At 43.0% G+C, this 144,179-nt stretch overlaps 1 protein-coding gene across 3 annotated transcripts; it reads right to left on the reverse strand.

Moving 5' to 3' along the window:
• Window positions 1–474: 474 nt before the first annotated feature.
• Window positions 475–58,816, reverse strand: TP53INP2 (tumor protein p53 inducible nuclear protein 2). Of its 3 annotated transcripts, none has more exons than XM_060230980.1 (4): window positions 58,374–58,816; window positions 23,343–23,700; window positions 6,387–6,522; window positions 475–2,894 (listed from the first exon to the last, which is right to left on the reverse strand). In XM_060230980.1, the coding sequence occupies exons 2-4, from the start codon at window positions 23,464–23,466 to the stop codon at window positions 2,645–2,647; spliced, it is 510 nt and encodes a 169-aa protein (XP_060086963.1). In that variant the 5' UTR covers window positions 23,467–23,700; window positions 58,374–58,816; the 3' UTR covers window positions 475–2,644. The 3 variants fall into 3 exon arrangements, with proteins under 3 accessions (XP_060086963.1, XP_060086962.1, XP_060086964.1); XM_060230979.1 differs by having other exon boundaries at window positions 6,387–6,732; window positions 58,374–58,775; XM_060230981.1 differs by having other exon boundaries at window positions 6,387–6,519; window positions 58,374–58,768.
• Window positions 58,817–144,179: the final 85,363 nt, after the last annotated feature.

Raw genomic sequence — 144,179 nt, forward strand, 5'->3', positions numbered from 1 at the left:
CCTATAATTTTGAGAGCCACTATTCCACTTCTATAGTAGCAGGCATTTAAAAAAAATATGCCAACTTGCCTTTCCAGGCTTGGTAAATAAATATTGTCAAACCAAAGGTATTTCCCTTACATTAAAAAAGAGCTTTTCCTTTTTACCACTCCCAAACTGAGCTTCATGAAGGAATTTACAGGCTTAGTCCAAAAATAAATTTAAACATTATAATTTAATACATTACAATCCCCAGTAAAAATCAAATTGTGATGAGGTTTCCTAGCAAAGGTCAGCAAGAGGGGAATTAAGTACTATAGAAAATAGTGGAAACCCAGGTCTCATCCATATTGGGCAGAATCAATAGTTATCAAATGTGAACATTCTGGTTACCTTGCCTGGAGAAGGTAAGCACAATGAACAATTAAAGACCTTAGGAGAAAAACAATTTGTTCTACCCTTCTCATTTCCCTACAGGTGTTGCCCATTAAATTGTTTTTATTTGAGTAATAACTTTGCCCAGCAGAATTGCTATGAAACCAGGTGACTCCTGAAATTATCTTACCTGGGGAAACACCTTCTAGATTCTTTCCAAAATGCAGGTACACATTCTGCTCCCCCATCCTCTAACATCTAGACCTCCACATCATTGGCTTACACCTTTGCAACAGCTTCAACTCCCTCTTTCCTTCCTTCAGTTCTACCACCTGCCTTCTACCTTTTTCTTAAGCACTTCAACCTCCCTCATTGTCTTTCAGTTTCACATCCATCACTACAATCCCCAACATACTTCATCGCCTTCATAAATATGTGTATACCTTTTCTCTGCTGAGGTCTTTGACATTAGCACCAATGCCAAACAGCATGAAGAATTCCATTGATGGTGCGATGCAAACAGTTATGTTTTACTACTGAATTCAGTGTTAGGGCATGAACCAGCCAAAATTAAAATCCCACTGAAACCAATGGGAGAAAGTTATTGACATGTTTAATAGTTTCCTAGTGAAAGCTATTGCAGCTGGCTTGGCAGGATCATGCCTTTAGTGATCTGAGAGATGACCCTCTCCCACAAGCACCCTGTCCTCAAAACAAGCAACTCTGTTTTTTTTAACTTCTATTCTGAAATTTCTTTTCACTTCACTTGTAGCCCTTTCCCTCTTTCAGTGTGAGAAAACCTTTTCATTAGAGGGAATTTCCCTAAGCAGCCTCATGGCAAATATATGAAAAAAAGAGTGTGTCAGGTTTAATTTCATTTTTATCTTTTCCCCCCCTTTCTTTTCTTGTTTTACTTTTCTGTTTACAAATGTCTGTGATAATTTCACTAGGATTTCCCCCACATTCTTTTGAAAAGTATTAGATAGTTCAATTGTATTTGTTCTGTCAACATGGGATAACCCACTTGACCGTTATGGTTTCTGCAAGGGGGTGGATCCAATGAATGATATTGCAAGGAAGTCTATGATGACGCTGCAGTTAATCAAACTGAAGAGCTCATTGCATTAATTTTGGAAAGGTCATGCGTGATTAAGGACTGCACTAAAACAAACATAACCTTCCCATAACTGTGAACCCACAAGGTACCCATTAAACCACTGCTGATAATTGCAGCTGCTCAAAATGGAGTTTCAAAGGTTCTCTCGTACATCACATGACACTTTGGAACAGAAAACCATGTCAAATCTCACTTTCATTGAAGTCTGTGGCAAAACTCCCACGATTTTCCATGGAGCTGTCTTGCACCCCTGTAAAATTAAGGATGTGCCAAAATGCATCATGCCTAGCAACCACACCAACTTAGTGAGAGGAAAAACATTCATACTGTACAATTCATATTTTAAGGGGTGAAAGACAGTCACAAGATACACTTTTGTTACTTATTCAATTGGGACCTCTTGGTCTAAGTTATAGTTTTGTGTTCCAGTTTGCACAAGAACCTGGTCTCTCCATTTGTGACATCACAGTCTGTTTTCACTGTGAAGAGTGTGATGTCATAAAGAAAGGCACTGATGTCACAGGCTCCCTGGTGCAACAACAAGGGACAAAAGAGAATGACAGGGCACACTGGCCCTCCTATGAATCATTGTTTCTTTGTTCAGTTACAAAATGAAATGTGATATATTCACTGGAAGCACCAAATTAGTCTAACATTGGTAACCACTATAAGAGCCAGTGTATGAATTCATGCTACCTAGGAACCAGGAAAATACCCACCCAAAGAGAATTTTTGCCTTTTGGTAATCAACATACACATACATTTCTTCAGCACTTTAAAACAAAAAACAAAGCTCGGGGTTTCAAAACAGAACTGAAGCCTTGTTACTTAGTGGGTCATACGGGATTTCTTGCACTTTCAGATCCAAATCCACATTCATGGAAGTATGGAGGAGAATGAGGGAGAATAAAACTGCAAAAGGGAAGGAAATCATAGATCAGAAAATGTATTTTCATTAAAAATGGGAATAAAGCCCAAGAAAAGCCCAGGAAAGAACTATCAGTGAATGGTGCCAGTTCAGGACAATGTAGGAGGTTCTCTCGCAGGGGGGACGGGTTTATTTCAGAAAATGGATGAAGACGACCCTCTCGGCTGAAGAAAGCATTGTGAAAAAACTGGCAAAGCTGAGAGTTAAAAGGATAATGCCCCATGGTGTAGACTTCCTGAAGTAGCTTAGTAGTTGTACTGGCGCTGGCATGGTTGGTAGACAAAGCTGCCTTGGTGTTTGGCCCAACGTGGGCGGCACTCTCTGGTGCGGTTCTGCCGCTGCATGACTTTCTTACTGAGCTTGTGCTTCTCTGCCAGCTGCTTTGCCCGCTGAATCCGGCGCACTTGGTTGACTTTCTCCAAGATGGCAGCCTTGGTGGCAAGAGAGCTGGAGTGGTGAGGAGCATGGCGTTGTAAATGGCATTCAGGCACCTCACTGCACAAAGAGAGCCACATGACATTGGGGGTCATTTAAGGACAAGACACAAGGAGCGGACAAAAAATTATTTGTGTTCTCTGATTAACAAAGGCCTACTTCACAGAAACCTTTTCTATCTTATTTATCATTACATACTGGAAGTATAGAATATAAAATACAGAACCAAGTTGATACAACAGATATGCAAACCGACTGGGCAATTCCCATAAATACTAATATCTAAATTTTCAATACACTCAATCACAGCTGGGGAGAGTTCAAAGAGCTCCATCACCCTGGAAAGCATGACGCTCACATTCTTGTGACTGATGAAAAATAGTTGACAGGCTGCACCTATCTATAGATGCAGTGGGAAAGTACAAATCATTGTACATTCCAATACACCTTTAATATAATGAATGATATGGTTGCACGCACAGACAATTTGCGCGATTTCTTTTTTTACAATTGCCAATGTGCATTTCTTTAATTTCTTTACAATGTTTATACCCTGCATACCCCTATAACAAGTACATCACAATTACAGCAACAAAAGTTGCATAAATACTCAATGCATTGTTACTTCCTGTGAAAGGGAAATCTATAGCCCTTTGTATACCTTCAGCAAAAAGCCCTCTGAGATAGGGTTACCAACTCTGAGTAGGGAAAGTTCTGGATAGTTGGGGGTGAAGCCTGGGGATGACAGGGTTTGGGGAGGAGAGAAACTTCAGTGGGATACAATTTCATAAAGTCCACCCTCAAAAGCAGCCATCTTCTCCAGGGGAACTGATCTCTGTGGTCTGCAGATCAGTTATTCCAGGAGAGCTCCTGGCGGACATGGAAACTGGAACCCCTGGATAGGTTTGCCTTACAACACTTTCTGCTTCTTAAAGTAGGGTTGCCATTCCCCAGATCTGGGCAGGGAATCCCCTGGTTTGGGGGGCTTCTGCCCACTCCCAAACAGCAATGTTGCTGCATGACATCCCCAACACAATGGCATCATGTGGAAGTGACATCATCATATTAGGGACATCATGCAGTGATGCTCTGGTTTTAGGGCAAAACTTTATGGTTTGATGCCAGTTTTACCATAGAGTTTCACCCAAAAACCAGAGCCTCACCCCCAATGTCACCGACATGATGACATCACTTCCATGTGGAATCAGCGCATTGCATGATGCCCCACCCACTTCCAGAATATCCCCCAAAACCCTCCACCAGTGCGATGAGGGGCCTGGCAACCTCATCTGAAAGCCAACGGTGAAAGCACCCTCCTCACCTCTTCTGGACAACCATTCCAGAGGGTTAAGGCTATGAATGAGCAGGCCTGAGATCAGGACAACAATGCCTTTATGTATGGCTATGCCATTGCAGGCATGGTGGGAACACAGAAGTGTTCATGCTTCCCTGTCTTTCTTTCAGAGGATGAGTATATGAACTGAGGCATGGAATATCACAAAGGCTTCTGTTTGTACCTAATATCCCAAAGAAGAATATCTTCAGCCATTTTCTGGCTGCTTCTGTACATATATTTTAAAAAGAAAAAATGTAACATTCAAGGTATAGTCACGAGACTCACAACATTGCCTTTCTGAGAGCCATGACATATGTTAAGCCCTGTGTAGGCCCTTCTGAATAGGAATGAACATGCAAACAGCATATGGGCCACCACGCTTGATTATTATATGTAAAGAAGCACTTAGCAACTGCAGTTTCCCAATGCATGTAAATACAGCAGTTACACAATTTTGTTGTTGTTGAAAACATCAGATCCTTCCCCTACCCCCCAGCAAATATATACATTGTAATTGTGAGTTCTGTATGACTTGTAACAGTACAAGTGTTAATGGGTGTCTAGTGTATACAGGACTCACTGTGATATGCAGGGGCGGCCTGATGCCCCATGGCACCCTAAGCAGACTCGCTGCCTGGCGCCCCCCCCCCAAGCACCCCTGCACCTCCCCTCCATGGCTCCGCGCCCCCCTCCCCAGTGTGCCTCCTTCTTCTCCCTCCCTTCGGACCCTTCCCCACCCTGGCATGTCAATTTCAATGCCAGAACCAGCTCTAGCGCCGCGTTCTGGCTCTCTAAAGACACCTCCCCGGCCAAACACTTGGCCGGGGCGTGCTCACTGTCTCTCAGGAACAGCGTCCTGAAAGGGTGACCCCCGCTGCCACTGACTCCTCTCCTCCCCATTTCCTGGATGAGAGACGGTGAGTGTGCCCCAGCTTCGCGGCACGGTTTTACCAGTGATTCGAGTGTTCGGCCAGGGAGGGGGGGCTTTAGAGAGCCGGAACGCAGTGCTAGAGCCGGTTCTGGCGTTGAAATTGACAAGCCAGTGTGGGGAAGGGTCCGAAGGGAGGGAGGAGGAGGCATGTGGGGGAGGGAAGGCGCCGTGGGGGCGCGGAGCCATGGGGGGGGAGGCAAAGGGAAGGGAATGAAGGGGCGAGCAGTGGTAGTGGGCAGCGGCGGGTGGGAGAGGCAGGCAAACTAGGTGCTTGCCTGGGGCACCGGGAGAGGGGTGGGGAGCCCAATTTGGTGCCCCCACCCTCCCAGCACCCTACGCGATTGCCTAGTTTGCCTAGTGGGAGAGCCAGCCGTGGTGATATGAGTGCCCACTGTCACAACTGTCCCTATCACAACTGTCTAGTTCTGGCTGAACTGGGTGGTCCAAGATAGCCAGATTGCATCTGATCTCCAAGCTAAGCAGAATCAGTGCTGGACAATACTTGGACAGGAGACTACCAAGGAAGCTCACAGTTGCTACACAGAGGAAGGTAACGGCAAACTATCTCTGATGTTCTCTTGCTTTGAAAACCCTACAGGGTCACCATATATCTTTTGTGATTTGACAGCACTTTCTACCACTAATGTTCTACTCCTACGTGTATTTTCTCTTCAAAAATGTACTGCCTGTGACAAGAATACTTTGGGAGGAAAAGAGGGACCAATTTCTCACTTGCCTTGTTCCAGTCTCAGAGTCCTTCCCCCCGCCCCCCCCCCCCCGGTGCTTCTGTCCAATTTTGCACAAGCTACCACAAGGCTGCAACTTGCCCCGCCTCTTTCCCTTGGCAAACAAGATCCTCTGGAAACCAGTTTCTGCTTGCTGTGGGAAAGAGGTGGGGCAAGTTACAGCCCCGTGCGAAATCGAACAGAAGCACCGGGAGAAGGGCATCAAGATCAGAACAAGCCAAGTGAGAAATCGGTCTGGGTCTTCTAATGCCCATAGAGTTAAATCTTGCCTTCCTCAGCTATTTTCTCCTTCCAGTTCCCTACTGGCAATCCTCACCTTTGTCCTTATTGGCACCTTATGCAAATACAGTGAAAAGTGCAGCCAGGTAGGTGTTTTAAAAATATTTGTGAATGCAGGGTATGTGTACAAACTCTTGTGAGAACAAATATGATTATCAAAATATATTCAGTCTGGCCTGGGTATGAGATTGAAGGAGAGATAATTCTTGGCAAATTATTTGGATGGTTATGCTGAACCCTCTGCAAAGTTTTCCACTTACCTTTCATGGACAGGCTCTTCAGGACTCTCAGTCTCCACAACAATGCTGCTGCTGGTGACATACACAGACATACTGGGATGTTCGATCAGGAGGTCCTCCATCGGGTTGCTCTCCACATTGACAGGATCAGGACCTTCTGCAGTAAAACAGGGGGGAGGGGTAACAAACCAACTCTCGTCCATCAAGCAGGGGTCAGGCTGAGAGGGCATGGACCTGCTGACACAGTCACTAAGAGAGTGGGGCGAGGACGTGGTAGGTGGAGGGGACCCACGGTGGCAATGAGAAGTGCAAACAGAGTCCTTCTCACCTACCCACCGCTCTTTGCTAGAAGCTGAAGCATAACTATCTAATGAGAGACGACAAGAGTCCCCACCCACACAGAATGGGAGCAGCCAGAACAAAACAAAAAAACAAAAACAAAAAACAAAAGGAAACGCCACAGTTCAGAGCCATGCAAAGGGTGTGCAAGGCAATGCGGGGTGCAGGAAAGATTAAAGAAAAGTGGCACACACATTCAGTATACAGTGGATGGGTAGGAAGGGGTGAGGGAGGGAGAAGAGAAAGGGGGCATTATTAGTATTAACAACACCCCAAAAGGCAGTATTAAACCTCATCCCAAAACCTTCCCTGAAGAGGCAGGGATGGCCTAAGATGGTTTGCACCCAAAGCAGCTACATCTTGCAATAGCCAAGGGGTGAGCCTCAGGATCGTGTGCAAGTGTCACTGCTCAAAACATGAGCTTTGCTCCACAGTACCCTTTGCAACTCTGCTGTCACTCTGAGACTGCATGCTGCTTTATTGGTGCACCTAAAAAGTCACTGCCCTAAGTGACTGCTTAGGTTGTTTCCACACATAGCCCAGCTGTGTGAAGCGTAAACTACTGTGCCAAAAAGGGGGGGGGGGAAACCCAACCCAGATGCAAAGCAAGGTAGCTCTCCCAAGTGGGTAATCCAAGCACCAAAGGACCATGGAGTCACAAGAACATCTGTGGGTAACAGCAAGGCCAACTCTCCCAGAAGGTGGAAGGAAGGAGAAACCGACCATTTTACATTGGTGTGTGCGATAAGATTTGAATGTAGGCAAATCTAACATAGCACTGATTAAAACAGAACTTCCAAGAGAAGGAAAATAAAAACTAGCGGAAGAAAAATGGGTGGAGAAGAAGAAAATGAGCAAAATATCCCATCTGCTTGGTTCCAAATGCTCATCAGTGAGACACTCCTTTGACCTTTTAAGAACAACAAACTGACCTAAACTTCCAATACTGGACATAGCAGAACAGAAATGCTACACTTAACCATTTCAGGCTGCAAGCCTACATGCCCACAAGTCTCTCTGAAATGAATGCATATGATTATGAAATAGTAATATTCATACTGGCCACATGAATAAGCAGAATTATTCTTAAAGTCAGGGTTTTTCTAAAACTGAACTGGTATAAAAAACCTTAAAAGTTCTTCAGTCATGTAGGTTTTTAAAATATATATAATTATTAGCCACATAAGACATAAAATATTTTCCCTACTGATCCAATTAACAAAAGGTCAGCCTAATAGTTTATCAAACTATAATGAGAATCAGCAGGAACAGTAATGTATCTCTCAACATAGATGATTCTGAGATCATTCATCCCATATGGCTTTAATGTCCAATGGTTCATTATAGAAAATAACTAAGAGTTGGACTTCTAGAAAAAAGGGGACAGCAGTGATGGGGGCAGATTGTGTTCCAGCTGGGTGAAATCCGGATCAATTCAGTTTACTAAGATGGTGCATCTTAATCTTTCTCTCTCTAACCCCCTTCACCACCACCCTGGTCCTAGAAAGGACTAGGTAATAATGGCTGACCTCTGGAAGGAGAAATGTAACATAAAAGTGGTAATTGCAACTGCTGGTATGAATACACTCCTATCTGCTGAAATGGAGCAGGTTCCTCTGATATGAGATCCTCTGGGGAAGCAGAAGAGGGTGATCTCCCAAACACCATTTCCTTATCCATATCCATAGTGGTATTATGTTGTACATGTTTAATATAAATCCAGATGTACATACTTAGCAGCGCCTGGATGAACTGCTAACTTCTAGTTTAGGGATATCAAAGTCTTTATTCCAGTTTTTCTCAATCAGGGACTCCAGGAGGTCTTGGAGGGAGGTCTCATGCCCATCCAACAAATGTCAAAACAAATCCCATTCAGTTTTCTAGGAATGGGGGCAGGAATTCTCTGCTTCAGGAGGAAGGGGATGGAATGGGTTTCCCTTTATTTTGGAGGGTGGGAGCTTGTACAGCCATCACTGTCCACAGACACCTAGCTTCCTGATCACACCAGAGCAACAGCCAGGAAATGAGCTGATTGGCTACTGGGATCCAGTAGTTCATCCCTAAGAAGTCTACTCAGGTGAATCGCATTGAAGAGGTACAGTCCTAATACAGTCATTGCTATTTTTCAGGTGTAAAACTGGTTTTCTTTCTTTTTTTTCCAGTACAAAAGATTTCCCCATAGAGATAAGAGTCCACTCTGTATCCATAGACAACAATAGCCAATTGCAGTTTTCAGTTGAATAACAGCAGTTCAGAATTTTGTGTGATGCTGCTCATTTTCTGTTTCTCCAAGCAACTCTGAAACTTTTTAATGCCCCTTCCCACCCCTGTTCAGTTAGCCTTTGCTCTGAAATTATTAACCAGCAAGGAAATTTCTATCTTCAGCAAAAAAATCCCTTCCAATCAAAGTATGATATTCATTATAACTTAGGTCCTTTGGGGCTGTGGCGCTATAGACCTTACTGCCTCTGAGATCTGACCATGTATGCCTTGTACAAATAATACAATCAGGGGTGGAATTCTAGCAGGAGTTCCTTTGTATATTAAGGCCATACACCCTTGATGTAGCCAATCTTCCAAGAGCTTACAATGCCCTTTTTTGTAAGCTCTTGGAGGATTGGCTACTTCAGGGGTGTGTGGCCTAATATGCAAATGAGCTCCTACTATAATTCCACCCCTGAATACAATCATTTCCCCTAAACTTGCTTATAGAGAGTAACTAATGTGGCTCATACTGAGAGGATGAAGCCTTCCATGGCTTGCCATGTATTTTGAAAGTGGGCTGTCCAGCACATGGTTGATGACAAGGAGGGATTCAAGGAGGGCTTTGTGGTCTGCAAAAAAATCAAAATGGGAGGTTCCCTAGGTTGCTAAAGTTTGAGAACTGGTGGTTAGAACACACTATGATTGATGACCCCCTTGAACAGAGCTGATGTTGCTTCATGAGGGATATAAATGTTGTGACTTCCCCTATTCATCATGAATCACCTGTTTTCCTCAGTCCATAGAGGAGGAGAAGAGGAGGGACCTTGGCTCTCACCCCCCACCTTCACTGCCTGCTGCTGTCCACTGCAGCAGCAGGATAAATCGTCTAGGGAAAAATGACATTGTGGGCCATGTCTGGTCACATAACTGTAAATGATGTCACATGTTGCAGCTAGAGTCACAGTGATGCATGACATTGAGAGGAAGTGACATTGCCGTTTTGGATGGCATTGCACAATGCCATATGCCACCTAGCTCCACCCCCCCCCCTAAGTTCCCAGGGGTTGCCAGCTGAAGACAATGTCACTTCCTCTCAATGTCGTGCATCACTGTGACTGCCAATGTCATGGCATCACAATCCTAGTAGTAGAGTGTCCTTGCTTTAGTAGGTGATGTGAAAGACTTCTTCCTGAGACCCTGAAAAGTTGCTGTCAGTCTGAACAGACAATACTGACTGTGATGGACCAAGGATGCTGATTTAGTGCAGGGCTTTTTTTTTTAAATAGGAACACAGTTCCTGCTGGCTTGGCATCAGGGGGTGTGGCCTAATATGCAAATGAGTTCCTGCTGTGCTTTTTCTACCCCAAAAGCCCCAATTTAATGTAAAGCAGCTTCATGGATTCGTGTCATAAGTCTGGCATATTTAGAAAACTTGGCAGATGCTGTTTTTTCAGCTGTCCTCTAGGGACAGTATTGTCATGCAGCAGCTTGGCAAAGTAAAATGGCCACACTAGATGCTATAAATGAGACTTTGTAAGCCGCACTGAGTCTGCTTCAATGAGGAGGACAGGATATAAACCTAATAAAATAATAAATAAACTTACTTTAGAACTAGTCTTTAGGGGTTCAAAGAATATGCTCTGCAGCCTTGCATTATTTTCTACTAGTTTACAAGAACAAATCCACCACTGAGCAATTAAATGTCATAAAGTCCATAAAGTTCCTGGACATACTTTTATATTCCTGGGCATACATGTAACTTGTAAGGTAGATAAGCTCCAGTCAGGTGCATGTAGGTTATGAAGAAGGGCCCACATCTGTGACAGAGCATTTACCTGATACAGGGCTAGCCTGAGGGTTTTTGGCATCCTTCGCCCTCTGTGCCACAGGGAAACTGGCCCCTTTCAAGCCACCCTTGAACGGCTGAGGTTTGCCATAGGACCCCTGCCACTGATTAGAGCTGCCACCTCTGGGTTGGGAAATACCTGGAGATTGGGGGGTGGAACCTGAGAAGGGTAGAATTTGGGGAGGGGAGGAATTTCAATAAGGTATAATGCCATAGAGTCCACCTTCCAAAGCAGCCATTTTCTCCAGGTGATCAGACTTCTCTTGCCTGGAGATGTTGCAATCCCAGGAGATCTCCAGCCACCACCTGGAGGCTGGCAAACCTACCACTGATCCTGGACTCAGTGACAGGGAAGAGCCTTGCAAACTGCCTGGGTGCATAAGTGCAGTCTGCCAAAGCCTGGGGGCTGCATTCCCCCGCTCAGACCAGGTGATGGGGAAGACCCTGCCTGCCACTTAGGTGTCTCACTGTAATGTCACCTGCTGTGGCCAGTTTTACGATGCTCTGGAAGGGCAGGCTCAGTGCCCCTCCAGCTCCAAGACAGACTGATGCCCCAGTCGATTGTCTAGGTACATCTGCTAGATAGGCTGGCTCACATAAGTGCAAAAGATCTTTGTTTTCACTCCCTGGCATCTCTTAGTAAAACCATCTCAGATAACAGTATGAGGAAAGACATGCTGCCATTTGGAGGAATATCAGACCAATATTCTAACTCAGTACAGTCACTATCAGTTTCGGATCCAAGCTGATGGAGAAAAAGAAAATATTAATGGTTTCCCTAGTCCTTTCCAGACTAAGATTTCCATGGGTGCAGGGGTTTCCACCCACAGAGTGTGATTTCCCCTACCTTCCTCTTCCTATGACAGCCTGAAATAGCCCAATGAAATCCTGTTCCCACGTGAGTGTGTTGCTACCTAATTTTGCCCAAAAGCTTGAATGCTGCTGCCAATTGAAGTACCCTGAGCTAGAAGGATCAACAGTTGGACGTGGAATAAGGTGGTTTCATATGTCTCTGTTCTCCAATAGTAACCACCTTCCTTTCTCATACACATATAACTGTTTCCGGAGTGTGTCATCTAAATATATCTCTTAGGCCATGTATGTCCTTCTGGTGTTGTCACAGGAGTGGCAGAACATAATGTTCTAATTCAAACAGGAACAGTGGATGATTTCACATGAACACTGATCCCAAATGCTCTCAGTGTAATTACGCTATGCTCAGACTGGCTTAAAATGCAGAGGGATGGACAGAGCACAGCACACCCGTTAAATGATGTGCATCAAATCTTCACAAGACCTTTGAAATGGTGCAGGCAAGGATCTAGAATATCTGATCTATACATTTTGCTATAATGCCCAAGTTTTGAAACTCTGTATCAAGTTTTTAGTGGTGGTGGTTCAACCACAAGATCCCATAATAGTAGAATCAGGGTGGGGGTTTTTAGCAGGAACACACAGGAATGCAGTTCTGGCTGGCTTGGCATCAGGGGATGTGGCCCAATATGCAAATGAGTTCCTGCTGGGCTTTTTCTACAAAAATGCCCTGTGTGAAATAATGGTGATGTTAGGAGGTGTGGCTTAATATATAAATAGGTTCCTGCTGGGCTTTTTCTACAAAAAAAAGCCCTGAATTGATCATAAACTGCACTTTCTGAACTGGGAAAGTTGGGCATTTTCCTTAGGATAACATCACCATTAATCTCTCATGCCCAGCAGTGTTCCCTCTAAGCTGCACATTTGAGTGGCCACTCATTAACACAGGAAGCCCTGCTCAGCAACATTCTGGAGCTATGCAGTCTTGCACTGCCCATTGCCTGTTTGAAGATTACAGCAGTTATATTCTGCTCAGGAGGTGAACTGCTCCGATCACTAGGGAAATAAATTAGAGGGAACATTGACATATCTTACCAAAAACTACATTTTGAATCCATCAATTAATGATTGATTAAATACTTAATGCTTAGAACCTTAATAATCCTTGAAACAAGAAAAATTAAACAGAGCCTACATGAACCTCATGAAAAGAAATGGGAGAAAAGCAAGAGTTTATATGTTCCAAATCATATTTGCACTTGTTCATCTTGCTGTTCTTGCCTCTTCTTTTTCTCTCCTCTTTCTGTGTTGTTTTCCCTGGTCAAAACTTTGACTGTATGTTCTTCAGAGCAGAGACCTGTCCTTAAAGGATGCAAAGGTGTACGTTGGTGCTGCTAAATCAAGCAATCAAGAAATCTGCTATGGTGCAGATAGTATTAATCTTAATGGAGTCCAGACAAGAAAGTTCTTGGGTGCAGCATACCAAATTTTCCCCACTGTTTTGATTTGTGGGTTTGAAAGTCCACAAGAGGAGGTTAAAAGGTCATGCTGGCTGGCCTAGCCCATCTTTAAAAACACCAGCATATTTTCAAAGATTTATGTCAGACTCAAATTAGACCCTCCACAGTAGGTATCAGTCTCCTAGTCACTAGATATGGTGCTATAAATAGTTGTGCAGAAATGCTGTCCAAGTTAGTGAGACACTGAATAACACTGAATTCTCATCCGCTTGCATACAGAAGTGAACAGTGCCCTACCCATCATACAGAGCCCCAGTTAGAGATGCCATCTTCTGAGTGGAACCTGGAAATCTCCTGGAATGTTCATCACTGACTACAGAGCTCAGTTCCTCTGGAGAAAATGGATGCTCAGGAGGGGGGACTCTGTGGCATTGTACCCCACTGAGATGGCATCTCTAACTGGGGCTCTCCATTATACTGTATGGTAATTGGTCTCCACAGAGTATAATGGAGTGCCCAGCAGACGTTTCCCTTCTCAACCCCCACTTTCTGATGACCCTGAAGTGGGGGGAGGGCCCCCAAACCCTGTCCCCTTTAAATGTGATAGCCAGAACTTTCTTTGGCGTTCAATCATGGTTGTCACAACTTTGCCATGACTCCACCCCCAAAGTCCCCTGGCTCCACCCCCAAAGTCCCCAGATATTTCCTGAGTCAGACCTGGCAACCCTATAACAAACCAACTAAAAACCCTACTTTGAAATCCTGGTTTAACTTATATGTTCAAATGTCACAACTTACTTGGGTTTGTTCAAGCCACAGTATATGAACCAGGGTCTATCATGATTTCTGAATGCTGGCACAGAGTGGTCTGCTGAACCGATGATATAATGGAGAATTGATCCGTAGGTATCTGGGGCTCGGGGGGGGGCACTGTTTTTTGAGGTAGAGACTCAAAATTTTCAGCATTGCATCTGGTGCCTCTCTTCAAAATACTCCCAAGTTTCAAAAAGATTGGACCCAGGGGGTCCAATGATATGAGCCCCAAAAGAAGGTACCCCTATCCATTATTTCCAAATGAAGGGAAGGCATTTAAAAGGCATGTGGTCCCTTTAAACGTGATGGTCAGAACTCCCTTTGGAGTTCAGTCATGCTTGTCACACCCTTGCTCCTGGCTCCACCTCCAAAGTCCCCAGATAGTTCCTGAATTGGACCTGCGACCCTAGGATTGACAACCTTTATTTGTTAACCACAGTTTGCAGGGCTTTTTTTGTACAGAAAGCCCAGCAGTAACTCATTTACATATTAGACCACACCCCCTGAAATCACCATTGTTTCACACAGGGATTTTTGAAGAAAAAGCCCAGCAGGAACTCATTTGCATATTAGGCCACACATCAAGCCAGCCGGAACTGTGTTCCTGTACTGTGATTTACTGCACTGCTGCATTCACAAACCACAGTTTGTTGAGTAATACCTCTCTTTGTAGCCGTCTGTCCACAAAATATGGCCATGCAGGGAAGATGTTCTTCCTACTGGGAGGTGGGGGAGGGGGAGTCCAGAAGCATGCAAGCTGGGATTTACACATAAAGCAGAATTTCTTAATTTGCAGGCCTAACTCCATGCTACAAAGTCCTTGAGCCTGCCACAAGGATTCTCAATCGGGCATGTGTTGTGAGCTTTTGCTAGGAATTTAATGCTAGGCATGCAGGACCCCATTTGGATCAGGACCATGATGGATGAGGAGAAGGTGCTTATGTCTTCCTCACACACCATTTTCCCAACCTGGGGGGAAAAAACCTATGGCATCCTATTTGCCCCACCAGGGGCTCCATGTGTCTTGGTGGGGTATTCATATGCTTCCCCAGTGGGGCAAACAGCATGGCCCAGGACAGTTTTGAGTCAGGAAAATGGCATGAGAGTAGGGCTTAAGTGCCCTCTCCCTACATGCTGTGGCCTCAGTCCAAACCAGACCACTGAGTACCTGTGAACTAAGCATGGAATCTGCAATGCATGTCTAATGGATAGTCCTCATATGGGACCTTAACACTACCTGAGAGTTTTGTAATGTATCATGTAGTTAGGCCATCATTCATTAATCAGAGTTTGTTGCACAAACCCTGATTAAACAAAACACAATTTATGGTGATATTTGAATGTAGACATTAATGTCTCATAGGAAGTCACCCAATCCGATCATCACCTTGGATGTAATGCTGAAGATTTGAGCTCACAGGAGCCTTTTGACAGGTTTGTGCAATTCCAGTACCAGGAAAAGAGCAGCAACAATTAGCTCTCTGAGTGACAGGAGGAATGCAGAATGCTGTTGTTGTTGTTTTAAGCAAATACAATTGCTGCTTGCAAACTCTTAGCAGAATGCAGAGTAGGAAAGATACAGAAAAGCCTGGAGCTGCTGGCTGGCATACAGGTTTAGAAAGGAGAGGAAAAGTGGATTTCTGGTGGCCACAGTTGAACAGGTGTCCTGGACCCACAGGCATGACTTTCCTGACATGTCCCGCCTTACACCTGCTGGCCACCCTCCATGCCTTCTTGTGTTTCAAAACACTGTAAACAACATGACAGTCTGAAATAGTGTTGCGTAGTAGTTAATAAGATGAAAGCAATGGTATCACATTAGTGAAGTGCCTAACAGATCAGGTGTTAAAAGGCTGGCTTTTACCTGGTCTCTGAAGCTTGGCCTATCTCTTTTTTCAGTTATAAGGGTGAAAGCAAGAAGATACTTGCTGTCCACTGGAAACTGTTCCCCATCTTTGAGGCTCAACTCCAGCCAAGCCTTGATGTGCATGCACTGGGTGCAATGATTGATCTGAATATTTATGTTTACCCCAGTGGGGTAAAGAGAAGCTCTCTGTGACTATTTCAGGTCAGGAAAATAGTAAAAGGAAGAAGGCTTAAAGCCCTGACCTGGAGAGCTGAGGCTAGCCCAATTTTGTCAGATCTTGGAAGCTAATGAGAATCAGTCCTGGTTACAATTTGGATGGGAGACCATAGTCACTATGCAGAGGAAGGCAATGGCAAACCACCACTGAATGGCTCTTGCCTGCAACTTGACAGCACCTTACACACAAAGAGGGTTTAAATTTCTTTCACAAAACTTCATCATCTCCTTAGTACTGAGAGAAAAGCAACTCACTACATGCCCAAGGGTGCTCTGCTATTACTTCCCATGGTTAATTATCCTCACCCTGGGAGAAAAAAAGATTCCTGGCAAAGTCCTAGGGAACTCTGACAAACTGGATGAGACACTGAAGGAGACCAGGCACCTCCAGTGGCTTTTAAAATTGGCAGCCATGGAGAGGTCCAATTCAAACTGTGGCCCTGACCTGAGGGAGGGGGAAATAAGGGGTTTAACTTTTTCATCCACATAACATTTTTCTGCACTCAGGTGGTCCCTGGAGTTGATATCTTTGCTCCCTTTAGGAGAAATATACAGGTTGTCTGAAAATGGCTACAAGTAAATAAAATCTCTGATCCATGTCACATGGCCGCTACTGTGGACAGTAGTCTGTAGAGTACTGACGTCTGACTGCTTTATAGTTATTATAGTTTATTATTTTAACGATGTTTTATTGCATTTTTATATTGTAATTTTGGTGATATTTTAACACAATTATATAATGTAATGTTATTATTGTTGGAAGCCACCCCAAGCGGTTCATGGAAGGGAGGGGTATAAATTAACAGAAATAAATAAATTGGGGAACATTTGAGTTCAAGGAACAAATGTAGGTAAAAAAAGTTGAAAGTCCCCTCCCTTCATGCTGTGGTCCTCAATCCACATTAGTCTTCCAGCTGCTGTTTAGCAATTAAAAACATGTTGGAAGTCCAGGTATGAATTGTCCCCTCAGATGAAGCCTTGTTCTCAATCAATCTTTGCCTATTTGTACCATTGGACAAATGGAGTGAAAGCCTTCCCCATATCTTCTCATGGGCACTATCTCACTTTTCTGGCTAAAGCTTCTCTTCCCGTAGTGGCCAATCCTGTGCTTTACATCAGATAAGAAGCAGAGAGATTCCTCGTATCTGGCCAGCCTACTGTTTTCTCTGTGCAACAAGTTTTACTGCTTCATCAAGGTGAGGACTGGGAGCCAGGCTGAAATTACTGCTGTGGCATTTGTCACCAAGCAACATTGCTACCTGAGGTTTCGAAGTTATTATTATTTTTTGTTTCCTTGATGTTCAAGCAAATGTCTTGGGACAGCCTTGTTTTGAAATTGGTTTGGATTATGTAAACTGAGCAGTACTGTGCAAGGGCTTTGCCAAGGTTTCTGATCACAGCAAAGCTCTAAGGAAGAACTGGACACCAGCCATTCCCCCATACTGTCTGGGGAAGGAAGTAGGATTGGTCAGAGATCCACAGATACTCTCAGCTGTTGACATCAAATCAATTCATATTTTTATTTATTTATTTGGTTAATTTATATTCCACCCTTTCCCAGGTGGGCTCACTTTCTCTGATGACTACCACTTTCTCTGTGAATCCCTGCTTTTCAGGAAAGAGTACAACTGTACTCATGTACACCTGTATACACAGAGACTGGATCCACAAAGGGTTGGATCAAGAACAAAACTATTCTGCCTTCTCCCTCCCACTGCAGCTTACTGAGCTCTAAAAAAAAAAGCTGCTCCTGGAGAACAGGGGTTTTTAAGGAATGACATGAGGGTGGTCTGCAGTGGGAAGTCAGCTTACCAATTCTGGGCTGGGAAATTCCTGGAGATTTGGGGGTGGAGCTTGGAGAGGGCAGGATCTGGGGAGGGAAAGGACCTCTGTACGGTATAACACCATAGACTTCACCCTCCAAAGCAGCCATTTTCTCAAGGGAATAAATGTCTATAACCTGGAAACCAGCTGTAATTCAGGAAGATCTCCAGGGCAACCCTGGTGGAAAGGGTAAATTCATGGAAATTGCCTCCTGCCTTCTATTAGTGGAACAGTATCGATACAACCCACAGACTTGATGCAGATGTCTGAGTGATCACCTGGAAGTTAGGAATGAGAGTAGTTTTCCCCCCAACCTACCCAGGCCCATCCATATCCAATATATTGATAGTGTGCTGTTTCTGCTCATCTTTATTTTAAGGCAAAAGTTTTATTTATTTATTTGATTAGATTTTTAAACTGTCCTCTGCCTCTATAGGGCTTTTACATAAACAACACGTAGGACAGTGTTCTCAAGTACAGTCTATCTAGATCAGGGGTGTCAAACATACAGCCCAGGGGCTGAATCAGGCCCCCAGAGCAACTGGCTGTCACCAGCTTCCTTTTCCCTCTCTCTTTCTTCCTTCTGCATAATAGCCTCCTTTGCAAAGCTTGCTCAGGAACTCAGGAGCTACAGAGCAAAACCTCTATTTTCTCCATTGGACGAGACTCTCCCTTGGGGTGGAAGGGGGGGAGGCAGAGCTTGCTTTGCCAGGCTGTCTCAGAGCTTGCTTTGCCAGCAGATCTACTGAGCCAACCTTCTCTTTCTTCTACTGGCTGAGGCTCCTCCACCTCCTGGTCCCCTGGGGAGGGATGGAAAGAGCCAGAGTTTCCTTTGCCCAGTTCCCTGAGTCCCATGGGAGAAATACAAAGAAAGCACCTTTAAGACTGAGTGCTAATGTTTTAAGCATGTTTTAAGATTTTTTTTTAAAAAAAACCTTTGTATTTGCCTGTGTCCTTTATAAAGTTTATGTCTGCTACCTAATTTTAAATAAGTACACACATGGCCTAGCCACGGGATGACTGGGAAATTAAAAGGGTCCCTGCACAAGCCAAGCTAAGTGGCGCTTGTTGCACAACAAGCAAACGTTGCAAAGACCATTGGGCTCAGCAGTGCCAATAAAGATTCCTGAGCCAGAGCTTCCTGTCACAAACTACCCATAATGTGGGAGGAGCCAGCAGGTGAGCTGACAGCAATTACCATGGCTACTGAAGGGCTTGAGCCCAGTAGCTTCCTGTGGCATTTGCAGAGCTATTCGGTCTTGGTTCTACTTGCTCCTCACTACAACTGGGAAATTTCCCTTTAAATAAAATAGCAAGTCTGCACCAGCCAGCACATGACACTGGGTGTTCAAGACTCCAGCTTATTATTGTTTAAATACAGGCAGATTCAGTGGGAGCTCACAGGAGAACAGCTCCTGAACCTTTCTGAGAGTTCCACCTCCACCTTCTGAGAGTTCCACCTTCTTATCCATTGAATAGTAAGTGCAGCTGCATAACAATCCCTGGGTGAGCTCCACCACCTATTTTTCTACAAAACAACCCCTGTTTAAATATATAGGTAGATGAAGCAGCACACTCTCTGTTTCATAACCTATCACCTCAGAACCCTTATCTGCTACGTATGCAAGCAGTTTCTGGACACTAGCAGTGCTGTGGTCCTGGGACTTGATGTTCTCTTCCCCCTCAAACTTTATTCACTAGATCATTGGCAACCAGCCTTTCTTTCTTGTCTTCTTTTTTCTCTCTTTTTTTTTTTTTGCACAAAAGTTATGCCCAAAATAACGTATTAATGTAGCATGTGGTACTGAACAGTAGAATTCACAGTGCACATATTACTTTGCTTGATTCTTAAGATCTTTGGTGGAAGCCCCTTCTTGACTCCCCATCTTTAACAGTAAGCTGAGTGCCCCCCACCCCCGTTTCATACTAAGGTGAGTGGTTACCAAAAAAACAGTGGTCCAATTTATGGGCCTCCCTACTGATATGGTTTTACTTCTGATTTTTATTTTTCAGTAAAAAGAAGCTGGACAGCTATGCGCAGCCATTCTTTGAGAAATGAGTTTGGGGCGCAGTGATCCATGCTTTGATCCCATCCAGACTGGATTAAATCCATTCTGCCATGAGACTGGCTGGGTGCCATAGGGTTGCCAGCCTCCAGGTGGGACCTGGAGCTCTCCTGGGATTACATCTGGTCTCCAGATGGCCAAGATCAGTTCGCCTGGAGAAAACGGCATCTTTGGGTGGTGGACTGTATGGCACAATATCCAGCTGAGGCCTCTTCCCTCCCCAAACCCTACTTTCCCTAGCCTCCACCCCAAATCTCCAGGAATTTCCCAGCCTGTAGATGGCAACCCTAGCTTGGAACAGTCTCTTTGCCTACTCCACCCCACAGTTTTGTTGTGAAGATAAAATGGAGGAGGAAAGAATTATTTCTGTTGCCTTTAATTCCTTTGTTTCTGATCCATAGAAACTGGGAGCAAGCGGAAGAGTTGATTGAAGTCCATAGCTTTGTCCACCAGCTCTTTCCTAGGAGTGCTACACTTCAGGAACCCATGTTTTCAATTTACCCTTGTTTGATGAAGTAGGAACAATGTCTTCACTCTGAAATATGCTGCAAGATTTGAGAGAGTCTGGAACAACCTCAGAACATGAGTTGAAGGGCATAAGGGAGCATGAAAAACAGGCCTTGCTTCTGCACTGGGAAGTAGCTTTAATCTTAGTTTCATGCCAGGATATCTAAAAATATCTATAATACAAACATGACCCTGGGTTTTGTTGTTGTTGCTGCTTCTTAAAAGGAGCCTGCAATGGCAAGAGATTGGCAGGAGGAAGAGAAAGGGAGGATCTGAACTACACAGAGGCTTGTTTACTTCTCCACCTAATTTGCAAGCAAAAGGGTCATAGATTGTTATTGCAAGTGACTGAATCATCTGACTACCATCCTACAGAAAGGCACAGCAGTTAATAAGATGGAGAAGCTCTGACAGACACAGAACTTCCGGCCAATGTTGCAGTCATAAGCACGGATGCAACAAACAAAGCTCCAGCAGATAAAAGACTTTTCATAATACAGACATGGACAAAGGTTCCCAAGCCAGATTTCTGGAGCTCAAGCAACTATTTAAGTGGACAAGAGCCTCACAAAAACAAAAAATTGGCAACCCCAACAGTAGAGGCTACCATGTCTAAATAAAATACATTCACTGGACATCAGATAAGGCTGCCAACTCACCAAATTCCTGGAGACTTGGGGGTGGTGTCTGGGGAAGGATGAGGAACCACAGAGCCCACCCCTAGAGCTGCCATTTTCTCCAAGGGAACTGATCTCTGTAGTCTGGAGATCAACTGTCATTCCAGAAGAATGCTAGGCCCCACCTGGAGGTTGGCAACCCTATCATCAGAGTATGAGTTAAAGCTCAGTCGTTGGTCAGGGCTTAGGCTGTGTGGGAGAGGCAGGATCCCTTCATTCCATGCCTGCTGCAAAACTTCTCTGTTAGAGGTAACTAATTTGCTAACTAGGATTACTCAAAGGGTGTGCCAGGATCTGACTGGAGAGGCACAGCCAATCTGCCGGCTGCACTTGGCAGCCAGTCCCTAACTCTCTACTTCCATTTTAGGCATTGAGAAAGGACTGAACTGTTCTGAAGCAGAAAGATGTTTTAAGCTGAGAATAGAGAAGTCAGGAACAGCAAACTCAGAGGAAGTTTATGTTTGTTTCATAAGATGAGCCCAAGGGAAAAAACAATGGCCCGGATGCCTGCTTCCTTTCATGACCTACTGTATCATTTGGTCAAGTCCAAGATACGCAGGCAAGAAGCAGCTGAAGGGACCCACCACTGGAGGATGGAAAGTGAAATCTGTCCGGTGACTCTCAGCAAGAGATGCTAAGAAATCCAGGAATTCCGGAATGCTGGCACAGCGGCATGTTTCCTATCACTCTGCTCAACAAAGTGTTTCCTAGCACTTTAAAATCGTCTTCATAATAATAACAAATGGAGGAAGGCATCATCTCTCCATCCCCCCACACAATCAGTGCTTACTGAGACCATTGCACCGCATGTGCCCCCTATTTTATTTTATTTTATTTTATTTATTTTATTCGATTTATATCCCGCCCTACCCCACCGAGGCGTCTTTATCGTCTTATTTTACTTTTTATCTTTATCCTTATTGTTGCTGGTCTTGTATTGAAATAAATTTTGAATGGAATTGAACTGAAATTAAGAGTGGTAAGTCTAAATTCCATCACATTCTTTAGATTTGTAAAATGGGACTAGCGGCCTCAGTCTTTTGTTTGTTTCAATATTTATATCTCAATAGAGTCCAAAAGAGGCTCACATCTTTCTCTCCCTCCCCTCCGTTATATCCTTGAAACAACAATCCTGTAATGTAGGTTAGGCTGAGGGAGAGTGACTGGCCAAGATCACACAGCAAGCTTCTATGGCATAGTGCAGATTCAAGCCTGGGTCTCCCAGATCCTAGTTCAACACTATAATCGAGTGATACCAGCCTTCAGATGGGACTGGGAATCTCCCAGAATCACAGCTCATCTCCAGCCTAAAGAGCTCTGTTCTTCAGGAGAAAATGAGTGCTTTGGAGGGTGGACTCTGTGGCACTGAATCCACTGAAGTCCCTCTCCTCCCCAGACTCCATCCCCAAATCTCCAGGAGTTTCCCAACCTGGGTCAGCAACCCTACCTCATCATCCCCCACTCTGTGGTCAGGGAAGCCCTGGCAACCCTACTAAAATCACTATATCACATTGGCTCTTGTATCACTTGTTAAAGAGATTTTTCCACTCTCTGTAGGCTTCTAAGCAGGCAGGGGTCAGAAGATGGCATGCCACTTTGATAATACTACTTGTCATTCCAGCTAAAAATACATGGTAGATGAGAAAGTACAGTATGGAAGAGAAAAGGAAGAGGTTGTTTTATACCATGCTCTTCACTACCTGAAGGAGTCTCAAAGCAGCTTCCCTTCCTCTTCCCACAACAGACATGCTGTGAGGCAGGTGGGGCTGAGAGAGCTCTGAAAGAACTGTGACAGACCCAGGGTCACCCAGCTGACCTCACATGGAGGACAGGGAATCAAACCTGGGTCTCCAGATTAGAGTCTTCCACTCTTAACCACTACAGCATACTAGCTCTCAGACTTAACGCTGATGCTGAGAAACAGTCTAAAACATAGAAGGAATCACAGCTGTCAATCTGCAAAGAGCTGGCCCCAGCTGCCCTGCTGCCTACATGGCCACTTCACATCTCTTGTCAGTGAGTTCCTGACTGGGCTCCTCACAATCAGTAGTGATAGCAGCTTCCTATGGTTTTGTACCCACTGCCTTACCTCACAGATGACCACTGTTGTATAGCCAGTGGTATGCAAGTTCCACTCCAGAGAAGTCTGCAGTCATCAAATGGAAGGGAAGCACACTGAAACTTCCCATCCTCCAGAAACAATGACTTCTCCTCCCTTCTTTCAGAAACAATCATTTATCATGGTAGAAGCCTGAGTTACTAGGCCTCAGGTTGCCATTAGCTCACAGTGTTGAGAACTGTGGCTCTGAGTACAATGTAATACGTTTTCTCTCACACATCTCACCTGGTAGGTCAATAATGAGCCACCCGTCATCTTCTTCCTCTTCAGAGACAAAGGGCTTAGGTTCTTCAAGGCCCACAGGTGTGCTGGTGTCACTGAAGAAGAGGCTGGTGAAGCGCTGGAACATGGCTGGAAGGCGATTTCCAAGATGGGCTTTATGAGGAAGAAGGATGGAGATGAATTTCTAGGTATTTGCTTCAGTGTATGGAGCTGGGAGTTGATAACAGAAACCAGAGACTTGGACGACTTTATGGATGAATCCTGAAAGGCAGGAACTGCTTGTTTCCTAGCGAAGTCTTATCTGAGTTGAGTTACATATAGTGCAATCATAAGGTTCTTCACTTGGCTTCAGTGCAAAGGCCTGCAATGAAAGGAGAAATTCATTGAAACCTTCTGAAAAAACAAGAGCTGTTTGAATAACAAGGAACTCGTGGCCTGGAGAAGAGAGGGGAAGGAAACTTTTGCATGGATCATCAGGTTAATTAGCCATGGTTATTTCTTTACTGTCCCTGTCCCCACAGGGCTGTCTGCTGAGTTTTCCTGGTTCTCATACTGGCTGCAACACTTAAATGAACAAGCACTTTTTCAAGGACTAAGTGAAGTTCTCTGCCTCTCAACTGTGCTCTGAGCAGTAAGCTTTCCTACAGCCTTCTTTGCTGTTACTAATGTTAACCCAGCTTCCCACACACAAACATGCAAATAAACCCAACATGACCCTTCCTATGGCTTGCACTGGATTTGTTAAGCACACGTTCAGGGTACATTTATGGAAATAACTGAAGAAACAATAGATGACTAGACTGTGAGTGAATTCATATTATGTCTCTGCCACGTAGGAATGCCAGCCTCCAGGTGGGACCTGGGGATCCCCTGGAATAACAGCTCATCTCCATACTACAGAGATTAGTTTCCCTGGAGAAAATGGGTGCTTTGGAAGATATGGCATTGTAGCCCACTGAGGTCCCTGTCTTCCTCAAGCTCCATCCCCAAATTTCCAGGAGCTTTCCAACCTGGAACTGCAACCTTACCCACCCCCCATCCCCTGCCAGTGGCCAAGGGTGACCTGGCAACCCTACTCAGGGCTCAGGCCCTCTGTGTTCCCTGTGTCACACTTCTCAAATCATAGGGGTAGAAGACCATTTATCTCAGCTTCTTATCTTAAGGCAATATATCAAAACAAGACTACTGAGAGAACAGCCTACAAAAAGAGATGATTCCACACCTCTCCGAGCAACTAGCTCCACCAGTGGATTGCTCACTTAGGGAAGGACCCACAGCTCAGGACAGGAACATCTGCTTTGCATTCAGAAGGCCTCAGCCAGCTTAAATCACAAGCAAAGGAACTCAGGTAGAAGATCTGAGAAAAATCTTTCTCTGTGTGAGAGCTGTTACCTGTTGTATACAAGGTGACTTCCTATATGTACACACACAAGGTGGCTTCATATATATGAAGAAACCAGTGAGTTGAATTGCTGAGTGTTAGACTGGGACTGGAAAGGCCTGAGTTCCAATCACCACTCTTCTATGAAGCTCACTGCATGATCGGGGGCCAGTCATGGTCTCTCTTTCTACCCGGTAGAGTTGTTATGAGGATAAAATGAATGATGGGAGAATAATGTACGCTGTCCTGAGCTCCTTGGAAAATGGTTGGCATAAAAATGTACTAAATGTATAAATAATATTAATAATTAACTAGAACTCCATATAAGCGGTATATCCTCACCTCAGTGGACAGACATGACAGTTGCTTCTGTAGATCTTTGTAGATATTTGAAGCAACTGCCTTGGATGAGAGGCAGATGGGCAAGGTATGCTGTGACAGTTACGGAGATGGAAGGCTGAGCTGGCATCCTATGTGTGATTGCTGAAAATTCTGAGTTTGTGGTTGCTGGGGAACTGCTGTTTGTTTGGTTTGAGTGGGCTGAAAGTGATTGTTGCTGATTGATTAGGAGTGGCTGTGTTCCTGCGGCAGACTGAGGCCCCACCCTCTTTGCGTTATTAAGCTGCACCTTCTGCCAGAGGTGCAAGACACTGGTGCGAGCCAAAGGGCTCTTGGTCTATGGCTCTTAGCCTGGGGTCTGTGAAAGGACCAGGAACCCAGATCCCTATTTTCCTTGTGTTCCCAATAAGGTAAGTAGACCCTTCAGAAGGAGAGCCACATAAACACAACAGGATTTAAAGGGGGACTGTATATTTTAAAAAGCTATCATGAAGGTAGAATGCCAGCAGTGGGGTGGGGGCTTTCCAGTGTTTTGCACTGTGTCACATGTATGACTATCTGCTCACAGGACAGAAGTCTTGGGTGCGTGCTCGATGCAAGGAGCTCCTGGTCCTCAAGGAACCAGTTTGTGCCCTTGAGGCCAAGGTGACTGACCTGGAGAAGCAGAGACAGTCAGTTAGGCACTCGAAAACTCTCAGGGACGTATTAGATGAGCCCCACTCTGAATGTGGCAGCCCCGTTGCTGTCAGGGAGCATGAGGGTCGAGAGGGAACAGGGCACCATGCTGAGGATAAGGGGAATGCATCCTCAGTAGGGACCTCTTCTTCAGTTGGCGAGTGGATGTCCTTTCGTGCCAAGGAACCATCCCTGGGCAGGGAAACTCGATCCTTAGGCAAGTAGACAACTGGGTGGCAAAACCACGTACCAACCGTATGGTGACTTGCCTGCCTGGTGCAAAGGTAGCAGACATTACGCATGTTGTAGATAGGCTGACAGACAGTGCTGGGGAGCAGCCAGTGGTCGTGCTGCATGTTGGCATCAACAATGTGGGGAAATGCAGTCGTGAGGTCCTGGAGAAAAAATCTAGGCTGCTAGGCAGGAGACTTAAGGCCAGGACCTCCAAGATAGCCTTCTCGGAAGTGCTACCTGTTCTGCGTGCAGGGCTGGAGAGACAGGCACAAATTAGAAGTCTCAATGTGTGGATGAGACGATGGTGTAGGGAGGAAGGGTTTAAGTTTGTTAGGCACTGGGATGCTTTCTGGAACAAGTCGGAGCTGTACAAAAGAGACAGTCTCCACTTGTCCCCAGATGACACCAGGCTGCTGGCGCTTAAAATCAAAAAGGTGGCAGCGCAGTTTTTAAACTAAATCTTGGGGGAAAGCCAACAGGAGATGAAATGTCTCTGGTTCAGGAGGACTCATCTTAAAAAGATGAAGGGTTAGCTGTTACTTTTCTACAGCGTAATGGATCAGAGTTGTCCACTGAGATGGTGATAAACAGTATGACCTGTCTGAAAAAGTCTCGAGGCAGCAGGAGGAAGTTTGCGGGCCTAACTTGCCTGGGAAATTATAGATGTACAATTATACAAATGCTAGAAATGTTTGAAGTAAAATTGGTGAGTTGGAATTTTTAGTGTTGGGAAAAAACATAGACATTGGAGGAATTTCAGAAACTTGGTGGAATGAGGAGAATCAGTGGGACACGATGATTCCTGGATATAAGTTGTATCAGAAGGATAGGGAGGGAAGGATTGGAGGTGGAGTGGCTCTGTACGTCAGAGAGAGTATATAGTCCAGTGAGACTGATGTCAGAGAATTAGATTCCCTTCTAGAAATGCTTTGGGTCGAAATAGAGGGCCCAAAAGGAAATTTAACTATGGGAGTTTGTTATCGCCCACCAAATCAAAAGATAGAGGATGATTATAATATGATGGAAGGATTAAAGATAGTGGCTAAATGTAAAAACTGTGTCATAATAGGTGATTTTAACTACCCGCAGATTAATTGGGTCAATATGTGTTCTGGTCGAGAGAAAGAGATTGAGTTTCTAGACACTCTCAATGACTGTGCTATGGAGCAGATGGTCACAGAACCTACCAGGGATGGGGCGATCCTGGATTTGGTCCTACGTAATGTCCAAGACTTGGTGAGAAATGTAAAAGTGATTGCACTGCTTGGGAGCAGTGATCATAACGTTATTGATTTCACCATTTGTTTAAATAGGGAGTTGCCCCAAAAGACCAGCACAACCACATTTAACTTTAAAAGGGGTAAATTCTCTGAGATGAGGAGGCATGTGAAGAGAAAACTAAAAGGAAAGGTAAATACATTCAAAATCCTTGGGGAAGCTTGGAGACTATTTAAAACTACAATCCTAGAAGCTCAGATAAAATATATACCACAAGTTAGGAAGGGCACAAACAGGTATGAGAAAAGGCCTGCATGGTTAACAAACAAAGTAATGGAAGCTGTAAAAGGTAAGGAGGATTCCTTTAAGCAGTGGAAAGCTAGTCCAAGTGAGACTAATAAAAGGGAACACAGGCTGTGCCAAATCAAATACAAGACTGTGATCAGATAGGCAAAAAGGGACTATGAGGAGCATATTGCAAAAAACATAAAGACCAACAATAAAAATTTCTTCAAATTGTGGCTTGTAGTAATAAAGTTGTTTACCTAAACAGCCTGCACTCTTCCTTCCTTACTCACTGCCTTGCTAGTTGGTTCCCCTTTGGTGTTGATTCTCAGGTGACATTAAGTGAGAGGGGCAGATTTATGGAACCCAAGGTCATAGCAGGGGCTGCATTATGACTTTCATGGGCCCTAGGTACTTTTGCCTTCTTGGGCCCCACCCACTAGTGTTGGCAGGTTCCCCCTGGCCACTGGCAAAGGATGGGGAGGTAGGGTTTTCAGATCTAGGTTGAGAAACTCCTGGAGATTTGAAGTGGAGCCTAGGGGGGACAGGGATGTCAGTGAGTTACAATGCCATGGAGTCCACCTTCCAAAGCCTCCTTTTTCTCCAAGGAGTGAGAACTAATCTCTGTGGTCTGGAGATGAGCTATAATTCCGGGGGATCCCCAGGTACCACCTGGAGGCTGGCATCCCTACCTCCCACTGTAACTATAGCAATATTAAAATTATTTTTAAATTATTTTAAATACTTCAACATTTTATTTTTTTCTCATTTTAGGAGGAAATTAATAGATTTTCATGGGCCATAAAATTTCATTTTTTTCTGATGGAAGAAAAAAAATTAAAACATTTTCCTTGACCCTAAGCATTCATTTGTCCCCTTCAGATTTTAAAAGACATTAAAACATTTTTGTGGGCCCCTAAAAGTATCATGGGCCCTAGGCACTGTGCCTAATGAATAAGTCGGCCCTGGCCATTGCGTGCTACCAGCAGCAAGAGAACGGGGCAAGAAGCTGCTCATTGCCCCTTGTTAGGGGTCCCAACCCTCCCGCCCTAGCGGGGGACCCCCGGGTTTGCACCCTCCTCCCCCGCTGTCCCCAAAAATGGAAGCGGGGGGGAGGGAATAGGGGAACGGCGCAAAGGCCGGGAGCTCTTTCGCGGTCCTCGAGTCGCATATAGGGCGGAGCGCCGGCAGGCTCGGATTCGGGCCCCAGGATGGTCTCGGTCCCAGGACTACGCCCCAGCGCGCTCGAGCCGGCCCGGGCTTCCCCTCTCAGCCCCCCAAAGCCGCAGCCTCCAACTGCCCCGCCGCGCCGACTTGCGCACTCCCGCCTTGTCCCCGCCCCCTCTAGCGACTCACCGAAGTACGTGGCGCCCCCGTCACAGGGGAAGTAGGTGGGGGAGGAGGGATTGGGCCGGGCAAGAGCCGCGCGTCGCCCCCACGTCAGCGGTGATGCCGCTGCGCTGTCACCGCGGGAGGTGCCGAGGAAATGGCGCCCGGCGCCGCAGCCGCACCTTCCGGGCTCACCTAGCTCCCTCGGGACCTGCCCAGCTAGGCCCAACGGCAGGAGCTTGCGCCAACCGCCGCGCCACCCTGATTGGTCAGGCCGGGAGGGGGCGGGGACTGTGCGTGTGGGTTCTGTTTACTTTGCGGACTCGCTGGGCGAAGCGAGGATGAGCCGGTTTCGAGCCTTGTAACGTCGGGGTCCTACACCCGAGTAGGAAAGAGAGTGGAAATCAGCGGGCCTCAAATGAATTCTCACTAGAGCGGCCGGGTTTTTTTTTCCCCCTAATGAGACGTTCTTCCACTAGGCTTCCCAATCCCCAGGTCCCTTGCTCTCGGCTCCGCCCCAAGTGTCTCCTGGCTCCACCCCCAAAGACTCCTGGCTCCACCCCCAAAGTCCCCAGATATTTCTTAAATTGGACTTGGCAACCCTACCCCTTGTCAATGCTAGGCTTCCCAATCCCCAGGTCCCAGCGGGGGATCTCCTGGTTTTACAGGTTTCCCCCTGCCCCCAGCCAGCTGGCCGGAGGGGAAAGCCCCGCCCCCACAGCTCTAGATCTCCAGCAGTTTTTGGGAATAATGGGGAATTGATCTGTGGATATCAGAGGCTCTGGAGCGGCTGTTTTTTGAGGTAGAGGCCTCTCCCCAAAATACCCCCCCAAGTTTCAAAATGATTAGACCAGGGGGTCCAATTCTATGAGCCCCAAAAGAAGGTGCCCCTATCCTTCATTATTTCCTATGGAAGGAAGGCATTTAAAAAGGTGTGCTGCCCCTTTAAATGTGTTGACTCGAACTCCCTTGGAGTTCAATTATGCTTGTCACACCCTTGCTCCTGGCTCTGCCCCCAATGTCTCCTGGCTCCACCCCCAAAGTCCCCAGATATTTCTTGAATTGGACTTGGCAACCCTAGTCAAGGCTGCAAGCCAGCTGGGGAAGTATGGGGAGAACATATTCTCTCATTTATGAGATGATAAAGCCATGCTGCTACAGCAACATAAAATGGAAATAAATCAAGAATCATATTCTAACATCTCTTGAAAGATTGATCAGATCCCAGATATCATTGTAGCCTAGAAGCTAGAACATTTGTGTTTCCTAGTTACAAAAGATAATACAGACATTTTCTTTTCACTTGGACTCAAAGCAAGGGACTTAGTATAGCCCCTGTTTAATCACTGGAGCACATCTCTAGTAATTGGGCCCACTCACTAGAAAATGCTGGATTATAGTGCTCAGAGCAACTTTGTGGCAAATCAGGTGGTACATAAGAATCTTGTGACAGGAGCTTTAGGGAAGAGCAGATTCATACCAAAGCTATCTGATTTTATTCACACAAATTTTGTAGTGAGCATATGAGGCTGAAATAAGTGTCTTGGCTAGGACTACATAGTCAGCTTCATGATAAAGCTGGGATCTGAACTCAGGACTTCCCAATCCAAGTTCAATCCACTTTCCACAATGCCATATTGTCTCCTCAGCCTCCCACTGCCTTTCTTATTCCTTACATTCTGCAAGTCCTTCTTTCTGCAGTCTTCTAAATTACGCATCCTATCACAAGTTATTTACATACCAGGCTGATTAGCCACACAGCTGTCCAGTACACTGCGACTTTCAGCAGTTTGTAAGGCATGGTCATAGTCATTAGCTATACTCTGGGTTGATATGGCAGCAAGCCCAAAGTCAACGGCCCTTATGAAGCAGAGCAGCTGTTCTAGAAGTACAGAAGACCAGCCCTGCTACTGTCCCTTACCATCAAAGGCTAGAGAGCTAACCGATCTGCCAAGAAACAAAATGAGTAATAGCTGAAATTCTGTGACTGGGAGGAAGCATGTACCATTCCAGCAAGTGCTGTGTCTGTTGCTTGAGGATACAGGCAAGTTGAACTCGCATGGTTTTCTGACTGCCTCCATATATCACCCGATCTTGTGCTATAGTTGCACTTTAGCAGTATCCACAAATGGATGCGGCTGGTTCACACAAGAAAATCCAGTACCAAATGAGTGCCCTAACACAACAATAGCACACTGCCCACTGATGTGTGGAAACAGTTTATGTCTTCCAGATACAAAAGGAAGAAATGAGAAGCTATGCAACAGCTAGAGTGACTAATCAAAACCCTGTCAGAGACCAATCATAATGAATAATATGTCAGATTTAAATAGCACATTTCCAGTGTTCAAAATGAGGCACATTCATGGCTGTTCATATTTATAGTGATTTAAAACATTTACCGTATTTACCTGCTTTCCCACCTTACAGGAACTCAAGGTGGTATACAAGGTAAATAATAATAAAATACATGAAAACACTAATTAAAATCAATATTTTAAAACTGTCAATAAGCAGGAGAACTAGTCAAATGCTAAAGTCATATAAGGACGATAATGTTTTTCTGTTACTTTCATGGGACCTATGCATGCCAATTACTTCTGGGAGGCATTTGAGTAATTGCTGGCTTTTATTTTCTCAAAAGGGAATTGCTCATTGTATTTCATTTTGCTTCTCTGCTTTGGAACATCCTGAAACATGTTTTGCACCCATCCCAATTAAGGCTGTCCCATAAACCAGATTACACTGCTTGCTCCCCTCCTAGTTTTGGCTTTTTTTTGGGGGGGGGGAGGGGGTGTTACTGAACAACCAACCTGAATCCTTGAAGAGCTTGCTCAATATTTCATTATTATGCTGCTTTTGCTTAAAACAATCCTGTATTGTGGGTCAGTATTATTATTCCTCTGTTACAGGGCAGCCTAGATAAAAACCCTGCCTGTCCTGCTTCTGTAACTTTTACAATCACTTGATCTGCCAAAACCAGCAAATGAACACAGAAAGCTGCCTCCTAATGAGTCAGATCCTTGGTCTGTCAAAGTCTACATTGCCTACAATGCCTGACAGTGGTTCCCCAAGGTCTCAGGTAGAGGTCTTTTGCAGCACTTGCTGAGCCTTTTAGACACTGGATCACATCTGGGCTCTTCTGGATATAAAGCTGATTCTCCACCACTGAGCCCATAGCATGGGCATAAAGATTCCCTGCTAATCAGGATGCCCATAAAAAGGTGGCAATTATGTCACAGAGAGCTAAGAATAGTGACTTAGCCCCTGGCTAAGGACAAATCTTAACCAGAAATTTCAATTTGTACACATTGCTCCAATCAGACAAGTCATACATATACTTAGGCCATTCCTCACAATGCATAATCACCTGATTTAACACCAATCAGGTATCATGTGCAGAGCAGTGCCCATCAGTTGCTCATCAGAGTGTGGGGAAGGTGGAACCTCAGTGGGGTATAATGAGATACAGTCCACCCTCCATTTTTTTCAGTGGAGCTGATCTCTGTAGCCCAAAGATCAGTTTTTATTCTGAGAGAATTCCAGGCCCCATCTGGAGGCTGGCAACCCTAAGGCCTAAACTCTGCAAGCAACAACTCAACCACAATTTTGTTTTGGCTGCAGCACTTATGCTCCTTTGCAGCCCCCCCCCCCCCCATTATTAATGGTTTTGACAATAGGACAAAGGTTTATTTCTCAGCTGGAAGGACAATATGTCCCAGAGAGGGATCTTAGATTTCAGAGTCCAAAAATTATAGTATTGGGTTCCAAGTTAGCAGGATGTGATTTCCCAAGCAGAACTGTTAATACTTTCATACATTTCTATATTCATACTTGCCCCAGGTCTTATTAAAACATTGCCTTTTTCCCTGAGTTCCCTCCATCACCTCTGATGATTATAAAAAGACTAATCTTCATATCCCACTGACTCGGTCTGATTGGATTTGCACAGGACTATTGCAAAATCTGGCTCTCAGAGGTGGATAGTTGCTCTTTCATACTGACGCTTGTCCTGCCAAAAGACTTTAGTTCAATGTCTTTTGGGACCTACATGCAGCAGTGCTGGGTTGCAGCAATTACCTTGGTAGGGAGCTGCAATGGAAGCCATTGTGATGCCAGCAAACACTGGCACCAGTGGATGAATCCTGCCAGGGGAGGAGGCAGTGCAGGAGAAGCCTGGTAAGGTGGTCTGTCCCACAAGCCTCTGCAGCTCATAAGCTGACACTGACTCATCATACAGCCCTGGGCACACCCACCCCAGTGCTAAATTTGTTTACTCAGAAGAGAGTCCCAGTGAGCCCAAAGAGACTTACTTCTAAGGAAAGTATGCTGAGGACAGCTGAATTTAGTAGGACTTGCTTTCAGGCAGACAGGCAGATTTTGCTGCCAGTTTGCAAAAACTATTTCCAGTGTAGTCAACAGAGTGACTATGTTCCAGAGTGTACCAGCATTTATCCTGGGCATCTCAGGTATTCCCAGTTCAAGACGGAATAGTTGGTAGGGATAAGATGGCCACATACAACACAGGCTTTAAATAGTCAACTAGAAAGTTCCACTTCCTCCCACCAAAAGTGCTGCAGTGATGAAATTGCCAACATTATCTGGTCTACTCTGTGGAGCTCCTGAGCTCTTAACAGTACAAATGGAAGAGATGAAGTAATAGTGACGGAAATTTCAGCATTCAAAGTTCTTAATATTATCTTGTCATCCTTACAATATTCTTTCAAAGTTCTTAATATTATCTTGTCATCCTTACAATATTCTTACAGTAGGACTACCAGGTCCTCCTTGGCCAAAGGCAGGGGGGTGGGTGGCATTGGGCTGCCAACTCCAGGTTGAGAAACTCCTGGAGATTTGGGGGTGGGGCCTGGGGGAGACAGGGACCTCAGTGTGGTACATTGCCATGGAGTCAAAGCATCCATTTTCTCCAGGGGAACTGATCTCTAGAGATGAGCTTTAATTCTGGAGGATCCTCAGGTCTCACCTGGAGGCTGGCATCCCTACAATTATCTTCACAATACAGAAGGTGACTAAAGCTGGGGCAAGGTGAGAGGTTTGCATGAGGTCTCACAGTGAATTTACGACAGACACCGGATTTAAACCAGGAATTTCTTGGATTACTGCTCATTTTCTGAGCCACTACAAATCAACCGGTTCATGAGTAATGGCAAAAGCTTCACCTGGTAAATGTCTGCCTGACAAATGCTTGATAAAAATGCAGAAGTGCTTCTAGAAAAAAATTGGCAGTCCCAGACAGGATTAGACATTGAAAACTCTCTGCCCAGAACAGATTTTACTTTCCCTCTTGCCTGCAATAAGGTGCATAAAGAGCTGGATGTTTTCAGATCCAGTATGCGGAGGAGCGATACCAAGGTGCAATAAGCAGGAACAGCAAGGGAGAGAGAAATGTTTGGCTGCCATATGAGCCCTCTGTTGAGTAACTAAATGTGCCAGGGTCCCTTTATTTTTTGATTATTTTATTTGATTTTTAGCCTGCCCTTCCCATAGAACAGGCAGATTTTGCTGCCAGTCTGCAAAACTAGGCCCACTCAAGTCAACCTTAGAAGAGGCCTTCATAGGCAAGCTCAGTTGTGTCCTTAGTATGGACAAATAATGGATTTTCAGTCTCTAAACCAATCAGCATCACCCTTCTGAAATTCAGTTACATCAGTGACATTGAAAAGAGGACTGTGCGGAGAGGTGGGAGTGCACATTCATGTCACACAGCATTGAGACAGCTGGGAATAGGAAACGTGGAAACCACAGATGGTATATGTACATGAGGGGGAAAATAGCTCATTCAGACAGAAGAGGGAGAGTTGGGGGTGGGGGCTTGACAGCGTACTTGCCTGTGACAAAGAATCCACAATATTTCACCCTCCTAACAGTAATGAGAGAAAATACAATGATTTTTAAAAGGCATGCCGCTATGTAAGTTGTGCTCTTCAAAACATGATGAGGGGAAACTGCCACATCATGAGAGATACAAATACATGAGGATCACAGAAACAAGATCAAAAGCAAAAAACAAAAAACAACCCCCCCATAATATTACTAAATGAAATATACATGTGTGTTTGTGTGTGTGTGTGTGTGTAGAGATAGACAGATAGGGCTTTTTTGAGCAGGAATACACAAGAACGCAGTTCCAGCTGCCTTTGTGTCGGGGGTGTGGCCTAATATGCAAATGAGTTCCTGCTGGGCTTTTTTGCGGGAAAATGTGAAATAATGGTGATGTCAGGAGGTATGCCCTAATATGCAAATGAGTTCTTGCTGGGCTTTTTCTACACACATGCACATTCACACACATATACATATATATGTTGAAGTATGATTATCGATACAAAATGAGAGATGGCAGAACCAGCACTGTGTCTGAAAGCCACCTGCCACCAGATTATACCTCTGCTTGTCTGGGATAGACCTCATTTGAACCAAGAACAAATCCAGTCAAAGTTTAATGCTTTTAAGTCTAATTGATTTCACTGGGGGGATACAAGCACATGCTTCATTCTAGACATACTGACATGGGAGTAAGTCCTACTGAATTTAATGGAATGCACTTAAACATGCATAGGATCAGGTTACACCCCTGAAATTAATGAGACGGTGCAAACCTATGCATGGTTACAAGAAAGCAAATCCTATTTAGTTTAATGGGACTCATTCCCAATTAAATATGCATACAATGGTAAGCCCTGACCTGGATAGCCCAGGCTTGCCTGATCTTGACAAATTTCAGAAGCTAAGTAGAATCAGCCCTACTTACTATTCAGATGGGAGACCACCAAGGAAATCTAGTGTCAGTATGCACAGGCAGGCAATGACAAACCACTTATGTTTGTCTCTTGCCTTGAAAACCCTGCTGGGTCACCATCAGTTGACAGCAACTTGATGGCAAATTAGATAGATTTGTCTTTTGATCCTTTATGCAAAGATATTCCTACTCTGCATTCACCTACAATTGTGTATGTCAATTCAGATGAGTACACTGCTCATGATCACATTTCCTCCCCCTTTCCTGGCATGTGTTAGCAGCAAATATCTGCATCACAAAGCTAGGGCAGCCCATGTTGCAGTTTATGCTTATGGCACATTTATTCTGACTCAAGTCACCAGGAGTAAAGTACAACCAGAACAGAATAAAAGAAGCTGGCTACAGCAGCCACGTCAATTGCACTTAACAGCTGCTTTTAAAAAGAAGTGTGACAGTTCACAGTTTGGCAGTGGATTAATAGAGGAGCTGTTTTTGCATTCTAACTCTGCAGGTGTCCGGTTTCTATAAACTCTGTGTGTGTAAAATGTAGGGAAAAGAGCCTACCATTTGTGAAGTGTTATTTGGAATGTTGATGCAGATCTACTTTCATACCATATCTCAAATTCAGTTTGTCCCTGAGTTCCAAACTAGAAGATGCATTTTGCCACAAACTGGGTAAGGCCAACCCAACTCAGTTCCTTTCATGCACAGATGGCAGCTGTTGGGAACTAAGCTCCCAAGTGTGCTTGATGGGGTCCAACGTGCAGCTTAGGAGGAGAGGCTTTGGCTCCCCCTGTGCCATTTTCTCAACTCAAAATGGCCCTGGGGGACATTATCTGCCCCTCTGGGTACCATATGTGAACTGATGGGCTACCCTGCCTTGTTTAAACTCACTGCTTTGTGAGTTTTTGGAAGCATCTCTGACACTCATAGCTCAATGAGTGAAGTTTCACCCATAACAGCCCCTGAGGACCAATCACCAGACAGAACTACTTGATGTTGCCTCAAACACTACTTCTCAGTGGAGACATTTCATACATTTTTGGGTTACCAACTCTGGGTTGGGAAATATGTGGTAATTCTGAAGGGAGGGGTTTGGGTAGGGGCAGGACCTCTGTGGTGTATAATGCCCTAGAGTCCACTCCCCAAAGCAGCCATTTTATCCAGGGGAATTTCTATAGTGCTGAGATCAGTTGTAATTCTGGGAGTTCTCCAGGCCCCACCTGGAAGCTGGCAACCCAATACATTTTGCTGTCAATGATGATATACTGACTGATCTACATGCATGTGAACATCTGCCTTTCAGAGTCTAAGGGCTGCCTCTTAAAAGATATATAATATTTCAGTACAGATATCTCAGTACATAATACATGAATACTGTGCCAACTGTAACACATTTCAATTTTAATTTTTACCAAAAAAATAGACCCTATGTAAGTGGCATGGGGGAAATTATCAACCTTCTTTTCCAGGGATTCTGAAGGGGAAAGTTACACTGAAAACATACCTGCACTCTTTGTAATTGATGATTTTTGTACTCTTCAATCTGTATCCTAAAACGTATCTTGAGAGAAGTTGCCTTAATGAGAAAGGCACATTTATTCAGCTGTAGACAACAATGAATGATGAGGATATGGAATTCAAGCATCTCCTCTATAGAATCCAAGGGTTTGAAAAATGCTGTTCAGGGCAAAAATGATCACTCCAGGTATCTACCCCCATCCTATTAATAAAGTCAGCATGATTAATATCTCAGCTCTACTGTCGTCATTTACCAACCCAGAATCCATTCAGGCCCCTAAAAAGTGTGTGAAGTCACACAGACCTAAGCACAATCTTTTGTGCTAGTGGCGAACGGGGTCCTCAGTATTGACATTTCATAACCTTTATCATCCATATTCATTACAAAGTCTTTCATAGGTACAGAATTTGAACAACCGAAGGGGTTAATTAAAGTGGTTCCAACCCTGAGCATTAAAATTGTCTGCCATTTTTGTCACTAAAGAACGTTTCTTAGAGAAAAGGCAGGAGGCAAACAGTTGGTAGCGGAAAGTGCTGCCAAGGTAACCCCATAGGATTTTCAAGGCAAGAGATGTTCAGGGGTGGTTTGCCATTGCCTGCCTCTGCTTCACGGCCCTGAACTTCCTTGGTGATCTCCCATCCAAATATTAACCAAAGCTGACCCTGCTAAGCCGTCAAGATCTGATGGAATCAGGCCAGCCTGGGCTATCCAGGTCAGAGCAAACAGATAGATAGAAGATCCAAGCGGGCAGCCGTGTTGATCTGGAGCAGTTGAACAAAGCAGGAGTCAAGTTGCACCTTTAAGACCAACCAATTTTTATTATTATTATTATTTTATTATTAAATAAAAATTGGTAGGTCTTAAAGGTGCAACTTGACTTCTGCTTTGTTCAGATAGATAGAAGAAATTTGGATCTATTCCTGACTACCCAGTGAGTGATTTTATGTAGACTAGGTTTAGATCATGAACCTCTTGGTGTTCACGGGAATGGTGAATGTGTGTTATTTAATGAAGTCATCTAAAGAACAGTTTTGTACCACGGACAGCAGCCTCATGTGAACCAAACAATGTGGAAGAGAGGACACAGATGAGCCAGGAAATTAGCTGTACTGTTCTATATGCTGATAAACTGAGGACAGGCTATTTCGCTGGCTCAGAATTACAGCAGATAGCTTGGGTTAAAGTAGGGCAGAAAAGAACCCATTGGCAGTGGAGCTCGTGATTTTGGGGAGAAGCTAGCAATCACCGGAGTAGGACACCAGGACCAGCACTACGCACTGGCATAGTTGGGCACCTGCCAAAGTCCACAGTCTAGCAAAGCCCACCCCTTCCAAATGACCCAGAGGTCCCATTACACTGCAGCAATTCTTTCTTGCTCCTTTTAGATATGCTGACATGGATGGCACTGCGTGTGAGAAAATCTTGTTCCATTCCCTCTAGCATATATCCAAAGGGAGAGCAGAAGAACAAAACTGAGATTGGGAAAAGAGCTACAGTGTGCAGGGAGAGGTTGGGCAGGTTCAAGAATCATAATGTTTTGAGCCATCCGTGCTATACTGGTTTTTTATTTAACCACTGTTACTATTAATATTTCTTAATGTCTTATATACTATCTGGTAGGATTTTGTATTTGATTTTAGAATTGTTGATTTCATAGTATACTAAAAAATACAGATTGTGTTCCAGTGTGTTTATCACAAAATAAAAGACCATCTGAATACTGCCATGACAATTAGCAGTTTTCTAACCTGGAATTGTCAGACCAAATTGAACCAGGTTGGTTTCCAGCTTACTACACTGGAGCAAAAACCGTTCCCTATTCCTAGCAGCACAGGACTCTATTTCCCCTTTAGAGTCAAGTACAGATTACCTGTGAGGTTACATGCAGTAACAGTGTCTTGTGAAAGAAGACATTTGAATATGTATTACTTTGTGAAGGATTTGCGTTTTTGTGCACTCCTCTGTCAAAGTCAACCTAAGCTATTGAAATGTGTGCTGCCAGCTCTAAAATGTCTCTTATAACCCGGGACATCTGGGTTTTTTTGTTGTTGTTTAAACAATTTTATTGATAACATATGGTAACAATTTCCGTTAATAACTTCTTTTCATCTATCCCATATGCTTCTTTCTAATCACCCCTCCCCCCCTTACTTGACCCCCACCAGTGTTATTTACTCAAAATACTAACATTAAAAGGTACCCTTAATTACTAAGAACTAAAATTAATATTCTTCTTTCTTCTAAAGTTTAATCATTATCAAAAATTGTCCAAAGTCCTTTTACTTTCCACTCGTCTTCTACATAACTTCTAAATTTTTTCCACTCCCTTTTAAAATCTTCTCAATCATAGTTTCTTAAAATTCTTGTTAATTTGTCCATCTCACTCCATGTCATAACTTTTACAATCCAATCCCATTTTTCTGGGGTTTTTTCTTGCTTCCATAACTGCGCATGTAGTGTCCAAGCAGCTGAAAGCAAGTACCAAATTATAGTTCTATCTTCTTTTGGAAATTTTCCCATTTGTAATCCCAACAGAAAAGTCTCTGCAGTTTTCTTGAATTCATATCCCAAGATCCTAGAAATTTCTTGTTGGATCATCTGCCAATACTTTTTCGTTCTTTCACAAGTCCACCACATATGGTAGAAATATTGTAAACCAATTGTATTTGTACCATATTTCATGTTTTTTGCATTTCCAACATCTGTCTGGCATCTTGTTATTCATCTTTGCCAATTTTTTAGGAGTCATATACCATCTATACATAATTTTAAAACAGTTCTTTTTAATACTCTGACATGTTGAAAGTTTCATAGAGTTCTTCCATAAATATTCCCATGTATCCATCTGTATTTCTTTATTTACATTTATTGCCCATTTAATCATTTGAGATTTCACTACTTCATCTTCTGTAGACCATTTTAAAAGTAACTTATAAGTTTTTGAAATTAATTTTTCATTATCTCCAAGCAGAACTTTTTCCATTTCTGTTTGCTCTCGTCTTATTCCTTCAGTTTTAATATCATTTTCCACCAAACTCTTTATTTGTTGCATTTGAAACCAATTGTATTTGTTATTCAACTCCACAGCAGTTTTCAATTCTATTTTGCCACTTTGTATTTTTAATAGTTGATTGTATGACAGCCATTTTCCCTCACCTGTCACAGCTATTATTTTTATCACTTCTGCTGGCACTATCCATAATGGTTTTCTTTCATCACCATATTTCTTATATTTCATCCAGGTATTCAACAAATTATTTCTTATATAATGGTGAGAGAAAAAAACTATCCATCTTTTTCTTCCCATAATACATATAAGCGTGCCAGCCGAATTTATTTCCATGACCTTCCAACACTAAAAGTTTTTTATTCAACAGCATCACCCAGTCTTTTATCCACACTAAACAAACTGCTTCATGATATAATCTTAAATCTGGTAATTTGAATCCTCCTCTTTCCTTAGCATCTATTAAAACTTTCACTTTAATCCTTGGTTTCTTCCCAGCCCATACAAATTCCGAGATCTTCCTTTGCCATTTGTTAAACTGTTTACTGTCTTTCACAATCGGAATAGTTTGAAACAAATACATTATTCTCGGCAAAATATTAATCTTAATTGCAGCTATTCTTCCAAGCAATGACAAGTTAAGCTTATTCCATTTTATCATATCTTCATCCATTTTACGCCATAGCTTTTCATAGTTATTTTTGAACAGGTCAATATTCTTCATTGTTATTTCCACACCCAAATATTTTACTTTAGAGGTAACTTCACATCCTGTTAGTCTCTGCAACTCCTTTTGTTTATTTACTTGCATATTTTTACATAAAAAATTAGATTTTTCTTTATTAACATAAAATCCCGCCAGCTCTCCATATTCTTGTATTTTAGCCAACAACAAAGGTGTTACTTGTGTAGGATTTTCATTTATAAATGTTATATCATCTGCAAATGCTATATATTTGTAAATAAATCCTTTAACTCTCAACGCTTCTATTTGATTATCATCTTGTATTTGCATCAATAAAATTTCAAGAGTCATTATAAACAACAAGGGTGAAAGCGGACAACCTTGTCTTGTACCTTTGCTGATTATCATTTCATCTCTAAGATCTGCATTTATACATAACCTTGCATGTTGTTCAGTATATATTGCCTTTATCATTCTTATAAAGTTTTCCCCCAACTCTATTTTCTCCATTACTGCAAACATAAAGTCCCAGTTCAAATTGTCAAAAGCTTTCTCTACATCCGCAAAGAATAATGCAACTTCCTTCTCTGGATGTCTTTCATAATATTCTACAATATTTACAGTAGTTATAATATTGTCTCTTATTTGCCTTTTAGGGAGAAATCCCGCTTGGTCTTCCTTTATGAAATTTATCAAATATTGTTTAAGTCGTTCTGCCAAAAATCTTGTATATATCTTATAGTCATTATTTAGTAATGAAATTGGTCTATAGTTCTTTACATTCATGACATCACTATCTTCCTTAGGAATCAAAGAAATTACAGCTTCCTTCCATGTATTTGGTATTTTCCCTTTTATTCTTATCATATTCATCAATTTTTGAAGTTTCAGTATTAATTCTTCTTTAAAAATTTTAAAAATTTTTGCCGTATATCCATCTGGCGCAGGTGCTTTTCCAATTTTCATTGCATTAATCGCTGCTTCAATTTCTATTTTTTCAATTGGATCATTCAAAAAAATTTTCATATATTCAGTTAAGGGTGCTATTTTAATCTTTTGCAAATACGCTTCCATCCTTTCCTTCTTTACTTCAACACCTTTAAATAATTTAGCATAGCACTTGAAAAAAATCTCTCTTTATTCCTTCTTGATCTACCATCTCTCTTCCATCAACCACAATTTTATTAATAATTTTACTTCCTCTCTTTTTCTTCAGTTGCCAGGCCAAATACTTTCCAAGTTCATTCGCTCCCTCAAAGGACTTCTGTTGTAATTTTTTCAAATTCGATTCTATTCCTTATTTAACAAATGTCTCATTTGTGCTTGTAGTATTGTAATCTCCCTTATAATTTTCTTTTTCCCTGGCCTTTTCCTCAGTTCCCCTTCTTTTTTCTTTATTTCATTTTGAGTGTCCACCATCTGTTTTTCTTTTGCCCTTTTGTCCTTATTGTTTAGTGTAATCAATATTCCTCTCATTACGGCTTTATAAGCATCCCAAACCATCTGAATTTAGTCCATTTACATTCCAAGATAATAATTTATAATCCATCATGGTGCAAATTCTTTATTCTCTTCATAAAATTTACGGAGCTCCTGTGTATTTGTAATTATAATCCTTCTTCCTTGTAGCTCAAAGCTCCAGGTATTATCCATCTATACCTCATTCCATTCCATTATCCATCTATACCTCATTCCATTGTCACGTAGTTTTTCTGTTTTCTGTTATGTTCTCCTGTCATTTATCACTTGTCTTGGCAATTCTTTCATTATTCTTACTCTGCTTCCTCCCACTATCAATGTCTTTTCAAAATTTTTATTCAAAATTTTCCCCACCATTTCTTTTGTCATATATCTTATAACCACATCTCTTGGTAAGTTATTTTTCTTGGCATATGATGAATTCACTCTATACGTATAATCATACATATTTCTAGTCCCTTCAGGATCTTCCTCCAAGAAATCAGCAATTATTTTTATTTCATGTTCTTTTAAGTCTGTCCCTTCTTCTTCAGGTACTCCTCTCAGACGTATTTGTGTCTCCATCAATTTATGGATTGTTATTTTTTCTTGCATTTTTAATAAGGTGGAATCCTGAAGTTTAACTTTCCCTTCTACCTCCTGCATTTTTGACACCACCACTGTTTCATTTCTAAGCTCTTCCATTTCTTTTTTAAAGTCCTCAATATCTTTTTAAAGTTCTTTTTTGCAAGCATTTATCATCTTTTCCACCCCTTTCATCATCCTAGCTTTCATTGCTTCCAACTGATCTTGCATCTTCTCCAATGAGGCAGCCCTTCACGGGTTACCTTTGACTCTGACATTAAAAACAGCGAAAAATTTGATATCACCAAATTAAATTTTAACTATCAGGTTTGATAGATTAGAACTTGCCCTTTCAAATGAGCCTAATTTCGCCGTCCTCCGGCCTTCCCAGACTCAGATATTAATTTTTTTTTTAATTTAGCCTCCCAGTAATGGCCGCCGATGTTTTTCTATGGTAATACAATCCTAGAGTAGGTCCAGTTCTTCAATAATTACTTCCTGCTATGCTTGCCCCAAGTCACGTTCTCACTGGTAACAAAGTCTCACGATACTTTACGTATTTCCTGTGTTGACTGTAGAAACTGCAGATCTCTGACGATGATGCTTTCACTCCACGACCGCAGGTAGACAAAACAATAAATTCCTTTCCAATTTTTAATACTGTCCTTAATTTAACAAAGTCCAAAATTTACCCCTTCTCCTCTTCTGCTTCCAAGCTTTCAAACTTTCTCTTTCCCACCTTCTAATATTATTTTGTTTGCTTTAAAATAGTCCCAGAATGGTAGATAACAATCAGTACCTTTTCTAAGGTTATCCAGATCAACACTGGTCTCGTACAGCATCAGATGTTTAGCAGTCTCAAAGAAGATTAGGATCTTGTCAAGCTTATGTCAAATAAATGACTCTGTAAGCTTCTGCAGATGATGAATATGCAACTCTTCTCCAGGGATCCCTCAAAGGAGCCCCCCCCCCCCCGGCGTCTCCCTTTTAGCCAAGGTAAATCACCTCAAAATTTCCTGTGCATATCTTGGACTAATTTCTCACTGAGAAAAGTAGGCAGAAGGCAAAAATTTGCCCTTTACTACCCCGAACAGAAGCTCCAGTCTGCCCCCCTTAGAGAGACAGGTCAGCTCAGCATTCTTCAAATCCTGGAAGTTCATCTCTGGTTTTTTTTTTTTTTTTAAAGCTGACAGCATTAATTTTGCTTTTCTTATGTTGTTCTGTCTTCTTGTTCTAAATCTGCCAGCAACTATGTTTAAAGGTCTAGTAGCTAAAGATCACTATGGTTGCCTAATAAATGAGATAGTCTGCTGCCTTCAGATTATTTGGTAAATGTGTTTCACAAGATCTGTTTTACAAAACACTGATTCTTATCTCCCTGAAGCTTCATAAAATACTCTTGTGCTTTATGATTTTTTTCCTGTTCTTCTAGAGACTGAGATTCCACAGTTCTTCCAGAATTATACATAGTGACTCAAACCTTGACAAAGCTTTATTTTTAATAGAAAGATTGATGTCCACTTCGTGTTTTACCACTGAGGTCCTTATTTTGAGAACTATTTAAAACTGGGCCTTTTCTGTGGTAGTACTTTGACTGTGGAATTCCCTCCACAGCAGCTCTGATAGGGGTTGGATCTTGCAAGCATTTCGGTGCTAGTCCAAGATTTAAAAAAAAAAACAAAACCCCAGACTTCTGGTTAAAGAGGGTTTTTTTTCTTTACCTGATGTTGTCAGTGTAGTATGCCATTTATTGGCTATGGTTGTTTATGAGTTCCTATTCTTTTTCCTTTTGGTGTCTTAATGTAAACTGTAATGTTTTAACTAGATCCTGCTTGGAAACTGCCCCAGGAGTCTTTGGCAGAGAGGTAGTTTAGATATTTTTTTAAAAAAAAAATCCCATTTCAATTCAGGAAAAACGTCCCTGCTGACTTGCAGTTGCGTCATCCTGTCCTGAGTTGGTCACATGGATATGTATCACACACTGGTTTTTCCTGGTGTCTTTGTTAAATCTGGGAAAGTGGTAGGGTGCCAAAATCTGAATTCAGGACTTGATGGCACATCCACATGACCAGCTCAGCATAGCCTGGAACATCTGCAAGTCAGCACAGAAAACCAAAAGCCTCTGGAAGCCTTTCCTGAGGCTGGCAATCTCTAATGTGATTAGATAATCCTTGATTATCCCTATAAAGCCAGAGTTTGCAAGGAATGCTGCTAATAGCAAGGATATTCTCAAATCACCCAAGTGCTACTCACTCCTCAAAGCAAAGGTTCTGAATTATTCTCCCATCCTTATTTTTTTGTAAATTTCCATTTTAGACTTGTAACCCCTCAGTAATCCAAGCTGCCCTTCAGAGTGTCATATATACTGCAGGATGCCAATAGCAGAAGTTTGCACGATTTCATCATGTAATGCCCAGCAACACTGCACTGAAATTTCACCAGGTCTCTTTTCACAATATCCTCCAGAATGACTGAGCCCTGTCAAAAAGCTTGAACTCGTACAATTGGACTGGTGGTCTCAGTACTACAAAAGAGAGAATGGATAATAATTAACAAAACTAAATTTCTGCACTGAGTGCAGATCTTTAAAGCTGCAGTGGTTTTGTTCTTGTGAGACAAAAGAGTTATTTTAAGGTGCTAATGTCTCAACCTGGTTCCTTCAAAATCTTGGGTCATTCACACCTCAGACGATGTGTATGAAGTAAAGAGCTGACCTTAGATATTGTACAAGTCGGACCCAAGCTGTGACAATCTCACTAAAAATGAGTTGCACAACAGCACAGAAGTACACTTGTGTAACTCCCATTTCTTTCAGTCAGAACTGTGCAAGAAAAGGTTGTGCCCATAGTCCAAGATGAAAGTTGTATCCTTTGAGTTTTGTCTTTTATCTGCTCACAATGTGGGGTAATCTTTAACTAATAGAACACAAGGCCTTAATTTAGATGAGTTTAACAGATTTAAATTGGTGTCTCTGTACTGATTTCTGAGTTTAGGTTTGGAGGTTAATACCCAAGCATGTCCCAACAAGGCCAATAAGGACAGATGGGGGAGGGCTGTGGCTCAGTGGTACAGCATCTGCTTTGTGTGCAGAATGTCGCAGGTTCACTCCCTGGCAACTCCTGTTAAAAAAGATCAGGTAGCAAGTTTTGTGAAAGACGATGGAGCCAATATCAGTCAGAGTAGTTTATAGTGATCTTGACAGACTAGCAATCTTTAAGGCAGCTTTGTGTATTTATGTATGTCTTCATGTTTATCAGTTTACACCACACAAAGGACCAGCTGTGGATTAAAGTTATAAAAGGTTTACAAATTTTGATTGGCGTTTGTAGCCAGGCATCTCCTGAAAGGAGAGGAAGAGTCCTCTTGCTGGCATTATGATGAAATCCAGAGGCACTCCACAGCAAAGAGATTTCTCTCTGCCCACAACAGATTTTGAAATGTGGGCAAACTCACAAATGCCCCCTCCTGTCTGTGGGCTGGGGCTACTGCTCACCAGATTAAAAGATATGATGACCAGTCAAATGTATTCATGGACCCCTGGTATGGTTGCTAATTTCCAGACTGAGTCTGGAGTTGTCTCAGAATTACAACTGATCTCCAGACTACAAAAATCAGTTCCCTGGGAGAAAAATGACAACTTTGGAGGGAGACCCTATGACCTCATATCCCAGTTGAGTTCCTTCCCTTCTCCAAATTCTAACATCCCTGGGCTTCAACACCAAATTTGCAGAAATTAATCCAACACAGAATTGGTAATCCTTTCCTGGACATGGGTGTAGACTGAGAACTAAAAACAAAAGATTTTGCTAATCCAGAACAAGATGACATCTAGCCCCACATCCTGTTTCCCACAATGGCCAACCAGATGTCCAAGAAAACCTACAGCAGGGGGCACAAAGGGTAAAGCTCCCACTATGTTGCTTCCTTATCAACTTGTATTCAGTTAGAGGCATGCTGGAGGTTCCATTTTGTCATCATGGTGAACAGTCATTGAATGCCACCTCCCAAGTGGCGCCTGGAGATCTCCCACTCTTATGATTGTTTTCCAGACAATCAAGAACAGTTCCCCTAAATAAGATGGCTGCTTTGGAGGATAGACTCTATGGCATTGTATTCTGCTGAAGTCCTGTCTCTTTCCAAATCCCTTCAATGTCCAAGTATTTCCCAACTCATACCTGGCAACCATAGCCATTGTTGGACTTCTATGATTTTATCTTATACCATAAAATTTGACTTGATATGGCGGTTCTCCCATAATAAATTCTCAGTTACAAAGGCTTTAGAAAATAAACAATACAGGTAAAACTCTGTGTTATCACTTATTGTAACAAACGGTAGTAATTTAAATATACTGAACACAGAAGTAGTTAGAAGTTCCAGGTAGCCACATTGGTCCAAAGAAAAATTCAAAAGCAAAATCTATATTCTGGCATTTATTAAGACCAAACAAAATGACTCAAAAAGTATGCAAGCTTTTGAGTACTCCAGAACTCTTTATCCAAGTGGGGGATTAAAAAGGGAGAACATCTGAAATATCATTTCCCTGCCACCTCACTTAAAAAAAAAATACCTAACCTAATGAAGAATCCTGGAGAATTCCAAAGTTTTCATACTTTTGTGCCATTTTGGTTAGTAGAGTATGAATTTTTACATAAACAGAGGATTATGGATTTTGGATAGGAATACTGATGGCTGTTACTTAAGATGGTTAAGAGACAATTGCCTACATTCAGAAGGGGCTTTCTAGATGAAGTTTAAGCATCCCTTGCTTGTGTTCAAAAAAGTCAGGGGCAGAGACAATTTGTTTGCTCCCCGACCTGGGCTCAGCTAACAATATCATCCCCTTGTTAACAACAACAAAAAGCAATTTGAGATCTATATAATTTTTACAAGCTTGGCAAATGCCAAACCACAACTCAGGCAATCTCTCTGGTGTAAGCTTTTAGCTACAATTCTTGATAGTTAGCAGAGCAATGCAGAGTTGCTATACAAAGCATTGCATTATATCAGGCATCCCTGCTGGATAACAAGGACTTTCAGGTGATGGATGTGTGGAAAATTAAGGTTTACAATGTAATCATCTTAAAGTAGGAGAAAATAAGGCATGGAGGTTAATGGGATTAAATGGCTTGTTCAAAGATACACAGTTAGTGGCAGGGACAGGAATTGAACTTTAACTCTTAAAGCTCTGAACCAAACAGGCAGGACCACACCATTGACAAATGACCAATCAACAGCCATAAAAGGAGACTAAAAAATCCTTTCACCCTGCATCTTAAAACCCTTTGGCATGTGTTTTTCAGTAGCTAACTTGTCTAACCACACAGAGATGTGATGTGCACACATTCACACATGATTAATATAAATATGAATAATCAAGGTCAGATTCAGGACCCCGAGGCATGCACTCTGCTTCAGGCTTTCACTGCAGCCTGCTCAAGGTTCACGTGGACCCGTGCAATCCATAAATAAACTGCCAGAAATGTCATGCAGGTTCCAGCGCATTGTTTTCTGCTTCCAACAAGCTCACAGTCCATGCCTACCCAGCAACTGCCACAGGTCTGATTCATCAGTTGCCAAATGCTGAGCATTACAGAAAGGAGAAAATTCTGGCTGGAGTTAAATCACAGAAATGTTAATAAAGATATTAAGAAAGGAAGTGTGCTTCTTTTCCCATCTGACTTGCATCTGCATGGAATGCCAGATATACACACTAGAAAGTTAGTCATGCCTCATTGGAAAAGTGAGGACTTTTCCAAGTTGCAAGTAGCTTAAATCCCATTGATGTAAATAGGACAAGAAGCGCAGGCAATTTTCTCTGTGTTGGGAAACAAAGCCTGGTCGAACACTCTAAAGGGTCCCCCCACACACAAATTCCTATCCTTAATTTGAGGGGTGAGAGGTCTGGGGCAGAAACAAGCTTGACTACATGACCCCTAAGAGAACATATAACATAGATGTTTTTTCTTTATAATTCCAAATCATACTGAGATGAGGATCTGCACAGATATTAAGTTCACCCAATTCAAAACTTGGGTTTTGGTGGTGCACTCACCCACTTTTACCTTTTAAGAAGCAGATATAAACCTATTATTCCACCAGCTCAATGAATCAGAGCTTTCATAATTAAAAAGTACTGCTCAAAATGTAACTAGCAGTTTCCCATAAGTTTCCCCCCTAAGATTTCACATTATGTTACTTCTATCAAGGGTTGCCAGCTGTGGGTTGGAAAATACCTGGAGATTTAGAAGTGGAACTTGGGGCCAGCAGGGTTTGGGGAGGGAAGGGATCTCAGCAGAGTACAAACCCATAGAGTCCACCTTCCAAAGCAGTTGTTTTCTGCTGGGCACACTACCGGGCTAGCTCCCAGCCACATGATGTGGTAGATGTCAGATGCCACCACAGATGCTTGGCTTGGACTTGGCCGATGGTAACACAAAGACTATCCACATGGACATCCTTTCCTTGGGGTAATAAAATGCTTTGTGCCAGCCCTGCTCAGACTCTTAACTGGTCAGCTTGGCAACCATTATTTGTGAAAATTCACACATGCTTTGGGAACCGTTTCAGGATGCAAACAGAGAATCTGGCCAAAAAGCTGAGTCCTGCCCATTAGGATTATAGAGGGAGGTACTGATGGCTGAGAAGAGGAATTGGAACCTGACAATGGGAAATAACTGGTATGCACTCCCCGCCCCCCAATCCTTTCTGTGCATATGGGAAAGTGGACACAGCTCAGACTGTATGTTGATAGGCCTAGCAGGGACCATCTGCTCACAGCAAGAGGGGATTACACTGCAGAGGGACAAAGACTTTCTTCCCCCTTTTTTGCTTTCCCTCCCCCACAAAGAGGTTGCTAGTATACATGTTCCTGTACATAAAATCTCCTGTAGGGGCAATCTGAAATTCAACTATTTATTTATTTATTTAATTCCACTTTTATCCCGCCCTCCCCGCCGAGGTGGACTTGGGGTGGCTCACACAGACATGCTTGTGCATGATTCAATGTAATAGTACAACATTAAAACCATAAAACATAAAGTAAAATAGACATAAAATACATTTAAAAAAATGTTTCAATGCCATGATCTTACATTTTCCAATTTTATAATTCTCTGTACAGCAGATTTTAAGTTCTCCTCTCTGCAACTACTATACAGCAGATTGTTAGTGGTGGTTCACATGTTGCTATAAACTGTAGTGGCCAACAGTCTAGTTCACAAATGCCTGGTGGAAGAGTGCCGTCTTACAGGCCCTGTGGAACTGTATGAGCTCTCGCAGGGCCCTTACCTCTTTCGGCAACTCATTCCACCAGCTTGGGGCCACTATAGAGAAGGCTCTGGCTCTAGCTGACATGAGCCTGGCTTCCTTAGGGCCGGGGATTGTAAACAGATTTTGTGATCCAGACCGAAGTGCTCTCCGGGTAACATGTGGGAAATGCCGGTCCCTCAGGTATGCAGGCCCCTGGCCATATAGGGCCTTAAAGGTAAGAACCAACACCTTGAAACGAACCCGGTATGCGATAGGCAATAATGAAAGATTTCTACAATCCCTAAGTACTGATGTACCTGCTGCATCTCTGTGTGATTCCCTTGTCCTTTCCTTCTTTCAGATAGCTTCTGCTGGAGGCAGGTAATTCAGCCATATCCCTTTACTGGATGAGACTGAATCTACTGCTGATACAGAGACTCAATATTATCTACGGTGGAGATTGCCTGTTATATCTCTGTATGAGTTACTGGTCTCAAGAGATATGCTCAGATCAGTGACACATGCAGATGTACAGCGGATTAGCAATTCTTGATCCCTCTGGAAGCAAACCTTGTTTGAGCATAGTTGTGAAACATGCCTCTGATTATATGACCCTCCTAAAAAATTTATACACAAAAAAAATGCTGGACATAACTGTAATTTCTATGCAAATGTAAAACAACCCCTGTTTTTCATGGCATAAATGGAAAAGACTGTCTTGCATTTGGGTAACTATTATAACAGAAAAAGAAGTGTGCCTAAATTGCCAGCAACCTGGGAAATGCTGCTATGTGCTACAAACACCAGCCCTGTTCAGACTGCGTGAAATGCCTGGGCAACGTGTTGCTTCTTAGTTAAATGTATTTATATGCTGCCTTCCAAAACATTCACAATTTGAAATATGAAAAGACAATGCAATAAACAGCAAAGTGAAACAGAAGTCCTTTGGGACCTTAGACTAACAAAACCTATTCCAGCATAAACTTCCATGAGTCAGAGATCAAACATGTTCTGACTCAGAAAAGGCTTGGTTGGAATTAGGATTGCCAAATTCAAGTGTGGCCTGGGCATCTCCGAGAATTGCAATTGATCTTCAGACCCCTGGACAGAATGGCTGCTTTGGAGGGTGGACAGCAATGGCATTATAGCCTGCTGAGGTCCTTCCCTTCCCTACCCCCATGCCCCAGATCTCCAGTGATTACCCAACCCAGAGTTGGCAACCCTCATTGGAATAAATGTTGTTAGCCTTTAAGGTGCCACTGAGCTGGAAGAATAACAGTAGAACTGTCCCATGCTTTTGGCTGTCTTGTCAGTCCCTGACAGTATGAACTTCCTGCCTTCGATATCTCTCTTGTCTTCCCCTCAAATCACACTGGTCTTTCATTAACCCCTGGGAAGATGAGGGATGGGCTGCTCAGGTGGTTTACGCAGTGCACCCACTGGATGGTCCTGACCCGACCAGGTACAGCATGCACAGGTTCTGTACAGAACTCTCAATCAACCTATGGAAATTAGGAGTAAGACCAGTGGGTACAATTCCCCCTCTTCTCTCCACATATTATCTGCACATTTTCAGGTCAATACACACGTAGACTTGTCAACCCACCCAAATGCTGTTGACCCGTCACAACCTCCCGCACAAAAGCTTTCAGTGCACTTTTGCAATTGTTTGCAACTGAATTTTCCTGTCACAAACAGAAAAATCAAGTTGCAAATGGTTACCAAAGTGCATTGAAAGTGCGCTATCTAATGTGTGTGAAAGTAGCCAAAGATTTCCTCTAGATTTTATTTCACGCACAGCTCTGTGGACTCTCAGGATGACCCCCTTCCCTGGGCAGCTGTTAGGGTTGCCAACCTCCAGGTGATAGCTGGAGATCTCCTGCCATTACAAATTATCTCCCACTGTTATAAATGATCTCCAGCAGCAGTTCCCTTGTAGAAAATGGATGGTTTGGAGGGTGGAGTCTATGGCATTATACCCCACTGAGATCACTCCCCTTCCCAAACCCTTCCCAGGTTTCATCCAAATCTCCAGGTATTTCCCAACACATATTTTGCAGCTCTACAGCCCTTCTATTCCCAGTCAAGTGGTTCTTCCTCTGAAAGAAAACCTAAGAACATAAGAACAAAAGAGACTGAGACGTCACTGGAAGGATAATACCACAGGTGCAACCTAGGCTAGGCCTGTGCAAACAACAGACTTTTAATACTAGTTTATGATATGTATAGATGATGTTTTTCAACACTTAACGTTCGTGGTCCCCGTTGATTATTCAGTGTGTGATTTCTTTAGGGGCCGGAAGAACAGTTTACATATTTTTAATTGTCAGCATACTCCTCAATTTTAAAAAAAAATATTTTATAACAGACTACTGATATCTTGTGCCAATTTGTGTATTTGTTCTGAACTGTTTTGTATAGTTTATTCTGGTTTTGTGAGTCTCTGGTTAGGAGAGACAGAAGCAGTACTGAAACCTGTTCCCCAGCCCCTGGAAGATTTATTTAGCTAATGTCAAAATCCTTCCACCTGCTCTTGATTCTATGGGGTAATAAATATGCTCAGGCTTCAAAGCTGGTATCAAAATCTCATGAAAGTTTCCTGTTTTGTGGGCAAGGGCAAAGGTGCTGGGAAGGATCATCTCATTCACTTTCTCAGTTGCACTAAAGCTGTATAAACACATAAGCCCTGCCAAACTGCTTTGACAAAGCAGGCACCTGGCAACCAATCATATGGCTACTATGTTTACGCATCCCCATGCAAAAAATGCCAGTGAGCAGGTATGTGCAAAAAAGAGACACAATCTTTCACAACCACTGTAGAACCCAAATATATAGCCTACCTACAAGACCAGTCACCACATACAAATGGCTCCTCTCACCCTGCTATTTTGGAGAAAAACAACAAAGAATCACAGACAAGGCAGAACCTACATGGCAATGATTTTCCATGCTGCTTTCATTGCCATAGCAAATGCAGAGGCATTCTCAGAGACAATGGAACATCCACCAGATCAGCCAGGGGTGAATTCCCATCAGGCTCTTGCAGCTTCTATTCCTCATCCTTTTTCAGGAGAGCTAGACAAAAGTTACCTGCACCTTTCCCCTTATACTTCCCCACTGGAAAGGGATAGAGACCAACATTTTAAAATGAAAGCTGGGAGTTCAAGGGCACTAGGAAATTTTAGTAACAGATTGCTATAATATTACTGCATTACAGTGCAATGGCAATTACTAATTTTTTTTCTTAAAAAGTCCTCCAAAAGTCTTCCCGTGTTAGAGGAAATGGCAGCTGAGGGAAAAGCATGTAGATGCAGGTGGGACCATTGAAAATAAAACCTTTCTATTCAGATAGTATGCAAATGTGTTTGGATTGTATTCTTTCAAAAAAGACTATATCAAAGAAGACTGGGAAAGACTGAAGCAAAACAATGAAAACCTTGCAGAGTGGGCAATTAGAGAGCAAACTTGTGAGGATGCTAAAAAAGAAAGTCCTCCAGTTTGGAAGCAAAGGCAGAGCAAAACCTCCATGGGAAAGCAGCTAAGAAGACAATAGCCCACTGAGAGTTTTCAGCTGCAAAAGGACCCTTTGCTACAGCAACATTAATCTTAGAAACTAGACACTGGTCTTCTGCATTGAATGAAATTTGTTGTATAGATGGCTGTACTTTAGTTTGACATGTATACTTGACATATTTCTCTCTTTTTTGTAAGGGAAAATTAAACAGATGATAAAACAAACTATTCTCTTTTCTTCCAGTGGAACAAACATTACTATTGTTGATTTCTGAGAAGTATCCTGTTAAATAATCCTATTAAGTAAAGTCAGGAAGTGGGGGAGAAATGAAGTTATACATAAAAACCGTACATGTTAGGCGGGGAGGAGTAAGTAGCTCTTTTTGTTGTTGTTTTGTAGTCAACAAGGGCAGCACCTCTAGCAAAAAATAACTACTTATACAGCGCTTGTCCAGTGTTAAAACCCCATTTCACCTCAGAACAGAATGGGCACTGAAGACAAGTGAAGGAAAAACTTCCAGAATAGATCTAAGAACACCATGTGCCCCCACTGCAATATCATCATATACAAATCCAACGTATACTTGTGATTTCTTTCTCAAATGTCTCCACCAAAGGCCTTGAGGTGGAAACAGTGCTAACCAAATCAACTGCAAAGAAGTATGTCATTACCTGGAAACTCAATCTGTGAGGAGGATCTTCATCAATTTCTGTTGAACTACGATTCCTGCGCAAAAATAACCCAAAAACTCAACATTGTTGCCTAACCTGTATCTGACGGTTCTGACCTAATAATTAGTGAGAGATTCTAATGTCTTCATCTAAAACTTTAATTAGCTGGAAGGCTTAATCTTCTCTCCACCCGCCCCCAACTCTTTTCCCAAGCAGGTCCTCTCTGACCACTCATGGGGGATGGAGAGATAGGGTTACTAGATCCAGTTTAGGAAACTCCTGCAGATTTGGGGGATGGCGCTTGAGAAGGAGAGGCGTCTCAGTGGGGTCCAATGCCGCAGAGTCCACCCTCCAAAGCATCAGTTTTCTCCAGAAGATCTGATCTCTGTAGTCTGACAATGAACTGTAATTCTGCAAATCCCTAGGCCCCATTTGGAGACTGGCATCCCTAGGGCCCATGAATGGCAGTGGAACCCTGCATCCAGCTGAAACGACCAAAAACAGGAGGTCTTCTTTAGGCAGCCCTGCCTTGGGACTGGAGAACAGGGTTAACCTTTGCAGTCTGCTTCCCTGATCCATGACTGCGAAGGGAGGGGCCTTTCAAAACATGGAGTCTTCCCCCTTGCAACAACCATATATAGTTCATCTGCAGGGCTCCTGATGCCTTGGAATCTATCACACTTGTCCATACAGAAAAATCCATCCGAGTAACTTCCTAGCACTCACAGCCTCAGGGGCAAGCTGGAAACAGGCAATTTTAATACACACAATAATATTTCAACTTCAACAGGCATTTCAACTTTCACACTGATGGCTCTGGCATTTTTGTTACCTCTATAAATCACAGTTAGTTATGATGAATAACAGGTCAGCTGAACATCAGCAGCAGACATTATAAAAAAAACTGCATGCAATAGAACTGCCCAACCTGCTTTTCACCCAAACTAGCCAAACTCTAAGGCCAAAAAAGGATCGTATCAGCAAAGTGACTGAATGAATTCCTGGGAATGATCTTGTGTATGTTGTCTTTAGTTACAACTGTAGGAGGCTCTGACAGGTTTTCATTGTTGTTCTCATTAAGAGAGACACAAAATGCCAAACATAGAGTGAAGTTTCAGGTGAGTTGCTGTGTTGGGCTGCGGCAGAAGAGCAAAATTCAAGTTCAGTAGCATCTTAAAGACCAATAAGATTTTGACAGTCCAAACTCCCTTCCTATCTCCTTGGCCTCTGATGAAGAAAGCTTTGACTCTCCAAAGCTTATATCATTGTTGGTCTTTAAGGCACTTCTGGACTCAAACAATGGAGAGCAAAGGGGTTTTTATGTGCTAATGAAGGGCAATTCATGATCACCTCAATGCAGAAAAGGCACCCTTGGTGACTCAACAATGTAGTCCAGAACTAGAACTGGGAAATGTGAGCGTGTGTGTACACTTCTGGGCAAGTATAAAATATGTTTTTGGTAGCTTGCCCATAAGTCTGTATATGCACAAACACACATATTTAGATCATTCAAAACATTTTCTGAATTCTTTTCTTTTCAAACCTCAACCATTGAAAACCTGCATTTTTGCACATGGAAGATTTTGCTTTCTTGCTGTGCCCACTCTGAAATTATACCAGGGCCTAGACTGTCTGGCACCCTAGGCAAGGCTAACTTTGCCCCCCCCCCCATTGCACTGATAACATCACCGAGTCAGGGGGGGCAGGACTGGATCTGCATGTTTTTTGAGAGGGGGCAAAATTAAAAAATGACACCCCTGTATGGGCCCGTTCTATCATATGGACTCCATACTAAATTTGCTGCCCCCGTCCAGCAGTGCCCAGGGGAAGCGCCCCCTCTGCCCCCTAGATCCGACCCTGCATGAGTGGGGGGGCAATTTGATGCCCCCAGAAGGCTGGTACCCTAGGCAATTGCCAAGTTCGCCTATTGGCAGGGCTGGCCCTGAATTATACATTAACATCTCATGATCTGAGATAATGATTTATAACCCGCTGCTGTTTGAATAGGAAATGACGCTGTCTGCGGCTGTTAATGGATCTTTTGTGCTTTACAAAAATACCGTTGATCTATATAAAGATACCGCGGATATCTATAAAGATTGTTCTGAGCAACTACAGGTAATTTTTTTTAAAACCAGAGGATGCAGATTATAAACATTTTAAGCAAGGAAGTAAATAAAACATAACGCGCGGAATGAGCCTGAAATCCGAACTCTCTGCAAAGCTCCTTATAAAGCAGAGGAGCTAGTGGCGCGAGGGTGACCAACATAAGTCCCTCGTCCTTCGCAGGGCCCTGCTTGGCCGAGCCGCCCCGACCTTCCTGCTTCCTTGCTCAGCGGCACCCAGATCAAAATATTCCCAGACTCCACGCAGGCCTCTCCCTGCCTACAAAATCGTCCAAGGAACGCACCGATCTTCGGCGCTCCAATCCGTGACAGCTTTTCGCACAGGTCAGCGGAGGACAACTTCAATATGCGTGGGGTGGGGGGGGGGAAGCTTGGAAAGGGCGGGCCTTGGTGACGCCTCAATGTCATATGCAAATCACGGCAAAGTCACCACAGGCTTCCAGTCCCGGGCAGCCAATGAAAAGAGAGATCAACCTGAAACTCTTATCCCGTTGGCCAAGCAACAAACAACAAAGAGGCAAAAAGAAGAAGGGAATGTAGAAGGAGAGAAAGCAGCAACCCATCGGCGAAACCCACTAAGCGGGCTCGGGTATTTTTCTCCCCGGCTCCGCAAACCGGATGACTGCTCACCACTCGAACAAGCCAGCTCTTTGTTCCTAGTTTCTCTCCTCCAAGTGTCTCAGATGAATGGGATTCTAGTCCCGTGCATGCTTGTTGGTTTTTGACGGATCCTACTCGGCGCGCCTCTCCTTTCCAGTGAAAGGCTAAATGCTGCAGGGATAAGAGTTTCCTCCCTCCCCCTCCCAGTAGAATGTATATTATAGTTTAAAACGCCAGAGAAGCCATCGATCTGATACAGGTCCCCTTGGAAATAGTCACAGGAGTGAGAAATCCTACCCATACCCCCCCTCCCAAAGGAGGGGGCCGAGATCAGCAGCGCCCAAGAAAACAAACCAAGCCTGCCTCTTTTTATCCTAGAGCCCGCCCGGGCGTAGCGGTCGCTGGCAGGACTGCAGTGGCTCTTCAAAATAGCTCCAGCCTCTGCAAGAGCTGAACCGCCAGCAGCCACCCCGCCGCTCCGATCTGCAGTTAATTATGAGGAACATTTTCCATTCGCCTGCTATGACCTCAGTGAGCCATGCTCCATGCAAACAAGGGAACGGCTGGCCTGCCCGCCTCTGCCCTTCCCTCGCCTCCCTCCTTCGATTCCCCCCCGTCGCTATTATTATTAATATCTGCCCTTTTGGGGTCGCCAAAACAAGCTAGGACAAAAGGCTCTTTCTGCACTTCACGGAGAGTCAGTGACAAACAAGCAATGCCCTCGGCTCTGGCGAACTCCTGTAGTCTTTGTTTAATACCGAGAGCCTTTCCAATGAAACCGTGAGTGTCACTTAGACGGCTCAGTTTTAAAATCCACAGACGTTCCCTTCCCCCCCCCCCCTCGTTTTACGCACCTCCATTAATTCACAAGTCAAAGTAGAGAATGATGATGAGGCGGGTAAAGTAAACACAAGCCTTCCCGCCCCCAATATCGAATGCCCCGGAGCCTCTGCTTGGTGCCTCTGGACTCTTTCGGAACTCACAACAAAGCAAAGATTTCCCCCTCTCCCCTACCCCCCCTCCCGCCAGTGTTTAGTGATCTCCTCTCCCAGGGTAATGTATTCGCCATTTCCCTGCCAACCAGAGAATGAAATCATAACGCGTCCATAACAACATATTCCGAAGCCTAAAAGTGATGCTCCCGGCCGCATCCCAGCTGAGAAATACAAAGGAAATTTATATGCCACACCAGCTGGAAAGCTGATCTCAAAGCTGAATGAATGTCACAAGCCATTAGAATGCCTGACATGCAAAGGGATAGTTCTCAGAGACAGAAAAGGCGCAAATAATAATAATTCACAAGGAGTGTTCCGTTCCACCACAAAGAGAGGGTCCTCAAGTTGGCAAAGAAATCGGGTGCACAGAATTAGGGGGGGGGGGGGGGGGAGAACGCTTACCTTGCCTTTAATGTCATCAAATGTTTTGTAAACAACGTCACAAAGAAAACCGACAAGATTTTTTTAAGCACCAGCTTTAGGCAGAGTCTGTGAGGTAGTTTTAATTGAAGATCGATAATAGAAATGATTTCTGTTCTTTAAAAAGAAAAAAGACCCCCACAAAAAGGATGCAGGGGAAGAGAAGGTGGTAGGCGGCGGTGATGATTTGAACGGCGTTTCGGATCTTCTCAGAAGATATACACCATTGTGAGCTGCATGCGGCTGCTCTTGCGTTCGGACACCCTCCCTCCCCTGGCTGCAGTCTTGGTATTATTATTTTTCTGTTATTGCTGAATCCCCAGTTGATCTCGGCTCAGAAATTAGAACGTTCAAACAGCTGATTGTTGCGTCACAAAGGGGCCATCCCGCTGTCGGCGTTGCGGCCGTCCGCAACAGCCAATAGGAGACGGACAACGTCTGGAAGGCGGGGTTTTTGGAGAAGCCGTGGGTGGAGCTTGTACTGCTCCACGTGAATTGCGGGACCCGTGGAAGGGAGACGTATGGGGTGTCGGCCGCAGCGGGTAGGGATAGTGTTCGGGGCGGGTTCGATGTAGTCATTGGGCCTGGGGGTATACGACGGAAAAGAAGGGACACCCCCCCCCCCCTCCGGAATGCCGCTGGGACGGAAAGACTGTGCTCAAGACTCTCCCTCAGCGCCTCCCCCCACTGGATTTGTAATCCTACTGGAAAAGGATCAAGCCCTTCCAGTAGAGTAGACGAGCTACAAAGAGCTTTAAGATTATGGAAGCAAAACCTTGCCAATCCGTTGCTAGAATTTCTCTTAGAATGAAAGTAGGGACAAGATTCAGAAATACTACCTTTTAAAAGACTTGTTCATGATCCACTGTGCAAGCTGTTGTGTTACATCTGGACATTCAGGGGGAAATCAGTCTGAAAGGCAGGGTTGTCAGCCTCCGGGCAGGACCTGGAGACCTCCCACTTTTACAACTGATCGCCAGGTGGCAGAGATCAGCTCCCCTGGAGAAAATGGCTGCTTTGAAGGGCACTGTACAATGCTGAGGCCCCTCTATGGCATTGTACAATGCTGATGCCCCTCCCCTTTCCAAGCCCTGCCCTCTCTTGGATCCACCCCCCAAAGTCTCCAGGTATTTTCTAACACAGGTCTGGCAATCCTACTGAAAGGACGTTGCATACTGACTCGAAATGGCTGTCAAAACGCACATCCACAGATTGTTACATTTTTATAAAGGTGATGGAGAGTTTGTTGATTTGCCATATTAAGGTCTGTGATGATATCACAAGGCCATGCTGGGCAAAAACTCCCTTTGGAAACAAAAACAGCAGTAAGCCATGTACAGATCTTGCTGGTTTCTTCTCAAGGCCCGGAGCCAAAGTGAAGAAGAAAAACTGAAAGAGAATTACAGTGCAGTCCTAAATAAAGTTAGATCCTCCCAAATCCCTGGAATTAGAAGGCAGTAGCTCTGTTTAGGATAGCTCTGTTAATCTCTCTGAAAGGTTTTGGTGGTATTTTGTCTGTTAAAAGGAAGGACGTTGTTGCTGCATACTGTAGGGGATAGTGTAGCATGGGAATTTAAACTTTGGAAGTCCAAGGTTCAAATATTGCCCCTGTCATGAGTTTCCAATGGGCTGTTATGCAACACAGTTTCAGTCTCCTGACCTGCAAAATGGAAATAATAACTCTAACCTTCCTCACAGGATCATTGTAAGGATTACTGAGGGTGTGTGTAGATATATACAATCTGAGCAATGAGCCCACTGTAAAAAAAAAACACTTACCATGTTTGTTCAGACCTAAATGTCCTCTCCAAGGGAAACCTGTTCTTCATGTTTGCTGCTGAAGCTGGATGTGCACATTGCTGATTGGCTGGCTCCCTGTGACATCATAAGGCTACTCCTCCCTCATGCTCCAAAGTAGTTTTTCAACATAGAAAAAAGTTTTTGTCTGCCGTGTTAAATAAGGCAAGGAATGGGTGTTCAAGTGAACATACATAATGGACTTCAGAATGTTTCTTTTTGAAGATGGGCAGTCTATCTGATGAATGAGGGAGGGTGAAGGTCAGTCAACTGAGTTGGCATTCAGTACATCTGACATTTTGTGAACACTGGGAGGAAGCTGGGCTCACTCCTTGCGTTTTTAATGTCTTAAATGTATCTTGAAATAATGCGTGTGAAGTACCATAAAAGGTACTCATTCATTTTCCGCTAACCTGCTAATGACCACCCTCATTCTTTGGCTTCCAAGAAGTAGATGTGTTGTTGGCATCCTTGAGCAATACGTGTTAGACATGAAAGACAAAGTCTTGTTTTGAGTCACAAGATTAATTTTGCATTAATCTGTTTTAAACAAGAGGGGAATGAAATTAGATAAACAGGAGATTCTATAGAGATATCCATGCATACTAGAGATGTAACAAGTCCCTTTATCAGACCTTGCTCATTTAAAACCACAGCTTATCTGCATGAAAGATGTGTGCCTCGGAGGGAGCTAGAATAACTAGCTGGAATGAAGAATACACACGTAGTGGCAGTGAGTCCTCCTCTCATGCAGTGAGTCCTTCCTCTTGCAATGATAGTGGGGTTCCAGCTTTAAAAAGAAGCACCAAAGACCCAGGAAGTGGCAGAAGTGGTGAGATGAACCTCAGTTTGCTTTTATGTCTGTGTGTAAAGTGTCAAGTTGCAGCAGACTTATGACAACCCTACAAGGTTTTCAGGCAAGAGATGAACAGAGGTGGTTTGCCATTGCATGCTTCTACGTAGCAGTGCTGGACTTCGTTGGCAGTCTCCCATCCATGGGCCAACTCTTCTAGGATCTAACAAAATTGGACTAGCCTGGGCCATCCAGATCTGCGCAACTTGTCTGGGGGAATGGTAAACTGTCCTGCCAAAGAGGTCAAACTTTGAGGGATTGAAGAGTGATGCTTTCTGGTTTGGAATGTTCTAACAGTTTGTCTGAAAGAATTTACTCTTTTCGCTGACCCATTTGTACATTTATTGATGAGCATAACCTAATCTAGGGTCTAATCTAATCGAGAGCCAGTTTGGTGTAGTGGTTAAGTGTGCGGACTCTTATCTGGGAGAACCGGGTTTGATTCCCCACTCCTCCATTTGCACCTGCTGGAATGGCCTTAGGTCAGCCATAGCTCTGGCAGAGGTTGTCCTTGAAAGGGCAGCTGCTGTGAGAGCCCTCTCCAGCCCCACCCACCTCACAGGGTGTCTGTTGTGGGGGAGGAAGGTAAAGGAGATTGTGAGCCGCTCTGAGACTCTTCGGAGTGGAGGGCGGGATATAAATCCAATATCTTCTTCTTCTTCTAAGTCCAGTGACCCAAATCCATGGCAAACATGGATTGGCTTCTTGGTCTTTGGATCGTATGCTATGGAGGGGCAGTGGCTCAGTGGTGGAGCATCTGCTTAGCACCTAGGTTCAATCCTCGTTATAAAAAGATCAGGTGGTAGCTGATATGAAAGAACTGTACTGGAGACCCTGGAGAATCACTGTCAGTCAGAATGGACAGTACCAGGGCTTTTTTTGAGCAGGAACGCAGTTCCGGCTGGCCTGGTATCTGGGGGTATGGTCTAATATGCAAATGAGTTCCTGCTGGGTCTTTTCTACAAAAAGCCCTGTGTGAAACAATGGTAATGCCAGGGAGTGTGGCCTAATTTGCAAATTCTACAAAAAAAGCCCTGGACAGTACTAACCTTGGCAAACCAAGGTTATATGTGGGATGTGAGTTCCAAATCAGTGTTACTAGTCTGTGGCTGTTGATGAGAAAATGGTAGAAATTCTGGTTCTGTTTTGTATGCAAACTAGAAGTGCACGATGATGGAAGAATTTTTTCCTCTATTTAATTGCAAAACTATATTTTGTTAATAATTATACTTTGCATTTATACACTTTTAGATATTATTATTATTTATTTATTATTATTTATTACGTTAAGCTTATATCCCGCCCTCTCCACAAGCGGACTCAGGGCGGCTCACAACATCGCATCACTTCCACTAAAAACCAATAAAACATAATTACATATTTAAATTATTTAAAACATTTCATACATTTAAAACATTTAATACAGTACAGTATAGCGGTTCTGAAACTTCGATGGTGACCATCGGTACTCTGCATGGTGCTCTATATGATGTCCAGTGGCAGCTCTCTCTCGGTTAAATGTCGAAGGCCTGTTGGAACAATTCGGTCTTACAGGCCCTGCGGAATGCAGACAAATCCTGCAGGGCCCTTATGGCCTCTGGGAGAGCGTTCTGGTGTTTTGTGGCTGTGTGCCTATGATTCTATGCTCAAAAGCATAGGGGACCCCCATCACAAGTCTTCATGTGTTTCATAACAGTTTTAAGCATGAAAATTCTATAGAAGGCTCTTGAACATACATACATGAAGTAATGTTCTCCCAGAAAGATTATTTAATCCCCCTATCATTTAATCCCCCCACCTCTGTCTTCCACCAATGGATGGAGCCTTTTCTATTTGGTATTACCTCACTGACCCTCCTTCCCATTTTTGTGTTTTGTCTAATTGCCTTGAAGACCCTAGATTAGAATGTGTATGTGTGTTGCCCAGTTGCTGCCAATTTATGGTGACAATGGGTTTTCTAGGTAAGAGGCATTCAGAGGTAGTTTGCCACTGCCTGCTTCTGCATTACAACCCTGACATTCCATGGAAATCTCCCATTCAAATACTAGCCAGGGTCAATCCCATTATTCACAAAGTTGCTTGGACAAATTATTAGGGACTGTGGTCTACAGTACTGTGTCTAGTTTGCTGTAAATTGGATCCTGCTATGTAATTTTGCATAAATTAACATGGCATGTTAACATTTATGTTTTGCTTCAGTTCTGTTTTTTAGTTTTCTGATTGATTCTATAACTAGGAATGGGCACAGACTGGCTCACAAACTAAAGTTCATGAATGTTGGGCGGTTTGTGGTTTGCAAAGTGATGTACCCGAACTGAGGAATCACATGAACTTCCACAAATTTTCATGCAGACCATGTAGAGGAGAAACTGCTGAACCTGCCGTTCAGCCATTTGGTTTGAATGGTTTCCAACCATTTGTGATGCCCTAGGTCTAGGGTTGCCAAGTCCAATTCAAGAAATATCTGGGGACTTTGGGGGTGGAGCCAGGAGACTTTGGGGGTGGAGCCAGGAGACATTGGGGGCGGAGCCAGGAGCAAGGGTGTGACAAGCATAATTGAACTCCAAAGGGAGTCCTGGCCATCACATTTAAAGGGACAGCACACCTTTTAGAATGCCTTCTTTCCATAGAAAATAATGAAGGATAGGGGCACCTTCTTTTGGGGCTCATAGAATTGGACCCCCTAGTCCAATCCTTTTGAAACTTGGGAGATATTTTGGGGAGAGGCACTAGATGCTATACAGAAAATTTGGCACCTCTACCTCAAAAAACAGCCCCTCCAGAGCCCCTGACACCTGCAGATCAATTCCCCATCATTCCCTATGGGAATCGTTCCTGGAGGTGCATAATGGCTGTGGGGGTGGAGCTTCCCACGCCGGCCAGCTGGCTGGGAGAGGGGGGGAGCCTGTAAAACCAGGGGATCCCCCGCTGGGACCTGGGGATTGGGAAGCCTACCTAGGTCTAGGCTATGAGGCCTAGAGGGCCTGGAGAAGCCTACCTCAAATTGCTAGTAGGCCTACATTCCCCAAGATTCTTTCTGTCCCTCTGATTGGGTGGCAGAGATTTAGGAGGGAAAACTTGCCTAGAGGGGTGGTACCTGGAAGGAAGGAAATAAAAGGTCAAGCTATAGAGGGTTCTCTCTGGAAAGGCAGTGGTCAGGAGGATTCTCTCCGGAAAAGACTGAGCTGGGGAGAGGTTGCAGTCAGGAGGGTTCCCTCATCCAGAGAAGGGTGAATGAGCTGAAAGCAGAAGAAGGGAATGTGTAGCAAGTCGTGTCAGGGTTTCAATTTCTTTGCATCACCTTTACTGTTGTTGTTTTCATATTCACTGTTGCACTAAAAGTTTTTACAACCCACTTGTTCTTGAGCACTTATAATAAACCTTTTGTTATACTGTCTGGGTCTTCAGATTTCTTCCATCACAGATAGAAGGTGTTTTGTTAAGAAGGAAGCCAGGGGTGGGAGGGTGCTTTGGGCTCTCCCAGACAGACCCTTACCATAATGATGGCAGCCAGTAGAAGGCCCTTCCTGGTCCCCTGCTTGTGATACCAGTTAAACCAAACAGCTGAGCAGCTGGGAGCTTGGAGTCATTTAAACTCTTGCTTTCTGCTCCCCGTTGCATTTTGTGGGGAACAGAAAGCAGGTGTTTAAACAAATGGCTCACAAACCAATATGAACCAGTTTGGAAAGCACTAACTTTAACTGAACTACATTCCAAATCCTGTTTCATTGTTTATTGAATGTCCCATCCTGTTGATTATATTGACTTACTCTGTGTAATCCACCTAGAGTCCCAGTGAGAAAGGCTGACTATAAGTGACATAAATAAATCTTACAACATCCCTGTAAGTTAGGGCAATGTTATACCTATTCGGGGATAGGGGACTGAGTGGCTTGCTGAGGCTACTTGGTAGGCTTTCTATGCATGTGCGTTGCAGAGATGAGATTTGAACTTGGATCACAGCTCTGTCATAGAGACTGGCACCCATCTAGGTCCACTTAAATCAGTGGGCTTAGAAGGGTGTAGGACTGCTTAGGACTGCATTTACTTGCTACACCAGAAACATCAAGCAAAGTCATTAAAATAATTGCCTTAACTGGGACATAAATAGGACTAACCCAACATTTCTGTGTGTACCATTATTAGAGTCGTTTGTGGACATTATGTGGGGAAATGAAGGTAGTCTATGAATGATTATATTGTTTACATTATATTTCGCATACAGTGCATATCATGTGTGTGTCCATACTGTATGACTGTTAAAAGCTTGGCAGTTTCAAACACAAGATTGTATTGTTACATTCACACAATGGGAGGCCTCCCGAATGACCAGAGTTCTCTGTAGTTAATGCAGAACTGATGTGTTTCTTCTTAATAGCAGCCTTCTGCTCTTGAAATGCACCTGCTGGTATAACTAGGCAGAATAACTAGGTGAGCAATAAATCTCTCTTTCGCTGTGTGTACTTTGGCAGGACTGTGTGTTGTATGTGCCATTAAAAAAATTTCTCTTGGTGTGGCAATGATGGTGCAATGGGATTCCAGAAATTTGGCAAGCTGAAATAGGGTAAATTATGTCATCAGCTGATACTATCATGCTAAGACCTTGGACTTAATGAGAGCTCCCTCACACACAATGTTTCAGAAGCTTCCTGTTATGTATGTGGACTCAAGTGAAGACTTTGGGTGTTCCTGCCTGGCTCATTGGAGCCATACGGACTGAGCTTGGGGACTTGGGAACAATGGGCTGCAGGATCCAAATCTCTGCTGCCCAGGACCAATCACAAGCCACCACCGGGAACCCAGAGATGTATATAAGTTTGGCCTTGTTGGCCTACTTTCCAGTCTTGATTGTGCAGCCCTATACCATGCTGTACTGAATAAAGAGCTTGTTATCACTCATACCACGATTCATCAATGCATAGAACTCACTATACAACACTTCCTTAGTAAAGAGACCTTTGCATTGTGTGCGGGTTGATGGAATCCAGACTGCTGAAAACAGGCTGTAGCAGTTGGAAGTGTTATCTGCTAGGTAACATTACTTTACCTCCTTGCCATGAAAAGATTCAGCTGCACATTCCACTAGTTTGGTCTGGTGGTTAGAGTGTTGGACTAGGGTCTGGGAGATCCAGGATCTAATCTCTACTCTGCCATGGTTGGATGACTGTGAGCCAGCCACACATTCTCAGCCTAATCAACCTCATGGGGCTGTGAGGATAATGTGAAGGAGGAAAGCAATGTATGCTGCTTTAGGTCCTCACTGGGAATAAAGGCAAGGCAAAACTGAAATAAAGTAAATTAAGCCTCTTTTAAAGGGCCATGGCATTTTTTCCTACAGACTGTTGGCAGTCCTAGTAGCAATCAGTGCTTTCAGGAAAGGCAAGTGAAGTATTGTCTAAAGGTAGCTGGCAATAGGCATAAACTACCTTTGCACACCTTAGCAGACAGGTTAAAACGGATAAAAGGAAGTACTTCTTCACCCAAAGGGTGATTAACATGTGGAATTCACTGCCACAGGAGGTGGTGGCGGCCGCAAGTATAGCCACCTTCAAGAGGGGTTTAGATAAAAATATGGAACACAGGTCCATCAGTGGCTATTAGCCACAGTGTGTGTGTATATATATAAAAATTTTGCCACTGTGTGACACAGAGTGTTGGACTGGATGGGCCGTTGGCCTGATCCAACATGGCTTCTCTTAAGTTCTTATGTTCTTACCTTGTCAGTCTGATGTTGCTTGAAAAACGCTCTGTGACTGATGCAGTTTTGTGTTTGTGTAGCTATTGGAGCATTCTGTGCACAGCCCTTTCATGAAAATATGCAGTCTAACTTCTTTTTAAGGTTATTTGTCATACAATGTAATTAAAGATCATATCACACAATGAAATATGTTATTTTTTTAGCAACAAAATTAATAAAAGAGGAGTGATCAGGACCTATAAGATAAGATTAAAAGGCCATTCTGAATTTTACAAAAGAGAAACTAAAGACAAATCTCCCTGAGAAGGGCATGTTACAGCTGTGAGGCTGTCACCCAGAAGTCCATGTTGCACATCCAGGCCATTATGACTTCTCTGAGTGATGGAACCCAATTTAGGGCCTCACTTGATGATCTGAGTACATTGGGGAGGTTATATGGTCCTCTCTAAGATACCCAGAATCTATCCATTTGGATAGGGTTGCTAACAGGCCTGGAGGGAAAATGCCCTGTGCCTTTGATAGAGGTTTAACGTGGAAATGGGCAATTGAGGCTTCTCATGGCACGGAGGCAAATATCACTTGCTAAATAACATCCCTAGCCTCTATTAACAGGTCAGGACATTTTTGTCTTATCAGTTAACCGTGCATTTAAGGCATCAAACAGTGAGTGAAGCCAGCATCTTTAATGACTTGGGGACAAACAGGAAGTAAATGTAGCTGTTTCACTATTGGAGAAATACAATCCTGTCTGCTTGTGCCAAATAAAAATCTGACTATGATATTTGGCATAAAATGAAGTTTCTGAGCCATGCTCAAGGGCATCCCAATGTCAAATGCATTTCAATAGTGTTGTTAGCAAAATGTTAGGCGGGATTTGGGGCCTGATAGTTTTCTGGAGCTGTCCCACCTCCCAGGAGTAGCATGCAGCAGGTAGTCCCACCAGTCAGCACTTCAACCCAAGAGGAACTGGCTTGCAGCTGCGTCTGAGGGGGCCAGTCCTCACTCACAGGAAAGGGCAAGATTATGCACTATAGAAGAGATTCCTGCCGAGTCCCTTTGAGCCCAGTAAACACACAGACAAATTCACAGTTGAAGGACAGTTTATTGAGCAACAGGATAGTCTGAGCACTGAAGAAAACCTCCCATCTCCCCAAGCAGCAAGAGACCAACTCATTTCCCATAGGCTAAGTCCCTTCCTCCCTTTGAGGCAGAAGAGAAAGACGCACACACACACAAAAACCCCCTAGGTATACCTATGGAGCACTCCTTGGTGCCTGGGTTTCCCACTAGCTCCCCACCTACAAGAGAAGAGGGTTAACAAGACGACAACAGCAATGCCCCTGTGCTGCTCTAAGGCTCTCCTTTTATGCGGTGTCCAAACCAACCTTCCCACACATACAGTACATCACCCTGGGCATGCTGAATACATGCACATCTGCATGCTTTCTGAGTGCTCCCTGCATGTTCATTGTGTGTTATAGGTGTTTTGGGGGGATGAGAAGAACATATCCTTCTGGGGTCTCATCTTTGGTACTGCTTGCTCCTCCAAGGTAATTGTAATGAATGGATGACATTCAGGACAATAAGCCAGTCTCTTATCTCTTGCTTGGCATAAGGATACAATACAATAAGACACATTCTTATTTTCCAGAGGGTCAGGCTGACCCTGTACTTTAAAAAAAACCAGAAATGCCTGCAGGTTTCTGTGCTTCAAACAATAGGGAGGCTCAGCTAAGACCTACAAAATGGCTCAGAAATAGCAAGAAAATGGCCCTATGCTTGAGAAAGGTGGCCCTACATGGCAAGGGTGGTGTTCTCATCTGTCAGTGTAAACTAGAGGCCACTGATGTTACAAATTCTGTGTGGCAGACTTGGAGACTGTTCAGACTAGGTGTGCACTGGGAGTTGCAGGCTGGGCAGTTTATTCCCAGGCACATGTTGACCCAATTTGTATTGAGACTATATTGCATGAGGATGGGATTAAATTTTTCTCCCGTTTTGCTGACCTGAAACAGCTCAGCAAAATGTCTGGCATGTAGATTTTGTAACATGAATCATGAGACATGGATGATAGTAGTGATTTCCTGGTCATGGGAACAGGCACAGTTGGTGAATTAGCCAGTGCTGGGGGGAAAAAACACCCAGCCCAACATCATTTCTGCCACCCCATTTTCTCCCATTAACCTGAGAGTCAGAGATGGTAGGAGGGCCTTTGTGTGGGAGATTGCCCACCTGAAGTGGGAACCCAGCAAGTCTACCGGCTAATCTTGGAGAAGCTGTTGTGAAGCTAAAATGGAAGAGCGGAGAGTGTTGTTGCAATCTGATATGGGTCCCCATTGCAGCTGTGTATAAATGTTCTAAATAAATAAAAATGAATCAGAGAAGGGAAAGGAAAGATTTCTGCTGATTCCTGCTTCTACTGCACACTCGCAGTCTCCCTGCTCACACTGTTCCTAGCAGTCTCTTGTCACCCTAGAGGAGCATCACAAGGGCATTTGGGACTGCAGCAGCAGCAGCACTGAGGTGATAGAGTTCACTCCAGTGACAGAAATCTCTTCCATCTAAACAGATTTTCTGTGGGATCCAAGCCACCATGAGATGTCTGCCTGTCCCTCCATTAAACCCATTCCTGGAGTAGATGAAACCAGGGCCATTTTTGTAGGAAAAGTCCAGCAGGGACTTATTTGCATATTAGGCCACATCCCCTGACATCACTATTCTTGCACACAGGTTTTTTGTAGAAAAGTCCAGCAGGAACTCATTTGTATATTAGGCCACACCCCTGATGCCAAGCCAGTCGCAACTGTGTTCCTGCTTTTAAAAAGCCCTGGATAAGGCACATACCTCTTGGCCAGCATTTGGAACTAATTGCATTTTTTAAAGTAAATGAGCACGTATGTTCTGTGGACTTTTTAATCCTGATCATGCTCCATGTGCATAGAAGAGTTATGATCATATTTAAAATATATTAGGCTTTTAGACATGTGTGTATATATGCAGGCACACCTACCCAAACAATTATAAAACTGCATATGACATCAAGGAAAAATAACATGGGCTGAATACACACTGGTCCTGTTGGTCAAATATTACATCATGTTATGAGTCAATCATTCTGTCCTCTGCAGTAGACTTCGTCCTTGCATGGGATGGTCTCTCAGCATCCAGGCAACTTGAGTGTGGTGTTCTTGTCCTGTAAAGGCTGACCCTCAATGAGTGCGACAAGATATTGGTTTTACTACATGTTCTTCTCCTTTTTGTCTCTTTCCTCTTTCAAATTTGTGATCACACAGTTTAAAGGGATTTTTGATTTACTTATGTGTTGCCATTGTTATTATTTGCTGGTTTTACAGTGCAAGCATTCTAAACTGAGAACTGGAGTTGTGGTTGTAGAAATTATCCCAATAAAGACATGAATTAAGAAGATTTGGACTTGACTTCACTTGATTTGCAATATAAAAAACAGGAAGGATTATTTTCCCTTTATAGCCTCTGTTGGTAACCCATCTTGCTAAAAAGTAATCAGTGTGTGCCTTCACCCCCTACCAAAACATAACAGTCTTTGAACTGGGTCTACCTTTCTTAGGTTTGTTGGTTACTTTAACCAAAAAATCAATACATTACATTTGCCTTATAAAAAAGGTAAAGTTAGTCCCCTGTGCAAGCACCAGTTGTTCCCAACTCTGGGGTGACGTTGCTTTCACAATGTTTTCACAGCAGACTTTTTCTGGGGTGGTTTGCCATTGCCTTCCCCAGTCATCTACACTTTACCCCCAGCAAGCTGGGTACTCATTTTACTGACCTCGGAAAGATGAAAGGCTGAGTCAACCTGGAGCCGGCTACCTGAACTCAGCTTCTGCTGAGATCGAACTCAGGTCATGAGCAGGGAGCTCAGACTGCAGTACTGCAGCTTTACCACTTTGCGCCACAGGGGCTCTTACATTTGCCTTTTAGTTGTGTATACTGGCTTTTAGCAGTAGAAAAGAACAAGAAATGGACGAACACAGCTACCTATGTTTAGACAGTTTTTAAGAAGACAGACAGTAGCTGAAAATATAGAAATCTAGAAAAGGCCTATTGTGTCTTTTAACCGGCATCTTATTTTCCACAGTGGTGAACCAAATGCTCCTGATGGCCCCAGAGAAGTTTACAAAGATCAAAGCCCACCTCTGTTGTTGCCCCAAGCAAATGGTATTCAGAAGTGTACTGCCTTTGAATATAGAAGTTCATATAGTCATAATCTAATCAATGCTGGAATGCTACTGCAGTATAAATATTAAAACAGTAATTAAAATGCATCAAAGAGATACCATTAGTGCCTTCATGGAATCCAAAGGCCCTGCTTCTCCAGTCTTCTCATAGGTCAACGTATTTCTTTACCCAAGGTGGCAAGTTTTTTAGCCCTCTGTTCCAAATCCACCATAGCTGATACTTGCTTTGAAGTTCTCTCCATATATGCTTCCAGGATGTCCATCTTGATGGTTAGTTCATTGTTTCTGATCTGATGGTTTAGAAGTTTGCTGTCAGTCAGAAGTGATCCAAAGAATACTTCTCAGGGAGTATGTCCCACTGAATAGACTTGAGTAGGATTCTGCATAGACCTGTTTAGGACTGAGCTCAGAATCTATTAGGCATGGTCTGGAATTCAACACATCTTGGAGCCTGGTGACTGAGATCATGCTGTCTTCATGTGCCTGCCTCTTGCCATGTATTCCAAAAATTCCCACCCACTCTTCTGAGGGCACCTTTCTTGGATGCTTACAAAGTGTCTATACCTTCATTGTATTTCATCACAGGTAATTGCTCAACAGACTGGGAGGCTTAACCCTGCCCATTGCTATTCTTGAAAATGGATGAGTAATGTGTGCCTGGTCATACAAAGGGGATCACTGAAAACATGTTTTGGCTCTTTGTAGAATGATGGCTGTTTGGCAACTGAAGCCATCTGACCCTTTTGCTATTCTTTTGAGGTTTGCAGAATGTAAAATCCTCTTTCTTCTTGGAATTTGTGGAACGTGATTGTGTTTGATTTGTGAGAAAAATATTATAGTTGTGAGGTTTAGATACTTCTGTACAACCCAAAATGATTGGACAATACAATTTTAGAATCATCCCAACTTTTAAGAAAAAATGGAATATATATTGTCAGTTCTGGCAAAAAAAAAATTGTTCATTTGGGAAGTAATTTGAAGAACATCCTGGAGTGTGATTTTAGGGTGGAGATGTGGCTTAGTGGTAGAGCATCTGCTTTGGGTGCAGAAGGTTCCAGGCTCAATACATGGTGTCGTCAGTTAAAGGAGCCAGACAGAGGTGATGTAAAGGGCCTCTCCCGAAGACGCTGGAGTGCTGCTGCCAATCAGCATAGACAACGCTGACCTTGACAGACAACTTCATGTGTAGTCTTACCTGCCACCATCACATTGATCCCAGAATCCTGAGGCTGTATACACATCACATCATGCATTAAGGCATTTGCCTTTGCTGTTTGACTCATCAGGCAATTATTTACAGCAGCTCAATGAACAACTTTGTTTTGTGTGTGGTTGTTCTTTCTCCTTGGCTTGCAGGCAACAGGAAGCACACAAATGTAGAGAGCTCCTTGCTTCTTTCCCCTGGGGACAGTTCTCAGTTGTGATGCTTCATCTTACATAAACATGCATCTTTTTTGTAAATAACGAACATAAGCATTTTCTATCTGAAAATATAACAATTAATAACAGGAAAGACATGGATTTTGTAACTACCATATCACTAAGTCATCTGCAGTTTCATTGTGGTCTTTTGGAAATAAGTTGATCCTACGCATGTTTACTCAGAAGCAATGCCCACTCTGTTTCCATAGGACTTGCTTCCTAAAGTGGGTTCATGCTTGCAACCTTAAGTCGGGGTTCTGTTTATGCAGTAAATGCCCATCTTGCTAGCAGCCAGTGCATGCAATCTCAGGCTGCAAAGTCTTGGAGACTGAACTCATTCTTTGAAGAAATGCATCCAGCAGGTCACAACTGAGCCATATAAACTCTGGGAGGCTTATTTATTTGTGGGAGCAGAGCAGTATAGGGCAGCTTAGAAGTTGGAGTGGCTGTCATTGTTCCACCTGGAATTAGAGTTGCCAAAAGGCTTGAAGGAAAATGCCCCGTCTCTTTAGGAGATATGTGAAAATGAGCTGCTATACATCACCATCTCAGAAATAACATCCTATTAAGCCTTTATTAAGGGGACAGGGTTGCCAATCCCCAGTTGGGGGCAGGGAATCCCCTGGTTTGGAGGCCCTCCCCCCCTGCTTCAGGGTTATTAGAAAATGGGGGGGATTTGAATGTCTGCTGGGTGCTCCATTATACCCTATGGAGACCTGTCCCTGTAGGGTATAATGGAGAATTAATCCGTGGGAATCTGAGAGGAGTTTTTTTTTAAGTAGAGGTATCAAATTTTTAGCATAGCATCTAGTGTCTTTCCTCAACGCTCCCCCCCACCCAAGTTTCAAAAATATTAGACCAAGGAGTCCAGTTCTATGAACCCCAAAAGAAGGTGCCCCCATCCTCCATTATTTCCAATGAAGGGAAGGCATTTAAAAGGAGTGCAGTCCCTTTAAATGTGATGGCCAGAACTCCCTTCAGAGTTCAAATGATTGTCACAACCTTGCTCCTGGCTCCACGTTCAAAGTCTCCTGACTCCATCCCCAAAGTCCACAGATATTTCCCGAGTTGGACCTTGGAACCCTAGACAGGACATTTTTTCCTCCATGCTCTAGGCAGCCCGACCCAGAATGGAGTCTTGTTGGAGGAGAGGAATGCTGTGAAGATGAGTGGTTGCAATTTTTCTATCTGAACTGGAGCCTTGTGGTAGGAATTTGGATAGCTTTATCTGAGCTTTCTCTGCAACCATAAGATCTAAAAATGAAAATTGCAAATCTCAGATCTTGTGGCTGCAGTAAAAGCCCTCAATATGTGTATGCAGGAGAATATGAAATAAAAGATTACTTTGACTAGCATCCCTTGAAACAAGAATTGCTGCTTTCCTCTGTGGCCTCTCCCCACTATCACCTCTGCACGTTTAGATGCTATCATTCTGTGCACTTTTATTTTCACCAACCTAGTGCATGAGAAAACCACACAGCATAATAAAGCAAATATAATAATGTAAAGAGCCCCAGAGTGGTAAAGCTGCAGTACTGCAGTTGGAGCTTTCTGCTCACGACCTGAGTTCGATCCCAGCAGAAGCTGGGTTCAGGTAGCCAGCTCAAGGTTGACTCAGCCTTCTATCTTTTCAAGGTCGGTAAAATGAGTACCCAGCTTGCTGGGGGTAAAGTGTAGATGACCGGGGAAGGCAATGACAAACCACCCCGGAAAAAGTCTGCCATGAAAACGTGAAAGCAACATCACCCCTGAGTTGGAAACGACTGGTCCTTGCACAGGGGAATACCTTTACCTTTTCTTTTCTTTTTTTAATAATGTAAAAGTGTAGATCTGTTTAGCTTTAGCTTACATACACTCTTCTGAGACCAGAACCTGAGCTTTTGGTGGTAATGTTGTTTTTAGCAAATATTGATCCACTACCTTCTAATACCAGAATATTTTGCTTCAAAATCTCTTGTCTTCGGGCATTGTTAACTGGAGAGTAGGAAAAGGCAAAAACTCCACCTACATATAATGCAGGCCACTTTGATTTACATGACAGATGTACCTCCAGTTCTGCCGAGTCAAAAGATCCCCTTACATTTGGCCAATAGGTTGCAAGCTCTAGAAATGACATATTTTTGTTCTGTAATGTCTTGGATGAGACCAAACTGGCAAGGCATGAAGCCATTATCACCAGCCCTACCTTCTCTACTTTCCTTTATCACAAGCTATCTTTCTGTTGTTTAATATTCACGACCTGGACTCTTTCTATTCCACTTTTATTTTATCTTTTTTCGCAGTGGGTGACAGATTCAATGCCGTTAGCTGCTTAAAACAAGATCCAGGCTCTCTGTAGTATCATGAGTGACCTTTAGATTAACTTGCAATCTATTTGCTGGGTGAGAGGCAACTATCTAAACATTTCTCAGTTAACCCAGAGCATACAATAGAGACGGTTGTAGCAATTTAGCATGTAGCTCAGTTTGGGCTGATTGTCTGTGATCTGGATAGTTAATTTCTCAAAACTGGTTGGCTTTCTTTTTTCCTTATTGGATTGATCAAGAGGGAAATAAAAATCATCTGTCTCCACTTTCAGTCAGCGGGAAAATGTGTTTTTGCACACCAGGAGTACAACAGCCACGAATACTGGTTGCATGTTGGTTTCTAAATACAGTACAGAAGAAGTGTTTTCAGTCTTCCAAAGTCATGGAATAGATCACTGTTATGTTGCACTCTGTACTGTGAGGTTTATGTAGCCTTTAGGGTGATCTGTAATCCTACCCTCTTAATGGAGGCTTAATTACATTTAATTTACCAGGTGATATTATTTATTGCCATGCCAAAAGCTTCACTGGCCGATTTCCACACATTAAGCCTCTATTAAAAAGGGGAAACATTTTTTTTCTTTCAGAAGGTTGGCAACCCCATGCAATAAAAAGTGCATTTGCTTGAAATTCAGAGTGAGCAATTCATTGTGCACCATGAGCTATTTTGGAATCTGTATCCTTAAGGTATCCCTCGGTATATGGCCGAGGACCTGCCTACTTGAGGGACCGTCTTTCCCCATATGAGCCCCAGAGAGCGCTGAGGTCAGCTGGAAAGAACCAGCTGAATATCCCTGGGCCAAGGGAGGCCAGATTGAAGACCACCCGGGATCGGGCCTTCTCCATTGCAGCTCCACTGCTGTGGAATCAACTCCCGGAGGAGGTACGGGCCCTGCAATGTTTAGACCAATTCTGCAGGGCCTGTAAGACCTACCTCTTCAAAATAGCCTTCACCTAATACCGAGCCAAGAAAGTTTCGCTGGACATGTTTTAGCCACTGAATTTTATTAAAGACCTAAGTTATAGCACCACAATGTTAATTTTAATACAAGTTGTTAATGATTTAATGATGATTTTATAATTGTAATTGTAATTACTATGTATGGTTTTATTGTATATTACATTGGTATGTTGTGAGCCGCCCAGAGCCTGCCCTGGCGGGGAGGGCGGGATACAAATAAAAAGTATTATTATTATTATTATTATTATTATTATTATTATTATTATTATAAAAATGCCTCTTTGAGGTGCATGTTTTGTACACTCTATGTAAAGGAAAAATATGCAGTGCTTATGAGTGGGGGGAGCAAAATGAAATAAGAGAAGTGGAGAGTTTAAGGCAGCAAACTGAGAAACTAGGAGTTGAGCCACCCAGGACAGGAAATAGTGATCTATGGTTCATGCTTTAGTTTATCATTGATGAGAAGCCTACTCATGGTATAACTGTGGCCCACAGGAACTGATTGGTTTGCCCAAGTGAAGGCCCGTCATATGGTTTGCTGGAGAAGGAAAATCAGCTTGTTTTGCTAGGGAGCTGGATAAGATTTTGTGGGTATTAATTTAATGCATTTTTGTCTAGAGATTTCTTCAAGGAACTTAGTGTGGCATACATAAGGAAAAATGATTGAAGAAACTGAAATTGTTCAAAGATTGATGATGATGATGATATTTTCTATTCCTTGGCTCCATCATCAACCAAAAGGGAGACTGCAACCAAGAAATCAGAGAGAGATTGAGACTGGGAAAAGCAGCCATGAAAGAGCTACAAAAGATTCTCAAGTATAAGGATGTGTCGCTGGTGACCAAGATCAAGTTAATTCATGCTACAGTATTCCCCATTACTATGTATGGGTGTGAAAGTTGGACAATGCAGAAAGCTGACAGGGAAAAAATGGGTTCCTTTGAAATGTGGTATTGGAAGAGAGTTTTATGTTACTGATACCATGGACTGCCAAAAAGACAAATAAGTCGGTTCCAGATCAAATCAAGCCTGAACTCTCCCTAGAAACTAAAATGACTGAACTGAGGCTGTTGTACTTGGGTCACATTATGAGAAGATGAGTAACTGGAAAAGAAAATAGTGCTAGGAAAAGTTGAAGACAGTGGGAATAGAGGAAGACTCAACATGAGATGAATTGACTCGATAAAGGAAGCTATGGCCATCAGTTTGCAAGACCTAAGCAAGAATGTTAACAATAGAATGTTTTGGAGGATGTTAATTCATAGGATCACCATAAGCTGGAAGCAACTTAGTGGTAACACCCAACCAGGTCACCCATTAAGTTACATGACAAGCAAAGATTTTGGCCTAGTCAAACTTTTTACCACTATAACATATAAGGACAATTTCTTTGTACGCTGGAGAAAGAGGCTAAATCTCATTCAAACTGCAAAATCTAAACTTGTTGCTGTGTCATCCAATCTGTTGGAACAGAATTCTTTGCTGAGAGAAGGGAATCAGAAGTGTTTCAGTGATTTGGTGGAGTAGGAGAGAAACAAGCAAACTAACCACAACATCTACAAGCAAAAAACAGCTGTTGAACTCACAATATCAGCAGCATGTTTCTGTTTATGCGTTTAACTATATGAATAGGGATGTGCATGAATCAGTTTATGAACTAAAGTTTGCGATGAATTTTGGCTGGTTCATGGTTTGCAAACTGAAGCTTGTGTCAGGGCAACTGGCACAAAGTTTCCACAACTTTGTGGCAGTTTGTGCCCATTCATGATTGGATGCATTTCCAGACAGACTGCTTCTGCTCAAACAAAATGTTTACCAAGTTTCAAAGCAACACCAAAGCAATAGGGGTGCTGGGAATTCTCCAGCCTTAGAAACATCAATAGGTTTACTGTGCATTTGGTGTTTGTAGCTTGCACTTTTGAACCTACGCCTGACAATTCCTCCCAAGCACTTTCCTAGAGGCATTTTCTTTGGGGGGCTCCTAAATCCAATCTACACATAACTCAGAGAGCAGGAAGAGGAGCATCATGAGAAGACCTCTGAGTTTGATGTCTCTAGGTTGCACAGGGGCTGTTCCGTATACTCCTGGACCTTCGTGTTTCAAAATGACTGCCTGTCATTTCCCAGAAAGCACTTTCTTGGGGACACCTTCTTTGGGGGACTGTAGCTTGGACACATAAATTCAATCCTCACCAAACTTGGAGGGCAGAGGAAAGTCAGCCAGAGATCCCTGTGAGTTTTGTGTCTCTAGCACACCAGAGGACAGCATTCCACCCACATCATGAACTGAACTGGTTCATTTGGCAACTAAAAGTTCGTGATAGTTCATGGTTTGCGAACCCTGCACACCACAAACAGAACTGAACGGCAGTTTTCCAGTTTTGTGCCCATTCTTATACTGTACTGTTCTGTACAACAAAGGGGTTTGAACTAAAATTCTGTTTCAGTTTGTCTTGCAGGTTTATAATCTACACAGGCACAAATTATATAAACCAGATTAACAATTTATTACATTGAATTAGACAACTGGTGTTACAACCCTTGTTTGTAAATGCAAGTCTTCCTACCCGCCCCCCCCCCCCCATCACTCTGAGTCATATCATTAAATCAGCACATTTATTTTTGGAAGAGGAAGAAAAGGACCCAAAGGAACTCTTTCATGCATACTTATTGCAAATTATATGAATCTGCTTATTTCAGTCTGACAGTATCTCTCTGCAGGATTTGGAGATGTGTTTATGAAATGTTAGCCTTAAGCTCAACTTGGATTTCAGTTGTGAAATGATGCTGAGTACAAGGAATGGAATGGATGGTGCAGCTTTGAAGGTACATGTGGAACAGAAATGGAGCTTTCTGGTGCTCCGCCTTGTGTCCTGACTTTCTGCATTGCTTTTGTATGTATAAGAATACATAGGACAAGGAAAGAGCTCTATTTGTCTCCAACATCTTTTAAGATCATCATCTAGTGAGCGTCAATGCACATGCAAGCCTACACCAATGGGCCTCTGGAGCCAAGACTCCTGTTTCTCCCAAGCAGAGGGGGCTACTTTCCTTTCCCCCTCAGGCTTCCCATTCTCACTCTGCCTCTGCCATCATGTTGAACTCAAATGGGAATGCCAAAATGGCTTGTTTTGGCTGTCACAGGAGCTTCTGCTGCTTCTGCCATTAATCCAGTAGCTTGTGTAAGAGCACCGGTGATCTCCCAGTCCCAGTCTCCCACATAGAGATAATAATACTGACATCTTACTATATTGTATAGACTATGAGATAATATAAAGAAAGAATATGAGATAATGTAAATTTTCTGACAGTGAAGTCCTCAACTGGGAGGGTTTAAAATAGTTGACTCTGTTTAGAACTGCATTACAAGACACTATAAAAGTGAAGGATCATTATCAGCACTGCACCTGCTCTTTTATCCCTCCTGCAACCCAAGCTGGCCCAAAAGAATGTTTGCGGCTTACTGTGTCATTCTTGATCAATAGGAAGAATGTTGTTCATGACATTCTATCCTTGTTGTACCCAGAGCAAATCTTCTTGTCCTCATGGGTGGATGAGCTCCGTGGGCCGGAAGCATGAGAAGATTAGTCTGTTGCCAACCTTTCTACCACTGCATACTGGTAGAGTTATTTAAGAATCACCTTGCATTCCAAAATATTATGTTCACATGAACGTCTCATGGCCTATTGCTCCCTACACTCACAATCGTCCATAAGACCTTGTGATGTGTCAGAGCATTTGGTTTGGTTTATTGGGATGGGGAGGAAGAGTATAGACAGTGGCTATGATATAGCTCTGTACATGTGAGAAGTGTCTTCTGGTGTGACAGTGAGCGGTGCCCTGTGTATGTGTGTACACAATTCATTTGCCAAAACTGGCAATAGGAGCCCCATCCATGTTAGGGACTTTGGATTTCTGCCTCTCCTGGTACGGCATGTCTCTCAATCATTCTGTTCCCATCTGCATCAGAGTTCAGACCTCTCTATTAATAGTATATTTGCAAAAAGAACAGATGCTGACACGCATACCTATTTTGTGGTGGATGGAAGAGGAGCTGTTATTTGGTTACCATGAATGAGAAGACTATGATAAAATTACCTTCTGTGGTCAAGATCTGTGTCAGTGACTTACCCAGGTTTTACAAGTATCTTGCAGACAAGAGAGTCTTAAGAAGGGGAGGGGGGTAAACAAGGCATCTTGAGGTAGGGCTTTCCCCCCATTTTTGTAGATAGGTATGGGATAGCCAACCTGTTATGCTGTGAAAATATAACAGTCACTTCAGAAACAAGAGATTAAGAGTACTCTGGTGGACAGATTTCTGTAGATTTCACACTGATCTGGAAGATATGTCTGATCTTAGAGCCAACTGCCCTTGATTTGATATAAAACAATATACACCATGTAACAATAAATATTAAATTCAGCAACCTATTTCTGTCTTTCTTATGTTTCTTATAATGATGAGTATACATAAAATAAATTTCACATCCAAGAATCACTTGAAGAACTTTACTACCGACATCAGTGACACAACTTATGTTGCATGACTACCAGGGCTTTTTTTGTAAAGAAAACCCAGCAAGAACTTATTTGCATATTAGACTACACCCCCTGACACCAAGCCAGCCAGAACTGCGTTCCTTTGCATTCCTGCTCAAAAAAAGCCCTGATGACTACTAATTGGAGCAGTGGTTCTGCAATAATGATCAGCGATTTGACGAAGACGGGCTTTGAAACATGCAGACTTTACCTGGACAGCATGTTGTTGCCTTCAACCTATTGTAGAAGCTAGACAGCTCTGCCACAAGCAGTTATTTGGGTGACTACATCTTGTGGACTATAGAAGCATGTTACTTTGTTGTCAACTTACCAGACAGTGTAACTACATGGGGATTTTGATGGACTTTGGTGTTATGAGTAACTTTGTTCACTGAAATATTATAATTGACAATGAGTGATTCTTAGATGTGAAATTTATTTTGTGTATTCTCAATAATATGAAAAACATAAGAAAGCAGAAATTGGTTGTTGAATTTAATATTTATTGTTACGCAGTGTTATATTGCTTTTCATACTTCATACAACATGGTTTTTTGGGTTTTGTCACTTGAGTTTATATACACAGTGCTCACTAATGCAGAAGTCTCTTTGTCCAGTGCTGTCTTACCATAGTGTCTATTGTCCAGAGTGCAATGCACCAAGAAAAAAGATTATTTAAGTAGAAGTAATCATTGAGGGTATTTTGTAAGATAGCACCCATACCAGTATCACATGGACATGCTAAATTATTCTAACAAGTATTAGAAAAAACAGCTAACTACCTAATAGGTTGTATCATATCAGAGATTATCATGGAATCAAAAGGAACCTCAAAGCACATCTGGTGCACTTGCAGGATTCTCTAGACCTAATCAACTGTTTGCTGTCAGTCATCTCTTTAAAAATCTCACCCAAACAAATGTATGCACAGCCACTTCTTTAAGAAGCAGGTTCAGTTATGTGGATGTCCTTATAAAAAGAAGAATTGCAGATTTATACTCCGCCCTTCTCTCTGAATCAGAGACTCAGAGCAGCTTACAATCTCCTTTATCTTCTCCCCCCACAACCGACACCCTGTGAGGTGGGTGAGGCTGAGAGGGCTCTCATAGCAGCTGCCCTTTCAAGGACAACCTCTGCAATAGCTATGGCTAACCCAAGGCCATGCCAGCAGGAGCAAGTGGAGGAATGGGGAATCAAACCCGGTCTACACACTTAACCACTACACCAAACTGGCTGATAGCTAAGAAGGTCTTGCCAGTATCTAATTAATCTGTACCTATTGTAAGGGGAAGCTCATGGCACTGAACTGCCTGAAATACCCTCCTCCCATGCTTTCCCAGCTAAGTCAACATGTGTTTCTCTGGCCTTGATGAGTCAGATCTGCCTTGAATCCAGGTTGGCATGGCACATGTGCATGGGTCACATGCTTCTTAACATGCCATTCCCACTGATAGGTCCAGAAACCACCAAAACAGTTGCTTTTAGAGGTTTGATAAATAAGATATATATCTGGGTACAAGCAGCTGATAAATAGCACCCGACTCAAAAAGCTACAGATTATCTTACTTGGGGGTTTGAGACAAATACTGAAAAGCATTGGTGAGAGCACAGCCTTTAGAAGAGACTGCATGTCAGATCTCATACAGGTTATAGAGCCCCTTATAGTAACTCCCTTTGTCCTCATGGGCAGAAAGGACCAAAACATTGGAGAAATGTTCCTGAGCAGTGGTGCAGTGCTAATTTTGAAGTGCAGGAGTTCCCAATGACATCCCATAATCACACCCCCATAGATCTGTCCCTATACCCACACCCACAGTAAGTTGACACAACAAACAATGAACATTAGATTTCTCGGTTTAGCTAGAATTCCTTGGAATGAGTAGTGACTTGAGGATTAGGGTATATATATTCCAGATGCATGTCCAGACAAGTGCTTCTGGGAAGCTTGTCAATTCTCATTTCAGAAATTAAATACTGATATGAAATCCAAATAATGCTGACATTTAGCTACTTCAGGAAGCTGAAGCAGACTTGTGTTGTGATATAATACACATTTATATGGTGCTTTTGAAAATGTTCAAGGAACTGACATCTCAGTCGTTTTTACCCAAAACATGCCTCCTACATTTCCAGCCTCAATGGGGTGGAGATGGGGAGATGAATGAGATTACTTTGTGTGTGTGGGGGGGTGCATTTTAAAAAAAGATGAAGGATGAGGGGAAAGAAACAACCAGGGAAGAAAAAGGTTACTCCCAATCTGAATTAATGCTGCAGTGGCAAATGCAAGGCATATCTACTTTAAAACTTACCTTTTTAAAAAACAGTTACTTTAGTTATCAGAGGGAAGGTGGCATCACATAGGCCAGTCTCATCAGAGCTCGGAAACTAAACAAGGTCAGTTCTTTGAAGGGAGACCGCTGAGACTCTACAGAGGAAGGCAATAACAAACCACCTCTGCTTCTCTATTGCCTTGAAAGCCCCTTGGTGGGGTCACCTAATAAGTCTGACTACAGCATTTTCTACATACACACAATGTAATGATCATGGCTTTTCTCACAGAATCACAGGGATCTGAAGGGGCCTAGAGTTCTCACTTGTGAGTCCACCTCATGGAATTCCAGTTTCCAGGGTTCACCATAGAGAAGAAATGATGTGTAAACCATTGAAAGTCTTTCACAGAAGATATTCCCCTATAAGATGGCAGCTTTATATCTTTAATATAATGGGTTAATGTTTCTGTACTGTTGAGTTGGAAGATCCTGCCCAGAATGGGATTAGATGACATTTACTCCTACAATGATACTACTTTGTTCAAGTAACAGAGAATAAACCAGTTGTGTTCCATTTCCCCAGATTAATAAAATATGGCCTTTCTAACAACTGAACAGCAGCTTTTGTGTATTAAATGTTAAGTTTCTTACACTTAAGAGAAATTAAAGGGTTGGGCCCAAAAGTTTTGTTCAATTAGTGGTGGAGGCTACCTCCCATGTCAGGGAGCGTTCAATGCATTGCCTGGAGCAAGGCCTCTTGTTACAAAGGCAGGCTCCACTATTAGCAGAACAAAGTCTGGATCCAACCCAATATATTTAGAATGTATATAGTGTTTTTAGTATTCATAGTACTTCACATGACTGTCTCAGAAAGTATGCCTTTGTGTATACTCAAAATAGACTGCATGCACTGAGAATCTGGTAATTAGGCATTCTGAGAATTTCTCAACAAACTTATTTTATTTTTGGCACATGAACACACCATTTTGAACAGCTGGAGTATGGCAGTGGCATGCAGTGCTGGATAAAACCCTGTGGAGGTCCCAGGCATTCTCAGGGGGCCCCTCGCAAATTATCTCAGAGTCAGAGTGCCTGCCTTGCTACCCACGACCCCTGCTGCACCTGCAGGCACCTTCTTAAAAGCCCCTTTTATTAAGCTGTGGGGGAGAGGCAGAGAGAGGCAAACTTGGTGATGATGCCAGCAGTAGCTGCACCAGGCAAGTTAGGCAACGAGTGGCTCAGTTGCTGGCTGTGCTTGCAAGCTGAGAGGGCTGCAAGCAGGGGGGATACTGTGGGGAGGCAGCTCAGGGCCCCTAAAGAGGTGGGGGCCCACAAGCCAGTGCCTACTTGACCTAATTGTTAATCCGGCCCTAGTGGTATGGCAGTGATAGTTGCGGTGGCATTGGGTGCGACTATATGGAAAGTAATGTGGAGGATAGGACTTGCAAAAATGGGTTTATATTAAGGGTGGGAAAGTACTGGCTGGATATTAGGAAAAATGTTTTGACAGTAAGAGATGTTCGACAGTAGAATCACCTACCTGGGGAGGTGATAAGGTCCCCCTCACTGACAGTCTTTAAGCAGTAGCTTGGCAAACACTTGTCGGGATGCTAGGCTGATCCTGCATTGAGCAAGAGCTTGGACTAGATGGTCTGTATGATCCCTTCCAACTCCATGATTCTATAAACAGGATCAAGTTGCTCACAAACAATGCAAGCTGCCTGCTAAGCAACTGGCTGTCAAGCATGCAGTTCTCAATGACGAGTCAAGTGGATACAAAACTACATTTATTGATAGACTGATACACTTTCTAGAGAAAGGTTCTTGAGAGAGATACAGTTAATGCATTGATATAGTTCTTTTAAGGCACACCTCAAAGGGTTCCCAAAGGTGGGGGCTAGGAATGCTCTCTAACACATAAACTATCATAATGTCTACATTCTCACAATGTTATCAGTATCTGTCCTTGCTTTCCCCAGATGTTTCACACTCCCAACCAGGAATGCATGGGAAGGTGCAAATACTCTTTATCTTGTTAGCTTTGTTTCTTTCTACTCTACTTCACAGCAATAAGCAGGAAAGGAGGAGGAGTAAGAATAACAGAGTCAAACTACTTCAGTCCTCCATGATACTTCACAGACCAGTTTTATGGAAGGCCATTAAACCATTAATTACCATTGGAATTTTACCATGCTTGACACTGGCTCCCTACTTGTGGCAGGCAAGTGGGATGTGAGCAAAACTGGTAGATGATTGAACATCTCTAGTAGTACTTTTTGTTTTGTTTGTTTTGCCATCAAATCACTTATGGCAACCCCTACATGAGGTTTTCAAGGCAAGAGATGTTTGCCATTACCTGCCTCCATGTTACAACCCTGGTATTCCTTAGTGGTCTCCCATTCAAATATTAGCCAGAGCTTACCTTGCTTAGCTTCCAAGATCTGATGAGATTGGGCTAGCTTGGGCTATCTAGGTCAGGGCCCAGTGATACTAGGCACATTTATTTAATCCCATTGATGAAAACTCAGGCCATCTGCTAAAAAGTGCCTTAATTGCTAGAAGATTATTGTTCTTGGATGCCACATCTCCAAACCCGCTGGATGTCAGGTGCTAGCATTGAATTGGACCTGAACTAACACTGTTATCTCCTGCTCTGTCAATATTCTGTTTTTATATTATATCTTATTTACCTTCAAAACCCACAGAGCACTCAGAAGTGGAATGATTCCTTGCAGTGAATCATAGGTGTCCTGTTTCCTTGTCACTTGTTGAAACTTTTGTTTCTAGCTGCTTTATAATCCGTATAAACCCTGCATAAACAGGCCGGACTGTTTATAATCCAGTCAATATATAATCTCAGTACCCTTTATTTCACAGAAAACTTGGTTTAACAAGGTGAACCTTTCATTGTTGCTTCACCCATACTGGCCTCTAATAAGGCACCACCAGTGTATCTTGAGCAGCCTGAAAGTGCCCTCCACAGCATTCTGAGTAACTGGTTGTGCTATCCTCTTCACCACCAATATTGCCATCCTCATGTTGGTGCTCTGATGCTTTAGATGAGCTCTGAAGACAGCAGCAGTCCTTTCTAAGAGGGTTCGGTAAATAATGAAAAAGTTTGGAAACCACCAGTGCTCATTTTCCCAGACCACCACCACGATAAACTTCTTCTACTACTATCCCCTTACCTTGGGAATACCTGCTGGAGAAATTGGCCATCCCTCTCTTGTTGTGCCAACCTCCAACAAATTCTTTGTTTTCTATGCAGAATCACTCCACAGAGATCTAGCATAATAGGCAGGAGACTAAGCATGATTTCCTCCATGCTGTGGGACATTGTGAGGAGAGGAGACATTGTGGTTTTGGAACTCCAGTCCTCTGTGTTCAAAGTTCCACTGAGGCTGTACATTTCCCAAAGTGATCAAAACAGATTCAAGTTTCTCAAAGGGTGGGGGGTTGGGAGCAGAATCTCACTGTACTGCCATTCAGTTCAAATTCTCAGGAGCAGGAATCCAAAGAACCAATCACTGCCAACTCTCCCTCCTCAAGTACACAAAGGTGCTGTGTTTCAGGTGGTGCTTCAGGTAGGTGTGTGAACAATTATATCTTGATATATTAGCATAGCATATGAACAAAGAAAAAAATGAAATATGATATTGCCCACAAAGAAAATATTCAGACCTGCTTCAGTGCCATCTGGAAGATAAAAAGTGTAAAGTATATAGGAGAAAAGCCTAGCAAATTTTGCTGCATGGAAGCTCTATTGCCACTGCAGTGGATCTGCAGCAATGATGATGATGACGAAGAAGAAGAAGAAGACCGTCGATTTATATCCCGTCCTTCGCTCTGAATCAGAGTCTCAGAGCAGCTTACAATCTCCTTTATCTCCTTCCCCCACAGCAGATACGCTGTGAGGTGGGTGGGGCTGAGAGGACTCTCACAGTAGCTGTCCTTTCAAGGACAACCTCTGCCAGAGCTATGACTAACCCAAGGCCATTCCAGCAGGTGCAAGTGGAGGAGTGGAGAATCAAACCCAGTTCTCCCAGATAAGAGTCCAAGCACTTAACCACTACACCAAACTGGCACCACAAATAATAATTTCTTTGTAGAAGGAGCTCATCCCTGGACTGGATAGCTAGCTCAATCTTGTCAGAACTTAGAAGCTAAGCAGGGTTGGCTCTGGGGAATACTTGTATGCAGGAGTCATTTTGTAGAAAAATAGATGGTGGAGCTCATCCAGGGATTGTTATGCAGCTGCACCTACTATTCAATGGACAAGAAGGTGGAACTCTCAGAAAGGTTCAGAAACTGCGCTCCTGTGAGCTCCCACTGAATCTGAGGCCTGCTTGTATGGGAGACAACTAAGGAAGTCCATTTCTGCTATGCAGAAGCAGGCAATGGCAAAACACTTCTGAACATCTCCTGCAATGAAGACCTCATGGGGGTCTTCATAAGTCAGCTATGACTTGACGGCCCTTTCCACCACTACCAGAAGGAACTCAGATCTATCTGGAAATGCCCTACTGAGATATTCAGTATTTAAGATTTAATTTTATTTCAGAGTAGAAAGGGACTAACAGGGTCATCTAGTCCAACCCCCTGCCAATTCAGGTACTACAATAGCCCTGACAAGTAGGTATCCAATCCATACCTAAAGACTTCCAGGTGATGAAGAATCCACCACCTCACAAGGAACACTGTTCCAGTGTTGAAGACACCTCACCATCAGGAAATTCTTCTTCAAATTGAGATGAAACCTCCTTTGCTGTAGTTTAGATTTATTAATTCAAGTTCTGTCATCCAACACAACCAAAAATGCATCAGCCTCATCCTTCATATGGCATTTCTTTGGGTATCAGAAAGTAGCAGTTGTACTACCTCACAAATATCCCTCCTCATAGCATATGGTCTCCAAACCCCTCACCAGTTTGTTGCCCTTCCAGCTTCTTGACATCCTTCCTAAACCGTGGTGCCCAAAAATGAACACAGTACTCCTGGTGAGGTCTAATCAAACTAGCATATAGCAGAAGCACCAATACCTTGCATAATCTTGACACTACACTTTGGCTAATGAAGCCTAAAATCACATTAGCCCTTTTTAACACCACATCACACTGCTGGCTTATATTAGGTATATGGTCCACTAGAACTCCCAAATCCTTTTCACCAGTGGTACTACCCAGTCAGGATTCACCCATCTGGTATTTATATAACTGATTTTTACTGCCCAAGTGCAACACTTGTCCCTATTAAACTGTGAAATCTTGCTATGCCAGAAGAATAATTCTGTGCTGTTGAAAGTTTGTTTTTGTAACTTTGACTACTAGTTGTTGTAATAAAAGGTATTTCCTCGCTGTATCTTTGTCTTTTGCTCCATGGAGCCAGTGCAACTGCTGAGACTCTGGTCAACCACATCTCCTTGGCTTTGTATAATGTTAGGCAAATTGCCCTAAAAATAGGGTTCTGGGGAATTTAGCGTGGTGGGCAATCAGCCTTTTAGCGAGATCTTGAGAACCTATATATATAGAAGGTGTCTGCTTTGGAAATCACCCAATAACGAGGAGATTTGGTCTAATAATAATAGGGGTTTTATTATAGAATAAATGCAAACATATGAGGGTATAAAATCATACAACATACATACAGGCCTAAGAAAACAGATATAAAATTGATAGAGGGGTAACACAAGGGTAAAAACATAGACAGGGTATACGACCTGATCCTGGTGGCTTAGGGTCCAGTCACAACTAGAAGATATAGACATGCACTGCGATGTGCCATGCCTGATGCTCCTTACTTAGAGTAGGGAGAGAGCAACAATCTGGTTACATATTGCTCAGGCAGAGAGAGAGTAAGCATGGCTTTCTTTCTGGTTATATTATTTTTGGAAAAGGAAAGGTCCTCCCAAAAAGGGGCTGGCTTGTTGGTGGGCACGATCTAGGCTATTCTGGGTACCTGACTGAATGCCCAGCTCCAGCCAATGAGCAGACCTGACTCTGGTCACCTGAATGGATGGGACAGGGGGAGGCTCCAAAGTGGCAGTTTGGGCAAGGCATGGGTGGAAGCATGGGTGGAGGGGATTAAACAAGCTATCCAAACTTATCTAAAGGTGACAATAGAGGGCCAGACTGGTACCTAAGGTGTCACCCAATCTATACAAAGAACTTCTGGCTCTGGGGGAGACTGGTCTTCCTCTTCTTGCTCTTCTGGCTAGCACAGTCCTTTGTCTGAAGTTCCGTTTGACAAAGACTTGGGCAGTCTGGCAGGATCCACGCCTAAACTAAGCTTGATTGCCTTATGTAGGTGTAACAGCTGTTGAGTATGAGCCTCTCGCTTCTCTGTCATGGAGTCTGGCACTGCAGGAGGATGATCGCTGATGATGTTAGCCTACCAACATGGCTTTCATGGTCAAGGCTGAAAACCGCTTGCCTGGACAGTTCCTGGTGACGCGACTTCTTCCACTGCAACGGCCAAGATGGTGCACGCATGGAGTGGCTGGAAACCCATCTGTACTTCTGGCTAGCACTCTTCCAGAGATATAGAGTGCTGTTGTAACACTGAGGCTGTTAGTATTCACATAAGTCTCTTGTAAAATGGTAGATAAAATCCACGTTTCACAGCAGATGTGTGAGTTGAATCTCCATGCACCCTGGCAATCAAACGGGTGATTATGATGTCTATATATAACTGAAATTAGGGATCTCTTGCTCACAATAAAGCCCCTCTTGACTGGTGCTCTGTTCTTGGTGTTGTCAAGCAGCGCTAAACAGGAAGAAGCTGCCATCTATTTTAGCTTGTTGATGTCCTTGGATCAACTGCTGGCTAGACACACAAGCTTGTGTAATCCCAGCATGCGAAGATGGGGGTTGGAAACTACAACAGCAATATTGGGAATCTGGGCAGCTATATTGGGAATCTGGATAGGTCTGAGTTGCCTTGAGCTATGCAGAAGACAGGCAGGGGACACTAAAGTCCTCTCCTAATCCTTCAAGATCCCCGCCCTTGGCGTGGATGTTCTCTTCAGAGTTATGTGTCTCACACATACCATCTGGGTATATATTACTGCTCGTGAGTGTAATTTAGTGAATATCACAGCATTCACACATGAATGCTGATAATCCCAGACAAAGTGTACGAATGTCTGAAAATTTAGTGATCCACAAACGAAATATCAACATTTCTAAATGTGACGGTGAACACTCACTTGTGTGTATCTAGAAAATGTGTGTGAGAAGCAAGTATGCATGTGTATATAATACACACACACACATTTTAGAATTTACAAAATTCATCCAGGATTGTCAGCATTCACAAGTGAATCAGTGTTTAATATTTTGCTACATTTTGAGTATTCACTGTAAAACAAAATGCATGGGTATGTTTCATAGACCTGGAGATTCCACATGCCTTTATCAATACTCCTTTGGTTTGATCTGGAGAAAATAAAAAGTTTAACATGCTAGAACTAAAATTAGCCTTGGAAGACTTGCAACTATGCTACTGACATTCCCAGGCTCCCATAAAAATACCATAGCTGGTGTGAGTTGTTTTTTTAAAAAAACTGATTCTGTTCTGATGTATGCAGGAAACCACCCCACCCCATAAACACATATCCATGAAATAGATACATACTGTGGGCAAACTGATCTTGCCTATAAGCTCTAAGTATTGGTTTTTGGAGGTGTAGTGATACTAAAATTGAAGCTGTATCCTGGGAAAAGCATTTCTGTGTGTTGAATGGCAGACAAAGGCTTGGGAGCCCTGCCATAGGAAAAATGTGGGAATTGCAGATAGGAAAGCCACATGTACCTATCTTGTTTCCTCCCCTGAAGAGTCGATGGGAATGAAGGTCAAGAAGATGACTTCATGGAAACTCAGACATTTGTGAGGTGAAGGGAAAGATGGGGAGATAGGAGAGAGAAGACTAATGATCTATAAACATTGTTTCCCACAATGCTGAGGAAAAAATTATCTTTTCTTCCTAAACTGATAACCCCGTGGTATATGTGTAGTAACACAGACCTGTGTCTTGAAATCAAACAATAGCGGAGCTATTTCTATTCCTACCTGTTTGAAAGTTCATGCCAAGCAGTTATTCATTCCAGCTGGTTGTGCTTGGGAAGGTCACAGCTACATTTTCTACAACATGGCCTATAAATAGTTCACCTGTAAACATGGCACTCAGACTGACTAAATTAGGGCAGGCTGTGGGACCAGCCAGGCATTCCTCAGCCCTTCCCCCCCACCCCTGATGCTTTTCTGTGTTGGCTTTTTTTTATTAGGCCAGTTTTTACAGACAAGGTAATATCCATCCCAGCAAGACTTGCGTAAGTAAGAAAAACATTCATCTGGGTAGGTATACTGAACATGATAGAAATTTTGTCTAAGCAAAGCTGCAGTTATACCTAAAAATATTTAAACTGCAGTTAAAAAGCTAGTCCCCTGTGCAAGCACCAGTCATTTCTGACTCTGGGGTGACGACATTTTCACAGCAGACTTTTTACGGGGTGGTTTGCCATTTCTTTCCCCAGTTATCTACACTTTACCCCCAGCAAGCTGAGTACTCATTTTACTGACCTCGGAAGGATGGAAGGCTGAGTCAACCTTGAGCTGTGTACCTGAACCCAGCTTCCACCAGGATCAAACTCAGGTCATGAGCAAAGCTTGGACTGCAATATTGCAGCTTACCACTCTGCACCACAGAGCTTTTATACTGCAGTTACATCTGCAGTTTAAGGTGCTGGTCCTTACCTTTAAGGCTCTATACGGTCTGCGGCCTGCATATCTTTGGGATCGCCTCTCCCCATATGAGCCCCCACCCCTGGGGCTTTGAGAACATCTACACAACATCTTCTTGTGATTCCTGGTCCTAAGGATACCTGGTTGGCCTCAACGAGGGCCAGGGCCTTCTCAATCCGGGCCCCTATCTGGTGGAATGAGCTCCTGTTGGAGATCCAGGCCCTGCAGGTCTTACCTAAGTTTCGCAGGGCCTGTAAGACAGAGCTCTTCCACCAGGTTTATAATCCACCGGGCATCCTTTGAAACCTTCCCTCAGCACTTCATTATCCATGTGCTTGAGTTGAATCAAGGGTCCAAGTTACAAACTTAAGTGTTGCTAATGACCTGAAGCTGTGATATGTCATGTAAACTAGCTGAAGTCGTACCAACTGCTGAACTGTGGCCTCTGGCTGTATTGTTGTTGGAGTTATGACCCTATATTTATGTGTTATGTTTATGAGATATTTTAAATTTGTTGTGTTTAATTGGATTTGTTTTATTTATTGCTATTGCAATGTTTTAATGTTGTAAGCCGCCCTGAGTCTGCCTTGTGGGATAGGGCAGGGTATAAATTACAAATTAAATTAAATCAAATCAAATCTAAAGAAACAGCTGTAAACATCTCTGGATTCTTCTGAAGATAGGGATGCTTACCAGGAGTCCTCACTAGAACAGAACTACACATGGCTGTACACTCCACGTATTCTCAGTCAAGTATCATAAAATAGCTGGATGCTGCACTAGTAGAGAGGGCCAGTTTTTGATTCTGTGGCTCCAAGTTGTGAATATTGGTGCCACAGTTTGCCATCAGTGAGCAATGAAGCCATAGCTGTGAACTGCCTCTTGCCTTTTTCTGTGATCTTCATTTTGCTCTACTGTAATCCAAGGTGATCTGAACTGGCTGAAGCTCTGTTGCTTTATGAGACTGTGCTATGTGTGTTATGTGAGCTTCACCTGCTACCTCACAAATGTGCTCCAGGAAGGATATACACAGAAAGACTGAGTATCCCTCCAGCTGGTGTTTGCTGACTGTGTGTTATTTCTCTCAGCTGTTGGTCTCACTGATCCAGCATATAAATTGGTATGTACACGAGCCCTGCTAGTGATCTAGAAGGGAAAAAAAAGATGCGGGTAAAATTAGTAACTGTCTAACTTATTTTGAGTATTTTGAGTAGGGGAGGTAAAAGTCAAAGGGAAGGGGATTTCAATGAATTAGTGGCTCTACTGGCAGAAATTTGGCACTCTCACAGTGCCTTGCTTTATCAGATTCCAAAGCAGGCTTGGCATAATTTAGTACCCCATACACCCCACAGATTATAAAATGTTTTATTATTCCTCACATGATCTAGTGGAAAGAATCCAGAAAACTGGGCTACACCTGCATCTGTGACTGGACTGCTCAGAGTTATCATGGGGGAAATGTGGTCCGTAACATTTGGAGGTTGATGCCATTCCATAGTACAGATATCCACCTTTCATGAAACAACATCCCTCTAGTGATGGTGGAATCTGGAAGCTGGCTGCCTTCTTGCATCTCTATGCCTTGACACAAGGAGGATTGTCAGCCTGTAATGCATGGCCAGGAAATATGGATTTGTATCCTTGGTCTATTGTTGGTCATTCCCACTAAGCTGCAACTCCATTCCAATCAGAGGGTTTTCATCAGGAGTGTATTTGGCCTATGATATCCATATGCCAACATCCTAACAGATATAATTTGGAAGCACTTCCAAAGGCTACCTGAGAATGTTAAAAAAATGGAGATTAATCTATAGTTTGGCAATTGCTTGAAGTAAGAAGGATTAATCAATGGTTTATCCCTCCAGTCTCTTCCTTTAAAATCAAAATGTCCTATCAACAGAATTATTCCAATGTGATGTTGGGAGAAAGCGCTGTCTGGCTGACTTGGGGCGACTCTGTAAGGTTTTCAAGACAAGAAACAATCATCAGGTGACTGGCCATTGTCTGCCTCTGTATAGCAACCCTCGATTTCCTTGGTGGTCTCCCATCCAAGTACTAACCAGGGCCAACCCTGCTTAGCTTTTGAGTTCTGATGAGTTTGGGCTAACTTGGGCTATCCAGGTCAGGGCTATTAAATGTGACAACTTGGATAATCCCCTCTTGCAGAGCTTTTTTGTAGAAAAAGCTCAGCAGGAACTCATTTGCATATTAGGCCACACCCCTAATGCCAAGCCAGCCAGAACTGTGTTCCTGTGCATTCCTGCTAAAAAAAAAAAAAAGCCCTGCCCTCTTGTCTATAGTAACTGAAAGGCCAAACACAGAATGACCCACTGTGAAAGAGCTTCCTTCACACTAATGCTGGTGGTGGTGCTATGTGTGAGAGACATTTGTGGAGCATGCTTTAAATGAGAAAACAGGAAGATGTCAAGCCTCACTAGCATGGAAACAGGAAGAAGCCTGCTCCATTTGATAGGGAATGTTCTGCACCCTGAAATAGAAGTTGGATGGGGACAGGAACACAATCATCAGCATATAGAATTTGATGATGATGGCAAGTGACAGGATCCATTTCCCCTCTGCACAGCATATGCCAATATAATTTAGAACTGACATTTTGGAGTTACTGTGCAAGCATTCCACAGGTTTTAGAACTAATATAGCACCTGAATGAGGTTTCAAAGGGAAAGTTTGTTTGTGACTGCTTCCTGGATGTTTTATGCCGAAGTAATACCTTCAATTGTCTTCATTAATAGAGTGTATATGACCACTTGTTAAATAGAACAAATGTGCTTCTTGCATTTCCCAAAGCAGTCCAGATGGTCCAGGAGAAGAAAGAATCACAGTTGGAAAAATGGGATTAAAAACTTTAAATGTGCATGAAGCTGACATTTCTGGTTCTCACCAAGCGTGTCTCTTAATTTTGGATCTACTGTCTAACTGGGATAATTAAGTTGCCTATTTAGGATTTCACATCAAAGGATTCAACATCTGACATCTACTCTTTCCTGGAAACAATCATTGCAAAGAACAGAGCACAATGGAAAGCAAACAAAAATATTTTCCATTTGTACCTTCCCATTTAATCTTGAGTTCTAGATGCTGACTCTAGCCATGCAGTACCGGTGATTTAAAAAAAATTCCCTGTGGTGGCATTTCCATACAAAATGGCTTGTGGAAACGAGATAGGTACAGGGACTATTGGGGAAAATCTGGAGTACAGAAAACCTCTGAAACCAGAGAATCCTCCCCTGAATAATGGTGTGCAGTTTTTAATGCCTTCACTGTCCCCTACCACAGTTATGACTCCCATGAATAGTGTCATAGAAATTACTATGGAAACAAAACCTTGATGTGAATTATGTGTTGTTTAAATTAGGTCTTTGTTGCCAATGTATTTTTTGAGTACCAAGTTTAAAGGTGATTGGCATAAAAGAAAAACTGGCATTGTTCCTTTGAATGTTCTATCATGAACATAGGATCCATAAGTTGTTTGCCTAACAAAACACACACAATTTGCTCAGGGTCTTAAGTTTTCCCTTTCTTTTTGCTTTTAGAAGGCAAGCCGAAGGACCAAATAAGCTCCTTCAGCTCCAAAGATAAATGATGCAGAATATAGCATATAGAATAGCCTATTTCCCCAGTCGTACCCTTCGAATTGACCACTAGATTGTGGATTTAAAAGCAGCTATGAAAAAATATCTTCCGAGCACATTTAATCACAAAAAATGAATGCATTCGTCTCTATATTAGCTTAATTTCCTGTTTTTTCTGTGGTTTTATTTGGATGTTGCACTGGAAGTTGTTCACATGGATATAGGGATGTGAAAAACAGGTATACATCAGATCAATCTGCAAAGTGGAAGTTATCCAATTCATTCACTTATTCTGAAATTGATTGTATATCACAAAAAGTGTAGTCACTGCAAGTCTAATTCAAAATACACATGCGTATTTGTTATATCCTCACTAACTTCCCCCCCCCCCAAGGCTTCATGAGGGCATAGCTTTGTTGTTATGACACAATAGTTACATCCATCATCACTATCCAGTGTCTATTTTCAGGGTCTCTTTCTACAGGAAAGAGTCAAAGCACATAGTGCTGTCAGTGGCTGTAAACAAAGGGATCAGAACTTTGTATCTAGTACAGCAACAGCAAGCATGCCACGTTTGTGTTAACCATAATGTATAAAGTGCCGACTGGCCTTCAATAGACATTTATTGATTACATATCTGCAGTGTAGCCATTGTGCCATTTCCCTGTTTATCTATAAAGGTAAAGGTAGTCCCCTGTGCAAGCACCAGTCATTTTCGACTCTGGGGTGACATTGCATCACGTTTTCACAGCAGACTTTTTAATGGGTGGTTTGCCATTGCCTTCCCCAGTCATCTACACTTTGCTTCCAGCAAGCTGGGCACTCATTTTACTGACCTCAGAAGGATGGAAGGCTGAGTCGACCTTGAGCTGGCTACCTGAACCCAACTTCCGTCGAGATCGAACTCAGGTTGTGAGCAGAGCTTGGACTGCAGTACTGCAGCTTACCACTCTGCATATCATATTTAACACAACAATCATCAACTTATCTAATTCTCAACACAGCCCCATCTGTGGATACTTAAATCAAGAGATTGGAGGCATGAACAGACAAGACACATCTTTCCACAAACCTTAAAAAAGCCTCAGGTTTGCAGAAAAAAAATTAATTCTAAAAACAAACAAAAATAAATTGTGGATTAACACCCCTCCCAAAAATAGAAATAGTGCCTTAGCTCCTGTTAATAAAAGGCACAGGGGAGGGAGTAGGGCACTCTCAATGGCTGTTTTCACCTTTCAGAGAGGACTCATCAGGTCTAGGCCCAGAAGTAATCACCAGGCACTTGCTAGCACCTAGGGTTGCCAGGTCCAGCTCAAGAAATATCTCGGGACTTTGGGGGTGGAGCCAGGAGCAAGGGTGTGACAAGCACGACTGAACTCCAAAGGGAGTTGTGGCAATCACATTTAAAGGGACTGCATGCCTTTTAAATGCCTTCCCTCTGTTTGAAAATAATGAAGGATAGGAGCACCTACTTTTGGGACTCATAGAATTGGACTCCCTGGCCCAATCATTTGAAACTTGAGGGGGTGTTTTCAGGAGAAGCACCGGATGCTATGCTGAAAATTTGGTCCCTCTACCTCAAAAAAAATCCCCTCAGAGCTCCAGATACTCATGGATCAATTCTCCATTATACCCTATGGGAATCAATCTCCATAGGGTATAATGGAGTGCCCAGCAGCCATTTCCCTCCCCCCACCCACTTTCTGATAACCTTGAAGGTGGGGGCCTCCAAACCAGGGGATCCCCTGCCCCCAACTGGAGATTGGCAACCCTATTAGCAGGAGAAGGGAGAGAGGAAAAACTGAAGATGGGGGGCAGATAAAGGTAGGTTGGCTGGTGGGTGGGAAGCAAGAAGGTTTCAGGAAAAGGGTGGAGGCTCTATGGGAGTTTTCAAGGACAGAGGAGGGGGACAGCCAAGCAGGGAGGTTGCCTCTCAGTGGGACTGCCTGTGACTCCCAGGAACAGAATTTCAGGGGACACAGTGGGCTGCAGCAAGAGGGGAAGTAGGACAGTTCATCTCTGTAAAGTCCACAGATGGTCAGAAAACACAATATTAATAGTGCCATTCTATGAATGCTTCCTTGGGGTAAGCCTCACTGAATAGACTTGAGCGGGATTCTAGGCAGACTTGCTTTGGAATGCTCTGTCAGTGTTTATGCATGTTTATATGGGTATGATTACAGGAGTTTCAGAAAAGATACACTATATATGCCTGACTTTTCACTAAGCATTCAAAATAAGACTTCATAGGTGCACTTTAAAAAGAACCATTACTCTCCGTAAAGTTAATTATCCGCAATAAAATGTTTGTTCGCGTGACAAGGTTACTTCTGCCAGAAGAACTGCAGAAGTCTCAGACAACTTGACACTCTGAAAAATGCACTAAATATAGACAATAGAATTGGATGCAGCACCATAACACTTCAGGGCTCTCCTTTCTTTCCTCACTTGTACAGTTGAATGTCACATACAAGCAGACAGCAGCTATCTCGCATTCTTCCTGTGCACACAGTTATAAAAAGGACTGGCTCAGCAGTTCAGCAAAAGGCTAATGTATATTTTTATCATCAAAGGGCCCCCTGGGATGTTGTAAATGATAAGCTATGAATGCAAATGAGCCACTTCATCTCACAAAAGCCTTTTGCTCCAACTGTGATCTTAACTGGTAAAGGATAGGATACTTCCCTCTTTCCAGGTTCGTTAGAATCTATTTGAAGTCACAACTGGACCCAAAATAAAAAGGCGACTGAAATGCAAACATTTCAGATATTCTGAGCAGTAACTCCTTGGGGTCACAATATGTGCCATTCTTTGTTGAACAAGATGTAAGTATCTTGAAACATGTTAAATATTTAAAGCATGCATTAAAAAGGTTTTCAGGTTACTGCCTGGCATGATTTTGTTTCCTTCCCTTCAAGGCTGCCTACAAAGCTACTACATATGGTTCCTAGTCCACTTATGGAAATACATGGCTCCCAGTTGCCAGCTTCTTCTTTTGTCCAGGTTCTGGTGTGGTCTGAGGGCTGCAATTCAAGATGAAGCTTCCCCATCATAGCATCTGGAAAATGCTTCGCTTGCCAAACTTCTGATTGTTGCAAAGCTTCATTTGTTTCAGTGTAACTCTTTACTACACTCATTGTATTTTAATTACTACATTTCTTTTCATTCCCCTTGCTTTCAATTTGGTGCAGTTCACAATTCAGCTGTACCGTCTTGGTTTTCAATCAATGTGGATGAAATTTTCAGGAAATCTTCGGCAAAGCAGCCATGCACTGACATATTTCAGAGATGAGACGAGTTCCCAATTTTATAGGCAACTAAAAACAAAATCTTTAGTGAATCTTTAGATCTAAAAGGACGCTGTAGACATTTTGTACCCCTAAGCAGATTCCATCATCATCATTATTATGGTTATGGTTATGATCCCTTCCTTCCTCAAAGGGCTCAAGGTAACATAGCTAGCTCTCGCTCACCTCTATTTTATCCTAATAACAAAACTGTAAGGTAGGCTAGGCTGAGAGAAGATGATTGACCTAAGGCCACAACGTTCCATGGCAAAGAGCTTGACTCAGTCCAGCTCCAACATTCTACTCTCTTTTCTACACATGGCAGAAGAGGCAGATTTTTTGCAGCACCCCTACCTGTCTCCCAAAGGCTGCTGGCACTACAGGATACAGGAAGTCATTTGGCAAAGAGATTGGCATCCCCAGGGAAGCAAAATGAGCAACACTTGAAGAGAGAAGCAAGCATATTGCATCCCTAGGAAGACAAGCTGTGGCACTGAAAGGGCAAGTAGTGACATTTGGGAACTCCAGGAAGATACCCCTGCCCAGTAACCCACATTTATATTGTAGTACTGATAGTGTAACTAACCTATTAAAAATGTCAACAGTAATACTAAATTTTCATCTGAGTAAATTTGACATTTGGTCTGCCTATCTTAGAGTTGGAGCTGTCTTGAGGAAATCTAGAGATATGATGTACACATTTCTTAAACAGATAAATAAACTCAAAGATGGGATAGTGAGAAGAGACTGACATGACAAACATGTAAACTACAGTGAGTTTTCCCATTCAGTGGAGTTGTAGACATATGTTGCTATCAAAGAGGATTGTGCTGGCAGGTATGTCCTTCATCTATCACTATGGGCAATTCAAGATCATTAAATGAGGCTTTAGAAGAGTAGGAAAGGTAAACAAACTGAGGTGGGGTTTCTCATGTACATTTTCCCAGTTCAATGAATAACTTCTGACATTTCTAAAAATGCCCTTTGCTTTATGGCTGTGTAACTTGCTTTGTTGCAAAGAGATGAAAGCATTCACCTAGTCAGAAGTAGGGGAGGGCAGCTTTGATATTGGAGTACCCTTTGCTCTAGATGCAATCCAGGTAGTCAGAATCACACAATGCCTCCTCCCTATCTGTTTCATGGGATACAGTTTTGAGTGACTGGGGTGTGTCTGCATATAAGAAAGGTTGCCAGTCTTCAGACGAGGCCTGGAGATCCCCAGACTATGCAGAAGAAAAATGGAGTGTGGGCTCTATGGCATTACACCCCAGCCTCTCCCCTCCCCAAACCTTGCCTTCCCTCAACCTACAGCCCCAGATCTCCAGGAGCTGGGAACTGTAATGACAGGCCAAAACAGCTGCAGCTCTTTCAGTTCCCATTCTGTTCCTCTGTTTGTACGCCAATAGGCAGGCTTGATACATCAGTTGTGAAAAGCAATGATCTTTGTTATGGAAATGCGACATCTTTGCTGCTAAGCCTACAACCTGTTTGACATATCCAGTTGTCTATAGCTGTCATGGCTCTTGGATCCTACATAGCAGCTGCTCACACTTCAGCCTTAGCATCCATCACAGTGCCAGATCCAAAAGAAAAAATTGCTGATATGTAAAATCAACAATTTCAATCAAAATGGCTAGGCTTGGTCCTTTTGTCCTGCATGAACCATGCCAGTGAAACTCCATGCCTCCTTTCTCACTTGATTTTCCACAGAACAGAGATTATTGTAACATTGAATTTAATTTGCTCACTATAAGTACCTTTATGTTGGTCTTCCGCGTTTATTGAGTAAGAGCTCTGAAGACGCTAATAAATCCAGTCCTGTACACAGCTGTGTTTAAACTAGCTATATACAATTTATTTACAATTATGATACAGACTGTCAAAGTGCTCGCTTACAATTCACCATCCAACCTCCACACGTAGTGAAGTACTTCTGTACATTTATACAATTCTTCCAGGTGATGGACCAATCAGGTTTGTGCTGAGTCACACTCACCTCAGCCTGGCTGATGCAATCTGGCAGTCTGCCAAATGCCCCTGCCAGCCAGATCATCTACTGTCATTTAGATCTTGTGCTGTCAGCAGTGGTCTGATTCCTGCACATATACTAACACTTTATTCATCTAATTTTTACATATATACTAGGAAGTGAAAAAAAATGTTTATTCATACCCCTTTTTTCTCTACAAAGGGGACCTAAAGCATCTTATAACACTGTTCACCCTTCTTGCATTTTATCCTTACAACGATAACCCATAAAGATAGATCCAGGTGGGCAACTGTGTTGGTCTGAAGCAGTAGAACAAAGTTAAGAGTTCCGTGGCACCTTTAAGACCAACAGAGTTTTGTTCAAGATATGACTTTTCATGTGCACACACACTCAGATCTGAGGAAATGTGCTTGCACATGAAAGCTCATACCTTGAATAAAACTTTGTTGGTCTTAAAGGTGCCACTAAACTCTAACTTTGTTCTAACAATAGCCCGGTGAGATTGGTTAGGCTGCAGGTGGGGGACTAGCCCAAGGTCACTCAGCAAGCTTCAGTGACAGATTGAGGATTTGAACCTGAGTCTCCCAGATCCTAGTTTGACTTTATATGCACACGGCCACTTTGCTCATTACAAGTAAAATACTATTTCTGAATGTCGACAGGAATGGAAAACTGGCATTACAAACCTGGGAGGGGATAGAGAGGAAGTGGGAAGCCACATATTACATGTGTGAAGATAAATGTGGCTAGGTGGCCATCCCCAGTTCAGACACACACCATGATGTATAAGGTAAGAAATATGAAAAGTCAATGTTTCTGCATTTTGAAGTGGGTTCAGAAGCACAGAGCTAACCATTGCATTTGAAAGAACACTGGAGTTTTATGTTCCAGACAACTGATCACTGACAGGAGTTTTGCCAACACATTTCCTAGGAAGTTTCCCTGACTTCTTTAAAGGCAGCTGTAGTTGCCAGCCTCCAGGTTTTTTTGGGGGGGAAGTAGGATTGCCAGACATCAGATGTGGTCTGAAGTTCTCTTTGAATAGCATCTGGTCTTCAGACTACAAATATCAGTTCCCCTGGAGAAAATGGCTGCTTTGAACTCCATGACATTTTATCATGCTAAGGTTCTTCCTTTCCCCAGTCTTTGCTCCCAAATCCCATGTAATGTGTGTTACAGATGTCCAGTATGAGTTATGTTAGCAGAGCCTATATAAGGAGCCATCTCATAAACTGAACATAATTGAAAGAAGGTGCTCCTAGCAACAGCACTGACCTGTTTATCCATCAACAAAACTGGGTCCAAGAGCATCCCCAGTCTCTTAACTTTATATCTTTAACACCAGCAAAGGACTCTTGTCTTCCTAAACAGCACCGCCTCTTTCTTGTCTGGATTAACCTTTTGTATGTTTGTCCTTAGGCTCTTAAAAATACTGGCCCAGGATGCTTCATAGCTTTCCTCAGAGACTTAGATAATTAGATGTAAACCTGGGTATATTTTGTAAAAGGAACATAAGAACAGGGGTCCATTCAACATCCTGTCTCACACTGGCCAACCAGTTCCTCTGGAGAGCCAGCAGCAAGGCATAGAGGCTGAGACATTCCCCTGGCGTTGCCACGTGGGTCTGGGATTCAGAGATTTACTTCCTCAGAATGTAGGAGTTGGTGACAATGTCCTCCAGAGATCCTGATGATTTCAGCCAGTGGCTTAGCATAAATGTTAAAGAGCAATGAGAATAAAATGGACTCTTGTCAGTCCCTACAGACCCCAGCTAGCTGCACTCCTATGGAAACCCTTTGCTTTCTGCCAACAAAAAAAAGAGAACAGAATCAACAGAAGAATGTCTCTTCTATCCCAAACATTGCCTCTAGCTGATCCACCAAAATATTGTGGCCAACCATATCAAATGCTGCTGGAAGATCTAATAATATCAGCATCAATGGATTGCCCACATCCAGCTGTAGTTGGATACCATCAATCAAGTAGCATTTCAGTCCTGAATCCAGGTCTGAAAGCAAATTACAAAGGAGCAAGGGCATGTGTTTAATGAAGAAACACATGTGGTTGCTCTTCCACAATCTGTTCAATCACCTTGCCCAGGGTAAATGACAATAAACAATACATTATTAAATATATGGCCATCCGGGTTTTGTACTTTGTATTGTACATATGTGAGTCAGGGATCAAACAGATCTTGAAGTTCAGCTTCCATTGCTTAGGGGAAAGATGTCAGAAGAATTACAGTGAATCTGATTAACTTGTATTGGTGCTATCATAGCAGTATCATGCCACATACTAGTGTACCCATGTATCTCCGTGAGTGTGGTTTTCCTGCTATCAAGTGCTTTTACCTTTCTACCATTGCATGTGTTAGACCACTGGTCTAGCAAGGTCAGTATTGTCAATTCTAAGCAGCAGTGACTTTCCATAGTCTCAGATAAAGATTGTTCATGTCACTTTCTACCAGATCCTTTTAACTGGAAGGGCCAGAGATCAAACTTAAGAATCTTCTGCCAGAGCTGATGCTGTACCACAGAGCCTCCCCATAACTAGCTCCAACTTCAGTATGGATCTTCATCCTGTCTTCCCCTACTACAAGCAGAGGGCCCCCCGCTCTTTTAAAATCGTTCTAGGTACTGAGCATCATTATCAGTTTAAACATTTATTTGGCAAACACCCTTTTAAAAAAACCAATCTGCTCATTTTTAATTTTTGTAAAAAATACTCTAGGTGAGGGGGAACTGGCTAAAGACCCCTGCCAGTCCGGCTTTCGTCCAGGCCATGGGACGGAGACAGTGCTAGTCGCCTTGGTGGATGACCTCCAGCAGCATCTGGATCGAGGTGGCGTGGCGGTGCTGATGTTGTTAGACCTGTCGGCTGCGTTCGACATGGTCGACCATCGGTTACTGGTCTGCCGGCTCGCCGACGTAGGGATTAGGGGGTCAGCCTTACAGTGGCTCTCCTCCTTCCTCGATGGTCGGGGACAAAGGGTGGCAATTGGGGGAGAGCTGTCCCGGAGGCACCCACTAGTGTGTGGAGTGCCACAAGGGGCAGTTCTCTCTCCGATGTTGTTTAACATCTACATGCGCCCCCTTGCCCAGATTGCTCGGAGGTTTGGGCTCGGGTGCCATCAATATGCAGATGACACCCAGCTCTATCTATTAATGGACGGCCGACCTGACTGCGTCCCAGAAAACCTGGACCTAGCATTGCAGGCCGTGGCTGGTTGGCTCAGGCTGAGTGGGCTGAAGTTGAATCCAACGAAGACGGAGGTCCTTTGCTTGAGTCGTGGTGCCACGGGAAGGGAAATCCCCTTGCCAGCTCTTGACGGTGTGCTGTTGAAAGCGGCCCACAGGGTCAAGAGCTTGGGGGTTCTTCTGGAGCCTTCATTATCAATGGAGGCACAGATAGCGGCCACTGCCAAGTCCGCATTTTTTCATCTCCGGCGGGCAAAGCAGTTGGCCCCCTTCCTGGAGCGCCAGGGCCTGGCAACGGTGATTCATGCTACGGTCACCTCGAGACTGGATTACTGCAACGCCCTCTACATGGGGCTGCCCTTGTGCCGAACTCGGTAGTTGCAGCTGGTGCAGAACGCGGCAGCTAGGTTGCTATTGGGGCTCCCAAGATGGGAACACATACATCCAGGGCTGCGCGGACTGCACTGGCTGCCAGTAGTGTACCGAGTCCGTTACAAGGTGCTGGTCATGACCTTTAAAGCCCTATATGGCCGAGGGCCCGCCTACCTGAGGGACCGTCTCTCCCCATATGAGCCCCAGAGAGCACTGAGGTCAGCTGGAAAGCACCAGCTGAATATCCCTGGGCCAAGGAAGGCCAGATTGAAGACCACCCGGGATCAGGCCTTCTCCATTGCGGCCCCACTGCTGTTGAATCAACTCCCGGAGGAGGTACGGGCCCTGCGATATTTAGACCAATTCCGCAGGGCCTGTAAGACCTACCTCTTCAAAATAGCCTTCACCCATACCGAGCTAAGATAGTGTCGCTGTATATGTTTTTCCCACTGAACTTATGAAAGACCTATTATAGCACCTTAATGTTAATTTTAATGTAATTTGTAAATTGATTTATGATGATTTTATTGCTATGTATGATTTTATTGTATTGCATTTATACATTGTGAGCCACCCTGAGCCTGCTTGTGTGGGGAGGGCGGGATATAAATAAAAAGTATTATTATTATTATTATTATTATTATTATTATTATTATTATTATTATTATTATTATTATTATTATAAATGCCATCCAATTGCAACTCTTCACAGCAGATTTTCCTATAAATAAGAAGAGCTGGTTGTTCCCAGGTTCTATTCACCTGGGAAGGTCAGTATCTATCTAACAAGGTGAGAAAAAAGTAGGAGTCAAGTTCACTTTTAAGACCAACAAAGTTCAATATCTATCTAACAAGGTGTGACTAAACCATCATGCAGCCTCACTTCTATTGGCTAGGAAAAATCAAAGTGTGATAACATCTAGAACCCTATTTACAATTATAGCCGCTTTGGGGAAGGGACCTGTCCTGCTGTTGTTGACTCCTGTTTTTGCTTATGCTGTAACTTCCATGTAGATTAATGACCTCTATACATAATCATGACAATTATGATTATGAGGATATATAATAACATACACTTGGCTCAAACACAGATGAAAGTCCTTAGTTCAGTGTTTTCCAGATTGTACTCACCTGTACAAAAATTGTTTTTACTTAGGACTCTTCTATTGTTAGTGTCAGGGCTAGACTAATTGTCTCGGTTATTTGGGTAGCCCTTGCGCTACTTGACTTAGATGTCACCCCAAAGTCGGAAATGACTGGTGCTTGCACAGGGGACTACCTTTACCATTTTAAGAGAGGCACAGCTAGATGTGCATGTGTGGTGGAACAGTGTATGCCAAGTAATAAAATGCTCCAGAGCACTTTTCTACACCATTATGAGGGTTGCAGGAAGTTGGCTGTGGTATCCAAAGCTCACCAGGACTGGTGCTGGTGTGTGGTTGGTCCTGACATGGCTGAACCCTGAAGCAGCTGAGTACCAGAATGGTGGTGCTGGCTCTCAAAGGTGCCTTCTTACCCATCTGGGGTTGGACACCTGCCTGATTCAAATGACCTCTAGTGCTCTCTTAGATCTACCCACACACTTTTGGATAATCATTTCCCACTGGACTGGCATTTCTGCACAGGAAAATCCAGTTATGAATTATTGCTACAGCATAGACCAGGGTTGCTATGCAGAGGAAAGCTACAGCAAACTACCTTTGCTCTTCTCTTGCCTTGAACACCCCATGGATGGGGTCACCATGAGTTGGTTACAACTTGATGGCACATTATTAATTGGTGGTAGTGCAATCTCAAAGGATGGTTCCATACAAGCGCCTCACTTAGGTAACATTCCACCAACATGGTTTATACCACCTCTTGGGGGATTTTGACCTACCACTTAAGAATCATGTTTGGCTTAGTTTTGAAAGAGTTACAGGGATTTTGTACCACCACAGCAGTTTCAGCATCATATCCTTGGTAAGTGGTGCAGAACCAACCAACTCTGCTGTACTTGCCAGATATAACAGAGGCTGAGGTTTAGTGGAAGGTAAAGCAGGATTGAGCTTTTCAGATGTGTTGGGGCCCTGTATCTTACCTGCACCCCTGCAATTAATTATAAACCCTTTACCTCATCTGTTCTTTGACTTGTCCTTTTCTCAGGCTTTCTTGGTGCAGTCACAATGGTTGTATGCATCCTATCACCACCTGTGGTGAAGAGTGGCACATTCTGCCAGTGCAAGGGGCCATGTCAATGGTGGAAGAGGCTTTTATGTCTCCAGGATGCCTCTTGCATTGATGGAACTGCCACCCTCAGCTATGTTCAGTAGTACAATATGACCTAATGACTTTTTAAAAATTAGAATTATTATACAAAAGCTGCCATGTTCCTAAGCAGGCTTGATTTCTTGGACAAGAGCAATGTTTGTTTACTGATTAATCATTGGTTGAATCTTGCCAAATATTTTCCCCCAGCTTTGAGCCAACTCAAATTTTGATTTCAGCTTTGACTACTACACTAACTCATATGTGATTCATCATTTTTGGAAGGCTCAGTTAATACAGTAGGAGCAACAGTAAATGCTCAGGGATCAATCCACCAAGCCTTCCAAGCTCTACTGAGATGAATTAAGGTTGCCTGGCAACAGTGCTTGGGCCTTCAGATGACAGTTTCTGAGGCCCCCGACTTCTCTATGAGTTCTTACATCGCTTTCATGCAATTTCATTTACTCCTATCAAAACTTCATTAGCAAACATGACGCAATTCTCTGCTTACACAGTTGTGTCAGAGGCACACCTTGGCCTTTCTCGTCAACACAGGAGCACATAGTAATTTTAAGAGGAACAGCTAAGGAATGTGACAAGCTGCCAGCATCTGGTGTGGTCTGCAGAACAGGTTCCCATTGTTACTCTAGCAGCTCACAGAACTACATTTTGTGTGAGTGAATTGTTGTTCCAGTGCAGCAGGGGTATGATAGGTAGTTGGCAAATGAATAAAATGCCCAAGTGATCCAGGGGAGGAGTTAGGAGGAACTATAGAGGGAACATTTTAGTTGTTTGTGAAATTAAGTTGAAAATATCTATAATGCAATGATGTGGAAAGACACCTTGGGCAGGTTATTTTTCTTACCTCCAGTGAAGTAAAAAGACTCCTTAGAGACTTGGAGCAAGTTTTTACTTTGTTTTGACAGGGCAACAGCTGCTGAAGCTGGATGGTTCTTTCCCATGCTACTGAGGTAAACTCTAGACCTCACGGGAGGAGAGCACACACCACAGCTCCTTCTCACAGCAACATTCCTTTAAGACAAGAAAGCTGATGCTGGTGCAAGGAGTAAGTGTGATGTAGAAGGAACTGCAATGTGGATTCCTGGTACATGGTTTGGGGTTTCTCATGGTATTCTGGCAACATCCATCCATCTATCATGCTTTTATCCTGTCCCTCCTCCATGTTCAAATCCCTATTGGCCATGCAATTCACTGCATGGCCCTGGATCAGTCATTGTCTCTCTGCCTAACCACTCGCAGAGAGTTGTTGTGAGGATAAAATGGAGTAAGGGAGGGATCCATCTATGAGCTCAGTAGAGGAAGGGCGGACTAAAAATGTACTAAATAAACAACCCTTCTGAGATAGATTAGGCTGCAGGAAATAGGCTGGCCCATACACACCCTTTATGGCAGAGTGGGGTTTGATCAAGTGCCCTAGTCTGACACCCTGACCACCACCACACCACACTAGGTAACAGTCCCATAGCTCCATGATAATGTATGAATCCATTCTTGGAAGCTTCAAGCAACTATAATGCATTACTTTCCACATCAGGGCTAGCTGATGTCTCTTCATCTATTCCTCCTGCTCCTATTGACCCCCCAATAAAATATCCTTCCCACTGTCTCACTGAAGACTGGAAGAGTCTCTTAATATCCCAGGAGTAGTGGGAAGAATAGACAATGTTTCATACTTTAAGATGACCACAGTCTGCTGGTGTCATTACCAGTATATCATTTACCAATTGTTGTTTTCATTACCTATCATCCCGAGATAAATATACCCCTTATGATCATTCACTTGTCATTATTTTTATGAACTCATTAGCTCAACTAGTAATTTATTGATTATAATCATTACCCATGACACTGTTATGTTTAAAATTGTTAATGGATGTTATATTAGGAATTCATACTCTTGGGGTGCAGTCAGGCATACCATTAGTGACGACACAGCTCCATCTCGCTGACGGATTAATATGTTCATCCAGACATCCACATCTGGCAATTGAGCATTATCCAGGGTCATCCCAGCTTGCTGCAGATGCTACATTAATTTGATAGCACAGAAAGTCCGGCCCTTTTTCAAAGAAGCGGCACAAAATTGGTTTTTTCCTGTTTGGAACACTCACGCACAATACTGCCCCTTGGAATGTTTACCGCCCCTCCCACCATTTTTTTTTTTAAGTCCCAGCAGACATGCGCATTGCCAGATCATCCGGGAATCTGAGGTGACACTTCTGCTTCTCCTATCAACACAGGATCGGAGGGAGGGTGGGAACATTATCCCACTATTCAGAACAGGAAAAAAAAATCTTTTTTTTCAATGTGGAGGATTTCCAGATATCATTGTCACTGCCAATTTCCAGGAAAGTAGTTCCTGGCAGTCCCCTGGTTTGAATCGGCAACGTTAATTCCGGAAACTTCCCCCCTTCCCCTCCCCCCTCTGAAGCAATGTTTCATTTCCCACCTCCAAACAGTTGGGCGCATGTTCAGTGGACCCCCCTCCCAGAAATCACCATCTGATCACGCATGTGCCAAGAAAACAGCGTGATAGTATTGGATGTCTGATCGCTCAACAACAGAATTAGTTGCATTCTTGGATGCTCATCTGATCAGCCCTGCATCGAATCAATACTCAGTGGTTCAAATTTGAGTGCTACACAGCCACTTTTAATGTGATGTGTGACTGCACCCTCGGTGTCCCAGTTCACCTTTGAGCAATTCCTTGGGATTCCAAATAGAGAGCTTTATTAAGGTTGCTACACATGGAAGAGTTTGTGTATTCGACTTACAGTGCCATGAAGCATAGTTATACTTTTCTCAATCCATTTAAGTCAATGGGCTTAGAAGAGGATGACTCTGTTCAGGATGGAACTGCTAATATGGGAAAAAAGAGAAACATAACAGTGGCTGAGCTTTAACCTTAAGAAACCTACTCTAAATTTTAATTTTGCCTAACTTTAATCTATACTGTGTGTTCACTGGAATGGACAAAGATGTTATCTAAGTCTTACTGACATTAATTTGTAAAGGTTTTAAAATAATGCACATTTAATTGATGGATAGTTTAGACTTACTAGTCAACCAGAAACAGAATGGCCTAGTTGCAAGAAAACAGGGAACAAGTCTGCTTCACCCTCCTCCTCTCAGCTGTTTCTTAATCCATCTCTGCTCCCTGAAGCTCAGTCCACTTGGGGAACTGGCACAGGTTCATTTTTTTAGGCATAGGATGGTTTGGGGGGCTGAGGCTGTTCCTTCAGGGAGAAGACCCAACTGTAGTTATACATGAGTCTCTATGAGAAAAGCAGACTACAAGTGCTGTAAGTAATGCATGCCACAGCACAGGATTGCCAAGTGCCTGGTGGTGCCAGGAGATCTCTTAGAATCACAACTCATCTCTAGATGATAGAGATCAGTTTCCATAGCAAAAATGGCTGCTTTGGGAGTAGGGGTGGACTCTACATGACATCCCATAGAAGTCCCTCCCCTCCCTAACCCCCACTTTTTCAAGGTTCCACCCCCAAATCTCCAGGAATTTCTCAACCCAAAGCTGGCAACCCTACATAGTAACATCACAATTAGATGATTGTACCAAGAACTGATTTTGAGAAATTTTCAGAAATGGCAATTGACTCAAAAAGCTGCTGCAGGAATCTTAATGGGCACTCCTCATGGTGAACACGTAACACCAATATTAAGTCAGTTTGATTGTTTGTCCACAAATGTTTTGTTCCTCCTCAGTAATCTTACAGCAATGCTGTTTTGGGTAGCATCAACATGATGTTGTTGTCTCACATGATGAGAGCCAGTTTGGTGTAGTGGTTAAGTACGCGGACTCTTATCTGGGAGAACCAGGTTTGATTCCCCACTTGCAGCTACTGGAATGGCCTTGGGTTAGCCATAGCTCTTGCAGAGCTGTCTTTGAAAGGGCAGCTTCTGTAAGAGCTCTCTCTGCCCCACCTACCTCACAGAGTGTCTGTTGTGGGAAGGGGAAGGGAAAGAAGATTGTAAGTCATTCTGAAACTTCTTCAGGTAGTAAAGAGCAGGATATAAATCCAAATTAAAGGTTTTATTGAGTTTCAGTTATAGGGAAGGGAAAAGGGAAGGTTTTACAGGGAAATATGGGAAAACAGGGTTGGAGAAAGAGGATAAGCACCTCTCTTAATTACGTTTTCTTTCTCATTACATATACATCTGATTCAATCATCATTTCATCTATATATTGTTTACAATTAGTATTTTCTATTTTGTCATAACACTTCTACCCCTCTAAAAATCTTATTTTGGCTTACAAATACACATTTCTTATAATTGTGTCATCTTATTTCAATATATTATACAGTATTCACTCCTTATTTTATATATTCTTTATGTACAAATATACTATTTCTTAGTTGTCTCAATTTCCATACTGCACCTATACTGCACCTAACCAATCATACAGTGGTTGCCAAATCTTCTTATTGTCTTGTACATTTTCTTCTCGTAATTTTGCAGAAAGCAAGTCCATTTCAGCTGTTTCTAAAAGTTTCTGAACAAAAACTTCTTGTTTAAGTATTTTTTTGCATTTTCCACTGTTTTGCATATATTATTCTTGCTGCAGTTACTGCATGGATCAAGAATTTGGTTATCGGTTTGGGGGGCAAATCTTGGCAAATATTCAACAAGTACATCTTCAGTTTATGCTGCAAATTAGTATTTAACATTTTCTGTAGACAGCTATGAATTTCAAGCTTCTCTCCCCGCTTCAAAAGGAAGGAAGGAAGGAAGGAAGGAAGGAAGGAAGGAAGGAAGGAAGGAAGGAAGGAAGGAAGGAAGAGAAGAAGAAGGAAGAAAGAAAGAAAGAAAGAAAGAAAGAAAGAAAGAAAGAAAGAAAGAAAGAAAGAAAGAAAGAAAGAAAGAAAGAAAGAAAGAAAGAAAGAAAGAAAGAAAGAAAGAAAGAAAGAAAGAAAGAAAGAAAGAAAGAAAGAAAGAAAGAAAGAAAGAAAGAAAGAAACCATGAAATAGCAGGGCATTTCAAACTTCTTCCCCACCCTGCTCTACTCAGATTAGCAATGGCAAGGAAGGAAGGAAACAGGGGGAAAGACTGACAGAAAAAGAGAGACAGAGAGAGGAAGGAAGACAGGGGGAAAGACTGACTGACAGAGAGAGAGAGAGAGAAAGAAGGAAGCAAGAAAGGGGAAAAGACTTACTGACAAAGTGAAAGAGAAAGAGAGAATGAGAAATGAAATGGCAGCGCTGGGGAAACATGAAATAGCAGGGCATTTCAAGCTTCTTCCCCCCACTCTTCCCCCACCTCCCACCCTACTCAGATTAGCATGGCAAGGAAGGAAGGAGACAGGGGAAAAGACTGACAGAGAGGAAGAGAGAGAGGAAGGGGAGTGGGAAATAAAGCAAATAGGGGGGAAAGAAAGAAAGAAAGAAAGAAAGAAAGAAAGAAAGAAAGAAAGAAAGAAAGAAAGAAAGAAAGAAAGAAAGAAAGAAAGAAAGAAAGAAAGAAAGAAAGAAAGAAAGAAAGAAAGAAAGAAAGAAAGAAAGAAAGAAAGAAAGAAAGAAGGAAGGAAGGAAGGAAGGAAGGAAGGAAGGAAGGAAGGAAGGAAGGAAGGAAGGAGAAGAGAGTTGGAAACAAATAGACAAAGAAAAAAAGAAAGAGAAAGGAAATAGGAAGGAAGGAAGGAAAAGGGAGGGAAAGAGTAAAAGAAAGAAGGGACAAAAGGAAGGAAGAAAAAGAAAAGAAAAATGGAAAAAAATGGGATGGGAGCAACTTACCTTTTAAACAGCTGACTCTAGCCAGGGGGAAGTCAAGCCAAGTTTGCCCCCCCCCCCCCGCGGCATCGCACTTCCTCCTCCCTCCCTTCCCCAGTCCAGGTCAATCTTGAGCTGTGTAAAGCCCTCCACCCCCCTCCCCCGCCGACCACCTCGTCAGCGGGGAAAACGGCGCACTCCCAGTGCTGATTCACCGCTCAGGCAGACTGGCGTAAGATGGAAGTGATGGTGTCCAAAAAGGGCACCACGACACCAGCCGTTTTCCCCGCTGACGAGGTGGTTGGCGGGGGGAGAGGGACGGAGGGCTTTACACAGTCCGAAATTGACCTTCCTTTAGTTCCCTCTGGCTGCCATTCCCTTGCCACCAAACTACCAGAGGACTTTTTAAAAATGACACAATACAGTATTGGCTGATTTTTAAAAAGCCCCCAAAGCCCTTTGGTGCAGGGGCAGGAGAGTCATGGTTATGGAGAACCAAGTCTAGGAAACTGAAAGGAAAACCATTGTGTGGATGATTTGTTGCCACTATGAATGAGTGCTCTGTTGTCACCATGTGGAAGCAACTTTCTTGATTCCCTTATCAGACTTAAAGTGCAAGCAGAATTAATTAGAGCAGTCACGTAGCACTTAACAAAGCACTTTAGTCTTCTTTAAAGTCTGGCAATTCTAGCCCCCCAAAGGTGAGATCTTAATATATATTTAATCCAAAGTAAATCCCCTTCAGCAAGAATCCTGTTTTCCCAGCATTTTCCCTTTCATTTTTGTTTTCAAAGTGAATTCATTACTTCCCGGATCTCTCCTGGATGGCCTTTCTCCACAGCTCTCATGAATATATGACTAATTAATAGTTCTTGTGAAGGTGGAGCTCAAGAACTGTTTTTCTACTTTACAGCAAATCAAAACCATAATTCATTTAAAATTTAGTATCATAATAATGCAATTACAAAATGATGGGGTGTGCATGTGTAATCTGGTTTATTGCAATGGGAGGGAAAACTGTTCTTACTGACCTTGCCCACAAGAGCCGATAATTATCTATTCTTGTGCCAATTACAGAGAATAGGAAGTAACTAGTTAGGGAAGGATTACAGGCAGGAAGGATTACAGAAACAGGAGTCGTGGGACACCTCAATAGCACATATATTGCCCAAGTGCGACAGCCTGGTGTAGCAGTGGCATCTTCATTAGACAGAAAATCATCACAGGTCAACTCTAAAATATGGACAAAAACACAGCAAATGTATAGGCTGACTGGAATGCAAGGCTGGTTGGATTGTGCAAACAATCTGTAGCAATTCCTGACTAGGTATCTAGTGGGTAACTAGGCAGTCATCATCAATGAGTGGGGGGAAAACCTTCATGCATCATTATATGACCAACAGAAATTATCTTCACGTGTATATCAGATGATAAAGGAGAAAAACAGGATTGTATCCTCAGTTTTCACTTCTGGTTTCCATGCACTCAGTGGAAAGTCAGAACAGAAGTTGGGAACCTACAACTGCACCCATAGTGTTCTCACTACACATAATCAGGAACCTTGCTGCGCAGACAATTAGTTGTGCATTCTAATCTGTCCTTCAGCTGGATATGAGGAGATCTTGAGGTCAAGGAGAGCATGTACAATCCCATTAATTCTCTCCATGGATTTGGTGAACAAATGATTTTTTGTCCGGATATAGGTGAAACTCCTAATCCATTTTAGTTCTTGTACATGGACTATGTTGGTCTGATATTGTTTTCCGAGAAAGAGAAAATGCAAAAGGATATGAGAGGAGGAGGGGAAAGGAAGAATTGTGGATCAATAATATTACATCTAAACTGACTCTAGGTCCATGTAGAGTGCACTAATTTAGTTGGCCCGTATTTTGTACCACTAACATCCTTATATGAAATGGGCATTTCAGATGACTATGAAGCAATAGAGGTAGGTACATTCCAAATGCATGTAGAGATTGTGCAACTTGGTTCTGGGGAGATGCACAAGTTTTCCTTTGCACATTATTCTGCAAGCACAAAACAATGGAACTACAAGTCACTCATAAGTCCATCTTTCAGTACCTCATAATATTTAGAGCAGCTCTAGTCCACTGGTTGGGGTCCCATTGGTCATTTCCACACATGCTAAGAGGTGGGCAATTGATCACCTGTCTCAAGGGGTAGACCTCCAATTCCTCCTTTGTGCTGTTCCTGGTATTCCCCCGGGAGCAGCGTTTTCTTTTGGGAAAGGTGGATTGGGGGCTGCAGCAGAAAGGGGGAGCAGTTGCATTCCAATGATAGAAATCCTTTAACCAGCGGAGAATTTGGGCAGGATCCATGCCACTGTTTGCTCTTCCATCCTCTTCCTTTACTCACATTTCTGTGGCCACTTCCAATACTACTTTGCTACTCTCCAAGTCGACAGGCAGGCAACAGACAATAACTAGTTTCTGGCCTATTGCATCAAAGAAGGTGTTTTGCACAACCTCCATAAGTCATCCAGAGGTTTCATAAGTACTTCTGAAGGAATTGTCACCACAACAAGCAGCCCAATATAGTATTTAATGTAGTTAATTATAGAAACTCCGGATGGTGGTTTTCTCTGTGACTGTGTTAGAAACTGAAAACTAGGACTTATTTGCATTGTTACTGGAGATATTTGAGCTTTGCTTTGAATTAAAACTTGTTGAGCACTGGGCAGGTTTTTCATGCAGGAATTTTTGGCTTAGAATCCACTTTTTCTGGAGGCTCCCAGAAGTAGTTTCTTTTCTTAGGGCCTTGCCGGGTGATTTAAAAATAAAAGCAGTTGTGATTTTTGGGATGACATGCTCATCCCAGTCCAGCAACAACATGTTCCTACATAATGGGTGGTGGTGTAATTTTTCTTTTAAAAATAGGCTAGAATAAGGTTTGCCAAGTTCAGCTTGAGAAGTTCTTGGAAAATGCGGGCAGTGCCTGGGAATAATGGATTCTGAGCTCAGCAGGGATGTGATGTCATGGAATCCACCCTTCGAAGCTGCCATTTTCTCCAGGGAAACTGATATCTGTAATCTAGAGATTGATGATGGCACATTACTTGTGATTAGTGATATTATACCAGCATAGTGTAATGGTTAGAGTTCTAGGCAGGGCTTTTTTTTGTAGAAAAGGCTCAGCAGGAACTCATTTGCATATTAGGCCACACCCCTGATATCACCATTGTTTCACATAGGGCTTTTTTTGTAGAATTAGGCCACAGCCCTTGATGCATATTAGGCCACAGCCCTTGATGCCAAGCCATCTGGAACTGCGTTCCTGTGCATTCCTGCTCAAGAAAAGCCCTGGTTCTAGGTAGGGTTGCTAGATCCAGGTCTCAAAAAAACCAGAAAAAAACCAAGGGGGGGAAATTGATGTGAAAACTAAAGGCAGAAATAAGGGGATACACTGAAGCAGTACAGGTCCAGAACTCACAAAAAAACTCCACGCAGAAAAAAGCTACTTCTTGTTTCAGTTTAAATAGCTATGAAAGGAATACTGGGAGAATTTTAAGAACGAGACCAATGAACGACAAATACTAAATTTAGATCCCTTCTTTGGTGAAAAAAAATCCCACAAGCAAAGCAACCAGCTGGTTCCTGCAAGCTTACACACATGCAAGTAGTGAGTCAATCCTGCTTCTAACTGTCACACCAACAGGGGTGGAATTCTAGCAGGAGCTGCTTTGCATATTAGGCCAAATACCCCTGATGTAGCCAATCATCCAAGAGCTTACAAAAACGAGCCTTGTAAGCTCTTGGAGGACTGGCTACATTAGGGGTGTGGCCTAATATGCAAAGCAGCTCCTGCTAGAAGTCCACCCCTGCATACCAACATTTTATAAAATGGGTATGAATTAGAGGGAGTAAAGAATATATAAATTTCTGCCTATAGTTTCTTTTGTTTTCATTTTCTCCTCCTCTAAAGGTGCTGCCAAGTGATGCAAGGAAATAGTTTTCATCACAGCAATCAGAGACCTCCTGATTGCATTGCCAAGTGAACGTGACTTGAGCAATTCCAGATATCACCAACAATGGGTAAGGCGGGTGACATACATCTCTTAGTTTCTTGTTTAAATTGGGAAATCCATTGATTTCTACCTGCTGGGAGAAGTCAGCCCTGCTCCCAGGGGAGAAATGTGGCAGAATCTGGTGGAGGGCACTGGCTTTGATTGGTGGTGCATACCGTAAATTGACGATGCACTGTGTCCAGAAAGGGTCCTTTTCTCCTCTCTCTGAAGTACAGAGAAGAGTGCCCTTGGGATAAAGGGCAGAGGGTTTTTGCTTTCACTTTTTGCTGCAGAAGCAAAAATATGGAAGGCTTACATTGGTTTCACTGTCAACTGCAATTGGACTATAAAATACTGGAACATTTGTGACTCAGTATCAGTCAGTTAAGGGATGCTGTTATCTTCATTAAACATCAGTGAAATACTGCCGTTGCTGAAAGAGAATAATTATTTTAATCTGTAAATTAACTGGATTAGAACAAGACAATTTAATGGAAACAATTTTAATGAGATTTGCAGTAGCTTGAATCCACACACACACACACACATGTGTAAAAATAAAGAAACTTCCTGGAATGTCAACAGCCTTGACTATAGTAAGATTTATAACCTGCGGCTGAGGCTTGGATCATAGCTACATCAAGGATGGTGGGAGAAAGCCTCTTACTAAGAGATGGAGTTGAGAATGGCCCAAGGTCACCTAGCAAGTTTCCATGTAGGGCAACAGATAAGCTCCTGCCCTCATGTCCCACCAGACCTCTTTGCTCCAGGGGATTCATGGGCAGAGAGTAACATTGTTCCCTGCCCCACAAAGACCCCCACTTCCATGGCAGAATAGGGATTCAGATCCACTCTAACCATTACACCACACTGGTTCTCTTGCTTCCTGCAGCTTGAATTGTGTGACCACATTCCGCATTACTTCCCAATCTCAAAATTGCCTATACCATGAAATATAGTAATAGCTAATGGTCAGTATATGAAGCTGCCTTATTGTGAAGAGGACTAGGGCCTTTTTTCAGCAGGAGCCCACAGGAGCAGAGCTCCACCTGGGCTGGCCAGGGCTCCAGCTGGCCTGACCTGCCATGTGGCAGCCATGTGCTCCCAGGCCAGGGAGTGTGGCCTAATATGCAAATAAACTCCTGCTGGGCTTTTTATACAAAATAAGCACTGAAGAGGACCATCCTTCCAGACCAGTCTTATCCCTTTTGAGGGTGGTTTCTCAGTGTCGAGCAAAGATCTCCCAGTTTTGCTACTCAAGATCTCTTTTTCAATGTGGAGAGGCTGAGTACTCCATGTGTTCTAGCACAGAGCTATGGTCCCTCCGCTGAATTATGACACATTATGATTGATGCTGGCTTTAACACTGCACCACAGACAGGGACCCTCTGTTGTAGGACTGCACTGGAGGAATGGAGAACCCCTAAGAGAGACACAGGAGAACCAGAATATGTAATTAGAAAAGTTTGAAAATATGGGAAAATAGCAGGACTGCCTTGTAGCTCCATAGTAGGAAATGTTACATCTCTGAAGGGCTTTCTTTTGTAGAAAAAGCCCAGAAGGAACTCATTTGCATGTTAGGCCACACCCCTGATGTCACCATTGTTTCATATAGGGCTTTTTGCAAAAAAAAGCCCAGCAGGAACTTATTTGCATATTAAGCCACACACACCCAATGCCAAGCCAGCCGGAACTGCGTTCATGTGCGTTCCTGCTAAAAAAAAAAAAAAAAAAAGCCCTGCATTTCTAGCAGCTGCCAGATTATTTGCTATATGCTTTATTTTTGGAATAATAATAGCTGTTTAATACCCATCCTTTAAAAAAAAATTGTCCTGGCCTGAATAGCCCAGACTAGCCTGATCTCAGATTTTAGAAGCAAAACAAAGTCGACCTTGGATAGTATTTGGATGGGAGACCACCAAGGAACTCCAGAGTCTCTGCGCAGAAGAAGGCCATGGCAAACCACCTATAAACATTTCTTTGTCTTGAAAACTCTACAGGGGGGAAGAGAGTTTAGGCTCTTTTATAGGAAAAGCAAAGAAACAATTCAGTTTCCTTGTCGTTGGTGGTTTCTGATTAACGCTCCAAAGCACTGAATAACTGTGCTTCCTCCATGTGTTGGTGTTCATAACTGAAATGACTATCCATCCTCCATTCCTCTCCATCTTCACTGCTAAACAGGATTTTTAGGTATCTCATTAAACAGGAGGTCAAAAACACTTTGAAGATGGAGTTATTGCTGTGCTTCACTGCAGAAAAGGGGGAAGAAAAACTCCCTTTAACTAGTGCTAATTAGAACTTTGAAACTCTTCACTGATAATGAGAACCACTATAAGAACTGTTTAAAAACAGAAATCCCTTTCTGCTTCTCTTATTACTTCTAAATATCACATTAGGCACTTTATCAATGGAAGAATGAAGGGCACTTTAATAGTGGGGTCCTGAACTGAGTTATACCCTTCTAAGTCCATTAAAGTCAGTAAGTGTAAAAGGGTGTAATTCTATCTAGGACTGAACAGTAGAATACCACTTTGTTCTTCTAGTTTTGTTAAACGTTTTGATCTCTCATTGCAGTGAACACAAATTTAACATTATTGTTAGGGGAATGATAGTGCCTTCCTACAAACCAAACAATACATGATGCAATACACTAAAAGCAGCCATGGGGAATTTGTCCTATTGAGTATATGGAATTGTATCATTTCCCATCAAGTATATGCAATCGTATCATTGGAGTCCACCAACACTGCACTTTAACCTTCCGGCTGCCAAGTATCTTGTGCACATGAAAGGCTAGACTGCTTTAGTTCAAATTGTATTGCTTCAGGATTCAGTTCAGCAGCTGACAGGTCATTATCAGAATGAACAAGTTGTTGAACTTCTTCCATATCTGTAGCTGAAATGAACCCACATGGCCACAGTAGATCCTGATGCAATGTCCTTTGAGGACTATCACCATCTACAATGCTAACTACATAAACTGGGAGATCTTGTAGCTATAGAATGACTACATATATGTTTTCCCCATCTCTCAGCTAATTTATAAGGTAAAAAGGTAAAGGTAGTCCCCTATGCAAGCATCGAGTCGTCACTGACCCATGGGGTGACATCACATCATGACGTTTTCTTGGCAGACTTTTTACAAGGTGGTTTGACATTGCCTTCCCCAGTCATCTACACTTTACCCCCAGCAAACTGGGTAGTAATTTTAGTGACTTTGGAAGGATGGAAGGCTGAGTCAACCTCGAGCCAGCTACTGGAACCCAGCTTGCACTGGGATTGAACTCAGGTTGCGAGCAGAGCTTGGACTGCAGCTTTACCACTCTGTGCCATAGGGCTCCCTCAGTTAATTTATATTTGCCTCTTAAATTAAGATTGTGAACCAATATGATCACCTTCAGAGATACATGAAATTTTGACCTTTGCATCACATCTCCTCTTATTAGCTTCCTGGTTCATTTCAGATTCTCTTCTAGTCAACTCATAAGTGGGCTTCAGCCCTCTTTTTACGTTCTTTACATATTGTTGGTCAGTCACTTTAGATTTTGCTTTGTTAGGATTTACAAGTTGACAGCACATCAAGTATAGTGAAGGTGAAGTACTGTTTGTTTATTGGTTAGTTTGAGGATACTAATTTGCACCTCTGAGCATTCTTTTTTCAGTTGTGAACCAACTGCTCTTCTTTTTCTGTTATATGCTAACAGGAGTGGCCAAACTTGCTTAATGCAAGAGCCGCATAGAATAAATGTCAGATGTTGGAGAGCTGCAAGACATGAACGTCAGGTGTTTGAGAGCCAAGAGGGAGGGAGGAAGGAAGGAAGGAAAGAAGATGAGGAGAGGGAGAGGTGGAAAGAAAGCAACTTTAATTTTGAATGTGTTCTTCAAGCTGCCAACTGGCTTGGCTTGGATGAGTGATTTAAAGAGAGAAATGCCTTCTCCAAGCCAGCCAGTGAGGTGGTGGGGGCTTCGAGAGCCACACAGTATGTGTGAAAGAGCTGCATGTAGCTCCCGAGTCACAGTTTGGCCACCCCTGTGCTATACCATGCAGTATTAGTTATCACTCTGTAAAGTAGTTCTCCAGTAAACCTTAATTTGTTGTTTTACACAAAGTGTTGGGTGATTTGTATAATATGCTTCTGAGAATATAAGAGTTATCTAACATGCTTGAAGCCTAATATCAAACCATAAACCAACTGGTAACAAGAGCTGCCTACCAAACATGAAAAAGATGAGATTCTCCAGTTCTGTATTTTTGGGTACAGAACCAAAGGTTTAACATTTCCACAAAATCTTCTGAAGTTACCAACATACTCATTAGAGTCCTGTTAAAACTTTCCACAGGGTTTCCCATGGATGGTTAGGGGTAATACCTGATTTCACACCCACAACGTTGCAAAGTTCAGCTATTGATTCAAATTAAAAGTTTGCTCCTTGAATACTATAGATCCTTTTTGGAAGTCCATCATGGCAAAGAAAAAATTCCCTACACGGTAACAGCAACAGTCTGGACTATTTGATCTTTAGTTGGATAGGTGCATGCATACCCTGTGAAACAATCAGTAGGCGCCAAAATATTTATGGTATCTTTATCATCAGGCAGGCTCTAACACCAAAAAAGTCTTTATATAAAAGTTCCATTGGTGCATGAACTTTAATGTTCACTAAGGGTGCTGCCTTCTTTGCTGGAGTTTTCTCCCTGATGTACCTCTCACAGGTCTTGCACTGCAAACAACATCAGCTACCATTTTAGGCCAACAGAACCGGTCTCTAGCTAAGTCCAGTTATTATCCAAAGGACATCAAGTCTGTGCATGCACTTCTCAAGATAATCACATGGCAAAGCAATTCTGCTTGACTCCCATATATGTTGACAGAAAGCAGACTTCAAGAGATAGTCACTGCTTTCATGCTGTGCTGATCAGCTTCCCGTATATATAATATATTATATAATACCAGTAACTGAATACCAGTTACTGGAGAGTCAACAACAGAAAAATTTTACTTTGTCCTGTTTGTGGATCTTTGAGGGCATCTAGTTCTCAGACTAACTGTCCCACTGGTTTGATCCAGCATGGCTGCTGTTATTTTCTCATAATCCTGAATTCCATGTAAAAACTGTTGCTTAAATGTCTACATGCCTGCCTTTGGAAAGTCATTGTTGCCTCAATTTTAACATAACAACAAACCGTATGTGAGTTTGCTGGGTATAATGTTCAATTTTAGTAAGGAAACTCAGGTCAAAAAGACATGCACAGGCACAGCCCTTCTGGATGACAAGGTGCTATACAGTATGACTCAAAGGCCCTTTAAGGAAGGAATATAACTTTAAATTCTCTTTTTCTTAGCCCTGTAAAGCTGCAAGGCAGGTTTAGCAATGTATTATTGTTATTCACAGACCACAACTTCCTTCTTCTCTCAAGCCCAGTAACTCTGCGGTCGTTTTCGCACTCACCTCCAGCCGGCGCGACCCCCCTCTTCACCGCGCAGGATCTGCGCGGATTTCGCTCTAAATGCCGCGGAGCAGCCTTTTGCGCCGGAAACTCCCGTCGCCAAAGCCGCGCAAACGCCAAACTGCTTTTTGGCGATTTACGTTTGAGCGGCTTTTGCGACGGGAGTTTCCGGCGCAAAAGGCTGCTCCGCGGCATTTAGTGCGAAATCCGCGCAGATCCTGCGCGGTGAAGAGGGGGGTCGCGCCGGCTGAAGGTGAGTGCGAAAACGACCTGCGTGTTTTTACATTCAGTTTGATCCAGAGTTTTAGGGCATTTTCGCACAGGGCTCACCCCGGAGCGACGTCCCTCTTCACCGCGCTGCGTCTGCGCGGATTTCGCACCAACTGCTCCGCAGAACCCAGAAGAGCCGCAAAGTCCCACGGCTTATGCGTTGCAAATGTAAACTGGGTTTTGGCGAAATCGCCTACCACAGTTCCGTTTTAATTATTTTCCTTTTACATTTAAGCGTTTCAATTGTGTGTGGGGGGGGTGTCTCTGATCAGAGGGCAGCCGGAATACCAGTGCTTAGTTAAATGTATACGATTGTTTGGAAATCGTGTCAACACTGCAAAAACAATACAAATTTAAATTACTAGATGAGGCAAGCAATATGTAAACAGTTCAAGTGCCGTCAGTTCTCATGCAAATTACTGCACCTTGTGATGGCTTTTGGAGGATTCTTTTAAAACCCATGAAAACTTCTACAATACAAGTTTGAAACACCTGTAGAGAAAAGACCAGATCAAAACTAGTGTGGAGAAAAACATTGCAGCAGCAGCTGCAAAACTCATCTCACTGAAACAAATGTAGATGCTTCGGGCAGCAATGATGCAAAACAGTTGTGAGAAAGTTAGATAATGTAAATGGTGAGTTTCCAATGCGGTGATAGAGAGTCGCAAACTGCCAGTGTAAAAACACCCTCTCTAGCCTTTTCATATGGGACCTAGCTGCACACTTTTCCTGGATCAGCCCCTAGTTCTGTAAAAGCAGCTGTGAACTAGGAGTTTTAAAAAAGAGACTGGAGTCTAAGAAATTACAGGCCAGGTAGCCTAGCATCTGTCCCAGGTAAATAAGCAGAAGCTGCTATTTAAGTAGAATGATCAGTGACATAGAAAAACAAAACATACCTTAATGGAAATCAACATGGTTTCTGCAAAGGGAAGTTTTGCCTTATCAACCTTTGGGAGTTTGAGAAGGTTAACAAACGCATGTATAAGGGTGATCTGATAGACATCATATCCTTTGACTTGCAAAAGGCTTTTGACAAGATACCTCACCAAAGACTCCTGAGTAAGCTAATGGGATAAGAGGACAGGTGCGCTTATAGATTAAAATTTGGCTAAATGACAGGAAACAGACAGTAGGAATAAACAGATGGTTCTATCAATGGTGAGAAGTGAGCAGAGGGTTCCCACAAAGAACAGTATAGGGCCAGTGCTATTTAACTAGTTTATAAATCATTAGGTTTTGTAGATCAGGCCTTTTTTTGTAGCAGGAACTCCTCTGCATATTAGGCTATACCTCCCTGATGTAGCCAATCCTCCAAGAGCTTACAGGGCTCTTCTTACAGGGCCTACTGTAAGCTCTTGAAGGATTGGCTATATCAGGGGGGTGTAGCCTAATATACAAAGGAGTTCCTGCTACAAAAAAAGCCCTGTAGATGATACCAAATTAATGAGGACAGTGAAAACTGATGTGGTTTGTGAAGAGATTCAGGAGAATCTCTTTAAACTGGGTGAGTGGACAACAATGTGGCACATGAAGTTCAGCATGGGTATGTGTAAGGTGATGGAACAAACCCCCCACACTTTAAATATATGCTGATGCAGTATGAACTGGCTGAATTTGTGAAAATTGGGTTTGTGAAAGCTCAATGAAAATGTCAACACACAATAAGGATATTCCAGAGCTGGAAACATTCCAGAAGAGGGCTACACCAACTAAGATTATTAGGGAGTTGGGGCCCCATTCACATGATTAGGAGGTTGGAACACTTTTCATATGAGGAAAGATTGAAGAGTCTAGAACTGTTCAGGTTAGAAAAAAGACTGTTGTCATACTAGAGGTTTATAAAATTATGCATGGAGTAGAGAAAGTGGATAAAGGTAATTTTTCTCTCCCTCTCCCATAATACTAGCAGTTGGGAGCACCCAAAGGAGTTGATGGGCAATAGGTAGGGTAGTCAGTGTTTCAGGTGCATCCAGGATACTTCCTGTAATTACAGGTGATCTCCAGACTACAGAGATCAATTCCCCTGGTGAAAATGACTTCTTTGGAGAATATTATACATTGCTGAGGTCCCTGTCCTCCCCAAATCCTGCCCTCCCAAGAATCCACCCCCAAATCTCCAGTAATTTCCCAACCCAGAGTTGGAAACCCTAGAATAGGTTCAGGACAGACAAAAGGAAATACTTTACTCAACAAATTTTGACTTGACTACTCAACAAATCATTAAATTGTGGAACTTACTGCCAGTGGAGGTAGTGATAACCACAATGGCTTTAAAAGGGAATTAGACAAATAGACAGAAGACAGGTCTATCAATGGCTACTAACCATGGTGGCAAAAGGAAAAAACCCATATTCAGTGGCAGTGATCAGTGTTAGGTGGCACCACCAAGGGAAGGCTTGGCCTCTACACCTTGTTTATTCATCCTGCAAGGTAACTAGTTGGCTGTTGTGTGAATCAGGATTCTGGACTAGATGGATTGTTGGTCTGATCCAGCTGGGCTCTTCTTATATTTTTATTTAGGAAGAATTTGGATTTACTATTTACCAATGCTGCCAATTAACTAGTTTTCAACCATATTTTTGAGACTGCTTTATACTGACTGAGACCACCCATAGGGTTGCCCACTGTTTCCCAGCAATCCCTGGGACACTGGGGAGGAGATAAGAGACGTGTGATTGGTGTCCAGCAATGCCACAACATCAGTTTCACCTGAATAATCAGAAGTGCTGTCCTTACATCACTGAACACTCTAGCATTTCCCACAAACTCTTTACCTGGGATGGTTCTTGGCAGCTGCTGTTTGCGCCATTGGGACAAAACTATTTGCATCCCATCAGTACACTAGAAGTCTTTGTTTGATAAACATGTTGCAGCTCACTTTTGTTTTGTTGTTCTTCTTGTGCTCCTGTAGCCCTCAGAATGTCTTGGTGATCATCTTGGGCTTGGAATTCCTGCTAGCCTGGTCCAGGAAGTATGGCTCTATACAGCAGTGCAGAGGAAAATGAACTGTGCATACATATTCAGAGACAATTTCCAGTTTAAGAGAATGTAGATGCAGCTGTTGATTTGGGGAGCTGAGGGTAGGGATGGATATCCACACAGAGGAATATATAAGAACAGTATAGGGAAAGTATGTTTCATTTATTTTATATTATACTCACATTTCCCCCAAAAGAAGACCCAAAGATGCTGGCTTATATGAAGATGGAACAGGACATGCAGGAACATTTTGGGCTGCCACAGGATAGGGAAGCTATGAAAGTCATGCTTCATGGATATAAGTCCTTGCATCCACAGAAATGGAAGGGCCCTGCGAGAGCTCATACAGTTCTGCAGGGCCTGTAAGATGGCACTCTTCCACCAGGCATTTGTGAACTAGGCTGTTGGCCACTACAGTTTATAGCAATATGCGAACCACCACCAACAATCTGCTGTATAGCAGTTGCAGAGAGGAGAACTTGAGATCTGCTAAACAGAGAATTATAAAATTGGAAAATGTGAGATCATGGCACCAAAACATTATGTATTTTATGTCTATTTTACTCTATGTTTTATGGTTTTAATGCTGTACTATTGCGTTAAATCATGCACATGCATGTCTGTGTGAGCTGCCCTGAGCCTGCCTCAGCAGGAAGGGTGGGATATAAGTGGAATAAAATAAATAAATGGATCTAACCCCCAGGTGCTCTAGCTACATTCTCCTTGTTGTTGGTCACTCCAAATGCCACTAAGACACAACATTTTTCCTTACCAAGTAATATGCGTGTGGGAGTGGGAAAGTATCATCAGATGCATACAGGGAGAAGCGAGTGAATGTTTTGAATTCATGTCATTCACTTAACAGGAATGGTATACATCTACCTAGAGAGTTTTTCTCACACTCTTCCTTCCTCCAAGAAGATTAGGGTAATATAACCAGCTCTCCCTTCCTCATTTTATCCCCACCAAAATTCTGTGAGGTTGTTTAGACTGAAAAAGAGAACCAGCCCAGAGTTCCCCAGCAAGGTTCATACCCATACAAGCATCTGAACCCAGGTTTCCCAGATTCTAGTGTGACATTCTAGCCACTGCACCACACTAGTTCCTGCAGGTTCTCCATGTTGGATCAGTTGCAAGGCAGTCCACAGGTTTCTGTGAAATATGAATTCTACTTGCCTAATCAAAGTTCAGATAATGGTCCAGCACTTGTTAAAAATACTCCTTATTGTAAGGCCAGTGAAGAGCTGGAACTGTCTTGCCACACCTCATTTTCAGATCTCTTTGTGTGGCCAAGAGGATGAAAATTTTCACAGAATCCCAGAGTTGAAAGGAGCTGTACTGGCCATCTAGTCCAACCCCCTGGTCAATGCAGGATCAGCCTACAGCATCCCTGATAAGCAGGGCCGGCCTGCCCACTAGGCAAACTAGGAATTCAGCCCTCGCCCCCACCCCCTTGGCAAATCCCTATTTGCCTCCCCCTCCCTCCCTCACTCACAATTTTAATGCCCAGGAACGGGCAGTGAAGTGCCATGCTCCCTGGGCTCTTTAAAGGCCGCCCCCTATCGATCAGCTGATCAGCAGGTAAAACCGTGTCAGAAGCCAGCGGCTCCTATAACGGCCCTCAGGCGTGCTCGTGATCAACGCAGTGGCAGCAGCAACGGGAAGGACAAGCAAGCCACCACCACTGCCTCCTCCCCATTTCCTTCCTGGATCATGTGGGAAGGAAGTGGGGAGGAGGCAGCGGTGCCGGCTCACTCGTCCTTCCCACCGCTGCTGCCACTGCGCTGATCATGAGCGCGCCTGAGGGCCGGCATAGGAGCCATAGGCCTCTGGAGCAGTTTTACCCACTGATCAGCTGATCAGCGGGGGGGGGCAGCCCTTAAATAGCCTGAGAGTGTGGCATTTTACCGCCCGTTCCCAGGCATTAAAATTGTGAGGAAGGAGGAGGAGGCGCCACGAAGGGAGGCAGCGCAGGGTGGGCGGTGGGCACGGAGGCTGCCTGGGGCTCCATGCAGGGTGGGCGGTGGGCACCGAGGCTGCCTGGGGCTCCATGCACCCTAGGGCTGGCCCTGCTGACAAGTGTTCATCTAACCATTGCTTAAAGACTGCCAGTGAGGGGGAGCTCACCACCTCCCTCAGTAGATGATTCCACTGTTGAACAACTCTTACTGTAAAAAAGTTTTTCCTAGTATCCAGCTCATACCTTTCCTCTCTTAATTTAAACCCATTATTCTGAGTCCTCTCATCTGCTGCTAACAGGAACAGCTCCCTGCCGTCCTCTAAGTGACAGCCAGGGCTGGACCTAGACTATCTGGTACCCTAGGCAAAGCTAACTTCTGGCACGTGCGCGCGCACACACATGCAAATAAACACACTGCACTGATAATCAGTTTTCAAAAACAGATGAATTGTGGGGAAAATGAAAAGCACAAAACTTGAAATTGCTCCTTGACCAGGATAGCTCAGGCAAGCCTGATCTTGTCAGATCTCAGAAGCTGAGCAGGGCCAACTCTGGCAAGTATTTGGATGGGAGACTTCCTTGAAATAACAAAGTTGGGAGGGCAGGCTCTATTCAGCCACCCCTCTGAATATCCTCCAGCCCCCCCCCCCCCCCCGTAGAAGTCAGTCACCAGAGGCTGACATGACTTCCAGGTGCGCACACGTCTCTTGAATATTTACGGCTCCTGAATATTTACATTTCAGGCACATCAAAATCTAACTTTGTGTGCCTTTTCTTTTGAGTCACATGGTTGATGTTCACCAAAGGCTGATGCCCTAGGCAACCACGTATTTTGCCTAGTGGCAGGACCGGCCCTGGTGACAGCCCTTCAATAACTTAAAGAGAACAATCATATCCCTTCTCAATGACCTCTTCAGTTTGAACATTCCCAGGTCCCTCAGCCTTTCCTCATAGGGCCCCTGATCATCCTCATCACTCTGCACACAAATAACATGTGAACTGATCTTCAGATGGTGCACAGAAGCAACATTTCTCTAACCCTCTGTGTAACTCCCAGAGCGCACTACATGCCCCCATTTTGTTTAATTAAAAAAACTTAATTAAGCAATTAATTAAGTGTAGAGATGAAGTGTGGGAAACTGTTTTAAATCTATCACTTGTATACCTCTCTTGGCAGCAGCTCTTTAAAGCATCAAGAACTGTATCATTCAGACAAGCCCACAATCCATTGAGCCTATGTAGAAATTCTTACACATTATCAGTTATGTTACTGGGTTTTGTTAAAAATAGTCAACATGTTAATGTCCTCTGGTGTCATTCTTGCACACACAGAATTAATAGTAAGGCCAAAATTGGAAAATACACATTGGGCGGGCACAGATGATCCTGGAATGTACAAATAACCTTCTGCCAGTTTTACAAGCACTGGTAAATATTTAAACTTTTATTGTGATATATAAATGGTAAATGAATCTTTATCTTTTCATCACAGATGTTTTACATGCCTAAAAAGGGAGCGGCCCTGTCCAGGCAATGGCCAAAAGCACAGTGAAAGACCTGCACACGAGTAACATGTGAACTGATCTTCAAATGGTGCACAGTAGCCACATTTCTCTAAGCCCCTGTGTAATTGACCACACTGCAAGCCCCATGGACAAATTGTGGCTTTTGGCATATACTGGAGTCTATACACTGGTTCATGCTATAAGGTACTGCTAAGCATGAATAAAAGTAACAGGATCTGGCTCTGGGAAATTAAATTTAATAGCTCCACTGTAATGAAGGCAAGTGTTCTTAGCATAGTGTTTGGGATGGCAGTCAGAAGCCCAGAAACATTCTTGCCTCCTCCAGTTCTGAGCATATAGGAGCATCTTTTAATGCACTGTTAAAATGGCTCAAATTATTTAAGGCAATATGTTTTATTGGACCAGCTCATGGTGGGGGAAACGGGCAATCAGCTGAGTTGTGCAGGTGGATGGAAGAGAAAGGTACCTACATCTAGAGCTAGCGATGTGTCACAGACAAACATTTTTACTCATTGTAGGCGGGATGATGACTCTTGAGTTGTTAGTCTACATGGAAGCAGGAGGTAAAGTGTAGAGGTCAGGTGTGGGAAACTCTGGTTTAAATGCATCACTTGTGAAGCTCATTGGGGAGTTTTGGCAAATTCACAAATCGAAACTACTAATAAGGTCATTGGGAGACTAAGGGGCCATTTCTGAGAAGGTCTACTCAGAAGTAAATCCCAGTTAATTCACTGAGGCTTACTCTCAGGAAAGTATTCTGAGGAAGATGGTCTGAGCATCTTGGAAGAAGAGCAGAAAGGGATACAAATGATAACAATACAGGATTCAAGATTCTCTGATCCAGCTGCATCACTTACCAAAATAATAGGGTTTTTAATTTCTATGCACTCTTTTAGGATTGCGGTAGACAACAGGAGATATACAAATGGCACTCAGGTCATTTTAACCAAGATAACAGCAGTCACAGCCATGAAGTGAGATTAGATTGAAGGGAGAGTGTGGTATCTTGTCTCGCTTTCCAAATTCATATCATGCCCTTACATAACCAAGCTGTCCCAAGATACATGAAACGGAGAAACATTCTGTGAAGACCAGGGGAGGTTCTGCCTCCCCCTAAGAGAGCAATGAGAACTGACAAAATGTTGGAGGAAAAGCAGTTAGGAGAGTTGGTAGTTGGCTGCTGGGGAGTTGAGAGAGAAAAGAGTATGTCTGATTGAATGAAGCTGAGGTGAAGATCTGTTTAAAGTAGACTGACTAAAAAGAATCAATTTGTAAAACAAGATCTAAGGTACTAAAATAGAGGAATACGGTAGTTCAAAAATTCAATGGAAGCAAAATGTTGTAACCTCTTACTTTCTTCAGTGTTATAGTCAGACTAGAAATAAAAGTTAACTCCTTGGTTGTTTAAATCGATTGGCTGTGTGTCTCAGATAAACAAGCAAACACCAATGAAAAACTCAGTCTATATATGTTTAGGATATGAATAAATGGTGGTCATGTGTGAATGGAACAATAACTCTGTGAAGTGTTTGAGTGAGAGCCTGGGGACAAAGGGGGGTTGGGATAAGCTGTCTGCTGGTGTCTCTGTGAGTGACAGAGAGGACCAGAGAAGGGGAACTGTCATGGTTTGTTACACAGCAGGGGCCTATCAGAGCCTTCTGCTGGCTGCCACCACTCTGGTAGGGGTCTGCATGGGAGGGCCCAGAGCACCCAACCACCCTTGTCTTCCTTATTAATAAATACTTCTTAACAGTGACCAAGGAGATGTGAGAACCCCAGGCAGTATAACAACAAAAGTTTATTATTAGTGTTCTAAAACAATAAATGGGTGACAAAGGTTTAGTGCTATAGTGAATATGAAACAGTAAAGGTTGGTGCAAATAAACAAAAGCCCTGACGTATTTAGTTATATAGTCCCTACTCTAATACCAAAACTCACTACCCACCTTGAGTGGGGCATATTCCTACTGCCTGTTCCAGAGAGTGCTCCTTCTCTGTCTACAACCTCTCTAGATGGCAGACCCCCTGTGCAGCACCCCCCATACCCCTGGAAATTGAAGTGTGTGTGTGCAGCATGATGACGTCAAAAGTGACATCATCAAGCAGGTCAGGGACGGGGAGACCCAAGGTTTGCATATTGTGCTCCTTAGGAGAGCTGTACACAAGGCTTCTTGCAAGAAGCCTGATTGGGGCGGTGAAAGCTGAGGCTTGCATATTGAGCTCCTTAGGAGCGCAGTATGCATGCCCCACCCCCCAGCTCAGGCTTCTTGCTTTGCTTTGCAAGAAGCCTGATCAGAGTAGGGAAAGTCAAGGCTTGTGTGTCACAAACCCTGCGCCCGCCTCATCAGGGAAGAGAGGGGCGCCCACTGGCAGGGTGGTGCCCTAGGCCGCCGCCTACCCCGTCTACTCCCATGCACCAGCTCTGCAAAGAACCTCTCTGCCTGCAGCCTCTTTAGGAAAGAACATACCCTGCCTGTGCTTGGTCCTTTTTAAGCTCTCCGCCCAGGTCCTACCCCTCTCTGGACTAGGTTTCCTCCAAAACCTTGCCACCCAATCAGAGGGACAGAGGGGATCCTGGGAAATGTAGTCATCTTAGTAACTCCTAGGTAGGCTTCTCTGGAGCCTGTAGGCCTCACTAGGCCCAGGATCATGACATGGCTCTTTAGAGATTTTAAAACAGACAAGAAAAGTAGCAAGTGTAACAGCCTGACCTACTTGTAGCTCCAAACCTGAGAGAAGGAGAGATTTAGAGGGTGGTAGGCACTCTGCGTGATGAGAAATGAATGTCAGATGTCCCTTTCTTTGTAACAAGAGAAGCACACTTTCTTTTAAATTGACATGTTGTGTGTTTATATGAGATGAGAACAACACCATTGCAAAAACTATGGTTTGTCATAGTTTGTGGTTTGTTACAAGCAGTGTTCCCTCTAAGCTGAGTTAGCATGAGCTAGCTCACAGTTTTTTAGCCTCTGGCTCACACATTTTTGTCTTTGCTCAGGAAAAATGGCCCCAGAGCAAACTAATTTATGCACAAACTCCCAACTTTAATGCCAGGAGCTCACAAAGCAGAATTTCTGCTCACCAGACTCCACAGCTTAGAGGGAGCATTGGTTACAAGGCATTTGGTTTCGTGTGTAGGAAGTTACCAAATGCACTGTGATGAATAAAGCAGTGCACGTGTTTTTCTGATTCATCACAAGTGATCTTGCCAACAAACATGATATAGATGTTAGCTGTCAGAGTGAAGCAGATATGTCTCCCCATGTCCCACAAACTGTCAACACTCAAAGGTCAGAGTTAAGGTTAAGTCAATAAGCACCTCCTCATCTTCATGTTGTTATTGAGCAAATAACTGTCATCCAAGACCTAGAGCCTTTAACTTCAGGAAACAAAAATGTATGAATCAACATTTAATATGGAAATCATCGGCTTCAAGGGCTTTCTATCTTAACAAGGATCAAAGGCATTGAACTACTTTGTTATCAGCATAATTTGGCTTGTGGATCCATGAGACTCCAAACTCGAGACGGAAATGAAAAACCATATGCATACCTTTACAGTGTGTAGACAGGGAGCCTTGGTTACCTGCACCCCTTTGCCCTTTGGCTATTCTGATTTCACAAATGACAGATAGCACTGCTGTATAATGAGACCAACTGCCGTGACACCCAGAAGATTCCACAACACTTTATGTACAATTTGCATTATGTAAATATGCCAGATTTAAACTGACAGACAAAAGGCATTCACCTTGAGCATCTGGGAATGCTACTCCATCCTCCAGTCACCTGTGAGAAGAAGGGGGATGGAATGTTGAAGGGAAATACAGCAGGAGCTGAGTTCAATTCTGCCTCAGGGAGAGAGCAGGGAGAGCTCAGGAAAAAAGCAGACCGAGCAAAGGGTAACTCTGCTTGGGAGTGTGGCAGAATGGCTTAGCTCTACTTCTGACACAGAACAGAGTACCCAGTTGTTTGGCCTGTCTCTGGCAATGAGCAGACCTTGTGCCATTTAGTCTGACTCCTGAGAAAGGGCAGGCTGGTGTGAGTGGAATCCTATGTGTGTGTTAGGATCCAACCTAGTGGCTAATCAGTAAAAGCCTGTTTATGTTTGTGAAACAGTCCTACTCTGGCCTGCCCTCCAAGGTTTTCACAACAGCTAAAGAAGCTTTCCTTTCTCTCTCAGGTAACCACTGCTGCCACCTGACCTTTGCAAGAAATTGCCCACTTGGTCAGGACTCCCAGCTTCCTTTCCCAGTTTTGAGGCCTTGCCTCTGTGTCTCCTGCTGCCCAGCACCTGGTCACCACAGAGACAGGTTACTGCCTTGTGTGCCCCTGGAGGAATAGCCAACTGCTTGCCTTCCCTCAGCGCCTCCTTTAAAATAGTGTGTCCAATATGGTGGAGGTCTATGTGGAACAAAGAACCACGAGCAGGATCAGAAGTTATAAAGTATTCATTAAAAAGAAAATGCTTTCAAGCATACTTTTAGCACAGCATCAGACTGAGCCAGGGATTCAAAAGAAAAGGGTAAAACGCCATTCCACTGTCCCTCTCTCTATACATGCTCTATCAGTTGTTAAACATAAAGCAGACTCCTTAGTTTAGAAAGTTACAGATTTTTACAGGAGAACCCCCACTGACAAGCCTCCTTCAGGTGTGCAGGCCAGCACATAACAATGGCTCAGAGACCTCAAGACCTCAGATAAGAATTCTGTTTGCTCTGATGGACTCAGCACAAAAGAGCCCTTCCTCCTTGCTCCCAGGAGTTTTATAATCTCTCTCTTCCCCACCCACTGACAGGTATGGTCAGGGCTTTTGTTGAGCAGGAATGCACAGGAACGCAGTTCCGGCTGGCTTGGTGATGGGGTGTGTGGCCTAATATGTAAACATATTCGTGCTGGGCTTTTTTGTAGAAAACAATGGTGTGAAACAATGGTGATGTTAGGGGGTGTGGCTTAATATGCAAATGAGTTCCTGCTGGGCTTTTTCTGCAAAAAATGCCCTGGGTATGGAACAGAGCAACAAGTTTCATTGCATGCAGATTCTTGTACAGCCTGATGGCAGTCCTATTGCCCCCCTTCCCAACAGACTTTTTACTGCCACAGCTAATGGTATGAATAAAAAAGAAAATCAGTCAGCCAACAATTATGAATCAACTGGTTTTTTGTTTGTTTTTTAAAGTCATGTTATTTGAGTTCAAGTCCATGGGATTATTTGTCACGTGTGCATTTTTGCACAGCTTTCTGGGAGTCATAGTTCCACCCCCATGTCATTTAATGACCTGATGTGACTCTCGGTAGAATCAATCTCACCAGATGCAAAAGCACCCACAATGCACAGAAATGTAACTCCACTGTGTGACAGCAATCTGAGATGGTAAACAGACAATAGAGCAGATTGAAATTCTGGTCATCTGTGTATCTATCAAACAAAGTGTGTTTAACTATGGAACATGTTTGCCCTGAAATCTGCATCATCTCTAGATCTTATTTCGTTGGGAACCTTTTCTGCATACATCTGTCTAGCAATGCCTTAGTATGTATATGAAGCCCCTGGGTATTTGTGTAGGATTCTGGAGCACATAGCCAAGGCAAAATGCTAGAGGCTGGTTTTTGGTCCTCATTGTTAACTAAATCATAAATGGAAACATTCATATTCTGCTTTTTGATACAGTGTTCCCCCCCCCCACAAGTATATCAAACATCAATATCAAACATCAATATAGTAAAAAACACCCTCATAAAAACTGTTGGAAGTCAAGGACTTTGCGTTGCCTCTTAGCCTCAGACTTCAGAGGGAAACTATAAAGAATCAGAGAGATAGATAGGTCAGGACTCTGAACATTCTTTCTTTCTACTGCTCTGATGCTATAACTTTGATGTGTAGATTGCTACTCTAAGGGAACCTTCCTTCCAGCTGACACCACCTCTCCACAGTCTTCTCTCTCTTGGCACCATGATGGCAGTATGTGACGTCTGCGTCTTTTCTAGTTAGTTAGATTAGAGTCCTGTTTTTGTTCTACCCTGTCTAGAATGGAGTTCTTTCCAAAAAAGACTCAAAGATAAAAGAGGCTCCTCGGGCAACTTTGTTTCTTAGCAGCACACACAAACTAGATAGACTCTGTTGCATTATGTGCCTTGACCACTCTGCTAGCCTAATATAACAAACAGCAACTAAACTTAACTAAAAGGGGAGCAGCTGGCCAGATACAACAGTCTGGGAATCTTGCTCTTGTACATGCTTTATATATAATGATCATGCCGAATTATTGTTGTTACTCTTCCTAAGGAATGTCTCTTTCCTCCTCCAATTACTAGTTTTAAAAAAAGACTTTATCATTTTTTTAACTTTGCAGCATGATGGCAAGACCTACTGAATTCAGAAAGACTCAATCCTAAATGATTAAAGATTTTAATCCTTGATGTCTAACTCATTTTAGTCACATGAGATATGAAAACATTAAGCAGGTATAAAAAGTAACATTTTGAAGAGGACGTTAAAGACAGTATGAAGCATGCAGATGACTAGACAGAACGGGAGAATTTAGTCCTGTTTCTAAAAGCAGTCCAAGAGGGTACCAAATGAGTCTCCCTGGGAGGAACATTCCACAATCCTGGTGCTCCCACTGTTGTGAACAAAGTGTGTCCCAGAATCCTTTGCAATGTTTGTTGTGATAAGTGAGGAAAGCTTGTCTTTGAGGGCACCTTGGCTGTCAATATTCCATAATTAGAATATCTTAAAATCTGATGGTAAATTTAAAAAAATAAACTTAACAAATTCTGATGATTGCACAAGAAAACTGGCCCTACTGAATATTTTTATTTATTTTTAATTCATGTTATTTATAGTCCACCTTTCCCACCAAGGCCAAAGGTGGATTACTTAATGTAAGTCAGTGCACTTCAGTAGGATGAAAAGATATCCAATAAACAATGTAACAAGGCAGGGATTTCAAAAACCTGAGACAAGACTCAAGTATTAAACATTACATGTTAAATGATAAAAGAAATGGCATTATGTAAGTAGACACATAATGCAGTGGGAGTAAGACAAAAGCATACAGTAACAGATTAATAGTAGTAGCATAGTTTACAGTTCTCTCTATTAAAATGTCTTTTTGAGTCGTTGCTATAATGCAGCCCCATTTCTTTTACAAAAAAATGCCCTACTGAACAGTTCAATTTCAAAAAGTCTGCAGAAAGTCAAAAGTGTGGGATGGACTGCATGTCCTCAGTGGGGTGCTTGTGTGTGGGCAGCTGTTATCTTGCCCATGTGCAGAGTGGCATCTGTAGAAGGCCCTGTTCAAATAAGCAAAGTCAGGACTTTTTTTGAGCAGGAATGCAGTTCCAGCTGGCTTGGTGTCAGGGGGTGTGGCCCAATATGCAAATGAGTTCCTGCTGGGCTTTTTCTTTTTAAAAACCCTGTGTGAAACAATGATGACATCAGGGGTGTGACCTAATATGCAAATGAATTCCTGCAGGGCTTTTCTACCAAAAAAAAAGGCCCTGAGCAAAGTTGTCATGATAGGGCATAGGAGGAAAGGCAGTAGGTTTTCCAATCCCCAAGTCCCAGCAGGGGTTCTCCCCCTTTCCCAGGCTCCTTCCTACTCCCAGTCAGCTGGCTGGCGGGGGGAAGCCCCACCCCCACAGCCCCCATGTGCCTATCCACCTCAGGAGGCTCCAGTCTCCACTCAGAAAGGCTTCCTCTTGGGATGGTGCATCTTTAAGGCTGAAGGGGGGCAGGGAAGCAGGCAGAATAACATGGCTGTGAAAGCAGCCCAAACCTTCCGTTGGTTGCACAATCTTTGCAGAGGTCATTTGCAGCCCAGACCCTTCCTTGGTCGCATAATCTTTTCAGAGGTCAGTTGCTCTGCGTTATTTTGAAGAAGTTGGAAGTTCAGCAACTCCTGAGTAGAGATGCCAATCCCCAGGTGGGAGCAGGCCCTCTCCCGCTTCAGAGTCGTCAGAAACGGGGTGGGGAGGGAAATGTCTGCTGGACACTTCAATATTTGCTATTGAGATCGATTCCCATAGGGAATAATGGAGAATTGATCTGGGGGTATCTGGGGCCCTGGAGGGGCTGTTTTTTGAAGTAATGCCTCTCCTCAAAATGCGATACAAGTTTCAAATAGATAGACCAGGGGGTCCAATTCTATGAACCGCAAAAGAAGGTGCCCCTATCCTTCATTATTTCTAATGTAGGGAAGGCATTTACAAGGTGTGCGGTTCCTTTAAATGTGATGGCCAGAACTCTCTTTGGAGTTCAGTTGTGCTTGTCACAACTTTGCTTATGGCTCCACCCCCAATGTCTCCTGAGTCCACCCCCAAAGTCCCCAGATATTTCTTGAATTGGACTTGGCAACCCTAAAAGGCAATCCTGTGGATATGAGGGTCCAGGGTCATGAAGGTCATTCTATGTGATTGCCAGTTGCTTGAACTGAACCTAGTAACTAATGGACAGCCAATGGAGTAACAGCAGAATGAGCTTAATATGCAAGCACCGTCTAGGTTCTGATAATAACTGAGCTACACCACTAACTGGAGTTTCCAAGTTGTTTTTTGTGGGGAGTCCTATATAGAGTGCATTATTGTAATTTTGGAAGGTATCCAGGTAGCCAGATCAGTTGAATCAAGGTAGGGAGTCATTTTCCAGGCTAAACTAATTTGAAGGAAGGTCTTTTTTTTTTTCTTTTTTTTTTTGCTGCTGCTGCTGCTGCTGTTGCTGCATGAATTTGCTTCTCCGGAAGTAATGTTGGGTTCAATATAATTCCTACAGTTCTTGAAAAGAAAGCAAGGTATGACAAGATAGCAGGCTGATGCATGCTTATAGGCAGTGCTGCTTAGGAGAGAGTGAGCTAGCTGTACTGACTGATAGTTCATGGAACTCACTCTGATTGGAGAACTGCAGTTAACTGTAGAGGGGGGGATGACAGGCAGTTGGTGAGTTGGTTGGAAAAGAGAGTGGTGGCTTGGGAGACACTCTAATGTGAGAGGAGTCTAAAAAGCAATCTGTTTCAGAGCCAGTGTGGTGTGGCATTGGAAAAAGGATAGACTCTGGAGGAGATTGTTCCAATAGTTTAAACTGTCTCTGTCTAAAACAAAGAAACACAATCTGAGAGGAGAATTAGTTCTCCATTTATAAGCTTAATATCCAGTGTAAAGAGACTGTAAATCTGGAAGATAAGGATTTGGCAAATGGTTTGAAGTGGCATTGAAAGGCCCTAAACCTGTCAAAAGCCTAGGTTATTGATCTAAAGGGTCTAGTAGGGAAACCCTAATCGTCAACATAAAGGGATAAAGCTGAGTACATTCTCAAGTCTGTGGGACTGACCAATATTAAATTCAAAAGGAACCATAAGGAAATCAAGAACATGTAGTATCTAAGAAAAGGCATTGTAACATCTGTAATATAATGAAAGCAAAACAACTCTTGTGTATTCAGCACCATAAGATGCAGTTCTGTAAATATATTTAAATTCCTGTCTACCACTTCCGCATCCTAACACTATGTAAATATCGATTCCCTTCCCTGCCAGTATGTTCAAATAAATCTGAAAACTGTTTAAATCAGTAAGTGCAACTAGAATGCCATTTCTGATGGGGGGGGGCAGGATATTGGACAACTGATGCAACATAAGGGTGATTGTTTTAGAGGTGATTAATAAAACAGTCACCTTGTTACACAAGGGTCAGTTGAACTCCATCAGAAATGGGAAGGACAGTGTACTCAGTCATTCCAATCAACATTACCTCCATCTTTTCAGGATTCCATTCCCTGCCAGTTTCACTTTGTTCACCATTTAACCACAGCAGTCAGGCAGGGGCTCCAGACCTCTGCTACATTCTTAGGAGATTTGGATAGAGACATAGAACTGAGAGCAATCAGCATACCGATGGCATCCAGTTCCAAAACTACAAATGAATTATCCTAAGGGCTTTACCCACAGATCAAACAGCTTAAGCCTGGTCCATAAGGAACAATTTAAACCAATCCAAAGTACAATGCCTGATAGCTACTTCTGCCTCCAGATGTTTCAACAGGATATCATGGTTTACTGTATCAGCATGATCCTTGCATGACTTCATTTCTATCCTTACATAAAAGGACAAGGATCCAAAGCACAAGTAGTAGCTTTGAGAGATACCAAGATTTTGTTAATATCCATCAAGGTAGTGAATACTGCCAAACTGCTCTTGTAAATTATACCGATAAGGAGCCCCTTCACATCTTGCATACCAGCAAATCAAGCAGAGCATGGCATGCATGCCTGGAATGTATGCCAAGTCCCTCTTTGCTATGGATGCATGTACGTCACCATAACAATATTAGTTTCCATTACATGCATGTACAATTTTTATGCATTGTAAAATGAGTACCCAACTTTGCTGGGGGTAAAGCATAGATGACTGGGGAAGGCAATAACAAACCACCCCGTAAAAAGTCTGCCAAGAAAATGTAACAATGCGACATCACCCCATGGGTCAGTAATGACTTAGTGCTTGCACAGGGGACTTCCTTTACCTTTTTATAAAATAGCAATGCCTAAATCGTCTTGAAATAAAGTAATACGACCAATGAACACTAGATGGAGCCAATGGACAGACCTGATTTAAAGCTTCCCGGAGTTTCCTGTTTTACATCTCACCTTCAGCACCTTCATTTAACATTACCGTTTCCCTTATCGGTGGGGCTTTGCTTTATCCCAGTTGTAGCATGAATGTCCAGTGGATATCTCTCCACTGGAGAGAAAAGAGAACTAAAGGTGGCCCTCGCAGAGTTGTTGAAATGAAAACAACAAAATCTCCTTGTATAAATGGTGCTGGAAAGTGCTGCCAGGTCAATTTATGGCAACCCTGTAGGGTTTTCAAGGCAAAAGACAAACAGAGGTGGTTTGCTCTCGCCTACCTTGGACATAAAACCCTTGACTTCCTTAGTGGTCTTCTTTCCAAGTACTAACCAAGCCCAGGCCAGCCCTGCTTAGCATCCAAGTGTTGAAAAGATCAGGCCTTCCTAGCCCCCCCCCGCCCCCGCCCCAAGTTATGGTTTGTCTCTGAATACAGTAGGCAAAAATCTGAATGTGCTTAGAATGGGAAACCCACCGAGGCTGTTTCTAGCCAGTTTATTGGGGGGGGGGGGGGGTTCCTTCAAAGTTCCTTACTATTAGGGTTTTTTTTTAAAATCTCTGATCCTTCAACCCAACAAAACGTCAGTCCTGCACTTACTAGTTCAGTGTGCAATTAACATGGCTTTTGTATTGACTTTAACAAATTCTGGCTTTGTGCCTCTCTCTAGATTTTGCAATCTGAATTTTTGTTTGTTTTGCTCAGTGTTTGCATAACTAGGATAATGCTGGTCCAGTTTCCCTCTCTGGCTTGTTGGTTTCTGCTGACAAGCATCTGATGGGAAAAGAAGGGTGAGACCTATGAAATAAGAAAAGATAAACAGGGATAGGAAGCTGTCACTAAGTAATTGACCCAGCTTGGTTTTTGACAAGCATCATTCTGCTAGGCGTTTATTTTTTCATTCCTAATAATAGCTGTGAACACCACAGTGGATGCTGTTAACTTTTGGAAGATGCTCTGTCAGCATGATTCTTTCAAAGGCAAGAAAAAAGGCCTCAAGAGATGGTGGAAGGCAACTGGTGAGTGTGCAAGAGAACAGGACAGAAACGTGACCTACCCACTCCCAGTGCAACCAGCTGCCTGTTTTTATAATGCTATTGCTAGACTTAATAGCAACATTAACCTGGTGCTTCCTTTCCCTGCAGATCCTCAAATGCCATCCATCCTCACAGTCAGCAGCTTCCGTTCTGTGGTATATATTGTCCAAACAAGACAGTAAGATGATGTGAGCAGACATAAATCAGGCCTGAAACAGAAAACATGTTGAAGCCAGTGAGGGAAAACATGAGAACATAAGAGAAGCCATGTTGGATCAGGCGAATGGCCCATCCAGTCCAACACTATGTGTCATACAATGGCCAAAAACCTGGTGCCCCCCCCCGCCAAGCACCACGAATACAGAGCATCACTGCCCCAGACCAGTGTTCCATCTATACCTTATGGCTAATAGCCAGGGAGGGACCTCTGTTCCATATGTTTATCTAATCCCCTCTCGGAGCTGCTTTTGCTTGTAGCTGCCACCACTTCTTGTGACAGTGAATTCCATGTGATAATTCTCCTTTGGGTGAAGAAGTACTTCCTTTCATCTGTTCTAAAGAAGTACTTCCTTATATCCAGGGCTGTTTTTTGTAGAAAAAGCCCAGCAGGAACCCATTTGCATATTAGTCCACACCCCCTGACATCACCATTGTTTCATGCAGGGCTTTTTTATAGAAAAAGCCCAGCAAGAACTCATTTGCATATTAGGCTGCACCGTCTGACACCAACCCAGCCGGAATTGCGTTCCTGATCAAAAAAAGCCCTGCTTATATCTGTTCTGAAGAACCTTGAAATCTCTCTGGATGCTCCCTCTGACAGTAGCTGAACAAAATTAATCAAATACAAAAGAGAGCTGGAGCTAGTAATCATAGGGCTGGAATTCATTAACAATGAAGAATGACAAGTGATGATGTGAATGGGTGGGAGCCAAAGATATATTTGATTCATTTAACAAAAAAACCCCAACATATTTATGAAAGTATTACCCAGATGCTGCGTGCTTTCTGCAGACATCCAGAATTCTCCCAGAATGTTGCTGTGGTAGCATGAAGATCTTTAACCCCTTGTCCTTAAAAGCCATTAAGCTTTCTTTTTTAACAACTTAATGCCAGTTCTTTGGTGGAGCCTGAAATGTCTGAAGACTTGATTATCAAGAGTGCTTCACTAAACGGGTGCCTGTTCTTCTATGATTTCCTAACCTGCCTACAATGGCTTTTCAATGTCATGCCTATCAGTTCATTCTGTGAACAAACCCAAATATTTGCACTCTGTGAATAGAGGGCTGAGTTTTCGCGTGCATTAATTCAGGGTTAAGTAAAATGTCAGGAACATTTCCCAAACTTAATCGCGTTCCGCAATCAAATAAACAGCAAAGAGAGATTCTGCAAGCACCTTCTTTGGATGTTTTCAAGGAAAGGTTCAAAGGGTACCAGTCCCTTCTCAGCCATATATTTCCTGGCAATGCACACCCAGCTCCCTCAGGGAAGAATTACAAAGCACAGCAATGGATGTATACAATTTGAACCCTAGTGCCAGTGAGTGCACTAGCCATGTTTCATTAAAGTACATAATCTTCTGAGCTCAGGTAAAACCAATTCAGTGTGTTTAGGGTCATGCACAGCCCTGAACCCTGACTGGCTGAAACCAGTAAGCAATGTAATACATTAGATCAGTTTTTCAAATATTGTTTAGTTGACTCTTTTGTTACAATAAAAATAGACAAAAGTAAGTTTATTTTGATAAATATGCATGCCACACTTTAAAAAAAACAATCAGAGGAAAAACAACTGGTGTTCATTCTCTAACTACTATTTATGTTATTTGCATTCTGAATACAAAATGCTAGCAGGTCCTGGAGTTTAATATCTCAATTCATGCAAAGTCAATGTTGCCATTTTGATTCATGATTCTGGGAAATCTTTCTTTAGCAGAAGTTCTTTGATCTGCAATCCAATGCAGAATTCCAGGAAAACATTTTCTAGAGAAATTTCTTTCCAATACAGTCTACTCAAAACGGTGTCCATATTACAGATGTCTCTTGATCAGCATGTAATGGGACTTTTTGTAGATGATTCCAAGTTAAGTCGTCCCGTCTACTGTTTTCTCCCTTCCTTTCTCAAACAGTGTAAAAATTCAGGTTACCTTAAGCAGGGTAAATTCTGTTGGAGGAAAGGGCATCTGAGATCTAAGGTACCTTTATATGAAAAATCTGTTTATTTACATATTGAGACTCTGAGAATAAATGACGGGCAATTAAACAACCAGCACAAAACAATGCTATTCCAGAAGTTTACCAGTCAAGAAGTTTAGAATAAGAGATTTCCTTTAGCCCAACTTGAAATTCCATAATTCAACCTAATCAATATAAAATTGTTTCAGAAGAAAACAACCCCCCCACACACTCTTTTATCTTGCATAAGGGTTTCATTGATGGCAGGATTGTTGTAAATGAACTGTATGCATGTTTTCATTGGGGCAATGTGTTAAAGATGATTATCTAAATAATAATTATTTTTGCGGTGTTAATTAAACAAGAGAAAGTTTATCTGCATTGAATTCATTTAGAATGGTATTTGTTATCATGATTACCTCATACAATAAATACACCAGCTATTTTAAGCCAACCAAACAGGCAGGGGGAAAAAAGAATGTATGAGTGAAAATCCACTGGAGTGAGAGCCTTTGCAAATACACAACAAATGAAAGCTCTATCAACAAAACAATTGCTCAGTCTAAAATTTAATACATATCTTTGATATTTTACAGCTTCCCATATCAATCCTTTCTTATCTGACTTATTTATTTAGAGAACTGGTACACTGCTCCAGAAACTACATATGGCTTGGCCAATATACACATGTATCACCTAAGAGAGTCTCTTCCCTGAACCTCTTGAGAATAATATTTTGTGTACACATTCAGGACAATTAAGGCATGGTGAAACAGCATTTCTTCTTCTCTGTCCCTATCAGTAGCTATATGACAATATGAATTGTGCAATGATATTTATTCTAATGTAATAAACCCCCCAATGCAAGAATGTTCTAGAGCTTGTTCCACTACTACTGAAAGTTCAGACTTTCCCAATTATTGGACATATGAAGCTGCCTTCTATTGATTCAGGCTTAGACCACTGGTCTGGATAAGCTACTCTGTCTCACAGGGGCTCTCCAGAGTCACAGGAAGTTGTATCACTTCCTATTGGTTCCTTTTAACCGAAGGTGCCAGGGACTGGGACCTTCCGTGTGCACAGCAAGTGCTCTGCCACTAAGCCATGGCCCTTCCTCTTCAGCATTTTAAGAGTAAGGTATTCAGGCACTGTTTTTATGGCCTGTAACATCCTCTTCATTTGATTTTAAACCATGTGTATGACTTAAGTGAGATTAGCAAGGGCATCTGGATCCTGTTCTTAACCATTATTAAAAACATATTTATGGTCTGAGCGAGATACAACCGTAACTATATTCATGATATTACAATGTCATAGTGAAGAAGAAAAGCTGGGTTTTATATCCTATTTTTCTCTATCCTAAGGAGCCTCAAAGCAGCTTGCAATCACTTTCTCTTCCTCTCCCAACAACAACATAAACACATAAGAAGAGCCCTGCTGGACCATTTAGTCCAGTATCCCAACTCATACAGTGACTAATCAGTTCCTCTGGAGGGCCAACAACAGGGACACAGAGACCAAGACCTTCCACTAATGTTGCTCCCCAGCTCTGGGATTCAGAGGTTTAGTACCTTTGAATGCAGAGGTTTCCCTCAGCCACCATGGCTAGTAGTCACTGATAGACATATCCTCTATAAATCTATCTAATTCACTTTTAAAGCTGTTTATTCCTCTGACCATCATTACATCCTCTGGCAGCAAATTCCACATTTTAATAACTCTGTATAAAGAAGTAAACAGTCACCTTGTGAGGTAGAAGGGGCTGAGATAGTTCTGAGAGAACTGTAACTGACCCAAGGTCACCCAACTGGCTGCATGTGAAGGAGTAGGGAATCAAACCCAGTTCTCCACATTAGAATCCGCTGCTCTTAACCAATACACCACACTGGCTCTCTCAAGAGATATTTTAAGTAATTATACATTGTTATATTCTGAAGTAGATCTATATATCCAGATGTATATAATCTTACATGCTAGATAATAATGTAATAGATATACACAGTTTCCTTGCAAATTTGTATAGCAAAGAAATGATATTAATTCTTGTTGCATTTATAGTTGGGATTTTTAAAAAGCATGGCCTATTTTCTTTCCCTAATAGAAACCTGAGTCTTGGACATTTTGATACAGATTAATTTTGCTGCTTTGTATTGAAAATAATGACTCAGATACTAAGGGTACTCTTCCACTGCTTTGACAGCATTTATAGCACTTCCACTAACAGAGGAAGGGGCAATTTTGCCAATTCTTCTCTTCCACTGCTGCAGATCCTTTACTTTGCCTTCCGTACGCTGTGAGAATCCCCAGGAGTAGAACATGGGAGGGATGGCTCAGTGGGCTAAAAGTGGGAGAGGGGAGGAAGCAAAGTCCTATTGCACAAACGTCAATCCACTGATTTACTTCTTTCATACCCTGCTCTTCTCCCCAAGGGGGATCCAAACCTATTACGGTAATCGCATTCTCCTCTCCTCCTTTTTATCCTCGTAATAACACTTTGAGGTAGACTGCGAGTGTATGTGACTG

The sequence above is a fragment of the Heteronotia binoei genome, chromosome 2, assembly GCF_032191835.1.
Source record: "Heteronotia binoei isolate CCM8104 ecotype False Entrance Well chromosome 2, APGP_CSIRO_Hbin_v1, whole genome shotgun sequence".
NCBI lineage: Eukaryota > Metazoa > Chordata > Lepidosauria > Squamata > Gekkonidae > Heteronotia > Heteronotia binoei.

What these genes read in the sequence shown, in the direction of transcription:
- TP53INP2 (XM_060230979.1), bottom strand. Translation starts at nt 23,466, where the DNA reads ATGTTCCAGCGCTTCACCAGCCTCTTCTTCAGTGACACCAGCACACCT. An exon ending in GCTCATTATTGACCTACCAG is followed by an intron (nt 6,733 to 23,342) that starts GTGAGATGTGTG and finishes GTCTCTCATTAG; the next exon opens with ATAGTTATGCTTCAGCTTCT. An exon ending in GAAGAGCCTGTCCATGAAAG is followed by an intron (nt 2,895 to 6,386) that starts GTAAGTGGAAAA and finishes CTCTTTGTGCAG; the next exon opens with TGAGGTGCCTGAATGCCATT.